At 45.1% G+C, this 144,179-nt stretch overlaps 1 protein-coding gene across 1 annotated transcript; it reads right to left on the reverse strand.

The window, feature by feature from the left end:
- Window positions 1–47,105: 47,105 nt before the first annotated feature.
- On the reverse strand, window positions 47,106–96,082 carry TGFB1 (transforming growth factor beta 1). The gene is made up of 7 exons (XM_040323259.1): window positions 95,167–96,082; window positions 63,341–63,507; window positions 60,515–60,632; window positions 58,245–58,343; window positions 55,709–55,856; window positions 52,348–52,501; window positions 47,106–48,777 (listed from the first exon to the last, which is right to left on the reverse strand). The coding sequence occupies exons 1-7, from the start codon at window positions 95,483–95,485 to the stop codon at window positions 48,619–48,621; spliced, it is 1,164 nt and encodes a 387-aa protein (XP_040179193.1). The 5' UTR covers window positions 95,486–96,082; the 3' UTR covers window positions 47,106–48,618.
- Between the last annotated feature and the right edge of the window lie 48,097 nt (window positions 96,083–144,179).

The following is a 144,179-nucleotide window of genomic DNA, read 5'->3' on the forward strand; positions in this document are numbered from 1 at the left end:
TCTAATATCCATTATAAGAAATAAAACATTACGGCCCAGATTCACATAGGGAGCGCGTATTTGTGAGCGGGCGTAACGTATCCTATTTACGCTACGCCTCCGCAACTTTGACAGGCAAGTGCAGTATTCACAAAGCAAAGTTGCGGCGGCGTAGCGTAAATAGGCCGGCGTAAGCCTGCCTAATTCAAATATGGAACATGTGGGCGTGTTTTATGTTAATTTATTGTGACCCCACGTAAATGACGCTTTTTACGAACGGCGCATGCGCCGTCTGTAAGAGTATCCCAGTGCGCATGCTCCAAATTAACCCGCAAAAAGCCAATGCTTGCGACGTGAACATAAATGACGCACAGCCCTATTCGCGAACGTCTTACGCAAACGACGTAATCAATGGAAAATTTTACGCTGGCCCGACGTCCATACTTAACATTGGCTGCGCCTCATATAGCAGGGGTAACTTTACGCTGGAAAAAGCCTAACGTAAACGGCGTATCTGTACTGCGACGGGCGGGCGTACATTAGTGAATAGGGGTATCTAGGTGATTTACATGTTCTAGGCGTAAATCAGCGTACATGCCCCTAGCGGCCAGCGTAAATATGCAGTTAAGATACGACTGCGTAGGAGACTTACGCTGGTCGTATCTTAGAGAAATTCTGGCGTATCTGATTCTTTGAATCAGGCGCCAAGATACGACGCCTCACACTCAGAGATACGACGGTGTATCTGGAGATACACCGTCGTATCTCCAACGTGAATCTGGGCCTACATATTTTATATAATGTAAACAATTCATAATTTTATGTTTCAATATTTTTATTAAAGTTTCATATAAGAAATACAACAAGAATATCTCATCTTTTATCGTACAAGATATAACCAACCAAATTCAGGGAATAGCATAGTAAAGTCTCAGTAAAGTTATAGTCACTTCTGTGTCGCTGTTATCACCCGACAAGCCTCAGCCAACTGTAGCTGGTGCTTCGTGTTTATGCTATTTTCCTGCCTTATCGGGTCCACTGTTCGCTGGGAAAAGACGCCCCCCCCCCCATCCAGAGGGGGAGCCCGACTCGCCCACTCAAGCGGGCATCGACCCCCTGCTACCCTATTGCATATTAATCTGCGATGAATAAACAATTCAGTAAACTCAAACATTAGATTCCATATCAATACCTCAAGTATAGAGGCATTGGAAATGAGAGGTAAAGAAAAAAGAGATCAAAGAAGGAAGGGTGGGGAGGGTAGGAGCCGCGGTTCCATGTCCAGGGAGCTCACTCGCGAGACGAGACCTAAAGAGTCAGAGTTCGGGGGTCATGTGTTAGATATCTAATCCACGGATCCCACACTTTGTGGAATAACTTCATCTTGCCCCCTTTTAAAATTTTAAAGGTGCAAAATCTTTGTTTTGATTATTATTAATTCATATTGTTATTTATAATTTACTTATTGTTTTCTGAAGATTAACAATTTAGATACTATGATGCTGTATTTTACATATTTTTTCTCAATTTACCTTTTTGTGGTTACTAAAGTTCTGATATTGTTTTTTTCTTTTTATTTGTTTACCTAATAGCCCTGATGAAGGGGATCTTACAATGTCCCGAAAGGTGTTGGCTAAGAATACAACAATCAAATAAAGCAATTTCAATTAAAACTCATTTGTCAATCTCTATTTTTTCACCTTTTTGGAGCGGGACACTCAATTTGGTTTTACTTTATCTATTATTCATGGTCCTTTGATTGATAGGTTTGTGTAAAGAGCAGCCTACATCTTGCGGTTTTTGGTTTGTGCCTGAATTTTCTTCTTTCTCCACTTGCAGCTATTAAATGTTGCCTGCTCCTATGGATATTACTATCAAGGTCAGAAGGAGGTAGATATAGGTTTGAGTGATAGATTGTCTTTAAAGCAAACCTGTCAGTGTATTAACCTAACACTGTCACTTAAATGCTGGCGCCATGAGGTGACTCCAGACATTTGTGTTAAATCTAAAACCTTCCATCAACCTTCAATTTACCCCCCCCCCCACCCCCTTCCATCTACAAACCAATGTGCATGGGTGTCAGGGAGAGAAAGAGCAATTCAAGCCTGGGTGGTCAAGGTGTCTATTCAGTGTGCACCTTGGACTAGACTTTCCCTCCAAAGCAAGGATGATTGGTAGGTCATACATTTTGTGGATACTGTTGCTGGTGGGTAAATCAAGCCCCTTTCTGTTACTGCAATATTCCCACTGTTCATATTGCATTGCTTTGTTTCATGTAAATATGTTTTATTTAATTTTAGAATTCATCTGTATTGTTACATGACAGCTGAAAAGCCACAGGATGCCCATTCCCATTGCAGTTTCTTGGTGGTCTCACAGCCAAATGTGAACTTTTATTAAAGGGGTCAAGTGGATGACAATCCCTCATTGGCAAAAACAGGCACGGAGGGCTGGCTTTCTTTCAAATGTCTGTTTATATGGGTGGTCCCACTAACTGGGTCTGAGTCATGAGTCTGATTTCAGTTTTTATAAGTGTATCTTCGAGTATAATGTAACTCATCTCTAATGTGCAAAGGATTGCAGTGTGCCTAGCTATTATGAACATACTTTTCCATTTCAGTTCTGTAGAATCTAAAAGACCTTGCATACTCTGCTAGGCAGAAGGACAATTACTCTCATAGGGGCAATTATGCATTTTATGCATAGGGACAATTACTCTCATAGGGACAATTAATATAATAAAATCCAACACATGACACTCTCTATCTGCCTAGAGAGCTAAGCAGATAGAGAGCGTCATGTGTTGGATTTTATTATATTAATTGTCTCTATGCATAAAATGCAGACCTCCTCTGGTGCCTTCAAAAATAGTGCCTTCATATATTAGATGTAATCATAGATTGTCTTCATGCTTAAAAAGGCAGACTTCCCCAATAAACCTAAAATTCTAGGGCCAGATTCACGTAGCGCAGCGGATCTATAGATGCGCTCGATCTACGTGATTTAAGATCCGCTCCCGCAAGTTTAGGAGGCAAGTGGCTAATTCACAAACAACTTACCTCCAAACTTGCGACGGCGGATCCTAAATCCCCCGGCGGAATTCAAATTCCGCGGCTAGGGGAGTGTACTATTTAAATCAGGCGCGTTCCCGCGCCGATTTAAATGCGCAGGCGCCGTCCGCGAAATTTCCCGGCGTGCATTGCTCCCACTGACGTCGCTAGGACGTTAAAAAATTCAAATTCGACGCGGGAACGCCGGCTATACTTAACATTGGCTGCGCCTGATAAAAGAAGGGGTAAGTATACGACGGGTACGCCGCTACGGAAACGTCGTAAGAAGACTGCGTTGGGTCCGCGTACGTTCGTGAATTTGCGTATCTCGCTGATTTACATATTATTTATCGTAAATCAGCAGGAACGCCCCCGGCGCCATTTTTAAATTTAAAAAAAAGATCCGACAGTGTAACACAGTGTAACACTGTCAGATCTTAGTCCTATCTATGCGTATCTGATTCTATGAATCAGGCGCATAGATAGGACCAGTGTAAGACAGAGATACGATGGTGTATCTGTAGATACACCGTCGTATCTCTTTGTGAATCTGGCCCCTAGTGTGCTTTAAGAAGAAAATCTTCATGAATAGTTGATAAAGGTGATGGAAAATCTCAGTGTCCTATTAGGAGTTGCAGGAGGAGTAGGCCAGCTTTTGACTTTCGTTGAGAAAGTGTTGGAATACAGTGTATGGGCCAGATTCACAAAGAGATACGACGGTGTATCTACAGATACACCATCGTATCTCTGATTTTTACTGGTCCTATCTATGCACCTGATTCAAAGGAATCAGGTACGCATAGATAGGGCTGAGATCCGACAGTGTTACACTGTGTTACACTGTCGGATCTTTTTTTGGATTTAAAAATGGCGCCGGGGGCGTTCCTGCTGATTTACACTGAATAATATGTAAATCAGCGAGATACGCAAAATTCACTAACGTACGCGGACCCGACGCTGTGTTCTTACGTCGTTTCCGTAGCGCGGTACCCGTCGTATACTTACCCCTGCTAAAAGCAGGGGTAAGTATTGTTAAGTATGGCCGTCGTTCCCGCGTCGAATTTGAAATTTCCTACATCGTTTGCGTACGCCGATTCACAAACACGCGCGTCGCAAGTCCCGCTCACGTCGCAACCACTGACGTCCTATTGACGTCAGTGGGAGCAATGCACGCCGGGAAATTCCCCGGACGGCGCATGCGTATTTAAATCGGCGCGGGAGCGCGCCTGATTTAAATAGTACACTCCCCCAGCCGCGGAATTAGAATTCCGCCGGGGGAGTTAGGATCCGCCGTCGCAAGTTTGGAGGTAAGTGTGTTGTGAATTTGACACTTTCCTCACAAACTTGCGAGGGCGGATCTTAAAACACATAGGTTACACGGATCTAAAGATACGCTAACCTTTGTGAATCTGCCCCTATATGTTTTTTTTTACAACTAGAAATATAGGGCCGGATTCAGATAGATTTGTCTATCTATCTGCCGCCGTAACTTATCTCAGATACGTTACGCCGCTGTAACTTTGGGCGCAAGTTCTGTATTTAGAAAGAACTTGCGCTCTTAGTTACGGCGGTGTAACGTATGTGTGGCGGCGTAAGCCCACCTAATTTAAATAGGGGTGTTGGGGGCGTGTTTTATAAAATTTTACTTGACCCCGTGTTTTTCACGTTTTTTTTTAACCCCGTCCGTAAAATATCCCAGTGTGCATTGCTCAAATTACGTCGCAAGGACGTATTGGATTCGACGTGAACGTAAATGACGTACAGCCGTATTCGCGAACGACGTACAAATTTCAAAACTCGGCGCGGGAACGACGGCCATACTTAACAATAGCTACGCCTCATATAGCAGGGGTAACTATACGCTGAAAAAAGCCGAACGTAAACAACGTAAAAAAAATTCGCCGGCGGGACCTACGTTTCTGAATCGGCGTATCTAGCTCATTTGCATATTCCTTGCGTAACTATATGGAAGCGCCACCTAGCAGCCAGCATGATTATGCAGCCTAAGATACGACGGTGTAAGACACTTACACCAGTCGGATCTTAGGGATATCTATGCGTAACTGATTCTCTGAATCAGGCGCATAGATACGACCGACCGCACTCAGAGATACGACGGCGAATCAGGAGATACGCCGTCGTATTTCGTTTCTGAATCTGGCCCATATTCTTCAGCCAGTAGATGATAGCGTTTATACATTTTTAACTCCATCTGTGGTTACACTCTATGGCCCGGATTCAGATAGGAGTTACGCCGGCGTATCTCCGGATACGCCGTCCTAACTCTGAGTGTGCGGGGTCGTATCTATGCGACTGATTCGTAGAATCAGTTACGCATAGATTTCCCTAAGATCCGACCGGCGTAAGTCTCTTACACCGTCGTATCTTAGGCTGCATATTTACGCTGGCCGCTAGGTGGCGCTTCCGTCGATTTACGCAAGGAATATGCAAATTAGGTAGATACGCCGATTCAGAAACGTACGTCCGCCCTGCGCATTTTTTTATGTCGTTTACGTTAGGCTTTTTCCGGCGTAAAGTTACCCCTGCTATATGAGGCGATTCTACTGACAAAGCAATTCCTGGTAAGGCCACTATCTCCATAGAGTTTTTTTTATCTTCTTTTCATGTCTTGCTTGGGTCCTTCAAGTTCTCTTTGTTTTCATCCTATAATCTAAAAACATTCTGGTAAGCAGATTGGTCGCTCATAAGATTGACCCCAAAGTGTAGTCCAGCTGTTAAGCCCCTTTTATGATTTTGAAAGTGAGAGAAGGTAGGTTGGGGTTACTATTCTAATTCAAACACACTCCCAGCACTTGAGTGCTAAAGAATATTGGTTTAGGTGCAATTTTAGTTTAATTGAAATTCATTTAATTCCAATCGTATATTTGTTTTCTAATGAATTCCAAACTTTCAGAACAATTCGAATTCGGATCGGACGAAAAAATTATCAACAGATTCTAATTCTGTGTAAAGAATAGCTGGTTGGTAAGAAGTTGGCTACCGCATCCTTAACAACCAATGACTCATCAGCTGTCAGCGGGCTTCCCCACTGACACCTGAAATGTAAACAGGTGTATATGAGGGCAGCACAGTGGTATAGTGAGTAGCACTCTCGCCTAGCAGTAAAAAGGGTTGCTGGTTCGAATCCCGACCACGACACTACCTGCCTGGAGTTTGCATCTTCTCCCTGTGCCTGCATGGGGTTCCTCCGGGTACTCTGGTTTCCTCCAACACTCCAAAGACATGCTGGTGGGTTAATTGGCTTCTGCCTAAATCGGCCCTAGTATATGAATGTGAGTTAGGGACCTTAGATTGTAAGCTCCTTGAGGAGCTTACATATACACTTTACATTGTATATGTAAAGTGCTGCGTAAATTGACGGCGCTATTTAAGTACCTAAATAATAATAACATTCCCGCTAAACAGACTGACTCTCTCCATTTTTCATCAAGTGATGGGAAATGCAAAATTTTCAGTTTTCACTGGAACAGGCGACAGGGAGAAAGCTTCCAATGGGGACAATTTTTCTGGTGACAGTGGTCCAAAAGGGAACTTCTCCTCACTGTAAATCTCCTCTTATTTACTGCAGTGTGTTCAAGACTAGAAGATAGTTTTGGCCAGTGGTAAAGTTTTAGGATGGGGGCGCCAGACCCCGCCCTTCTGTTTTGCCCCTCCCATTTCTAATAAACCCCGTCCCTTATCGAAATCACCCACTCTGTCCCCTGTATTCTACTTGCTTCTACCCATAGTGTTAGGAGTATACAGCACAGCATCCCAGGACAGAGTTTACAGCTCAGCCTCACAGGACAGAGTATACAGCTCAGCATTACAGATCAGGGTACACAGCTCAGCATTACAGATCAGGGTACACAGCTCAGCATTACAGATCAGGGTACACAGCTCAGCCTCACAGATCAGGGAATGGAGGTACCTTCCACCATCACCACTACCTGCAGATATACATCATGTGTCCTGTTTACAGCTATATATACAGTAACAGGACAGATGATGTATATCTGCATGGAGGAAGGTCTCTATATACAGGAAGGAAGAATGTGGGTGTATATAGCTGTATTCACTACACAGGACAGATGTACTCACAATTTGTGAGTGCTGCTTGATACCCCTTATTTTTACTGCTTGTAACTTACTAATCAATGACACAATAATGGCAGAACCCTCTAATGTATGGAAATCTCAATAAACTTCAATATCACTACAATACCGGTCTCTGTGATATGTTTTTATTTATTTTTTGAGAATAGCTTGGACGTGGTGCCCATGTGCCCTTATGGATGTGCGCCCACTGGATTTGACTATATGTATACGTTGCGGCAGTGGCAAAACATTTTTGGGGGGGCGCAAACAACCAAAAAAAAACCCCCCAAAAAAAACAATTGCAGCCTCACTGTGCCCATGAAACGCAGCCACTGTGCCATCATTTATGGCCACTGTGCCCATAAATTGTCACCACTGTGCCATGCCATCAAACGCAGCCACTGTGCCATCAATTGTCGCCACTGTGCCCATTGTCACCACTGTGCAATGCCATCAATCGCAGCCAATGTGCCATCAATTGTCGCCACTGTGCCATCAATTGTCGCCACTGTGCCATCAATTGTCACCACTGTGCCATGCCAAACGCAGCCACTGTGCCATCAAACGCAGCCACTGTGCCATGCCATCAAATGCAGCCACTGTGCCATCAATTGTTACCACTGTGCCCATCAATTCTCGCCACTGTGCCCATCAATTGTTGCCACTGTGCCTATCAATTGTCACCATTGTGGCCCATCAATTGTCACCACTGTGCCCATCAATTGTCGCCACTGTGCCTATCAATTGTCACCACTGAGCCCATCAATTGTAGCCACTGTGCCCATCAATTGTCGCCACTGTGCCCATCAATTGTCGCCACTGTGCCCTGTAAAATGCTGCCAGATTGCCCCCCCCCCCCAGCATTTATCTTTCTGGAGTCAGCCATCCTCTTTCCACCGTCCCTCGATGTCTTCTCCTGCCCTCGATGTTCTTCAGCCGATCAGGTTACCGGTAACCAGAACCGGTGAACCTAATTGGCTGAGACGCCTGTCAGTGTTAGCCAGGGAACGCACCCCCCGTGCATCCCCTGGTTAACTATTAGGAAGCCAATTACAGCCCTCAGGCTGTAATCGGAAAGCCTATCAGAGCCGCTGGCTCTGATAGGCACTTCCTAAGCCAACCAGCTGCCGTTATTCAGATATCCGGCGCTCACCAGGGGGCCGGCCATCTGAATAGTGGGAGGCAGCAACAATACATAGATTCATGCAATGCATGAATCTATGTATTGTATTTCAGTGGCGGTGCAGGAGAGAGAGGGGGCGGCGCTCCTGCTTTACATGAGTGCTTGACCACATACAGTCACCTTTCCCGTTTTATCTCCACCAGATGGTGCATGTCAAGTAGGTTCCCAAAAATACAGTTGACACGTTACCACCAGCTCATTTCTTATTAATGATTAGAGAACAAAATAAGGATTTCACAAGGGCTTGTGTTGATGAGCAAATGAAGCTTGCTTTTCCTTCTAAGCTGATTCACTGCTTCAAGCTGCTTTTGCATTTTCATTGACTTGTATGGGGGGAGAGAATCAGTTCTGGCACAAACAAAAGCCCACTGACACAGGCCCTAAGGGTGTCAAAGAATCAACAATGATCAGCTACAAAACATTTTTTATACTATCCCAGCAACTGATCACGGTATAAGCTTTCGCCAACACTGACAACCAATAGGCATCCAGTTGGATATTTTGGAATGATGTCTGGATGGTAAATGCATTAATACCAGGACCACATCGGTTCTTTTATCTAATCTCAGTTACCAGCACTTGCTCATTGTTGGAGTTTGCCATCCCTAACAATCATCCTCATCTGTCAGGTTAGCCAAATTATTTGAAGATGGGGCCACCAGCAGACAAGATGGAAGCTGTCAGGCAGTCTGCTCTACCAACTTATGATCAATGCTCTGGATGTAAGCATTCACCCGATGCCATTGTTTTGTGTCCACACACTATTGTGTTGAATAGTTTTGGAACTTAATATTCCGAATTAGTTTAATTCTCTTGATCTGCTGTTGGAAGAGTTGATAAAATAATGCACTGCAATGTTCCACTCACAACACTTGGCTTTTCATATAAATAACATGTCAAGCTGTAAAAGAGAGCGAGAGCATGCAGGAAGGAGGTTCGGAATGGAGGGGTACATTGACACTCCCAAGGTGATTAGATTTCAGCTGGTGGTCCGATAAGGAGAATGTGGGGGAGTAATAGAAGAAAGCATTCCTATATCCTGACATGATCTACAACACTGACCACCGGAAATGATCTCGGGAGGATATCAGAATATCACATAGTCCAGGCACTACAGCAATACACATATAGAAATTCTTCTCTTTGTTACAGATGTCAGCACTGCTCAATATACTCGTTCCAAGACTCCATCCACTCTGACGCTTTCCTGACAGGTTTCTCTTTTCTTGCAGAGCAAAAAACAATGATGGTGTATGTAGCGCTACCCCCGGAGGAGCCGCTGGTTAGATTTGGGATCTACTCTCAATAACTGATTCACCCCTTTTTAACTAGCTCGAACCCTCCCTTGGCACACCAGATAACTGCAAAAGTATTGTGACCCCTACTTGGTTGAGGCCACAATAGCACCCATGAAACATGCAAAACGGCAATTGCAATGATATTATTACCTTCTCCTGTAGGCGATTCCCAAGAGTAAACACATGTCACACAATTACTATATTCAAACCAAAGAATAACTTTACTGTGCATATGGTAAAGCAAATGAAAAGGGTTTGAATAGCATACTAATTATACACAAGTAGTAACACACAATGACTCTGCAAGGGCCCTTGCGAGAGTCAGCAAGCAGTAAAAGAAATGGTTAAGCAGAATAAACTCTGTAATGAACTTTTAATGGTCTATGCTCGCGAGCTCCCCTAGTGGGCAGTCCTGCAGAACAGCTAATATTGAACTCTTTGCCAGGCCTGGCTTAAACAGCTCCCAAATGTCTCCTAGGGACAAATCTTTGTTGCGGCCGTTGGTGCACTTTTAGATTTGTAATCCAAGGGAGGTAAGTGAGAGAACAAATTTAGTCAACAAGGTGTAGCGAATGCCAATACTAAATGAACTGATCGCTTGTCAGCATCAGTCAGTTCTGCAAGTTTAACTCCCAACCTACTAGGTCTTTCTGGTTCAGTCAGGGTTCAAACACGTGGCCCCAGCTTACAGGGTGACTCTAAGTTATCAACAAAAGGGGTGTTTGAGGTTTTGAGCATGTGCCCTCTCACCCAACAGGCCCGATCCGCCTGGATTCTTCTCAAAGGCGCGCTGGTCAATCACTGCTCCGCAGCACGAGATCTCTGGTATCAGGTTCCCACTGTTTCAGTCGTCAGCTGGGTGGCTTCTCCGGTCTCTTGGCAGACGAGCTGGACACTCTTGGTCTTGCTTCCCTCCGGATGGTCAGTCTTCCAGTGGATCCAGACCCAGGCTTTAGGCCTAGCAGCACGGCTGTGCTGTTCTCCACAGCTCCGCAGAGGAGAAGATGCAGGTCCCGAGAGAGAGAAATCAGCCCCTCCCTGTCTTTAAATAACCTCCCCCATGAGTCTGTGCGGAGGTGTCACATGTTCCAATAAGGCAGGGCATTGTGGGAAGTGTAGTCTGTTTCTACTAAGAGTCAATGGAGTCCATATCTCCCGATACTTCCGATCCCACAATGCATGGCTTCTAAAAAGGTGTGAACTAGGGATGTCCCGATACCGATACTAGTATCGGTATCGGGACCGATACCGAGCATTTCCCCGAGTACTTGTACTCGGGGAAATGCTCCCGATGCTTCACCCGATACTTGGGCGGGCAGAGGAGTTGCAAATCTTCTCTCCCCCATGGTCAGTGTTGTCTTCCCCTGTCCGTGCCGTTCTCTCTCCTCCCCTTCCCCCGTCCGTCCGTCCATCCGTGCAGTTCTTTCCCCCCCCCCCCCGTCCGTCCAGATCTCTCTCCGTCCGTGCAGTTTTCTCTGCATCCTCCCCCCCCCCCCCCGTGTCGTTCTCTCTCCCCCCCCCCGTCCGTCCAGATCTCTCTCCGTCCGTGCAGTTTTGTCTGCATCCCCCCCCCCCCGTCCGTGTCGTTCTCTCTCCCCCCCCCGTCCGTCCAGATCTCTCTCAGTCCGTGCAGTTTTCTCTGCATCCTCCCCCCCCGTCCGTGTCGTTCTCTCTCTCCCCCCCCCGTCCGTCCATCCATCCGTGCAGTTTTTCCCTCCCCCCGTCCAGATCTCTCTCCGTCCATCCGTGCAGTTCTTTCCTCCCCCCCCCGTCCAGAGCTCTCTCCTCGTCCATCCGTGCAGTTCTTTCCTCCCCCCCCCCCCGTCCAGATCTCTCTCCTCGTCCATCCGTGCAGTTTCCCCCCCCCCCCCCCTCCAGATCTCTCTCCGTCCGTCCGTGCATTTCTCTCTGCATCCCCCCCCCCGTCCGTGCCGCTCTCCCCCCTCAATCTGTCAGGGGGGAGAACGGAGGTAGGAGCCGCTAAGCCCGGCTCCTACTTTTTCCGAATGAACAGAGTCGGTGATCACCGACTCTGTCCATTCATATAACTGAGCATCGTAACCTCCTGTGTTTACGATGCTTCAGTTTATGAATGGAGGAGCTTCCCTCTATTCATTTCAGCTGAAGCTGCTGAGAAAGGGACAGGGGAATCTGTTTCCCTAGTCCTTTTCTCTGTCTTAAAGGGGAGATGCCAGAGGTCTGTTAAGACCCCTGATATCTCACCAAAGACCCCCTACAGGGCTGATTAAAAATAAAATAAAAAATTGCAATAAATATTAAAAAATAAATAAAAATTAAATGTAAAAAAATAAATAAAAAAAACACAATGACAATTCACCCCCCCCCTAAAATAAATAAATAAATAAAAATCACTGTAAAAAAAAATAGTAAAAAAAAAAAAGTGAAAAAAATAAATAAATACTGCCACTGTCACATGACATTAAAAAAAGTATCGGTATTCGGTATCGGCGAGTACTTGAAAAAATGTATCGGTACTTGTACTCGGTCTCAAAAAAGTGGTATCGGGACAACCCTAGTGTGAACATGTATATACAAACACAGCTAGAGTTCAGTGGGGATTCACACTATATAGTTCATGATAGTGTGACCCCGCTACATGTAAAACCGATGAAGCTGACTGATGGTAAGTCGCACCTACACACCATTGGTTAAAAAAAACGATCGTGTCAGAACGCGGTGACGTAAAACACAGCGACGTGCTAAAAAAACGAAGTTCAGTGCTTCCAAGCATGCGTCGACTTGATTCTGAGCATGCGTGGATTTTTAACCGATGGTTGTGCCTACTAATGATCGGTTTTGACCTATCGGTTAGGAATCCATCGGTTAAATTTAAAGCAAGTTTGCTTTTTTTTAACCAATGGTTAAACAACCTATGGGGCACACACACGATCGGTTTTGATAGATGAAAACGGTCCATCCGACCATTCTCATTGGTTTAACCTTTCGTGTGTACGAGGCCTTAGACAAGTAAAATATGAGGTCTCTTGGGTTGCTATAAGACCTGAGCAAGCCGGGCAAAGTTTGGTTCACTGGGCATTTAATGAACATAGCACTGAACCCAATTCATGTGTCTAGGAGACAAATCTATTTTTTTTCCAGACCTTTTTCAAGATTAATTCACAAATTTCACTACTGCCACTAATTGACAGATCCCTGGTCAGCTTCTGTTCATAACCAAACTAGTCGAGAATCTTGGTCAAACATAGTCATTCCCTAAGGCCCCTTTCAGACTGAGGTGCGGGCGGCGGCGGCGGTAAAGCGCTGTTATTTTTAAAGTTTTTGCAGAGGTATTCGTCCGCTAGTAGGGCGCTTTTAACCCCTGCTAGTGGCCGAAAAAGGTTTAAGACCACCACTTTGCCGTCGGCACGGCCTTGCTGCCCATTCCTTTCAATGGGCAGGAGCGGTATACACTACTTTACTGCTCCAAAGATGCTGCTAGCAGAACTTTTTTTAGTGTCCTGCCAGCGCACCGATCCAGTGTAAAAGCCCTCGGACTTTTACACTGGAGTGAAAGAAGCGTCTCTTTCAGGACGTTTTGCAGGCGTTATAGTGCCTGAAAGGTGCCTCAATGTGAAAGGGATCTAAACAAAGTAGATAAAAGCACCTACACCATGATAAAGTCATTTATTTCAAAAATAAGCAATGTCCTCCAATATAAATCTAACAACGATCACGTCATCTAGCAATGTTGATCCTCATCACTCATAATGATTTGCCGCCTGGCAATGTTTCCTCGCACCTAATGAAGTTTCCATGTCTCTACAACAACCTACCACCAGGCGATGCTGCCCTGCTGTCACTCCAGTATAAATGGTAGATCTCTGCCATCTGATGAAGTCTCCACTCAACAATGATCCGCTGCCTGACAATGTTGACTCACACTACCTGCACAAAATGACAAAAATGGGGGGGAAAAAAACAGCTGCTGTTTGTAAAAAGAACCAGCTGGGGATCCTGGGTGACATCATTGGCCAAATATGTTCATGATCATATTTGGTAAATGATGGGTCATCGTGGCACTGCGGAAACATCGTCAGGTGGCAGGGCAACTTCATTGGGTGGTGAGTCATTGTGATTGATGATGATCTACATCACCGGATTAAGGTATTGACATAGGATTTAAGTTAAGTGACATTGTTTATTTTTTACTTCTAACTTTTTTTGGAGAATAAGTAACAAGAGGTAACACATACTCATTCACCTGGGGGGGTGTGTTTGGGGGGGCCAATTTTTTCTAAAGAATTTCGCTAAATCCCCCCCTACAAACCTCAACATCTCTTTTAGAGGACAGGATGGGGGGGGGGGGCTCTTGTACCCTCAAAAACCTTCCCAATATTGAAGACAAGTGACCTGGTATCATTCAGAAGAGGGGTGAATATTCATTCCCTTTTCCAGCGACACCCCTTTAGTGGCCATGCAGGTTGCATGCCAGATTTAGGCTCTTTTATACATTTTAAGTGGGGCTACACTCTGTTCATAACGGGACAATGCACAGAAAAAATTGGGAAAACATAGGCTTCCCCCTAATATTCAAATAAGACCCTTATTCAGGCATGTAGTCTGAGTAGCCAGAAAAAACAGGACATGTTCATCCGCTGACATCCGCGATCTCATAGGGATCAATGTATGTCCCTTTTTCATCCGCAAACGGATGGATTATAAATGATAGATCTCTGGCTGATGTTTGTCTGCAAATATCAACCAAGGGTTCAGACAGGCGAACTAGCTAAATATGCTCAGTTTGTTAGTGAAACTGCAAACAGGTTGTTTGTCGAATTCATGTTCAGCCCAAACCCAAATCTGATCTCTAATTTCTATAGAACACTGAACTTTATACTTTGCTCTTTTTTAAGTGGTGAAAATAGAAGTATGGGAATCCCCCCAAAAAATTCTACTCACCTTATTGGCTGCATCGATCCCAGTTGCAGAACGAACTGCACTTCTGTTATCTATAGGAGAAGAATTGCCAAAATAGCTTTTTCTTTCTCCTAGGCCCCGTACAGACGCTTTTGGCCGAGGAAACCGACGAGGAACTCGTCGAGCCAAATAGAGAACATGTTCTCTATTTCCTCGTTAGTCAACGGGGAAACTTGGCTCGCCGAGATCCTTGGCAGCTTCACAAGGAACTCGACGAGCAAAACGATGTGTTTTGCCCGTCGAGTATCTCGGACGTGTGTACAGGGCATCACACGATCGGAATTTCCGATGGGATAAAATCCAATGGAATTTTCCATCAGAATTCCGATGAAGCTGACTTCCATCAGTCTTGCATAAACATTGTCAGGGCCAGATTCAGATAGAGATACGACGGTGTATGTCCTGATACGCCGTTGTATCTCTGAGTTCCGTCGGTCGGATCTATGCGAACCTGATTCATAGAATCAGGTTCCGCATAGATCTCCCTAAGATCCGGATCCGGATCTTAGGCTGCAATTCCAGGCCGGCCGCTAGGTGGCGTTTCGTTTTTTTCACTCGACGAATATGCAAATGAGGATTTCCGCCGATTCAGAAATGAACTACCGCCCGGCGCTTTTTTTTTACGTCGTTTGCGTTCGGCTTTTTCCGGCGGATAGTTACCCCTGCTATATGCGGCGTATCCTATGTTAAGTATGGCCGTCGTTCCCAAGTCGAATTTTGAATTTTTTAAGTGGTTCGCGAATACGGATGGCCGTAATTTACGTTCACGTCGAAACCAATGACGTCCTAGCGTTGTCATTTGGAGCAATGCACGCTGGAAAATTTAGTGGACGGCGCATGCGCAGTTCGTTCGGCGCGGGGACTGATTTAAATTCTACACGCCCCCTAGCCGCGGAATTTGAATTCCCCGGGGGGATTTACGATCCGCCGGCGCAACTTTAGAGGCAAGTGCTTTCTGAATACAGCACTTGCCTCAAAAACTTGCGCCGGCGGAATCCTAAATCAGATAGGTTACGCGGATCTAAAGATTCGCTAACCTATCTGAATCTAGCCCTGTCAGACTAAATTCCGACCGTCCAAAACGCGGTGACGTAAAACACTATGACGACTTGATTCTGAGCATGCGTGGGTTTTTTCTCCGTCGGAGTTGCACACAGAATTTCCTATCGTTTTTTTCCATCGAAAAAAAAATAAAACATGTTCTATTTCTAAACACTGATGGAAAAAAGTCTGATTGGGCCCACACATGACCGTAATTTCCGATTAAAAAAGTCCATCGGTCTCGGTTCTTCCTTCTCTCCCCCCTACCTGTCTTTTCCTCCCTCTTCTCTCCTTTCTTCTCTCCTTCTTTTTTCTTCCTTCTCTCTCTCCTTCCTTACTTTTTCTCCTCTTCTCTTTCCTAATGATCAGATGTTGTTCTACTGATTTATACTTCATCAGCCCTCCTTGTTTTTCCATATCACACATTGTTAGCCACCCGACATGGGAGGCGAATCTGTTGGACTTGTGTTGGGCTTATGCTGTACAGTGTCTCAGACAATATATATTGCTATGTGCATTCCTGTATTGTAGACATCTGGTGGTTATATGTATTGTATCAATCTGTTGAAAAGCAATGAATACATATTTACCCTTAAAAAAGTCCATCAAACTTTATACATCGAAAATTCCGATCGTGTGTACGCGGCATAAGGCAGGCCATAGATTCTGTGATTCCCCTATCAACACAGTCGATGTTGATGGGTGAATGCCTCCCACGGGGCTAATTATTGCTAGAGACTATAGCTGCTGACAATAATCAATCACATGCTAGAAAGCCAACATGCTGGTTGTACCCAAGTCAGTCGATAGATCGACTTGGGTACAATCAGTCTATCCATAGATGGTTCAAATCTCGGCCAAACCGGCCAGGACTCGAATCATTTATAGCCAAATTTGGGCTCTTTTCTCCATTGCTCCTTCTCCTTACCTTTTCATCTCCTCTCGTTCTCCTATAAGTCTTATCTTCTCTGCTCTTTTTTCGCTCACCTTTCCTGTTTCTACTCTCAATTACCTCTTCTCTCTCCACAATTTTTTCTTATATCTATTCTTTTCTCCTTTTCTTTTCTACAACACTCCTCTCCTTCTCCTCTTATCTCCTCTACTTTCCTCTCCTGTTCTCACCTCTCCCCATCACTCTTTCACTTCTCTTCTCCCTTTCTCCCATGTGTTTTCCTCACTTCTCTACTTTACTTACCGACCATCTTTTCTTTTTCTCCTTTCTACCTTCTCTCCCATGTTTCTCCTCTTCTCCGCTCTCCTCTCTTTTCTTCCCTTCTCTTCCTCGTGGGCCAGATTCACAGAAGAGATACGACGGCGTATCTCCTGATAGGCCGTCGTATCTCTGAGATACGATTGTCGTATCTATGCGGCTGATTCATAGAATCAGTTACGCATAGATAGCCCTAAGATCCGACAGGTGTAATTGACTTACACCATCGGATCTTAGGATGCAATTCTAGGCCGGCCGCTAGGTGGCGATTCCATTGCGGTCGGCGTAGAATATGCAAATGACTAGTTACGGCGATTCACGAACGTACGCTTTACCCGTCGCTCTAACTTTACGTTGTTTCCGTCAAGATACGCCGCGTAAAACTAAGGCTGCCCTCTAGGTGGACTAGCCAATGTTAAGTATGGCCGTCGTTCCCGCGTCGAAATTTGAAAAATCACGTTGTTTGCGTAAGTCGTCCGTGAATGGGGCTGGACGCCATTTACGTTAACGTCAAAACCAATTACATCCTTGCGACGTCATTTAGCGCAATGCACGTCGGGTAATTTGACGTACGGAGCATGCGCAGCACGTTCGGCGCGGGAACGCGCGTAATTTAAATTGTGCCTGCCCCATTCGAATTTGGCGGGCTTGGGCCGAGCCGATTTATGTTACACCGCCGCAAGTTTACAGGTAAGTGCTTTGTGAACCAGGTACTTACGCTGTAAACTTGCGGCGGTGGAACGTAAATGGGATACGTTACACCGCCGCTGCGTAACGTAAATGTACCTGAATCTGGCCCCATGTCTCTTTTTTTCCGCTACTCCATTTGCTCTCTCCTTTCCTCTTCTTGTCCTTTTCTTTCCACTCCTTTCTGCTCTCTTCTCCCTTTATTGTCTCCTCTCTTTATCTTCCTCATTCCTCCTCTCCCCTTTTCTCCTTTCTCTCCTGTCCTTTTATCTTATTGCCACTATTTCTCCTCTTGTGTCCTTTCTTGCTCCTCTCTTTCTTTGCCCTTTTGGCATTCTCTTTTCCATTTCTTCCTCAAATTCTGTATCATCTAAGATGTATCTTTCTGTCCCTCTGTCTGTTTCTCTCTCCGTCTTGATTTATCTATCCTTTTATTTTTTCTGGTTGCTATAAATCAGCTTTGTGAGGCTGCATTGCTTCATCTGTTATTCCTGTCTCCCTGGATACATGTGAAGCAGCTCGTGCTGGATTCTGCTTGATAATTCCATTCAGATGTGGGTTGACGTGCTGGGGGTCCCATCGTGTGTCACACACTTCCCTTTGAAATCATATTCTCCATGATCAAACAATGTCTGAGACCCCTAACAAGCACAGGTGTGTCCCTTTTATGTGGCTGTATATCCATGTGGGGATGAGGGGCAGCTGGGGAACATGCCTACCAGAAGGAGAACAGCTGCCAATGGGTAAAGAGGGACTCTGCAGAATAATATGATAGGAAGGAGTTTGTTTATATACTCCTGGGACATTGGTTAGGTATAATATGGATGGTTATGTGAACAAGGTGTAGCAAGATAGTTGTGAAATAATCAAAGTAGATGTAAATCCCAGAGGGGTGACATTTAGCTTACTAAAGCATTGTGTATCATAAACTTTTAAAAGTGCTAATTTTAAAGCCTACTATGCAAGTTATTGTCGTAAAACGTCTTTGAGAACCCAGGTCTTGCCCCAGGGAACATGTATCAATGGAAAAAAAGTTTTAAAAACTGTTGTTTTTTCTGGAGTAGTGATTTTAATAATGCTTAAATAATTTAAAAAAATTAAAAATTCCTTTAAATATTGTACCTGCTGGGTGTCTATAGTATGCCTGTGAAGTGGCACGTGTTTAGAACTGTCCCTGCACAAAATTAGATTACTATGAGGAAAAAGTAATTTAAACTGCTTGTGGCTTTAATGTAATGTCTGGTCCCTGCAATATGGATGAAAATCATTGAGAAAAATAGCACAGACACAGACAGTACACACACCACGTAGCTTTAGGTGCACACTGCAGAGGACACGGGCAGTACACACTACGTAGCTTTAGGTGCAAACTGCAGAGGACACGGGCAGTACACACCACGTTGCTTTAGGTGCAAACTGCAGAGGACACGGGCAGTACACACCAAGTAGCTTTAGGTGCAAACTACAGAGGATAAAGGCAGTACACACACCACGTAGCTTTATGGTGCACACTGCAGAGGACACAGGCAATACACCACGTGAGAATACTGCAGCTAGCACAATCACCTGCCTGCCAGTAAATTAGGAAGAGCTGATCTAGCTAAACTATACAGCGTATAAATATATATACAACACCTGGGATGCATATATATCCTCTACACACTGTAACTTTAACTGACTAGCCTGCCTGCCTGCCTGCTCTATCTACCTACTAAAAATTACACTCTCTCTGTCTTCTCTCTCTTAACCACCGCAACACACTACACATGGCCGACCTGCAGGCGGCCTTTTATAGTGTGGGGCGTGTACTAAACCCCCTAAGCCATAATTGGCCAAAGCCACCCTGGCTTTGGCCAATTATGGCTCTCCATTTATTGCAAGCTGTGATTGGCCAAGCATGCGGGTCATAGTGCATGCTTGGCCAATCATCAGCCAGCAATGCACTGCGATGCCGCAGTGAATTATGGGCTGTGAAACGTAACTCGAATTTGGCACGAACGGCCCAAAACGTTCGTAATTCGACGAACGATCGAACATACGATGTTCGGGTCGAACATGAGTTCGACTCGAATACGAAGCTCATCCCTACTAATGGGGCCTGGGCCCAGTACAACAGGACCTGTTGTACTGCCTTATCAGTGGGCCTGGGTAAGTTATATTATTATTATTATACAGGATTTATATAGGGCCAACAGTTTGCACAGTGCTTTACAACATAAGGGCAGGCAGTAAAGTTACAATACAAATATTACAATATTTTGTAGAACAGTAAATAAAGAGTAATGGATCAGTAGACAGGGTACTTTGCATTGATTTACCACTTGCCGACCACCCGCTGTCTGGCAGCGGCAGTATGGCACTCCTGCGCAAATCGCTGTAGCTGTACGATGGGCATTTTAAGGAGTATAGGTGACTCGCTGCGTGACGTAGGAGCCGATGCGCGTGGCGGTGGCCTGAGATGGACAGACTGCAGATCTGTCAATGTAAACAGACAAAACTCCGTTCTGTCAGGGGAGTAGAGACAGATCATCTGTTCCTAGTACTTAGGAGCAGCGATCGGTCTCCTCCCCCAGTCGGTCCCATCCGCCCACAGTTAGAAACACACTGAAGGAACAGACTTAACCCCTTGATTTTTAGCTCTGATCACTGTATAAATGTCAATAGTCTCAAAATAGTGTCAAAAGTGTCCAATCTGTCCGCCGCAATGTACATCATTTGGTTTGGGTACAGCTTCACGTGCAATTGTCAGTTAAGGCGTATGGCAAAAAATGGCCTGGTCAGGAAGTGGGTAAATCCTTCCGGGGCTGAAGGGGTCAACAGAATAACAAGGAAGCCCTGGGTTAGGTTCAGGGCAAGTCAGTGGAGCAAAAATCAAACTTAGCCAAGTACATACCTAATCCAACTGCCGAAGATCTGTCCATAGATCTGCAAGCTAGTACTAACCAACCATGCATGTCTATGGGATACCAAAGCCAACTACTAGCTGGGTAAATCCAATGCATCCTATCAGTTTTAAACTTGTCCATAGGGTAAGCTATGCAACCCTTTGTCTATAGGTTCCAATACATACCTCCCAACGTTTTGAGATGGGAATGTGGGACACCTATCAGCAAAAGTATGCAGGCATAGGACACACCCCTTAAAGGAGAATTGTACAAAAAACAAGATTGGTTAAACCCACAAGTGCTTTTTTACCATTACTATTCCTTTATATTGGCTCTTGGAATTTAGAAATTGGATGAAAGGTTTAGCATTGGAAAACACTTTTTGATAAATAAAAAGTGCATTTTAGATACAACTATATAGATCAGACCAAAATGAGGGACAAATGAGGAGGAATGAGGGACAGAGGGACATTGCTCCAAATCAGGGACAGTCCCTTTAAATCAGGGACAGTTGGGAGCCATGCCAATAGTCAGGGACAGTCCCTTTAATCAGGGACAGTCCCTTTAAATCAGGGACAGTTGGGAGCCATGCCAATAGTAAAGGGTCTCCTGATCTAGCTCAAAATGTGAGTTTTCTGACTGTGGGTACCTTAAAGGGTCACTAAAGGAATTATTTTTTTAGCTAAATCGCTTCCTTTACCTTACTGCAGTCCTGGTTTCATGTCCTCATTGTTCATTTTTGCTCTGATGTTGCTGTAATTGTTCTCTGTTCTGGACACTTCCTGGTTGTCTGTTTCCTGAGGACCACAGTACTGGGAGATTCTAGTTTCATTTTCCAAACCATCACTGCTCTATGGCTCTGTACATGCACACAAGCAGGATAACATGCAAAAACGAAACTAAATGCAAAAACGAAAGTAGATGCAAAAACGAAACTACAGGTACATTATATGATTGATTTTTATCTATTTTTAATCAATTTTAAAAGGAATCAGTTAACTATTATGTCTATATACCCTGTAAACAGTCATTTAAGCAAAACAAATGTTTTCCTTTACAACTCCTTTAAGACAGTGGTCATGAATAGACATGTGCATACTGGAATATTTTGTTTTGTTTTTTCGTTTTCATTTGGAAAATACATTTATCTAGTTACTCCCGAAAATCGTTTTGATTTATTTCGTTTTTCGTTGGGGAATAGCTTTCGTCCGAAAATCCAATAATACTTGGTTTCTGTCGAATGGTCAAAAGAATATTCGACGGAACGTCGAAACTTTACGTCGAATTGTACATTTCCGTTCGAATATTCCGCCTACAAGAATTCTAATGTTGTATGACTAGTAATAATGTCGAATCTATTCTCTATAATGTCGAATCTATTCTCTATAATGTCGAATCTATTTCCTCATAAATCGAAATCTATTCTCTGTAATGTCGAATCTATTATTTCTATAGTGTCGAATCTTTTCTCTATGATGTCGAATCTTTTCTCTATGATGTCGAATCTTTTCTCTATGATGTCAAATCTTTTCTCTATAATTTCGAATCTCTCTATATCGAATTTTTACCGCAACGAAAACGAAAATAAAGCATTTTTTATGTCGGATCTTTCGGTTTTCGTTTCTTGCGCTTTCGTTATCGTTTGTTAAAACGATAACGAAAAAACAAGATTTTCGGACGAAAATGCATTCTAACAAAAACGAATGCACATGTCTAGTCATGAACCCCGTCCTCAGGGCCCACTATCAGGCCAGGTTTTATGTATTACCTTGGAAAGATGCAGACTAGAATACTGCAATCACTGAGCAGAAAATGATATCACTTGTGATGTATTTCAGTTATCTTGCAATCCTGGCCTGTTAGTGGGTCCTGAGGACGGGGTTGATGACCACTGCCTTAAGACACAGTAGCTGATGCACAGTAGCAGGGTGAGTTGTCAGTAGTTCCTCAGACAGAGGGTAGTGAGTGATGACTACTCATAAAGGCCAAGCTGAATAATATCTGATGATGGAACACTTGAGCTACATATTGATAGAGTACCAGAGTGAAAGTGAACCTGGGAGTTCCTGGGGTGGTCAGTGACTCAGTGATATTTTTGGAAGCGGTGACTGTGTGATTGCACAGGATGGTACATCAGCTCCCTACGTAGGCGTCCAGAATAGCCTTGATCCTCAGGAGAGTGGGCAATCCTGCTTTCTCCTAGTGGTACAGACTAGACCTTTGTTTAAGAAAAGTGGCTGATAAGACCCTCCTGGCCGTGTTTGAGTTATTCCAAACTCATAGTTTTCTCAGATTTTTTTTTATACCTCCCAAAAAATGAACCATATGCCGGCCATTAATCATCGTATGACAAATAAGTAACCCAAGGGCTCTATACAAGAACATGACATGTTTATTTAACTGTCATCTCTACAAAGTGCTGTTGCTATCTAAGGAGGGGGGTTGGCGGTGATCATAGGAGGTGTGCGCCTCATATTTCCCTACATCCCCCTGTCACATCGCCCCTTCCTGTAATTATAGCTTGTGCTCCACCTGATAGAAAACAGATGTGAGAGGAAAACTTCTCTGTATCATGGAAAGTGCAGAGTCATGAATGATGGCATTTTACTGTGCCCACCCCCACCCCATAAACTACTACACCGTGACAGCACAGCCAGAGCACAGGCATTGCAACACCGTCACATGCATATGTGCCCACAGGGACAGGGTCAAATGACTTGAACCTAAACTGTTAATGTGCCCCCTGCCTGACTACAACTATCTACTACTGGCAGCAACATCCTGTATTTTGGGAAAATCCTGTTCTCCCGTTCCCGTCTCCTAAACATGCAATCCCTAGATAATGAACAGGATCAGCTGTGAAGTTTGCTCAGGAATCCTCTACAGAACTCCCTTATTTTCAAGAACAATTTTATTATCATTAACCACTTGCTTACTGGGCACATAAACCCCCTTCGTGCCCAGGCGAAATTTCAGCTTCCGGCACTGCTTCGCTTTAACTGACATTTGCGCGGTCGTGCGACGTGGCTCCCAAACAAAATTGACGTCCTTTTTTCCCCACAAATAGAGCTTTATTTTGGTGGTATTTGATGACCTCTGTGGTTTTTATTTTTTGCGCTATAAACAAAAAAAGAGCGACAATTTAAAAAAAATATATATATTTTTTACTTGTTGCTATAATAAATATCCCATTTTTTTTTTTTAAAAAAAAATTTTTTTTTCTCAATTAAGGCCGATATGTATTTTTCGACGTATTTTTGTAGAAAAAAAAATCACAATAAGTGCAAAAGTTATAGTGCCTACAAAATAGGGGACAGAATTATGATTTTTTTTTATTATTTTTTTTTTTACTAGTAATGGCGGCGATCTGCGATTTTTATTGGGACTGCGATATTGCGACGGATGTATCGGACACTTTTGACACAAATTTGGGACCATTCACATTTATACAGCGATCAGTGCTATAAAAATGCACTAATTACTGTATAAATGTGACTGGCAGTGAAGGGGTTAACACTAGGGGGTGAGGAAGGGGTTAAATATGTATCCTGGGTGTGTTCTAACTGTGTGGGGGGAAGAGATCCACGTCCCTGCTGTGTTCCCGACGATCGCGTGTACCCGGCGGACATCGCGGCCGCCAGGTACATTCATCGGCTTCCCAGCGATGCGCCTGGGACAGTGTTTACCCGCTGCGCGCCCCCCAGAGGCGTGCGCGGGTAATGCACTTCAAATGACGTCCAAAGACGTCCAGTTGGCACCTGAGAGCAGCGCTGTTGACGTCTTTTGTCAATAGCGCGGGTCTCAAGTGGTTAATAATAAAAGCTGAACCCAAATAGAGACATAACAAAAACACTTCAATACAGTTATGCAAATAGACCATATAAATGTATTTTATTTTACACTGCAAGCTAGTGGAAGTATCTAGGTGAGACAATAGTTTAGTCTTTTGTAACCCATTGTACTGTACAGTAAAACCTTGGATTGCAAGCATGTTTCGTTCCAGAAGCATGCTTGTAATCCAAAGCACTTGTATATCAAAGCAAATTTCTCCATAAGAAATAATGGAAACTCAAATGATTCGTTCCACAACAATTTTTTCATAAGTCCTTCATTCTATAGTACATATAAAAACATTATAGCAATGTGATAGGTTGTGTAACCATAACATATCCATCCACAAATGGAAGCCTCCCCAACTAATTCCAATAATGTGGCACTATTCCTCCCACTAATTCCAATAATGTGGCACTATTCCTCCCACTAATTCCAATAATGTGGCACTGATCCTCCCACTAATTCAAATGATGAGGTACTATTCCTCCCACGAATTCCAATGATGGGGCACTATTCACTCCCACTAATTCCAATGATGGGGCACTATTCCTCCCACTAATTCCAATGATGGGGCACTATTCCTCCCACTATCTTCAATGATGGAGCACTATTCCTCCCACTAATTCCAATGATGGAGCACTATTCCTCCCACTAATTCCAATGATGGAGCACTATTCCTCCCACTAATTCCAATGATGGGGCACTGATCCTCCCACTAATTCAAATGATGAGGTACTATTCCTCCCACTAATTCCAATGATGGGGCACTATTCCTCCCACTATCTTCAATGATGAGGCACTATTCCTCCCACTAATTCCAATGATGGAGCACTATTCCTCCCACTAATTCCTATGATGGAGCACTATTCACTCCCACTAATTCCAATGATGGAGCACTATTCCTCCCACTAATTCCAATGATGGGGCACTATTCCTCCCACTAATTCCAATGATGGAGCACTATTCCTCCCACTATCTTCAATGATGAGGCACTATTCCTCCCACTAATTCCAATTGTAGCACTACCCCCGAAGGAGCTGCTGGTTTGTTTTGGGTGGCATGTTACCTCATGGCTCCTCCGCCGTCTTAGGGGTGTATGGTGCATATAGCAGTAGTAACGGAATGTCCACAACAGGTGTCTTTTGCTGTGCTTTTTATTACCCAGCCGGGTAAAAACAATAAAACTTGTGGTGAAGAAGGTAGAGTTGAAAGGAGAAGAAGAATAGCAATTCAGGCCTAGTAATAGGGAAACAATCTTGTTCCCACGTGTAACACTTCTTGCGGCACTCCTGCTTGAGTGGGAATAGCGTACCTGGACAGGCCTCTCTCACTGACTTGGCAGCCAGAGTATTGCTCAAACTTTTAAGGAAAAGTCTCTGCCACAGACCCTCCTGGAATGGATTCAGAGAGAAACCTCTGCCGCAGGCCCTCCTGATTGTGGTTACAGAGATGAACCTCCTTGGTAGAAGTACGCCTGGATCTCCTTCAAGTTACTTTCAGGTACCGACTGATAGGTGATCAGCCTCTCAGTGTCCAGATACCTCGATCCCTGGTGGTTTGTCGAGACCCTATTGGATCGCCAGCCTCTCATTGGCTCTCCTCATATAGACTCCCCACCGAACAGCTATACCGCTTGGGATCTTCAGGGTTGGGAACCCAGTCGACCACTGGGCTCCCTGCCACAGCTCAATTGTTCCAGACCAACATGGTCCCGAAACCAAGAACTCCGCGTGGCACGCACGCCCTGGCCCGGTAGGCTATAACGCCGGGGCGCCGTGGTGCAGACACCCTAAAGGTGGATGCAGCACTCGAAGAAGAAGACCCAGAACAAATGCCATCTGCCCCATAAATACCCTCCCCCAGCATGCACAGCGAGGCCCAACCCTCCTGATTGGCTGCTGGGGAAGAGCACCCAAGCCTTGACTCCACTGCTGCCACCTACTGTCCTGGGGTGGGAAGAGAACCCCAGCAACAACAGAATGAGCCCATAGCACAGCCAAGCTGAGACAGAGACCCAATTTTGAACACATTAACCAGATCAGAGTTTAACTAACACTCTGAGCTCCCTCTAAATTTAACTAGCACCGGTACTTTGAAGTAGCTATGATTAAACACTAAGGGCTAGATTCAGAAAGCCCGCCGTAACTTTGTGCGGGCGTAGCGTATCTCAGATACGCTACGCCGCCGTAACTTAGTGAGGCAGGTTCTGTATTCAGAAAGAACCTGCGCCCTAAGTTACGGCGGCGTAGCGTAAATGTGCTGGCGTAAGCGCGCCTAATTCAAATTGTGAAGAGGTGGGTGTGTTTTATGTAAATAAAACATGACCCCCACATAAATGACGTTTCTAACGAACGGCGCATGCGCCGTCCGTGAACGTATCCCACGTCGCAAATAGTCAATGCTTTCGACGTGAACGTAATTTACGCAAAGCCCTATTTGCGAACGACTTACGCAAACGACGTAAAATTCGACACTGTCCCGACGTCCATACTTAACATTGGCTATGCCTCATATAGCAGGAGGAACTTTACGCCGGAAAAAGCCTTACGTAAACAACGTAAAAAAATCCGCCGGGCGCACGTACGTTTCTGAATCGGCGTATCTAGCTCATTTGCATATTCTATGTGGAAATCAACGGAAGCGCCACCTAGCGACCAGCGTAAATATGCACCCTAAGATACGACGTCGTAGGAGACTTACGCCGGTCGTATCTTAGCAACATTTAAGCGTATCTCAATTTGAGCATACGCTTAAAGATACGACGGCGCGGATTCGGACTTACGACGGCGTATCTACTGATACGCCCGTCGTAAGTGTTACTGAATCTAGCCCCAAGTATAGTGTGAAACGCGTCAGCTCTGCCGGTGTGCTGTGACATGTAGTGCTGTTATTCTATTTGGATTTTACAATAAATGCAACTTTTATTAGTAGTGTAGCTGTCCAGAAGAATTTGTTCTCTTGTTTTGCAAACTTAGTAACCAGGCACTACACAATGATGGGGCACTATTCCTCCCACCAATTCCAATGATGGGGCACTATTCCTCCTCCTACTGACCACAGACACTATGCCATTTTTTTTTTACTCCCACTGACTACCAAGCCTGAGGCATTATTTAATCCCACTGATGCTGGGGCCTTTTTATACTCCCACTGCCCCCCCTAAAGTCTGAAGGACAGTAAACTTTGTTTAGAAAGCTTGGAGACCCTGCTATAATGAGGTGGGCCAAAAGAAACAAACAAACCAATGTGAACACAGTAGGGTCTTGTTAAAACAGAAGAAATCCATAAGTCTGTCTTCCATCACAGATACAAAAATATGGGCTATATCCTTCATTTTAGAATAATATACACACAACATGTACTGCCATGTATTGCCGGCCATGTACTGCCTGTTATACAGTATGTACTCGTAGATTGGTAGTAGTCATGTCTGCAGTGTGACGTATAGAGGAGCTCAGGTCCTGTGCAGATGCAGTAAACACTGAGGAGCTCTACCTCCTCCTCCTCCTTCCTGGAGTAGCCAGAGGCAGGAAGTTGACCAGTGATGTGTGTTATTGTATCTAAAAACAGCTGTTTCTTCTCAGTAGACACGAGGGCCTGACCTCTCCCAATCCAACATCTCACTATACAGTGTGTGGAGGAATGTGTGTGAAGACATGTCTCTCACTGCTCTGTGCAGAAGGCAGCAGGGCTAAAATTCCAGTGTGGACCGCTTACCAATAAAAAGGTCATTCCCGTAAATGTGTTTAAAATAAAATGTTTGGACAGCTTTAAAGGGACCCTTTTTTTTTTTAAAAAGAAAAACTTTCCTGAAAGAAACTTTAACCACTTAAGCCCCGGACCATTTGGCTGCACTGCGACGCTTTAACTGACAATTGTGCGGTCGTGCGACATGGTTCCCAAACAAAATTGACGTCCTTTTCCCCCCAAAAATATAGCTTTCTTTTGGTGGTATTTGATCACCTCTGCGGTTTTTATTTTTTTAAAAACAAAAAAAGAGCGTCAATTTTGAAAAAAAAAACTGTATTTTTTACAAAAAAATATAAAAAAACTATTTTTTTTCTCAGGTTAGGCCGATATGTATTCTTCTACATATCTTTGGTAAAAAAAATCGCAATAAGCGTTTATTGATTGGTTTGCGCAAAAGTTACAGCGTCTACAAAATAGGGAATAGTTTTATGGCATTTTTAGTAATTTTTTTTCTTAGTAGTAATGGCGGTGATCTGCGATTTTTATCGCGACTGCGACATTATGGTGGACACATCGGACACTTTTTACATCATTTTGGGACCATTGTCATTTTTACAGCGATCAGTGCTATAAAAATGCACTAATTGCTGTGTAAATGGCACTGGCAGGGAAGGGGTTAATCACTTTTTTGTGGTTGAACTGGATGGACTTGTGTCTTTTTTCAACCTGACTAACTATGTAACTATGTAACTAGGGGCGAGGAAGGGGTTAAGTGTGTGTTAGGGAGTGATTCTGATTAGGGGGGCTGGGCTACAAGTGACACGACAGTAATCACTGCTCCCGATGACAAGGAGAAGTAGATCACTGTCCTGTCACTAGGCAGAACAGGGAAATGCCTTGTTTACATAGGCATCTCCCTGTTTTGCTGCTCCGTGACACGATCATGGGACACCGGCGGACATCGAGTCCGTGGGTCCAGCAGGCACGATCGTGGAGCTTGTGGCGGGATTTTCAAAGCAACGTACAGGTACTTACTTCGCTTTGCCCCGCCAAATTATTCTGCCGGTGTATATGTTCATTGGGCGGTCAGCAAGTGGTTACTTAGATTGGTTACTGACCCAAAATGGCCACCAAATCTAATCGGATAGCTGCCTCCCTGTGACCGCCAAATGTCAAATTCTGACCCTACCATCTTCGCCACATCTAGATGTCTAAATGCATTGCTGCCATGTGATTGACTGATTAGCAATTTGTGTTACCAAGCAATTGAACAGGTGTACCTAATAAAGTGGCTGGTGAGTGTATATTCCCTGCCCTCAAGGAGCTTACAATCTAAACTCACATTCATTCATATACTAGGGACAATTTTTAGACAGGAGCCAATTAACTTACCAGCAGGCACAGGGAGAACATGTTCACAATGAGCCTGGTGTGAAGGCAGCCTGACTGGGGACTAGGGAAGTTCAACTCGAACATCGGGTGATTGCCTGTTCGCCAAATAGCGAACAATTTAGGGTGTTTACTGCAAATTTTTGTTTTTTTCGGAAGCAGTGATTTTATTAATGCTTAAAGTGAAACAATAAAAGTGAAATATTCCTTTAAATCTCGTACCTAAGGGGGTGTCTATAGTATGCCTGTAAAGTAGCGCACGATTCCCGTGTTTATAACAATCTCTGCACAAAATAAAATTTCTAAAGGAAAAAAAGTCATTTAAAACTATGGCTATAATGCAGTGGAATAATGTCAATGCTCTGTCTAATTGGGCGACTAAGTGGCAGATGAGGTTTAATGTAGATAAATGTAAAGTTATGCACTTGGGGGCTAAGAATATGCATGCATCATACATACTAGGGGGAGTACAACTGGGGGGATCCGTAGTGGAGAAGGATCTGGGGGTTTTGGTAGCTCATAAACTCAATAATAGCATGCAATGCCAAGCTGCGGTTTCCAAAGCGAGCAAAGTCCTTTCTTGTATTAAGAGGGGTATGGACTCCAGAGATAGAGATATTATTTTGCCCCTATACAAATCTTTAGTAAGACCTCATCTGGAATATGCAGTTCAGTTTTGGGCTCCAGTTCTCAAGAACTCCCCCCCCCCCCCAGTCCATTACCAGGCCCTTTGGGTCTGGTATGAATATTAAGGGGAACCCCAAACCAAAATTTAGAAAAAAATAGTATGGTGGTCCCCCCCAAATTCCATATCAGGCCCTTCAGGTCTGGTATGGATTTTAAGGGGAACCCTGCGCCAATTTTTTTTTTAAATGGCGTAGGGGTCCCCCTCAAAATCCATACCAGACAAGAGCCTCATTCCCACAACCCTTGCCCAGTAGTTGTGGGGGTCTGCGGGCGGGGGGCTTATCGAAATCTGGAAGCCACCTTTAACAAGGAGAACCCCAGATCCCGCCCCCCCCCCCCATGTGAATTGGTAATTTTACCATTTCACAAAAAAAAGTGTCAAAAAAGTGACATCTTTGTTTAAAAAAAATCTAATTCTTCCGGAACTCGAGAATGAAATTTTTATTTTTTTAAATAAAGGACTTGTCCCAAGCTGGCTCTTGTGTTTTTTACAATTTTGACGGTTTTTTTTTGGTGACAAATTCCGATAAGCCCCCCGCATGCAGACCCCCACAACCAACGGGCAAGGGTTGTGGAGATGAGGCCCCCATCAACAACTGCTCCCAGAAAAACTGCCATTTTTTAAAAAAAAATTTGCATTGATACATGTCCCCTGGGGCAGGACACGGGTCCCCAAACACTTTTTATGACAATAACTTGCATATTAACCTTTAAAATGAGCACTTTTGATTTTTCACGTTTGTGTCCCACAGACTTTAACGGTGTTTGCGTGTTCGAACAAATTTTTTGTCTGTTCGCATGTTCTGCTGCGAACCGAACCGGGGGGTGTTCGGCTCATCCCTACTGGGAACACTCACAGATAAACCGCAGATTATAACTGAGCAGTATCCTTTGGACACTGTGATCACAGAGCGCTCCACCAACACCCTGTAGTGGGCGCACGGTGGGTGCAATGACGGGATCACATTATATAACAGCCTCCCAGAACTAGCCGTCTGCGCTATAGCTGTCATTTGGCTATAGCGTGACCGGCAAGTAGTTAGGCACAACTACAGCCAAAATTCGACGCTGGGGCCCGGTCAGGTGTTTATTGCGCTCTGTGTGGAAATTTCCCCTCTCTTCCTGTCAGGAAATAATAGGTATTCTCTTCAATGGGAACATAGACATGAACAAAAACAAAAACACAGTTTCATTAACATATGGAAAGCGTAGAACTTTTGACAATGTTTTTTTCCCTGCCCCATGACAACCATTCTGTAAGGGCGTCAGAGGGAAAGGAAGTGAGAGAAAATCTCCCCAATGGGGTCACAGACAGAAGTAAAAACCTGATGAAAATTCTACCTCTGATGCCCTGTACACATGATCGGAATTTCCTATGGGGTAAAATCCGATGGAATTTTCTGTCGGAATTCCGTTCAAGCTGTCTTGCATACACACCGTCAGACCGAATTCCGACTGTCCAAAACACGGTGACGTAAAACAGTACAACGAGCCGAGAAAAATGAAGTTCAATGCATCCGAGCATGTGTCGACTTGATTCTGAGCATGCGTGGTTTCTTCTCTGTCAGAGTTCCACACAGACGATCATGTTCTATTTCTAAACTCCGACAAAAAAAAGTCAGATGGGGCCCACACACAGATGAAAAAATTCCGTCTGACTTTTTTCATCGGAAATTCCGATCGTGTGTACAAAGCATTGCACACTCTTCAAATCTTTAAAAAATTAGGCTTTAGTCTTTTCATCCTGAATAGAAATGAGTGATGTTCAGTCAGCGTATCTGCGTTTTGCAGAGTCACGCAGTTTCCTGGAGGGCGCTGACAGAGATCAGCTGTGGGTTCATTACAAGCTGAGGACTGTATCAGCAGATGCTATCCAGTCTTCAGAGGGTCTGTGGAGCCGGGTGATAAAGGTGGGGGCAGGATGCTCCTCAGTGCTGAGGCCAATATGGCCTGGCATATCCCTTCTGGGGTTTATTTTTAGAGCCCACAGCTGTTTTAGTCTTTTGAACAGTGATATCTGTCAGCGGGCAGTGCAGGGTTGGAGTGTCAGGGAGGAAGAAGATGAAGGCTCGCTTTACTTAGTATGGGAAAGAGAACAATTCAGATCTGGGGAGAATGCCAAACCTGCGAGCCTCGCCTGTCACGTATGGATTGTAATGCATCCAGTGAGACGCCCACATGATGAAATCACACAATTGCAACAAGACAAGGGATGAGCAAAATGGGGAGTTTTTCTTGAAATTTTCACTAAAATCTGCGAATTTTAGTAAATTGCATTGATGTCAAAAGTTGGGGGGGGGGGGGCGGGGGCAGTAAAACCCTGCAATTGAGCCACAGTTTTGCCACCCCCAACTGCTTCCCCCTTTAGCTGCAGAGGCAGCACCCAAGAGTGCACACATGCAGCGGCCACAGCAAAAATGTTAACCTATCGCTTTCGGTGGGCACTACCACCCACTAATCACTACCCATTAAAGTCAATCAGACTGCTCTGCACCAACCGTGTGCATTGCACGTAGTTGTGGCAAACTAGTATGGGGTCAAATCGGTTAAAGCCGGTGGTGGGGTGGGGCAATACAGCGCCACCTCACTGCCTGTCAAACACCTCTGAAAGCAATCCAACTGATCACTTGTAAGCGGCTGGGTGTCAAATGCTTATGGTTTATTAAAAGGTTCTGTTGTTTTTTAGTTGATGCCTATGGTTAGATGTCTTTGTTATACTATTACGCTGTTTAAATTGTGCTTGCCCTGCTAAGGTGGTACTCCCAGGGAGCTAAGAGTTAACACTGCTGGCTAGGCTTTCCTGGGCTTTTTGGGGAAGTACCGTCCACAGTCCTCTGATGGGCCAAACACATAAAAAGAGAAGGAACCACCTCTCACAAACAGACATTTCTTTTGGTGGTATTTAATCATCGCTGGGTTATTAATTTTTTCGATATAAACGATTTTTTTTAAAAACACACTTTTTTTAGTTTGTAAAATGTTGCAAATAAGTAATCGTAGCACTTCCCCCGGAGGAGCTGCTGGTTGTTTTGGGTGGCACGATTACCTCATGGCTCCCCCAAATTCCTAGGGGGGAATGATGCGTATTGCATTTGCTAGAAGTAAAGTAATGTCCGCAACAGGTGCTCTTTTTTACCCAGCCTGCTAAAAACAATAAACTTGTGGTGAGGAAAGTAAAGTTGAAGAAGAAAGGAGAATAGCAGATTCAGGCGTGATAAAAAGGAAACAGTCCTGCTCCCAAGCGTAACACTTCTTTGCGCCACTCTTGCCTGAGTGGGGTTAGCGTACCCGGACAGGCCTCTATCACTAACCTGGCAGCTGGAGTATCACTTGAACATTTGTAGGATAAAGTCCCTGCCACAGACCCTGCTTAGTGAACTTGAACTTGAGGAAAAGTATCTGCCACAGACCCTCCTTGGTGAACGTCAGGGAGACACCTCTGCCACAGAGCCTCTCTGATTTGTAGTTATGGAGGCAATCCTCCTCAGGTAAATTACGCCTGGATCTCCTTCAACTTGTCGCTCAGGTACCGACTGACAGGTGATCAATCCTTCAGTGTCCGGCTATCTTGAACCCCGGTGGTTTGTCGAGGCCCTTTTGGATCGCCAGCCTCTCAATGGCGCTGCTCAGACAGACTCCCAACCGAACAGCAGTAAAGCTTGGGATCCTCAAAGGTGGGAACCCAGTCGATCACTGGGTCCCCGTCGCTGTTCAGATGCTCGGGACCATTGTGGTCCCGGAACCAGGAACATTGCGTGGCACGCACGCCACGGCCAGGTAGGCCATAACGCCCGGGCGCTGTGATGTGGTCACCCTAAAGGTGGGTGCCAGACTTGGAGAAGAAGACCCAGAACCAATGGCGTCTGCCCCATAAATATCCCTCCCAGCATGCACAGCAAGGTCAAACCCTCCTGATTGGCTGCTGGGAAAGAGCACCCAAACCTTGACTCCACTGCTGCCACCTGCAGCACCGGGGTTGGAAGAACACCCTAGCACAACAGAATAAGCCCACAGCACAGCCAAGCTGAGACAGAGACCCTGTTTAACACATAACAATTTGGATCAGAGTTTAACTACACTCTGATCTCCCTCTAAATTTAACTAGCACCGGTACTGAAAAGTAACCAGGCGCTACATAATTTTTCTTCATAAATTTGGGCCAACATTTATACTGCTACATATCTTTGGTAAAAATAGCCCAAATTAGTTTATATTATTTAGTCTGTGTGAAGGTTATAGAGTCCACAAGCTATGGTGCCAATCATTGAATATTGATCACATCTAATGTACTGATCTAATTTCTTGAGACACTAACAAGCTAGAACAGTACAAATACCATTTTTGGAAAGTAGACATTCCAAGGTATTTAGTAAGAGGCATAGTGAGTTTTTTGAATTTGTAATTTTTTCTCAATATTTTTTAATTTTTTACACAAACTTGTCATATTATGGGACAGACACACACAGGGAGATGACAGGCAGGAAGGAGGGGGTGAAGGGGAGAGAGGAGAGCAGTGGGGACAGCAGCGTATGACGAAGGGACATAATCAGACCACGGTGGTCAGGGCGGAGGAGCCCTGATTATCGTGTCAGTACAGAGATGGGCATACAGGAAGTGGCAGGTACCAGGAGGTTTTTTTTACTGTGTGCTGTGTAATCTGCTTTAAGGGACCAGATTTTTAAAATGAAATCCGGGGACATTTTTTTTTTACTAGTAATGGCAGCAATCAGCGACTCTCTGCCCGTCGCCGCCCGCCTCACAGCCTGTCAAGTCTTACTCTCTGGGCCCCGGCTACTACTGGTTGGGGACCCGAGGAAGATCACTCCGCCAAGGAAGGCAAGGAGATAAGCTGGCAGGCGACTGGCCGGGACTTGAGCCAAGGCAGAAGAACATGCAAGCCCAGCTAAATGGGCATGCACCCGAAACTGAAGAAATATTCCCTCCTCTTCGACCAGCACATGATCATCAGAAAGGGGCATAGATAATGAAAAAATAGACCCCCTAAGCTAGTAGGCGTGGCGGAGCGGGGGTGTGTAACTCAGATTTTTTTTTTTCAATTCTGCACTGACTGTCTTTGAAATTTCCCCAGCCCTTGTTCAAATCCAATCCAGGGACAAAACCAGGGACAGAGTAGGTCCGGGGACAGTGTCCTCAATCCGGGGACTGTCCCCTGAAACTGGGATGGCTGGTCACCCTACTTTAAAGTAGAACTATGGGAAAAACTTTTTTCATATTGGATAGAGCAAAGGGGAGGGGCTAACCCATGTCAGATTGTTTTTCCCCATGTGGATCCCATTGGGGGGAAATCCCTTCACTTCCTGTCCCATAGCCAAACAGGAATGAGAGGAAATCCCTGCAAATTAAGGAAATTCTTTGGGGATCCCCAGGTCATCAGAACTAGTAACCCCATTGGAAGATTTCCCCTCTATACTTTTATGGGGACAACCCAAAATTTGGGGGCACAGCCAGCAATAAAAATTGACAAGTGTTCTTATTCCTCTCCTCCACTTTGTCTAAAACAAAACAAAAAAAAAATGTTGCCTTTACTTATACATGAAATCGAAACGATTTATTGCAGACATGTAAAGGCGGGAAAAAGGATGCCACCATGTACATCCCATCTTTTGGATCGAGTCTGATGAACTCACTGGGCCAGATTCAAAAAGACTGGCGTATTTTTAGGCGGGCGTAGTGCATCTCATATACGCTACGCCGCCGTAACTTAGAGAGGCGAGTACCGTATTCAGAAAGAACTTGCGCCCTAAGTTAAGGCGGCGTAGCATAAATGGGCCGGCGTAAGCCTGCCTAATTCAAATTATCAAGGCAGTGGGCGTGTTATATTACAATGAGCCGTGACCCCATGTAAATGAGGGGCCGAACGAACGGCGCATGCGCGTGAACGTAACCTACGCCCATCCCCATTCACGTACGACTTACGCAAACGACGTAAAATACAACGCTGTTCCGACGTTTCCGACGCCCATACCTTAACATGACTTACCCCTGCTTTATGAGGGGTAAACTTACGCCGGACATACGCCTTACGTAAATGGCATAGCTAAATCCGACGGGCGCAAGTACGTTTCTGAATCAGCGTATCTTGCTCATTTGCATAATCTACGCGTAAATAAACGGAAGTGCCCCTAGTGGCCAGCGTAAATATGCACCTAAGATACGACGGCGTAGGAGACTTACGTCGGTCGTACTAAGCCAAAATTCAGGCGTAACTTGTTTTAAGAATACCGCACATAGATACGACGGCGCATCTTTTAACTTACGCGGCGTATCAATAGATACGCCGGCGTAAAATGTTCCTGAATCTGGCCCACTCAGTTTAGGGTCATCAGACTTCATTGTTGTCACAGTGACCATCGATGGTACATCTGAGAACAGTCAGATATACTGTACATATATCTTTTGCACAGCTTCTGCCCTAAATAGAAATTTTCAGTATGTAATTAGGGGAACTTTTATTTTCCCGATTCAGTTTTGTCCAAGTATGAGATGTTGAGGCAGATCACAGGCCACATGCAGGAACAAAAATTCAAACCTCTCCACATGTTTGCTGACTAAGGCATAGTGACAATGTGACATGACTTCTGAATTTATATGGTCCTTGTATATCAACATATTGCTCACATTTAATGTGTCAGGTAATTGGATCAATGAACATCCAAGAAAATATCCTTTTATTGTAACTGGAAATCCCTCAGCACAGACGTGAGAGCTCTCCTCACTGCGTAGTCACTGTTTGCCTGTGACTGGAACAGCGATGACATCACTGACAGGAAGCAGAAGATTATAACTGGCAGGAAATCTGTTGTGTACCCGCTCATACATGCCGCTCTTTATCTGAGCTTTCTAAAGAAAAATTATTAATCCAAATATTAATATACACAGATTGGCGACTCGTGGGACAAGAACTATTGGTCATGTTTTGCAATGCTTAACGTTGTAACCACAACAAAAGTCTTTTATCAATTAGTTTAAAATTAAAGAGAACCTAGCATCAGATATATTTTTACAGTTAAGTTCAGCATGCCAAGTAATGTGTAATTGTAACACCTTCTCTCACAGTACTCCCCCTGAACATGCCTCAGAGTGCACCATCTTTCTTTAGGCATCATCCAGGGTCAGCATCTACTTCTTGACCTGGGATTCTAGATCAAAGATGACATTGCTATGTAAATCTTGGTGGCTGTTGGTGTTCACAGTATCTGACACAGATCAGATCCTGCTGCAGTCTCTAACTATGTGAATGGCTACAATGTTACAGTGTTGAAGTCTGATCTGTCTGAATTTCGCCCTGAACACTCCACGGAAACTGCTGTCCTAAAACTAACAATCTACTAATGGCCAAAACCAATGGACACTATTCTGTACTCCTACTCCTGGACCTGTCTGCTGCCTTTGATACCATTGACCACCCTCTTCTCTTTAAAAAACTCCACGTCTTTGGTCTCCTACTCCTGGACCTGTCTGCTGTCTTTGATACGATTGACCACCCTCTTCTCTTTAAAAAACTCCACGTCTTTGGTCTCCTACTCCTGGACCTGTCTGCTGCCTTTGATATGGTTGACCACCCTCGTTGCTTCAAAAAAACTCCACGTCTTTGGTCTCCTACACCTGGACCTGTCTGCTGCCTTTGATACAGTTGACCACCCTCTCTGCTTCAAAAAAACTCCACGTCTTTGGTCTCCTACTCCTGGACCTGTCTGCTGCCTTTGATACGGTTGACCACCCTCTCCTCTTCAAAAAACTCCTTGTAACGGACACATGCATGCTGCCGAGACAGTTATAATCTTCATGCAGGGAGGACTACAAGGAACTGCATGGCTTGTCACAAGTGGATGTACCACAGTGTATTCTGAGCTCAAAGGGTTAATTGGACAAGTTTCTTTTCATTGTTGAATGCTAATGTTCCCTTCGCATAGATAATGAACTCTTCTTTTGTGTGCAGGTAAACAGCCCCCTGTGAGGTGTATGCTGATGGGGATTATGTGTGAGTGATAATTGTTTTAAAGGTTAATTGAATTCTATGTGCCTGGCCAGGAAATGTTAAGTGGGGTGAGGTGCCGAAGCGTCTAGAAACTGGCCAAGTGATTAATTCAAGGAGATGTCATTGTTTCAGGGGGTCTGTGTTGAAGCCCCCTACTGGGAAAAGGGGAGGGCGGAAACTGTCATTGTTCTTGTAACAGTTGTAACCAGATATAAGCAGGTGAAATATGCCAAATAAAGTCAGTCTGCTTGACCCTCCAAACGTAGCACGTCTCGTTTCTTGGAAGGGCGTTCGATGAGATATACCGGTGGTACCTGCATATCGCAGCTTGCCAGGGAAAAGGACGTCTCCAACGGCTGAGACCCCTCACTACCAAGGGGGTAGCCGTTACATTGGTGGCAGCAGTGGGATGGTCCTTTTATCCAAAGAGCAAGTTCTAAATGGAGTCGCAGTACGCCAGGCTGAAAAGATCCACACTGAAAGATCTATTGGAGATTCGTGGTAGGAGCGCCAGCAACAGACCACGGAGGGAGCTGATAGCTGACCTGCTGGAGCTGGACGAAATGGATAGATCCATGGAAGGAACGGAGCCCCTTGCACCGGTCAGCGAAGAAGATGTAATTACTGGGATTGTACAGCGGAGATTATCCTTGTATCCAGAAACGTCCGTGGAACTAATCAACCAGCTGTTCCGGGAAGCAAGGGAAGAAATACAAACGAAGAGGGGACAAGAACTGGAACTGGTAAGAGCGAGACAGCCCATTACACCTGCAGTTCCTACCCCCCCACCCGCTGCTACAGGAAAGAAAATACCGTTCACTGCATTTAAAGCTTTTGTAGAAAGTGAGGAGGAAATCGATGGATATTTGGCGGACTTTGAGAGACAGTGCTCACTACACCAGGTACCACCAGACCAATGGGTCACTATTTTGTCGGGGAAACTGTCGGGCAAAGCCAACGAAGCCTTTCGGGCTCTCGCTCCAGAGGATATTTTACAATATCAGCAAGTTAAAAAGGCGCTGCTAACCCGAAATGCCGTAACGCCAGAAGCCTACCGCCGGCGCTTCCGGGAGTCCAAGAAGATGGCTGTGGACTCCCACATGGAATGGGCCAACCAGTTACAAAGGGTGGCATCCCTTTGGGTCCAAGGGTGCAAGGCCAACACCGGGGAGGAAGTATTGCAGCTGTTCCTAATGGAACATTTCTTCCAAGACCTGGCCGCAGACATACAAGACTGGGTACGAGATCGCCGTCCCGCTAACTTAAACGAGGCGGCTCGGCTAGCAGATGAGTACGCGGAGACAAGGAAAGTAAGCCAGGGTACGACGCGGCTGGCTCAGAAGGTAGAACCGCGTACTCCAACCGTCACCCCACGCCCAGAGTTTTGGGCTCCAGTCCCACCACGTCCTCAGGGGCCTAGCAACTACCCCCGGGATTCGCCTAGGGTGACGTGCCATCACTGCAGCGACACGGGACATATTGCTCGTTATTGCCCTTTGAGAGCTACAAATAACAACTGGAGACGCACAACACCCAACACAGAGGTCACTCCATCACGTCCCTCTGCGGCCCACTGCCTGGAGACCGAGGGGGGCCCTGAGGAATGTCTGGGAATTTGGTATGAGGCAGACCCAATACAAGCGGCCTCTCCGGATAACCGTCAGCATCACCGTCAGGAGGTACGAGTGAATGGACAAGTAGCACAAGGCTTAAGAGATTCCGGGACTACTATCACTCTGATTCAAAAACATCTGGTAAAGCCAGAGAACGTGTCCACTCGCACAGTTGCCGTCCGGGTCGCAGGGGGTGCTGTATTTCACGTACCCACCACCCGTGTGCACTTAGACTGGGGAGCCGGGTCAGGAAAGACCACAGTTGGTATCATGGACAACCTACCTGCCGAGGTGGTGCTGGGCAACGACATTGGCCCTCTGACTTCGGCTTATTTACCTACACCTGCTGCTGCTTGTCCCGGGACCACCCGCGTTGCTGGAATCAACCCGCTTGCTGCTGAGAACCGGGTAAGACTACCTTCCCCGACATGTACTGTAGATCCGGCACAATATCACAGTCTAAAATGGGAATGTGACAAGTTGGCCAGTGAGAAATCAGAGATGCAACGACACTATGTCACGTATTATGAGATGTCCCGTGGCTTGAACATTGAAATGCACAAACAGGCGGAAATTGTCAAAAGATTAAATGGGATTTGCATCCAGGTGGTGCCGTATCTGTCCCAAGAGCATCAGCAACAGGTTTTGGGAGCCATTGAGAGAGCAAAGCAAGTGACTGTTCCAGAATTGAATTCTATTCTTCACCTTCACCATCAGCTACCGACCTGGTAAGCCAATGGAAAGGCCGACGGACTGTCCAGGCAAACGGAACTTTTACCCTAACAGCAGACCGGACATCCCCAAGTTGATCCGAAAAGGATCAATCCGGGTCTGCCGGAGTGTTCCACAAAGGGGGAGTAGTGTAACGGACACATGCATGCTGCCGAGACAGTTATAATCTTCATGCAGGGAGGACTACAAGGAACTGCATGGCTTGTCACAAGTGGATGTACCACAGTGTATTCTGAGCTCAAAGGGTTAATTGGACAAGTTTCTTTTCATTGTTGAATGCTAATGTTCCCTTCGCATAGATAATGAACTCTTCTTTTGTGTGCAGGTAAACAGCCCCCTGTGAGGTGTATGCTGATGGGGATTATGTGTGAGTGATAATTGTTTTAAAGGTTAATTGAATTCTATGTGCCTGGCCAGGAAATGTTAAGTGGGGTGAGGTGCCGAAGCGTCTAGAAACTGGCCAAGTGATTAATTCAAGGAGATGTCATTGTTTCAGGGGGTCTGTGTTGAAGCCCCCTACTGGGAAAAGGGGAGGGCTGAAACTGTCATTGTTCTTGTAACAGTTGTAACCAGATATAAGCAGGTGAAATATGCCAAATAAAGTCAGTCTGCTTGACCCTCCAAACATAGCACGTCTCGTTTCTTGGAAGGGCGTTCGATGAGATATACCGGCGGTACCTGCATATCGCAGCTTGCCAGGGAAAAGGACGTCTCCAACGGCTGAGACCCCTCACTACCAAGGGGGTAGCCGTTACACTCCTCGTCTTTGGTCTCCTACTTCTGGACCTGTCTACTGCCTTTGATACGGTTGACTACCCTCTCCTCTTCAAAAAACTCCACGTCTTTGGTCTCCTACTCCTGGACCTGTCTGCTGCATTTGATACAATTGACCACCCTCTCCTCTTCAAAAAACTCCACGTCTTTGGTCTCCTACTCCTGGACCTGTCTGCTGCATTTGATACAATTGACCACCCTCTCCTCTTCAAAAAACTCCACGTCTTTGGTCTCCTACTCCTGGACCTGTCTGCTGCCTTTGATACGGTTGACCACTCTCTCCTCTTCAAAAAACTCCACATCTTTGGTCTCCTACTCCTGAACATGTCTGCTGCCTTTGATATGGTTGACCACACTCTCCTCTTTAAAAAAACTCCACGTATTTGGTCTCCTACTCCTGGACCTGTCTGCTGCCTTTGATATGGTCGACCACCCTCTCCTCTTCAAAAAACTCCACGTCTTTGGTCTCCTACTCCTGGACCTGTCTGCTGCCTTTGATACCGTTGACCACCCTCTCCTCTTCAAAAAACTCCACGTCTTTGGTCTCCTACTCCTGGACCTGTCTGCTGCCTTTGATATGGTTGACCACCCTCTCCTCTCGTCTTTGGTCTCCGTGACTGTACTCTTTGCTGGTTCTCTTCCTACATATTCCAACCACACCTTTAGCAATACTTACAATTCTACTTTCTCCTTTACCTTTCTCTGTTCTTGGACCTCTCCTATTTTCAATCTACACCTCCTCCCTGGGTCAGCTGATAGCCTCCCATGGTTTCCAATACCATCTCTGCTGACGGCACCCAAATCTATCTCTCTACCCCCCAGATAATTTCCTCAGTCTCTTCACGCATCAATAATATACTAACAGGTATATCAGTCTGGATGTCACACCACTTCCTCAAACTCAATCTATCCAAAACCGAATTTTAATTTTTTTTCTCCCCCACCTGCCCCTTCTGATCTCTCTGTCAAGATTAATGGCACAACTGTCAACCGATCCCCACATGCCAAGGTTCTAAGTTTTATTCTGGACTCTGATCTATACTTTCAGCCCCCACGTCCAATCACTCTCTGAATGTTGCTGCCTCAACCTTTGCAACTTCTCCAGAATACACCCCTTTCCAAACAATGTCACCACAAAGCTTATACTGTATAGTCTATGCCTCCTTCAGTCCATTATGAATGTTGCTCTAAGACTTATCCACCTTACCAATCGCTATGTCTCTGCAACTCCTCTCTGTCAATCCCTCCACTGGCTTCCTCTCACCCAACAAATTGAATTCAAAATACTAACAAATTACAAAGCCATCCACAACTCAGCCCCCAGCTACATCACTAGCCTAGTCTCTAAATACCAACCTAATCTTTCTCTTCGTTCCTCCCAAGACCTCCTGCTCTCTAGCTCCCTCGTCACCTCCTCCCATGCTCACCTCCAGGACTTTTCCAGAGCCTCTCTCATCCTATGGAACTCCTTACCCCAATCTGTCCGATTATCTCCTACTGTGTTATCTTTTAGGTGATCCCTGAAAACCCCCCTCTTCAGAGAAGCCTATCCTGCCCACACCTAGCAACTGTAATTGATTTTACTCCATCAGCTCCTCCCCCACAGTTATTACTTTTTGTTTCACGTGACCCTCTCTTCTAGATGGTAATGAGCAGGGCCTTCTGAGTCCGCCTGTATTGAATTACTGTCTGCCTTTGTGTTTTAAAGCGCTGCGCAAACTGTTTGCACTATATAACTCCTGCATTGTAATAATAATCACTGGAACAGAGGAAACTGAGGAAATGCTTCCTCTTGCCTGCAGCAAACTGTTGACCTCATCTCAGCCTAGGCATAGTCACTGGAATGCATCCCCTGGATGGCCTTGTAATGATAGAAAGTAGAGTTAGTTTTGAAAAATTATACTGTTACTATATTTTCTGACATGTCAGGAATGTATCATTGCACACTTGCAAAGTTAACATCTGTATAACGCAAACTGATCATTTTATTTTTTCCTGGAAACCCCAGCTGACCTCATTATTTTGTTCATTCAACTAGCTAAATAAATTCAGTCTTAACTGCATAACTGAGCCCTGCAGTTTATATTCCTCCTAACTACAGGGCTCTGTTATTTGATCCTGTTTTGCACTCTAAGGAGTTGGCAGGGCGGCTAAAGTGTCAGATTCAGACTAAAGTAAAGATAAATAAGGGCACATAAATTTTCAACCTGCACAGTTAATTTAAGGCTGAATATTCAGATTCTTGGATTATTGGAACCAGTTGCAATTTATAACGTTTAATGGCTGTTTTAAAGGCTCCATGCACACTAGCGTTTTTTTTTTAACTCCTAGAAGCTGTTATTAGCACATTACTTTAGGCTATTAGCACTTTTTTTAACTTCAGCATCTTGCATCTCCCTTTTTCAGATGGTTTTCTCTTCAGAAAAAAAATGCTAGATGCTCCTAAACACTTCTAAATGTTACTTAGCCCGCATTCACACCTAGGCGTTTTTACGCCTGTAGCGCTACGCCGCTGCCGCCAGAGGGCTGAAAACAGATGTCCCTCTATGGAGATGGTTCACATCTCCACGCCGAACGCCGGACGCCTGTCGCCTGCCGCGTGAAAAAAGGTCCCGGACCTTTTTTTCAGGCGTCTTCGAGCGTTCGGCTAGGAGATGGGAATCATCTCCATAGAGGGGGTCATCTTGGGGCACATCTAGGCGGACAATACCGGCGTTTTGTCGCCGCAAATCGCGGTACAAAACGCCGCTATTTTTACCGCGATTTGCGGCGACAAAACGCCGCGATTTCGTCCGCCTAGATGTGAATGCAGCCAAAAATGCTACTAGCATCTTGAACAAAATGCTATTAGTATTTTTTCATCCAGCATTTTTTTTCTAGAAGTTTTTGAGCTTAAAAACTCTAGTGTGCATGGAGCCTCAAGTCTCACACGGTATAAAGTCCGTCGGGAATCCCGATGGGAAAACCGAGAACCTGCTCGGTAAGTTTTTTCCGTGTACACACAGCCGGGTTTCCCGTTGGGAAAACTGCAGGGAGCGATTTGGCCAGGAATCCCGGCCATGTGTATGCTCCCTCGCAGTGTTTCCCCATAGAAAAACTGCCGGGTTTTAAACCGCCGGGAATCCCGGCAGGAAAATAGAGATCGGGTTCTCTATTTTCCCGCAATGATTCCTTGCAGTTTTCCTGTCGGGAAAACTGCAAGGAAGCGTACACACGGCCGGTTTTCCCGGCCAAAAGCTCTCCTGGCAGGAAAACCGGTTGTGTGTACTTTACAGCGGAGCTCCACCCTAAAGTGGAACTTCCACTCATCGGATCCCCCCCCCCTCCGGTGCCACAATTGGCACCTTTTGGGGGGAGGGGGGACAGGATACCTGTCTTTGAGGTATCAGGTATCCTTTCCCACTTCCGGGAGTCCGGCCGTGGCCGTGACACGGCAGTGACGTCACCGTGGGGCTCCCTCCTCCTCCTCCCTTGGCCGCCGGGCTAATAGGAGAGAGGAGCGGGGCCTTGCGCAGTAGGGTTCCCGGCATGAAGCCGAAAGGCTACACTGCCGGGTTCCCTTACCTGCAATGGCGGCGGCCTTTCGGCTTCACGCCGGGAATCCTACTGCCGACATCAAGGGACAGCAGGACAGATAAGTGTCCATTTATTAAAAGCCAGCAGCTGCAGTATGTGTAGCTACTGGCTTTTATTTTATTATTTTTTTCCCGAAACCTCCGCTTTAATTTTGTTTTCTTTCTAGGGTGAAGATCCTCTTTAAGAAGATTACCTGGGGATCAATGGGAAGTAGCCATTAAGAAAAACACCATGGTACATTGGGGATCAGTGACAGGATCAGTGGGAGGATAAATGCCTCTCACATTGGTAGTCACTAGGAAGAATACCCCACTACATTTATAATCGGTCAGAGGATGAAGGTCACACTGGTAATCATTAGGAAGAATACCCCACTACATTTAGAATTGTCAGAGGATGAATGTTTCCTACACTGGTAATCATTAGGAAGAATATTTTGTTGCACTTGTGATTGGTAAGAGGATGAGCGAAATGGAGAGTTTTTATTGCCCTTAAATTGTGGCTAAAGCCAGCAAATTTCACTATTTTGGTAAACTGCATTGAAGTCAATAGGGAAGGTGAACTAAAGTGTATACATATCCTAATAATAAACTCTTTTTGATCCCTTCTGCTTATATTTAAGGCATCAATATGTGCAAAAAATACTAATGAACTACCCACGAAATCCTGTGAGCTGATAATTTCCTGTACTCCCTGCTTGTGCTAACTGTTACCAGTCTGAATTTTCCCCAGTTCTCCATGTGTACTACAGAATAGACGTGCAATTAGTTTCATTCCAAAATAGTTTTTTGACAAAATTCGACAAATTCGTTAATTCGGAAATATTCCAATTAACAAAAACCAGTTTAATGGATTTTAGACAAGCCAGAACTGAAGCATAGCATAGGTGCAATTTAAGTAGCTTGCTTGGTGCCAATGCGAGCGACAGATGCGCACGTGTGAGCAACAGATGTGGGTGAGCAACAGATGCGCGCATGTGCACATGCACAATTTTTCTGTGCATGTAAAAGAACATGAATTAGACTATGTCTATGCACAGGACGCTGTCCAGAAGAGCCATGCTGTCTGCTGGTATGTCCTTCCTGACAGCATGCCAAATATTGTCAGGATGGTACAGCACAGTTCAGGATCATGTTCTCCTGAGATATGGGATGCCCAGCATTCCCCAGGATCTCGCCAGGTGGAGCTTGCTTTCACTGTCACCTAGGCCCCACAGGTGGAAATCAGGGGTAGGGCAAGTATATTTAATAGCTTTTCACTGCTGCTATTCGTGAGGAGCCCTAGATTTCCAGGAGGAGGTTGTCATCACTGTTAAGTCGTTGCCACAGGTGGAAGTTGGGAGTAAGGTAAGTAAATTTAATCAAATATAAAAAAAAAAAATTACTGTAAAGCTGCTATCCATGAGGGGCCATTGTGTTTTCAGCAGATCACAATTTTACTGCAAAGTTACCTCTAACTATTCGACATTACATTGGGCTGCTAAAAAAACCCTTGAGGGAATTTTTCCATATTATTAGATACAGACTTTATAGCTGATGTCCCCTTTATTATAAACTGTTTTTTCAAACCTTTGTAATAAACACACACAGATCTTTTCCAAGTACCAATTTTATTTATGAACTTTAAATCATTTAATTTTAAATAAGAAAGTCAAACTATATAAAAAAAACAAAAAAAAACAAAAAAACAAAAAGATGAAGACAAAAATTTGCCTTAGAGAAACAATCTGCCTTCCAAACCACTGCAATTAGTCAATTTATGTCGGGTGATTACAGTTCACCCTGAATTATTGTCCACCACTGCAAGTGATGGTCTATCTTGTGTTTGTTTTCCCTGAGTAGGCACCATTTCCATTTCAATCCGAAGATGCAGAATTGCTGACAACTTTTATTGGAATTATTGAGTATTGCAATTTACAGAAGATGTCCATTAATAAATTATTTCTACTAATTTTACATTTCCCCCCCCCAGGAATTCTGTCTCCAAGAACTCCAAATAATCTCGTACACACGATCGGATTATCCCATAGGAATTGTGTGATGACAGGCTGTTGTCAAAAAATCCGACCGTTTGTCCGACGGGACGATTGTTGTCGGATTTTCCGTGAACAAATATGGGATAGCATGCTTTAAAATTGAAAAAACACATATTTTCATGTTTGTTGGCCGACAATTCTTTGCAGTTTGTATGCAATACAAGTTTCTGTCCAACGTTCTTCGGACAAAAGTCGTACGCTTTGTCCGATTAAAATCCGATCATGTATACAAGGCTTTATGCCGCGTACACACGATCAGAAAATCCAACAAGAAAACCATGGATTTTTTTCCGACTAAATCTTGGCTCAAACTTGTCTTGCATACACACAGTCACACAAAATTCCAACCGTCAAGAACACTGTGATGTACAACACTACAACGAGCAGATGAAATGGTTCCACATGGTTGGAATTTCTGACCAAAAGCGCACATCAGACTTTTCTTGTCGGAATTTCCGATCGTGTGTACGAGGCTTAAGAGTCAGCAAGTTTCCTGCGCAGAGGCTGGTTGACTCTCATAAGCGAGTCACAGCAATTATGTAAGAAGGACAGATTGGCGAGCATCTTTACTGACAGCAGCTATGACTTGGCTCCATCCTTAGAGGAGCAGAACTCGACTTTTCATGATGGTTACTGAGCACCTGTAAGCTTATGTCTGCTTTTCTTACTAAAGAGTGGCTTTTCAAAAGCAAGGGTGTTTTTTTTTGTAGAAATTCTACCTTTTAGTCAGCAAAGGCAACATAAGCGTTGAACCCTTACTCTGGCTACATTAAATGCTCCTCCAGAACCCAACTGGTCTTGTGAGAATTTTGAAGGGGAAAATCAGCCAGAAAGTGGCTCTACATTAATTTCAATACACCATTCAACAGGCAGGCATCGCATAAGCGATCGTCATATAACTAGCCAATCACAAATACCAGAACAGAAGTTTTTGCAGCCGAGGTAAGTATTTTATGTATTCTGCTATTTTTACTGGCTTTGACGGTCCAGGGTTGGCTAGTTAAAAAAAAAAGAGCAGTCTCATTTGGGTCGATTTAATGTGCCTGTGGATCTCTGTGTATGCTATGGAATCAAATGTATTATAATAATCTTTAAAATGAAGATGAACAAGATAGCAAATGTGGTAGTGGGTATAGGTACAGCAGCAACTGGTGGGTTATGATGCCACAATACAGGGACAACCTGCACATCAACTCATCCTACCTGATTTAAGACACTCTTGGAATTACGTCTCATTCATAATTCATAGTATATAATACATATCAGTCTGCTATCTTGTGTTGCCCAAGACAAGAACAATAATGGGGCGACTCTTTCCAAAGGAGTGGAAGTGCCTTGACATGTCACTGAGCTGATGTAGACTCAAAGCTCTGCTCGAACGTACTGAGCAACCTCCGTCACTCCTTAGTTCATTTTCTTGGTAATGACTGAGATATCATCTAGGCTTCATGCTCACCACTCTACCAAGCTGGCACAGCCAGCAGAAGAAAGTCATAGCCATAGTGGGTGAGGAAACTTTCTTGGATTTTCTTTGCTTGTCCATGGTTTGCTTGGTATGCTTACTAGGCTTGTATATTCCAGTTTGACTTTGGTGTTTCCCAATGACATACAATGTTACGAAAAACAGTTTGTATAGCAAAGGGAGTAGAAGGGCAAGGCTCTTCGGGAGTGCTGAACTTGTGGGAAAATGGTGAGTTACTGTATACCGGTGGTGTTGCCGAGCAGCTATTTATACTTAGCAGGAATATTGTCTGCTGAACTTTGAACCCAAGCACACTGAGGGGAAAGTTTCTTTTGACCTAAGACCTCAAATTTTTGTGCAAGGGCAAGTTCTGACCACAGGTCTTTCTGTTTATTGTTGGCGGTAGCAAAGTCCAGTACCGTGTTGTTTCCTTAACCTCTGACCTCCAGTGTTATGTCTCAGCTGCACTGACAAGATCGGACCACCATGTTGGACAGTTTCTCCACTTTTGGCGTTCGGCCAACGTAGTAGATAATAGGGAGTGGGTCCAAGACTTCCGGTACACAGCATGGCGAGATAGAGGCACCTGGATTGTTCTGGTTATAGAGAGACAGGACCTGAAACCAACAAAAATTGGGCTTTATTATAAATTGTCAAAAATATTGCTTGTTCATGCGCTGGGAAAGCTTTCTTTTGTTGCTACGTAAAAATAAGGACACTGGACTGTTTTTTTTAAATGTTTCAAGTAACTAGATACTGCTCAATGACAGTGGGAGGGGCAAAGTTTATGTCTCAAAACCCCTCTTCTATCTTTGTCACCCTGCTGTAGGAGGGACAGGCTCCGTGTCTCTTAGCTCCCTTATAGCTGTGTAGCCCTAAAAGCGGTGGTTCACCCACAATAACAACATTCTAGCATTAAATTAAGCATAGTAGCGCAAGCTACAGTATGCCTTTATTTTATTTTTTTGCCCCGTACTCACTGTGTAATCCTATAGTGAAGATTCCGGCTCCCCGCGGGGAATGGGCGTTCCTATCCAGAGGGAAGATGATTGACGGCCGGCTATGGCACGTCACGCACCCCGAAGATAGCCGGAGTAGGTCTCGGCTCTTCACGGCGCCTGCGCACAGACTATGCGCAGGCGCCGTGAAGAGCCAAGTCCTATTTCGGCTATTTCCGGAGAAGCGTGACGCGCCAGAGCAGGCCGTCAATCATCTTCCCTCTGGATAGGAACGCCCATTCCCCGCGGGGAGTCGGAATCTTCACTATAGGATTACACAGTGAGTATGGGGCAAAAAATAAAAATAAAGGCATACTGTAGCTTGCGCTACTATGCTTAATTTAATGCTAGAAAAAAAAAAATTATACGGTGAACCCCCTCTTTAAGTAGGATGGACAAACTCCAGGTTTCATTACTCCCTCCAACATGTATAACCCTTTATTATTAGAGACAGACACTATGGGGGTTATTTACGAAAGGTGAATCCACTTTGCACTACAAGTGCAAACTACAAGTGCAAAGTACACTTGAAATTGCACTGAAAGTGCACTTGGAAGTGCAGTCGCTGTAAATCTGAAGGGTAGATCTGAAATGAGGGGAAGCTCTGCTGATTTTATTATCCAATCACGTCCAAGCTAAAATGCTGTTTTTTTTATTTTCCTTGCATGTCCCCCTCGGATCTACAGCGACTGCACTTCCAAGTGCACTTTCAGTTCAATTTCAAGTGCACTTTGCACTTGTAGTTTGCACTTGTAGTGCAAAGTGGATTTGCCTTTAAGTAACCCCCATTGTCTCAAATCTCCCTTTTGTCTGTGTCACACTGCAGTGGAAGGGACAGACTTCATTGGGTTGGTTTACTAAAACAAGAAAATGCAAACTCTGGTGCAGCTCTTCATAGAAACCAATCAGCTTCTCGTTTTTTTTATAACAAAGCTAAAAGTGGTTCTAAAGGTAGAAGGTTTTTCATCAAAATGCATTCTATGCATTAAGATAAAAACCTTCTGTGTGCAGCAGATACCTCAGCCCCCCTAATACTTACCTGAGCCCCATCTCGATCCAGCGATGTTGCACGAGAGCCTCAGCTGTCCAGGACTCTCTCTCTTGATTGGCTGAGACACAGCAGCGGGAACCATTGGCTCCCACTGCTGTCAAAAATAGTGAGCCAATGAGGAGAGAAGGGGGCAGAGTCGAGCTGTGGCTGCATGTCTAAATAGACAAAGAGAGCAGTGGCTCGGCTCGGGTGCCCCCCATAGCAAGCAAGTGTGTCTCCCAGAAGACATCGGGGGAGGGCGGAGGAGTCGCGGAAGTAGCGTAGATATCCGCGGGTGGCTTGGCTATCTATTTCCTGGAAGTGGAAGCAAAATAACGGTATTAGACATGTGACACTGGACGTGGGGAGGGTTCCAAAAAGCAGAAGGACCATTTTTGGGTGGAACCTTGCTTTAAGCAAAAAGAAACAAGACTTTATTAATTTTACAAGCTGAAATTAGAAGTATATTGGACACCCTGCAGCTGGAGTCATTGCTCCATGTCCCATAGCCCTGCAGCATCAGGGACAAGCAAGCTCCTTATTCAATAGAAATGCACAGGTGCAAGTTGAGGTTCCCCTAACAAACCAGTCATCTTGTGCTGGTCTGATTTTTGCAAAGTGAAATTAAGTTTTTTTTTTTTCTTGTGGATTTCATATCTTGGTGCTTTTGGCCCTTGCGTTGTTTATTTATTGTGACCTGGTGTCTTTATCTTTTATCTAATAGATCCAGATTAATAGTGGTTCGGCTGCCACATCCCTGATTATGAAGAATAGTGTGTAGAAAGAGTATTGGAATTTTTTAGGCACCAAAAAAAAAAAAAAAATTAGATCAATGGAATTGAAATGCGTTGAAGTTAACTGCTACTTGTAAAAGTTTCGGGTGATGTTGGTATATTGTATAAGACCATGCTGGTCATTTTATATTTATATGTGTTTTTAAAAGTACCATGTTGAATAAAGTTTGGCAATTCTATATACTTGTTTTTTGGGTGCCTAAAAAAATCCCATCGTCTTTCTACACGCTGGGCCAGATTCACATAGAACTGCGGCGGCGTAACGTATCGTAGATACTTACACCGCCGCAAGTTTTCATCGCAAGTGCGTGATTCACCAAGCACTTGCATGAAAACTTACGCCGGCGGCCTCCGGCGTAAGCCCGCGTAATTCAAAGGGGCGTGTGCCATTTAAATTAGGCGCGCTCCCGCACCGGACCTACTGCGCATGCTCCGTTTCGAAATTCCCGCCATGCTTTGCGCGAAGTGACGTCATTTTTTCGAACGGCGACGTGCGTAGCGTACTTTCGTATTCCCGGACATCTTACGCAAGAATTTCTTTTTTTTTTATTTAGTCGCGGGAACGACGGCCATACTTTATACAGCACATACGTGGGCTGTGTAAAGTTAGGGCAGGTAAAACGACGACTAAAATTGCGACGGGAAACTAGACTAGCGACCACGTACCGAACGCGAAAAACCGTCGTGGATCTCCGTAAAACCTCATTTGCATACCTGACGCTGGAATACGACGCAAACTCCACCCAGCGGCAGCCGCGGTATTGCATCCTAAGATCCGACAGTGTAAAACAATCAGGCCTCGTACACACGGCCGAGGAACTCGACGTGACAAACACATCGAGTTCCTCGGCGAGTTCAGGGATGAAGCCGCCGAGAAGCTCGGCGGGCCAGCCTTCTCCCATAGAACAACGAGAAAATAGAGAACATGTTCTCTATTTTCTCGACGAGTTCCTCGGCGGCTCCATCGGGCCAAAAGTGTACAGACGACAGAGTTTCTCGGCAGAATCCGGCTCTGACCGAGTTTCTCGCTGAATTCTGCCGAGAAACTCTGTCGTGTGTACGAGGCCTTACACCTGTCGGATCTTAGGGCTATCTATGCGTAACTGATTCTATGAATCAGTCGCATAGATACTCTGAGAGATACGACGGAGTATCTGAGATACGACGGAGTATCTGAGATACGACGGAGTATCTGAGATACGACGGAGTATCTGAGATACGACGGAGTATCTGAGATACGACGGAGTATCTGATATACTCCGTCGTATCTCTGCTGTGAATCTGGCCCGCTATTCTTTTTCTTTTATCATTCTCTTTGTTGGAAGGGATTTTCATGCTCAGTTGCCACCATACTCCAGTGCTTACCTTGCTGTACTGTTTGTCCATGCTCCAAATAAATGGACAATTTCCTAAACAATAATTGGCTTCATATCCTTTAGGTTCGTGAATCCATTTCCAGCCAAGATCCTTTCGGAAGTTAATATAAAGAGGTTTTACACAGCAGTTCTTCCCACTGTTCCTGTAATGGAAACACAACGTTTTCTTTAAAAGGGTTTTCTAATTATCCATCGACTTTCAGAAAGTTGCCATTTGTAAAAGAGCTTTAGCAGGTGTTGGTATATTGTGATTAGTTAAGGTAAATTAGGATACCATAAAATGTCTCCTCTGCACCGGATATACACCGGCATTCACTAAAAGGAGGACCGTGGTCTGGAACTGAACTGAGTAGCAGTCCTGTCTGGATCGCGGCTGTGCCAGTCATGGCTGGGTGTCCTCTCCCAGGCTGCCAGCCCGACCATCGATGTCATCCTCACAGCAGGTGGGGGCTGGAGCAGCTGCAGATCGGGACTGAGAGCAGGAACCTTTTCATATTAACAAGTCGGGTAGTCACCCACTTGTTAACATAATAACTTGGGCAGCTTCTGCCCCTCAGTCCCGATCTGCAGCTCCTCCCACTGTGAGGATGACATCTGTGGTTGGGCTGGAGGCCTGGGGAGAGGAAACCCCAGGATGATTAGTGCCTCTGCCCTGCCAAAGGTACCATAGGACTGTTCAGGGGAGGCTTGCATTAAAAGGGGCTTTGTGATGAGTTAAGGTGTGCTGTGTTTTGTTAGGAGGTGCTGTGTTATGTTAAGGGACTCTGTGTTGTGTTAGGGGGCACAGTGTTGTGTTAAGGGGCACAGTGTTGTCTTAAGAGGCACAGTGTTGTGTTGGGGGGCACTGTGTTGTATTAAGGGGTGCTGTGTTTTTTAAGAGGAGCAGTGTTTTGTTAGGGGGTATTGTGCTTTAAGGGGTTCTGTGTTGTGTTCAGGGGTGCTGTGTTGTGTTAGGGCCGCTGTATTATGTTAATGGAGACAGTGTTATGTTAAGGGATGCTGTGTTGTGTAAAGGTGCTCTGTGTTGTGTTGAGGGGCTCTGTGTTGTGTTGAGGAGCACTGTGTTGTGCTTTAAGGGGCTCTGTGTTGTGTTGAGGGGCACTGTGTTGTGTAGAGGGGCACTGTGTTGTGTTGAGGGGCACTGTGTTAAGTAAAGGGGCACTTTGTTAAGTAAATGGGCTCTGTGTTGTGTTGAGGGGCAGTGTGTTTTGTAAAGGGGCTCTGTGTTGTGTTTAGAGGCACTTTGTTAAGTAAAGGGGCTCTGTGTTGTGTTGAGGGGCTCTGTGTTGTGTAAAGTGGCTCTGTGTTGTGTTGAGGGTCACTTTGTTAAGAAAAGGGGATCTGTGTTGTGTAAAGGGGCTCTGTATTGTGTTGAGGGGCTCTGTGTTGTGTAAAGGGGCTCTGTGTTGTGTTTAGGGGCACTTTGTTAAGTAAAGGGGCTCTGTGTTGTGTTTAGGGGCTCTGTGTTGTGTAAAGGGGCTCTGTGTTGTGTAAAGGGGCTCTGTGTTGTGTAAAGGGGCTCTGTGTTGTGTTGAGGGTCACTTTGTTAAGTAAAGGGGATCTGTGTTGTGTAAAGGGGCTCTGTATTGTGTTGAGGGCTCTGTGTTGTGTAAAGGGGCTCTGTGTTGTGTTTAGGGGCACTTTGTTAAGTAAAGGGGCTCTGTGTTGTGTTGAGGGGCTCTGTGTTGTGTTGAGTGTCACTTTGTTAAGTTAAGGGGCTCTGTGTTGTGTTGAGGGGAACTGTGTTGTGAAAGGGATACTGAGATATAAAAGGGGGCAGTGATGTGAAGGGGAACTGAGTACACTGTGGGACTGTGATGTAAAGGGGACTACAATGTGAAAGATACGCTGAAGACGATGATAATGTGTTATATAAGTGTTATATGTGTCTATAAATTTGTATTACATTTTTATTTATTTATTTTCTATTTATATATTCTTTATTATTCTTGAAACATATTTTCCAATACAATCACGCTGATCTCATCGAAAAGTATATTATTACATATAAACATTAAATCCACTTCAATGCTTTTTATTCAATCATCCTACTCTTAGTATTTATTCAGTGAATATTTTTCTGTACCCTTATTTTTATTTATTTTTTACTTCTACAGTTCCATAAAAAAAAAATATTATGTATGGAAAGAGTAAATCTTTCCATCTCTTAATATGTGTTTCCTGGATTCATTCTTTTGACCTTGGAATCTGTCATTCTTTTCAGTTCCTTGATATCAACATCCTAGCTACATTTACAATGTGAGATAAAAGTTCTTATATTTGCCAAATTTAATGTAACCGAAACTACAGTACACTGTATTCTTCAGGCTCGAAACTTTACTTCTTGTGCTTATTAAAAGCAAGAAAAAAAAATCTGTTCAGAGGGAATTGTCAAAGTATGTGGAAGAGGGAACCTTGATCCTCCATATACGGTATATCCAGCAATAATGATTGGTTTGCGCAAAAGTTTATTGTGTCTACAAACTATGGGATATTTTTCTTTTTTTTTACTAGTAATGGTGGTGATCAGCAACTTATAGCAGTCAGACAAATGGACACTAACTGACACTTTTGACACTTTTTGGGGATTTGGGGATACAATGATTAGTGCTAAAATTATGCAATGTCACTATACTAATGACACTGGCTGGGAAGGGGTTAACATCTGGGGCGATCAAAGGGTTGACTGAATGCCTAGCCAGTGTTTGTGCACTGTGTGGGAGGTGCTCTTTCTAGGGAAAGGCATTGATTCATGTCCCTGCTTTGCAGGAACACAGGATCCATGCCTTCCCTACTGACAGAACGGCAATCTGCCTTGTTTACTTAGGCAGACTGCCGTTCTGCCTGTGTGCCGAACGATCGGCGGGTGCCGGCGGACATCTAGTCCGCGATACCCACCGCTGGGCTCCCGCTGTGTGTGATCACAGCAGGAGCGAGTCGCCAGTGGCGTGGATACACACTCCCTACTCAGAAGAGCTGGATCACGTGTATATATATAAATATATATATATATATATATATATGTGTGTATGTGTATATATATATATATATATGTATGTGTATATACAGTATATGTGTATATATATATATACATACATATGCTGTATATACACACATATATATATGTGTGATCCAGCGCGCAGGTACCGCCCTGTACCATGTCCGGTTCTTGCATGTACCTGTGAAAAACTTTGCTACATCCCCCAAAACCCAGAGCGCCCTGAAATACAAATATTGCTTTTTAAAATCAAGGGCCCCTCTCGTGCCTGTGTTCATTCCTACTATGCATGCATGTATACTGTATACACAACATATTATATATATATATATATAGTAAATTGGATACTAACGTGCGGCAGTATTCCTCATCCACTGCTCTCCTGCGGCGGGTGGTGGGATTCTGCTCCATTCGCCCCACTGGGGTGTACGTGATTAGGAGGTAGGGAGGAAATTCATTCCGTGATAACTCTTTCATGTCTCCTCGTTTCAATGAGAACCCTAAAAAAAAACAAGCAGAGCGTCTGTAGCTTGCTCAGTCTACTATTGAACATAGCGCCATTCTTTTACCACAAAATACAACCGAAGGCAAAATAATGAGCAATTCTTGGAATCCGATGTTCAGTCCATCATTCTGAGTTATCATCATCATAAAGTTATATACATAATGTATCCTATGCATTAAGGTGAAAAAACACCTTGCATTTGTCCGGCCCCCTCCAGCCCCCCTGTTTTACTTACCACAGGTTCTCAGCTCTTCATTGGATAGATTGATAGCAGCACAGCCATTGGCTCCCGCTGCTGTCAATCAAATCCATTGACGCGGGCGCCGGGGGCGGGGCCGAGTCATACACTCGGCGGCTATGGATGTATGACACGGGAGCACTCCCGCAGGTTAACCCCCTCGGAAGAGTGCTTCCCAGAGGGGGTTATCTAATGCGAGGAGGAGCTTCGAGACCCGCCGTGGGACCCAAGAAGAGGAGGATCGGGGGCCACTCTGTACAAAACGCACTGCACAGTGGAGGTAAGTATGACATGTTTGTTATTTTAAAAAAAGGAACTTTTACAATGACTTTAAAGTAGGACAAAAGCCAAAACTTGTTTTATTATTTTGAATAGTGTAACGGGGTGTTATACCCGACATCAGTTTTTATTTTATTTTTTACATCTGTGTGTCATTGGGGAGAGTTTCCTTTATTTCCTGTGCCATAGCAATAACAGGAAGTTATAAGAAAACCCTACAAAGATAGGGGAATAAATAGCTGTCACCAGAACGAGTGTCCCTATCTGGAAGATTTCCCCTCTATTCCTGTTTAGGTTATAACCATAGACGTGCGCCCAGGGTGTGCCTGGGTAGACCCCTAATCACCCCATGTGGCGCGTATTCCCCCTGTATAGACTCCTGATATTTCACTAAATAAAAAAATGTTTCTCCTTTTTTCCCCTAAAAAATAAAAATAATAAAAAAAAATGTAAAAATAATACAAAATAAAATAATAAAAATAACAACTACTGACACCGTCCATTGCCCCAGGGACACCAATCTCTGCCTTTATGACACCATCCACTGCTCTACTGACATCGTCCACTGCCCTACGGACACCAATCTCTGCCCTTATGACACCATCCACTGCTCTACTGGCACCGTCCACTGCCCTACGGACACCAATCTCTGCCCTTATAACACCATCCATTGCTCTACTGACACCGTCCACTGCCCCACGGACACCAATCTCTGCCCTTATGACACCATCCATTGCTCTACTGGCACCGTCCACTGCCCTACGGACACCAATCTCTGCCCTTATGACACCATCCATTGCTCTACTGACACCGTCCACTGCTCTACTGACACCGTCCACTGCTCTACGGACACCAATCTCTGCCTTTATGACACCATCCACTGCTCTACTGACACCGTCCACTGCTCTACGGACACCGATCTCTGCCTTTATGACACCATCCACTGCTCTACTGACATCGTCCACTGCTCTACTGACACCGTCCACTGCCCTACGGACACCAATCTCTGCCCTTATGACACCATCCACTGCTCTACTGACACTGTTCACTAAAAAAAACAAGGACAGAGGGCGAACCAACCATTTTTTTGCAACAAAGGATAATATTTATTGAATCAAATATTGTACTCACAAACGAGTGTGGCCCCATTATCTCCTATTGCCCGGGGGCCCCATAATCTCCTATTGCCTGGGGATCCCATAATCTCCTATTGCCTGGGGGTCCCATAATCTCCTATTGCCTGGGGGTCCCATAATCTCCTATTGCCCGTGGGCCCATAATCTCCTATTGTCCAGGGGCCCCATAATCTCCTATTGTCCGGGGGCCCCATAATCTCCTATTGGCCGGGGGCCCCATAATCTCCTATTGGCCGGGGGCCCCATAATCTCCTATTGCCTGGGGGCCCATAATCTCCTATTGTCCGGGGGCCCATAATCTCCTATTGGCCGGGGGCCCCATAATCTCCTATTGCCTGGGGGCCCATAATCTCCTATTGACCGGGTACCCCATAATCTCCTATTGTCCAGGGGCCCCATGAGTTGTCAGTCCGCCGCTGCTCTGAAGTGAGATCCAGAAGCGGATTCGGCTTCAGAGGCAAAAAAGATTTATAGTGTGACAGGCACAGGCTGAGCTCTGCTGAGGCTCGCCTCGCCGCTTGCCAGTGGCTGGCTCAGTAGGGGAGCAGAGGAAGACACACACGCTAAAAAATAAAAAAAAATTAAAAAAATACTTAATGTCGGGATGGTGTCACCCCACTAGCGGGTGTCACCCGGGTGCGGACCGCACCCCCCGCATCCCCCCAGCAACGCCTCTGTTTATATGCACATCTGAATCTATCTAAAAGAATATATATGTATCCTATCTTACCACCAATTTCCATCTTTTCATCTTCCGTGACGCTTGAACAAGAACAAGGCATTTGCAGTCTGAAACTTTGTTTCTCATTTGTGAGAGATGAAGGAATACCTGAAAATACAAACAGTTTTAGATATGATAAAGCAGTATTATTCTCATGGGTGCTATACATGAAAACTGTGTTGCCAGTAGACTTATGCCTCGTACACACAGCCGGATTTTCAGAGAAAAAAGTCTGACAGGCTTTTTTTCTAGGAAAGTCTGGCCGTGTGTAGCCTTCATCTAAATTTTTTTTTTTGGAAGTGTGACGGACCTTAGATAGAGAACCTGTTCTCTGTCTTTCCATCGGACTTCCGACGGACTTACGGCGGACTTTTGTACGGTCAATAGTCCGACCGTGTGTACGAGGCATAAGGGGGCAATTTTCCGGAGAGAGCAAAATCTGGTGCAGCTCTGCATAGAAACCAATCAGCTTCCAGATTTTATTGTCAAAGCTTAATTGAAGAAACTGAAGTTAGAAGCCGATTGGCTACTATGCACAGCTGCACCAGATTTCGAGTGCTCCAGTTTTAGTAAATCAACCCCAAAGACTTTAATGCAGACTTTAAAAATCTCTAATCCCGCGTACACACGACCGCTTTTCACGACGAGAAAAATGCCATTTTTTAATTGGTCGTGAAAAACGGTCGTGTGTAGGCTCCAGAGCATCTTTCTCAACGAGAACCTGCTCTATTTTTTCTCATCGTTTTTCACTTCGCTCTTTTTCACGTCCTGAAAAACGGTCGTGTGTACGCTTTAACGAGGGGGGGAAAACGTGCAGGCTCAGAAGCAAGTTATGAGACGTTGAAATTAGCAAAAGCAGCCCAAAGGGTGGCGCCATTCGAATGTAACTTCCTCTTTACAGTGCCGTTGTACGTCACCATGCTTTGCTCGAGCATTTTTTTTCACGAACGTGTGTATGCAAGGCAGGCTTGAGAGGAATCACGACAAATCACGTTGAGAAAAAAGTTGTTTTTTTTCATGACATGAATAACGGTCGTGTGTACGCAGCATAAGGATCTGAAACTCTATTCTTGAATTGAATTAACAGTGCAGCCTTGCTTATAAGGATTTTTTTTTTTTTTTTTTTTTATTATTTACTTGTATTCTTTCCCTGTCATGAAAATGACAAGCTGCAAGGCCATTTTAATTCCTGCCGAGTTCAGAACTGACAACATAGTGTGAGTCAGCAGCTGCCATTCATTGTGACTGACATGGAACTACATCGTTGGATGACGTGATTGATGATGGATCTGCATCGGGGGACTTTTTCTAACCACTTCCAGCCCAGCCCAGGCCAATTCTGGCATTTCTGGCATTTCTCTCCTACATATAAAAATCATAATTTTCTTCTAGAAAATGATTTAGAACTCCCAAACTGCTGAACTGGCACATCCGGCTACCAAAATGGGGTCATTTTGTGCTATAACCCTTCTCAAAATAAACTATACTAGCACAGGCTGGTCTTTTTTGAACCTCCTCACCTGGATCAATGGAAGACATAGCATATATTGAAATAGATAAAAACTGAGGGCACACTGGCCTAGTGCTTTATCCAACAACACATTTTTTTTTAAATATACAAAATAAAACTACTCACAAGTGTAGGTAGTAAAATCGCTCATAAAGCCACTACAGGTGGCTGCAATCTCTCAGTTTGCCAAAGCCTCTAGCTCTAGCAGGACTTCACCGAATCCCTGCTGGCTGACACGTTTCGAAGGATGTCCTTCTTCATCAGAGCCAGGGAGGTGAAGCGGCTTAGGCGGAAGGTCATGTCCAAGGAAGAGCAGGAAGGGTCGACTGAGGAGAGAAGGGAAGGAGTATGGTGGTGGAGGAGCCTTCAGATAAAATTTGTTGTTTGGCTCTGATAATGAAGGACATCCTTCGAAACGCATTAGCCAGCAGGGCCCCCTGATGAGGTCCTTCTCAAACTAGAGGCTTTGGTAAGCTGAGAGATTGCAGTCACCTATAGTGGCTTTATAAGCGATTTTACTACCTACACTTGTGAGTAGTTTTATTTTGTATCTTTTTTTTAACAAATTTATGTTGTTGGATAATGCACCAGGCCAGTGCGCCCTCTGTTTTTATCTATTTCCACAGTGTTCTGAGGACAACCTCAGTCCTAGTGGGCAGCAAGGCTTGATAGTAATATCCACTTCGGACTACAGAGTTATTTTTCTGATCTGGACTATCACACCAATGCGCAGGAGAATATTGTTTCTGTTGTACATGACATATGTTACCTGGATAAGACAACCATCGCTTTATGGACTCTGTCACATCAAATGAAATCCAGTCATCTTCCTCTGTTATCCATACATACATGCTATCAAGAAATCGAGAGGAGATGTTGCTGTCAACCTGAAAGAGAACAGAGAGCCTGATTTTTAAAATGGGTGTAAGGAAAAAAATAGCTTACACTTAAATGCAAACCTCAGGTGAGCTACAGTGTGGAAATAGGCACCATGTCTACAGTTTTCTGTCCCCCACCATAACCCAACTGTAGCTCCATTTCTGTCTGCATTTCTACGCACTGCAGCTCAGCTTTGGTGCATAGAAATGAATGAAATGTCATGTGTTTAAATAAAGTTATAAAAAAAAGTAAACAGTACTCTGCTCACTGCTGGCCAGAACTGACACTACCTGCATTTTGCCTTTGCATTTTACCATACAGGTAATATGAACCGGCCCTAATGCCCCGAACACACGAGCAGTTTTCCCTTCTGGAAAAAAACAATGGTTTTCCTGACGGAATTCCTCTCAAGCATGCCTTGCATACACACGGTCACACAAAAGTTTGGTGAAATTTTGACTGCCAAGAACGCGGTGACGTAAAAGACTAAGACGAGCCGACAAAATGAAGTTCTATGCTTCCGAGCATGCGTAAAATTGTTTCCGAGCAGGCAATGATTCAGAGAAGGATTGGGAGAAAGTGCTGTGGTCAGATGAGACCAAAATTGGCATTAACTCGACTCGAGAAAAATGTTGACTATGACCCTAAGAACACCGTCAAGCATGGAGGTGGAAACATGATGCTTTGGGGCTGTTTCTCTGCTAAAGGTACAGGTCGACTTTGCCGCATTGAGGGGCCAATGGACAGGGCCATGTACTGTACCTTGGATGAGAACCTTCTTCCCTCAGCCAGAACATGGGCATGTTGGTGACCTCAGTGCCCTTTTATGGACACATGCTAATATTTAGTCAATTGACAAATGAGGGTAATGTCAATAGCAGTGCCCTTATACAGACACATGCTCATATTTACATCGTTACATAGTTAGTCAGGTTTAAAAAAAGACACAAGTCCATCTTGTTCAACCAAAAAATTATTATAATAATACAATCCCATATACACAATCCTTCACCCACAGTTGATCCAGAGGAAAGCAAAAAAAAACAGCAAAGCATTCTCCAATTTGCTACAGCGGCTGGAAAAAAAACTTCCTGATCCCCCTAGAGGCAATCGAATTTTCCCCTGATCAACTTTATAAATGTAAGTACCCAGTTATATTTAGGAAAGTATCCAGGCCTTTTTTAAAGCAATCTACTGATCTGGCCAGAACCACCTCTATAGGGAGTCTATTCTACATTTTCACAGCTCTTACTGCGAAGAAACCTTTCCGTATTTGGACATTAAATCTTTTTTCCTCTAGACGCAAATAATGCCCCCTTGTCCTCTGTGATGACCTTAAAGTGAATAACTAAACACCAAGTTCACTATAAGGACCCCTAATATATTTGTACATGTTGATCATATCCCCCCTTATTCTCCTCTTCTCAGGAGTCAATACATTCAGTTCCTCTAATCTTTCCTCATAGCTGAGCTCCTCCATGCCTCTTATCAGTTTGGTTGCCCTTCTCTGCACTTTCTCCAGCTCCCCGATATCCTTTTTTGAGAACTGGTGCCCAAAACTGAACTGCATATTCCAGATGAGGTCTTACTAATGGTTTGTACAGGGGCAAAATGATATCTCTGTCTCTGGAGTCCATACCTCTCTTATACAAGAAAGCACTTTGCTCGCTTTGGAAACCGCAGCTTGGCATTGCATGTTATTATTGAGCTTATGATCTACCAAAACCCCCAGATCCTTCTCCACTACGGATCCCCCCAGTTGTACTCCCCCTAGTATGTATGATGCATATTCTTAGCCCGCAAGTGCATAACTTTACATTTATCAACATTAAACCTAATTTTCCACTTAGTCAATGACCAAATATGGGCATGTGTCCATTTAAAGGCACTGACGTTACCGGCATCCCAACCTATTTGTTTATGTGTGCTGCTGGGCGGGGAATGACCAAACCTAAAGCTCGGTGGATTAAAAAATGTCTGGAAGCTCTGGTACAGATAGAGATGCATTCAAAGGACGCTCAAGCTCTTCTCTACTTTACACCAAACTCATCAAACCATGTATTGATCTTTGTGAATCTGATCCCAATACTGTAGTTGGCAGTACATATCTGTCCGTATAGTGTAAGGAATGAAAATTGTTGTTCCAAATTGCCCAACTAAAACAACTAAGATAATTTTCAGAAGCTGAAAGCTAAGCTTGCAGTATACTTCAGCCAATGTTAGGTTGGACAATTTTAAAGGAAACTTGATTCCCTGACTAAAGCCCTCTACACACGATCGGTTTGTCCGATGAAAACAAACCGATCGTGTGTGGGCCCCATCTGTTTGTTTTCCATCGGTGAAAAAAATAGAACATGTATTACATTTTTCCTATGGATAAAAAAACGATCATCTGTGTGTAAGTCCATCGGTCAAAAATCCATGCATTCTCAGAATCAAGTCGATGCATGCTCGGAAGCATTGAACTTCATTTTTTTCAGCACGTCGTAGTGTTTTACGTCACCGCGTTTTGGCACAGTCGGATTTTTGACTGATGGTGTGTAGGCATGACTGATGAAAGTCAGCTTCATCGGATATCCGACGAAAAAATCCATCGGATCAGATTCCATCAGATATCCGATCGTGTATACAAGGCTTAAGAGCAACAAGTCACATTTGTCATCAAAGTTATACCGTAACAATACTAATGACCCCAAAGGTGTCCCCATAGACTCACTCTGTACAGCTCCAGTCTGATCTCTGTATTCTTTGTCGCTTTTGTCGACTTTTTCCGAAATATTCGCAGTTCAGCCTGGTGCAGCATTTCTTGAGTTACCACACTCTCCCTTACTTGGGTCATGTTGAAGGTGAATATGAACTCGTTGGGCTTACCTTCTGTAGATTCTGCAGGGATAATCATAAAAACAAACTAAGTCTGCGCCATTTATTGAAAAAGTGTTATGTACAAAAACACATAGACCCTTGTACAGTAATGGTCCGCTGCTGGCCTATTAGAGAGCATACACTCACATCTGCTGCTAGCTATGAGTCTTGATGAGTGCGGTGATGCGTTAAGTAGTATTAATCTCTCCAAAATATTGAATATATTGCATTTTGCCAATTCATAGATGTGGTGGCTGCATTCAGTTCCGTCTTTAAGGCAGGGCTGGGCCCTGTCATTGTTGTGGGGCCCAAAGCCAATGGTCATATCCTCCTTATCTGGCAGCGGCCGATTCGTTCTCCAGGCCTCCGATGGCACGGGAGAGCCCGGAGAAGCACCGAATGGCAGCAGGAGGGGGGATGTCCCCTCCCGCCACCTATAAGAACGATTAAGCGGTGGAACCGCCGCTATGATCATTCTTATGGTGCACAGAATCGCCGCCTGAAGAGAAGGATATCTGAGTAATGCCTGTAGCTGCAGACATCATTCAGATACCCCAACTAAAGTCCAGGACGTTATATGATGTCCTACGGTACGGAAGTGGTTAAAATAACAGAAAAATGTACCACAGCTTTTCGCCGGATTAAAAAGAACGTTTTATGTATAAGTTTATGTCCAGATAAAACTTTTATATATCATAGTCGCGGCTGGCCAGGACTTGAGCCAAGGCAGAAGAACATGCGAGTGGAGCTGAATGGGCACGCACCCGAAACTGAAGAAATATTCCCTCCGCTCCGACCAGCACATGATCATCAGAAAGGGGCACAGATAATGGAATAAATGTAATTTAGTTTTTTTTTTTTTTTATTCTGCACTGACTGGGGCAGATTCATCAAAGAGATACGACGGCGGATCTCCTGATCCGCCGTCGTACCTCTGAGTCCAGCCGGTCGGATCTATGAGGCTGATTCATAGAATCAGATTCCGCATAGATCTCCCTTAGATCCGACTGGTGTAAGTGACTTACACCAGTCGAATCTTAGGCTGCAATCTACCGCCGGCCGCTAGGTGTCGTCGCTTTTTTTTACGCGTCGGATATGCAAATGGGGAGAACCGCCGATTCAAGTCCGTACGCCCGCCCGTCGCTTTTTTTCAACGTCGTTTGCGTTCGGCTATTTCCGGCGGATAGCTACCCCTGCTATATGAGGGGTAGCTAATGTTAAGTATGGCCGTCGTTCCCGCGCCAAGATTCAAATTTTTACGTTGTTTGCGTAAGTCGATCGGGAATACGGATGGCCGCAATTGACGTAGCCGCCGCAAACAATGACGTCCTAGCGACGTCATTTGGAGCATGCGCACTGGGAAATTGCGCCGGCGGCGCATGCGCAGTTAAATCGGCGGGGGAACGCGCCTGATTTAAATTGTACACTCCCCCTAGCCGCGGAATTTGCATTCCGCCAGGGGAGTTACGATCCGACGGTGCAATTTTCGTGGTAAGTGCTTTGTGAATACTGCACTAGCCTCGCTAAATTGCACCGGCGGATCGTAAAACACGTAGATTGAGCGGATCTAAAGATCCGCTGATCTACATGAATCTGGCCCACTGTCTTTGAAATTGCCCCAGCCCCTGTTCAAATGCAACCCAGGGACAAAACTCGGGACGGACTTGGTCCGGGGACAGTGCCCTCAATCCGGGGACTGTCCCCGGAACCCGGGGATGTCTAATCACCCTACAATAGAGGAAAAGTGTTGTCACGGCAAAATAATTCCATTTCACTTCCTGTCGTGTCTGCAGTCCAAGAAATTAAGAAAAATCTCTTCAATGGGTTACAGGTGTCAAAAAACAACCTGATAAATGAGGGGAAATCTTCTTATGTGGATACCAGTTCTGGTGACAACCAGGGAATCCCTCGTGTTGGAGGGATTTCCTCCTACTTCCTGTTTTGGCTTTAAAAGACTGCAAGTGAACAGAAATCTCCTCAATGGGACACATGTCAAAAAATGACAGGGGTAATAATCCTTCCTTACTCTCCAAAATAAAAAAACAAAACCTTTAGTTCTACTTTAACCACTTAAGGACCGCCGCACGACTCTATATGTCCTTAGTTAGCTGCCATTACCGAGGGATATCTTGGTAATGGCAGCAGCTGCCACAGCCGAGGTATCCATCTCTTCAGGCGGCGGTCCTGTAAACAATAATGGTGGTCTCTGTGGCAGACTCAGCGCAAGATCACTGTTATCAGCAGCGGGAGAGGGGCCCCTTCTCCGCCGCTTACCGGAGCCGTCGGCAGCAGCGGAGGCGTTCGGGTTCTTTCTCGTGCTGGTCATGAATACGAGTGAGGGCAAGATGGCCCCCACCCGTATCCATACCATAGCAGGGCGGAAGTGACATCAAAACGTCACTTCCGCCCATACATCTTAAAGGGCCAATTTATTTTTGTAATTTTTTCAAATTTCTTTTTTTCCTATTGCATTTTAGTCTAAATATGAGATCTGAGGTCTTTTTGACCCCAGATATCATATTTAAGAGGACCTGACATTTTTTTTTCTATTACAAAGGATGTTTACATTCCTTGTGATAGGAATAAAAGTGAGCCAATTTTTTATTTCTTTTTTAAACAGTGTCAAAATATATACAATAAAGTAAAATAAATAATATATTTTTTTTTTTAAAGCGCCCCGTCCCGACGAGCTTGTGTGCAAAAGCATACATGAGTAGCGCCCACATAAGAAGGGATGTTTACATTTCTTGTAATTGGAATAAAAGTGACACAATTTTTTTTCTAAAAATAGATAAAATCTAGTAAAATAAATAATAATAAAAAAATAAAAAATTTAAAGCGCCCCGTCCCGACCAATTTGCACGCAGAAGTGAACACATACATGAGTAGCGCCCGCATATGAAAACGATGTTCAAACCACCCATGTGAGGTATCACTGCAATCGTTAGAGCGTGAGCAATAATTCTAGCCCTCTGTAATTCAAAACAAGCAACCTGTAGAATTTTTTAAACGTCACCAATGGAGATTTTTAAGGGTAAAAGTTTGACGCCATTCCACGAGCGGGCGCAATTTTGAAGCGTGACATGCAATTTACTCAGCGTAACATTATCTTTCACAATATAATAAAAAATTGGACTAACTTTACTGTTGTCTTATTTTTTTATTAAAAAAAGTGATTTTTTTTTCTGAAAAAAGTGTGCTTGTAAGACTGCTGCGCAAATACGGTGTGACAAAAAGTATTGCAACGACCGCCATTTTATTCTCTAGGGTGTTAGGAAAAAAATGTATAATGTTTGGGGGTAACGGTCAGATTGTATAATTACCACAAATTATTTTAAAAAAATCAATGCCATTTCAAAGTATAGGTCTTTCCTACATATTTTAGCATTTTTTTAACCAAACTTCTTTGCATATACGGTATGTGCAAAGGGTATTTCACAAGAGAACCAACATGAAACCTGGACTCAGCAACTAAAAGGCCATTTCTTGACATTATTTTGGGTGACCTGGACGCTTTGGGGGGGGGGGGGGGGGGGGGGATTTCCAGTTTTCCTTCCTAGATTTTCTGAAGCTTAGCATACATCAGCTGATAACCTTCTAACTTTCTCCAATCATTACATGGTGAAGCTGAATTCTTAGAACATGATGTCAGGTTGGGTTTGTTTTCTGTCCATTATAAACAGAAAGCAGATTATAAAAATACCATTCATTCCATTTAGGTCAGTTACAGAGAAAGGGAAAAGCCTGGGATTTAAGCAGATTCTACTCATAATGGCATACATACTATATGACCAAAGGACACCTTACCATCACACCACTATGAGCGTGTTGGATATCACATTCCAAAACCATGGGCATTAGTATAGAGCTGCTTTTGTGGCTATAAGGTGATGGTAGCCGCATTGGTGCACATGCGACAAAGACCCGAAGGCTTGTCCTGATTTTTTTATCTTAGTGCAAATAAAAAAGTATCACAAACTGCACTAAATTGTTTATGTGGCTATAATAGCTTCCATTTTTTTAGGGAGGCTCTCCACAAGATTTTGCAATTTGTCTATGGGAATTTATGTCTATTCAGGCAAAAGAACATCTGTGAGGTCAGGTACTGATGTTGGATGAGAAGATCTGACTCACAATTGTCATTCCAACTAATCCCAAAGGTGTTCAGTAGGGTTGAAATCAGGGCTCTGTGCAGGCCACCAAGACTGCTCCATGCTAAACTCATGAAACTATGTCTTTATGGACCTGACCTCAAAAATTTCAAGTGGCGTAGGAACATAGGTTGCATTTGAGTCCCTGATCTAAACTAAAATCAGGTACTGATGTTGGATATGAAGATCTGGCTCACAATTGGCATTCCAACTAATACCAAAGGTGTTCAGTAGGGTTGAAGTCAGGGCTCTGTGCAGACCACCCCGGCTCCTCCATGCCAAAGTCATCAAACTATGCCTTTATGGATTTGAACTCAAAAATTGCTACAGTCATCTATCAAGTGGCGTAAGAACGTAGATTGCAATTGAGACCCTTGTCTCAACTGCAATCAAGTACTGTTGTTGGAGGACCTGACCTCAAAAAATGTAAGGAATGTTTTGGTCACCTATCAAGTGGCGTAGGTTGCAGTTGAGTCCCTGATCTCAACTGCATTCAGGTACTGATGTTGGATATGAAAATCTGGCTCACAATTGGCATTCCAACTAATACCAAAGGTGTTCAGTAGGGTTGAAGTCAGGGCCCTGTGCAGTCCACTCCGGCTCCTCCATGCCAAACTCATCAAACTACGCCTTTATGGATTTGAACTCAAAAATTTAAAGGAGTGCTACAGTCATCTATCTAGTGGTGTAGGAACGTAGGTTGCCGTTGAGACCCCTGTCTCAACTGCAATCAGGTACTGTTGTTGAATGAGAAGATCTGGTTCACAATCGGCATTCCAACTAATCCCAAAGGTGTTCAGTAGCTTTGAAATCGGGGGTCTGTGTAGGCCACCCAGGCTCCTCCATGCCAAACTCATAAAACTATTAGGCAGATTCAGTAGATACGCCGTCGTAACTCTGAATCTACGCCGGCGTTAATTTAAGCGTATTCTGGAAACCAGATACGCTTAAATTAGGCTAAGATACGAGCAGCGTAAGTCTCCTACGCCGTCGTATCTTAAAGTGTAATTTTTAGGCTGGCCACTAGGTGGCGCTTCCGTTGAGTTCGGTGTAGAATATGTAAATGACTAGATACGCTGATTCACGAACGTACATGTGCCCGTCGCAGTAAAGATACGCCGTTTCCGTAAGAGATACGCCGCACAAAGGTAAAGCTGCCCCTAGTTGGCCTAGTCAATGCTAAGTATGGCCGTCGTTCCCGCGTCGAAATTTGAAAATTTTACGTTGTTTTCTGTAAGTCGTCCGTGAATGGGGCTGGACGTAAATTAAGTTCACGTCGAAACCAATACGTCCTTGCAGCGTACTTTGGAGCAATGCACACTGGGATATGTACACGGACGGCGCAAGCCACGTCGGGTCACGAGTAAATAACATAAAACACGCCCCCCCATCCTCATTTGAATTAGGCGCGTTTACGCCGGCCGCATTTCCACTACGCCGCCGTAAGTTAGGAGGCAAGTACTTTGTGAATACAGTACTCGCCTCTCTGACTTAAGGCGGCGTAGCTTAAATGCGATACGGTACGCCGCCTTAAAGTTGCGGCGGCGTCTCTGAATCTAGGTATTTATGGAATTTAACTCAAAAATTTGAAGGAGTGCTTTGGTCATCTATCTAAATGCATAGGAACAGAGGTTGAGCCCCTGGTCTTGGGGGAGCCCACACAGTCATAGCTCCCAACTGTCACTCATTCAGAGGCACTGTTCCTTTTTTGGAACCAAATCCCTCTGTCCATGATTCTTTCTCAGTTGTACCTTTATTGGCCTGATGTATAGAACTCTTTAAAAAAATGAATTATTTAAATACTATTTTTTTTTTATACTGCACTAAACTATTGAAGTAACCTTTCATTGATTCCATTTATCATATGAAAAGCCAAAATAAAGGAAAAGTAGTGATTAAAAAATTAAAATGTGAAAATACACTAGCCAGTATTATGCCGCATACACATGATCGGACATTTCGACAACAAAACTGTATATTTTTTTCCTGATGGATGTTGGCTCAAACTTGTCTTGCATACATACGGTCGCACAAATGTTGTCAAAAATTCCGATCGCCAAGAACGCAGTCACGTACAACACTAGTTCAGTACCAAGTACACCACCCTTTGGGCTCCTTCTGGTAATCTTGTGTTAGTAGAAGTTTGGTGAGAGATGATTCACGCTTTTCAGCCTTGTGCTTTTCAGTCCGTTACTACTCCATTAGAAGAGCAGTCCGTTAAAAGAGAATTCGCTGCATTAAAAGATAAAAACAAATGTGCTATCTCCATTACGAACGCTAATTTTACCAGACCGAACGCTTCCGTCTCGTACTTGATTCAGAGCATGCATGGAATTTTGTGCGTCGGAATTGTCTGCAACACTTTTGAAATTTACGAGAACGGATTTTGTTGTCGGGAAATTTGAGAACCAGTTGTCAAAATTTTGTTGTCGGAAATTCCGACAGCAAATGTCCGATGGGGCCTACACACAGTCGGAATTTTCGACAACAAGCTTCCATCGAACATTTGTTGTCGGAAATTTCCGATTGTGTGTACGTGGCATTAGAGTGGTGTCGATTTTAATATATTCTACAAAAGAGCAGAGCAACACTGACTGTCTTTTTTTTAAAAGTAGCTTTTGTTACCGAAAGGTCAACTTTAATACAAAAAGTATGTTATAAATTTGTTCAAGCTCAGACATAATTTAATATGGACGTCACTGCTTTGTGGTTTGCTGTTACAATATGGATCGTCTTTGGCAAAGATCAGCTTGCTCATTAGCAATCGATTCCACAGCGATGGCAGTTATACGAGCGCAGCAGGCCGAGGTGTGAGCAGGCCTGTGGAAGACAGACGGGGACCTGCGCTGAGTGCGGGCGTACAGCTGAAAACGCACAGAGTTGTCAGTGTAACAGGGGCTGCTACACACATGTGCTCCAGACGCGCCTGTGCTTCACGTGTAGATCAGACGGCAGCTCCTGCGTGTTTACAATACAGCCAGTTGGGGAAGTTTCTGTAACAATCGACTCATAGTTTAAAGCCCTATGGGATACGGGGCACGGGGGCTCAGACAGACGGTCAAATAAATAGTTTACTATTCCCAGCTCTGCTCCCTCAGTAAGCGATTGAAAGCTATTAGCTACACAACCTCTCGTCTGACTGGCTTTCCTCTAAATCACGTTCCAATTCTAGAGCTCCAGGCTTTACATGAGCTTGTATAAAATAATCCCCTTGCCCTCTGATTCATTTCTGTAGCATCAGACCTGAACGGTGTAGGACATGATCCTGGTTGGCACATCTGTAGGCCTCAATTATAAAAGGTGGATCATCGAAGAGAGGTTATTGCCAGCGCTAACAACCAATGACACGCCTGTTTAATCCATTCCGCAACACTTCACCAGGAACACGAATGAGGGAATCAAGTTGCTCTAGATAACAAGGCCTGCTCTTCCATTATGATGAAGAATAAGGCCTGCAACAGTAATTGTAAACACAGGAGCTTATTTAAACCAGAGCTGTTTTTTTTTTTTTGTACATACAATGGGCCAGATTCACGTAGGAGAGCGCATCTTTGTGCGGGCGTAACGTATCCTATTTACGTTACGCCTCCGCAACTTTGACAGGCAAGTGCAGTATTCACAAAGCAAAGTTGCGGCGGCGTAGCGTAAATAGGCCGGCGTAAGCCCGCCTAATTCAAATGTGGAAGATGTGGGCGTGTGTTATTTAAATTTATTGTGACCCCACGTAAATGACGCTTTTTACGAACGGCGCATGCGCCGTCCGTGAAAGTATACCAGTGCGCATGCTCCAAATTAACCCGCAAAAAGCCAATGCTTTCGACGTGAACGTAAATGACGCCCAGCGCTATTCGCGAACGACTTAGGCAAACAACGTAAAACGTGAAAATTTTGCCTCATAGAGCAGGGGTAACTTTATGCTGGAAAAAGCCTTACGTAAACGGCGTATCTGTACTGCGACGGCCGGGCGTACGTTCCTGAATAGGCGTATCTAGCTGATTTACATATTTCAAGGCGTAAATCAGCGTACACGCCCCTAGCGGCCAGCGTAAATATGCAGTTAAGATACGACGGCGTAGGAGACTTACGCTGGTCGTATCTTATACAAATTCTGGCGTATATGATTCTTTGAATCAGGCGCCAAGATACGACGCCTCAGATTTAGAGATACGGCGGCGTATCTGGAGATACGCCGTTGTATCTCCTACGTGAATCTGGGCCTGTATGTTTAACCACTTGTCTACTGGGCACTTTCACCCCTTCCTGCCCAGGCCAATTTTTAGCTTTCAGCACTGTCGCAGTTTGAATGACAATTGCACAGTCAAGCAACATTGTAGCTATATGAAATTTGTATAATGTTTTGAGACATGTAGAGCTTTCTTTTCGTGGTATTTAATAACCACTTTTTTCTTGTTAGCTAAACAAATGAAAACAGCTTGGCCCCATCACACGGGCGGACTGTTAAGGTCCGCCTGTCAGTTTTTTAGGCGGACCTGAACGGGCGCTCTGTGCACCTCTATGGAGCCACGGATGTCAGCGGTGACATGCCCGCTGACATCCGACCCGCCAAAGTGTGACGGAGGAAAACCCTACTTTTCACAGTGTGCAGAGACAGACCTGACATCTGCCTGCTCAGCGGGGATCAACGGACCGATCCCCGCTTAGCAAAGCGGAGCCTGCACACGGATCTGCCCCTTTTGAAAGAGCCCTTTCTGCTATAACACTCTGCACATACAGTATCTCACAAAAGTGAGTACACCCCTCACATTTTTGTAATTATTTTATTATTTATTTTCATGTGACAACACTGAAGAAATGACACTTTGCTACAATGTAAAGTAGTGAGTGTACAGCTTGTAAATTGTATGTAAAGTGTAATCGAAAAAAAAGCTGTGTACAATTTTGGTAATGCCGAGATTGCCGAGAATGAACTCCTGTGTGGGAGTGACGTCAATGAAAATGGGAGAAGATCGGTATGCAGAAGCCAACTGGCCAGTGGGGAGCTCAAGGACACTGCAGTGTTGGAGAAAAGCTAATGAATGGGGCGGAAGTATGTATTGGGGGAGCTTGGAAGTGATCGGGACATGATCTAACAGCAGATAGTGAAGGGGGGCATACGTACCGGGGGAGCTTGGAAGTGGTCAGGACACAATCTAATAGCAGATAGTGAAGGGGGACATATGTACCGGGGGAGCTTGGAAGTGATCTGGCCACCATCTAACAGCAGATAGTGAAGGGGGACATATGTACCGGGGGAGCTTGGAAGTGATCTGGCTACCATCTGACAGCAGATAGTGAAGGGGGACATATGTACCGGGGGAGCTTGGAATTGATCTGGCCACCATCTGACAGCAGATAGTGAAGGGGGACATATGTACCGGGGGAGCTTGGAAGTGATCTGGCCATCATCTGACAGCAGATAGTGAAGGGGGACATATGTACCGGGGGAGCTTGGAATTGATCTGGCTACCATCTGACAGCAGATAGTGAAGGGGGACATATGTACCGGGGGAGCTTGGAAGTGATCGGGACACCATCTGACAGCAGATAGTGAAGGGGACATATGTACCGGGGGAGCTTGGAATTGATCTGGCCACCATCTGACAGCAGATAGTGAAGGGGGACATATGTACCGGGGGAGCTTGGAAGTGATCTGGCCATCATCTGACAGCAGATAGTGAAGGGGGACATATGTACCGGGGGAGCTTGGAAGTGATCTGGCCATCATCTGACAGCAGATAGTGAAGGGGGACATATGTACCGGGGGAGCTTGGAAGTGATCTGGCCATCATCTGACAGCAGATAGTGAAGGGGGACATATGTACCAGGGGAGCTTGGAAGTGGTCGGGACACAATCTAATAGCAGATAGTGAAGGGGGACATATGTATCGGGGGAGCTTGGAATTGATCTGGCCACCATCTGACAGCAGATAGTGAAGGGGGACATATGTACCGGGGGAGCTTGGAAGTGATCTGGCCATCATCTGACAGCAGATAGTGAAGGGGAACATATGTACCGGGGAGCTTGGAAGTGATCGGGACACCATCTGACAGCAGATAGTGAAAGGGGACATATGTACCGGGGGAGTTTGGAAGTGATCGGGACACCATCTGACAGCAGATAGTGAAAGGGGACATATGTACCGGGGGAGCTTGGAAGTGATCGGGACACCATCTGACAGCAGATAGTGAAGGGGGACATATGTACCGGGGGAGCATGGAAGTGATCGGGACACCATCTGACAGCAGATAGTGAAGGGGGACATATGTACCGGGGAGCTTGGAAGTGATCAGGACAGTATCTGACAGCTGATAGTCAGCTTCTCAGATTTAAACATATTTCTGGATGCTGTAGCAGCCAGGGGTGTTTGTAAACCCCCTTCCACCACCTACCTGCTAATGCAGCGTCTGTAGCAGCGAAATGGTTAAAATCCGGAAAACTTGAAAACTATCCTATATTAGTGGGGCTGCACTCATACTGCAAGGTTTAGCTGCTTGTTTAGTCTAAGGGATAGGGAAAGCACCTTTACTTACTTGCTCCTCCACTCCCCTATGCTCCGTCAGTGGAATGCCCCTCGGAGTCAACGTGTAAATATATATACAGACCCGTATAACGTGTACATTATGCAGGATAACACAAGAAAATGGGCCAATAGGTGTTAAACATTCCCAAGTCACATGACCTGCATGCCAGCGTAATGATGCATAGAGTATTAATGAATTTGGGAAAATCCCTGGACTTTTTACAGTAGGTAAGTGGTGTAAAGTAGTTATTAAGTAAACAGTCATACAATACATGTTTGGTAGCTAGAGAACAAAAGCATTACAAAAAACTTCCATCTATTACCTCCATATCTGTGATTTATGACACCCTGCATTAGCAGTTAGTGAGTAATCACCATGTATTAATTGCAGGGTTAAAATGAACTTATGAGGATATAAATATAGGGGGGCAGATCCACAAAAGAATTACGCCGGAGTATATATTGATACGCCGCGTAATTAAAAATTTCCTGCGTCGTATCTTTGTTTTGTATCTACAAAACAAGATACGACGGCATCTCGGATCGATCCAACAGGCGTCGGATCTTAGGTGCATTTTTTCCGCCGGCCGCTAGGTGGCGTTTCCGTCGAATTCCGCGTTGAGTATGCAAATTAGCTAGTTACAGCGATCCACGAACGTACGTCCGGCCGGCGCATTTTTTTACGTTGTTTGCGTTCGGCTTTTTTCGACGTATAGTTACCCCTGCTATTATGAGGCATACTCAATGTTAAGTATGGCCCTCGTTCCCACGTCCAATTTTTTTTTTTTTACCTCGTTTGCGTAAGTCGTTCGCGAATAGGGATTTGCGTAGAATGACGTCACCGTCGTAAGCATTGTCTGGTTCCGGTTTAATTTCGAGCATGCGCACTGGGATACCCCCACGGACGCCGCATGCGCCGTTAAAAAAAAAAACTTTGTTTATGTCGGGTCACGACGTATTTACATAAAACACGCCCCCATCACATCCATTTGAATTCCGCGCCCTTACCCCGCCAAAGATACACTACGCCGCCATAACTTGCGGCGCAAATTCTTTGAGGATTCGCTACGCCCGGCGGAGAGAAGCACCAATCTACGTGGATCTGCCCCAGGATCTGTTGTAACTGACTTGGTTTGGAAAGGTACTACTCAGTCTGGTTTTACTACCTAATGAGTCATTGATCAGAAACTAGCATGCAGCCAGTGAAGACGGAACATCCATCCTATATTCTTGTTCCAGCTCAGAGACTTTCTTGGTGGGTACGGGCTCATTCAGATAGGCACAGATAGTCACAGTCTATGGGTGTCATCACCCATCTGAATGAAGCCTTATTTAGGTGGGATCAGGAGGACTGCCCTGGAGATGGCGATATCAGTAGTATTGTGAATTAGAAATGGTAGCTTTCTTAGAACCTATTTGGGCGTTTACATTTTTCTGCAATAAATTGGACATTTTTATTTTATGTTAATTTGTGGGTTAAAATTATGTCAATGGCCCCTGTTCTTATCGCCTTTCTGTAATTCATGTATTTTCTTAAAATTTCTGCATTACACATTTTCATGTTAATGTGCATTCAGAAGGCCAGTAAGTGAGGATTAATACAAACATGAATGTACAACGCAGTGATAGGGTGACCACGTGTCCCGGACTGCCCGGGATTGTCCCGTAATTGATATATTTGTCCCTGGTCCCGGCCACCTTCATTCCGGGACAATACAGTGTCCCGGAATTTCCCCCTTGGCCGATCTGATGCCCCCTAAAAATTGCCACTGCATTGCCGCTGTCCCTCACTGCCCGCTGTGCTAGTTCAGTCCGGCGAGACCACTTGGTTTTCCCCTCAGACGCTGCCTGGCTCACTGCCAAAACAACTGGTTGCTAGGCATAGCCGATTGGCGTCTAACAACCAGTGACGTCACGATGAGGAGGAGAGTGGAGCCCCAGCATTCCGAGCGAGTCGGTGGAGGATTCTGCCTCGCGCCTAAGCTCCGCCCCCGGCTCCGCCCCCGACTCCGCCCCCGACTCCGCCTCTTCCCTGATGGCTGTTCCTGCGCTGGAAGAAAGGTAAGTGAAATGCTCCCTGCACTGCCCTGACTCTGACTCATGGTCCTTCCCATACACTGCACCCCTCCAGTCATGCTGTACTGTCCTTCACTACTACCCCTCCCATCATACTGCCCTCCCATCATACTGTCCTTCACTACTACCCCCCTCCCAACATACTGTCCTTCACTACTACCCCTCCCATCATACTGCCCTCCCATCATACTGTCCTTCACTACTACCCCCTCCCAACATACTGTCCTTCACTACTACCCCTCCCATCATACTGCCCTCCCTCCCATCATACTGTCCTTCACTACTACCCCCTCCCAACATACTGTCCTTCACTACTACCCCTCCCATCATACTGTCCTTCACTACTACCCCTCCCATCATACTGCCCTTCACTACTACCCCTCCCATCATACTGCCCTTCACTACTACCCCTCCCATCATACTGTCCTTTACTACTACCCCTCCCATCATACTGCCCTTCACTACTACCCCTCCCATCATACTGCCCTTCACTACTACCCCTCCCATCATACTGCCCTTCACTACTACCCCCTCCCAACATACTCTCTGCCCTCCACTGCCATCCCTCCTATTATACTGCCACCCCTGCTATAGTACAACCCACAGCAGGAGAGAGGTATGTGTACATCCTATCACTGAGCACCACGGTCCCTCCATCCACCCCACGGTCCCTCCATCCACCCCACGGTCCCTCCATCCACCCCACGGTCCCTCGATCCACCCCACTGTCCCTCGATCCACCCCACTGTCCCTCGATCCACTCCACTGTCCCTCGATCCACCCCACGGTCCCTCGATCCACCCCACTGTCCCTCGATCCACCCCACGGTCCCTCCATCCACCCCACGTCCCTCCATCCACACCACTGTCCCCTCCATCCACCCCACTGTCCCTCCATCCACCCCACTGTCCCCCCATCCACCCCACGGTCCCTCCATCCACCCCACGGTCCCTCCATCCATCCCACTGTCTCTCTATCCACCCCCTGTCCCTCCATCCATCCCACTGTCCCTCCATCCAACCCACTGTCCCCCCATCCACCCCACTGTCCCTCTATCCACCCCATTGTCCCTCTATCCACCCCACTGTCCCTCTATCCACCCCACGGTCCCTCCATCCACCCCACGGTCCCTCCATCCACCCCACGGTCCCTCCATCCACCCCACGGTCCCTCCATTCACCCCACTGTCCCTCCATCCACCCCACTGTCCCTCCATCCACCCCACTGTCCCTTTATCCCTCTGTCTCTCTATCCATCCCACTGTCCCCCTGTCCCTCCACCCCACTGTCCCTCCATCCACCCCACTGTCCCCCTGTCCCTCCATCCCACTGTCCCCCTGTCCCTCCATCCCACTGTCCCCCTGTCCCTCCATCCACCCCACTGTCCCTCTATCCACCCCACTGTCCTTCTATCCCTCCATCCACCCCACGGTCCCTCCATCCACCCCACGGTCCCTCCGTCCACCCCGCTGTCCCTCCGTCCACCCCACTGTCCCTCTGTCCACCCCACTGTCCTTCTATCCCTCTGTCCACCCCACTGTCCCTCTGTCCACCCCACTGTCCCTCTGTCCACCCCACTGTGCTTCTATCCCTACATCCACCCCACTGTCCCTCCGTCCACCCCACAGTCCCTCCGTCCACCCCACGGTCCCTCCATCCACCCCACGGTCCCTCCATCCACCCCACGGTCCCTCTATTCACCCCACTGTCCCTCTGTCCACCCCAATGTCCCTCTGTCCACCCCACTGTCCTTCTATCCCTCTGTCCACCCCACTGTCCCTCTGTCCACCCCACTGTGCTTCTATCCCCACATCCACCCCACTGTCCCTCCGTCCACCCCACTGTCCCTCCGTCCACCCCACTGTCCCTCCGTCCACCCCACTGTCCCTCCGTCCACCCCACGGTCCCTCCGTCCACCCCACGGTCCCTCCGTCCACCCCACTGTCCCTCCGTCCACCCCACTGCCCCTCTGTCCACCCCACTGTCCATCTGTTCTTCTATCCCTCTGTCCACCCCACAGTCCCTCTGTCCACCCCACAGTCCCTCTGTCCACCCCACTGTGCTTCTATCCCTACATCCACCCCACTGTCCCTCTGTCCACCCCACTGTCCCTCTGTCCACCCCACTGTCCCTCTGTCCACCCCACTGTCCCTCCGTCCACCCCACTGTCCCTCCGTCTACACTAACTGTCCCTTTATCCATCCCACTGTCACAATGTCCCCCTATCCACCCCACTATGTACATATTACCCCCACCATACACTCTGCATTCCCTATTTAACATTACCACATTCTGCACTATATAAGTCATCCCAGACTCTCTTTAATAACACCCCCTTTAAGCGCAATTTAAGACCTGTCCGCTGTTCTCCACAACGCGTTTTGTGCAACATATTGTTCTTCTTGATGCCTAGGGCCCACTTTTGATCTTCCACACGGGCCCACTGATTTCATACGCCCCTGCCCCAAAAGTCGTAATTTTTTTCTTCAAAAATCACCTTTTTTTTGGGGGGGGGGGGGTGTCCCTGAATGGCAGTTTGGAGATGTGGTCACCCTACGCAGTGATGATGTCACTGATCTTTTTTACAAGCTAATATATGGGTTAAAAAAGGCCTTTGGTGCACACAAAGTGAATTTATAAGGAAAATACACTATGGCCCAGATTCTCTTACATGGGCGTAAAACTCCGCGGGCGTAACGTATCTCATTTACGTTACGCCGCCGCAAGTTTTACAGGCAAGTGCTTGATTCACAAAGAACTTACCTGTAAAGTTGCGGCGGCGTAGCGTAAATCACCCGGCGCAAGCCCGCCTAATTCAAATTAGCCGGGTAGGGGGTGTGGAGCATTTAAATTAAGCGCGTTCCCGCGCCGAACGTACTGCGCATGCGCCGTCCGGAAAATATCCCAGGGTGCATTGCTCCAAATGACGTCACAAGGACGTCATTGGTTTCGATGTGAACGTAAATGGCGTCCAGCCCCATTCACGGACGACTTACGCAAACGACGTCATTTTTTAAATTTCGACGCGGGAACGACGGCCATACTTTACTTACTACATTGGTTGCCCCTCATATAGCAGGGGCAACCTTACGCCGTGCAAACCTTACGTAAACGTCGTAAATTCACTGCGTCGACCGCGCGTACGTTCAGGAATTCGCGTATCTAGCTAATTTGAATACTCGACGGGGAAAACGACGGAGGTGACACCTAGCGGCGAAAAAAAAAATTGCATTTAAGATCCGACAGCGTAAGAGCCTTACGCCTGTCGGAGCTAATGGATATCTATGCGTAACTGATTCTAAGAATCAGTCGCATAGATACGACGGCCCAGATCAGGACTTACGTGGCGTTGCGCCGTCGTAAGCCCTTTGTGAATCTGGGCCTATATTGTCAAAAATATTGGGACACCTGCCTTTACACACACATGAACTTTAATGGCATCCCAGTCTAAGTCCGTACGGTTCAATATTGAGTTGGCCCACCCTTTGCAGCTATAACAGCTTCAACTCTTCTGGGAAGGCTGTCCACAAGGTTTAGGAGTGTGTCTATGGGAATGTTTGACCATTCTTCCAGAAGCACATTTGTAAGGTCAGGCACTGATGTTGGATGAGAAGGCCTGACTTGCAGTCTCCTCTCTAATTCACCCCAAAGGAGTTCTATTGGGATGAGGTCAGGACTCTGTGCAAGCCAGTCAAGTTCTTTCACCCCAAACTCATTCATCCATGTCTTTATGGACCTTGTTTGTGCACTGGTGCGCAGTCATGTTGGAACAGGAAGGGGCCATCCTCAAATTGCCCAAAATGTCTTGGTATACTGACGCCTTAAGAGTTCCCTTAACTGGAACGAAGGGGCCAGGCCCAACCCCTGAAAAACAACCCCACACCATAATCTCCCCTCCACCAAATGATTTGGACCAGTGCACAAAGCAAGGTCCATAAAGACATAGATGAGCAAGTTTGAGGGGAGGAACTTGACTGGCTTGTATAGAGTCCTGACCTCAACCCGGTAGAACACCTTTGGAACGAATTCGAGCGGAGACTGCGAGCCAGGCTTGACCTCACAAATGTGCTTCTGGAAGAAGGATCAAACATTCCCATAGACACACTCCTAAACCTTGTGGACAGCCTTCCCAGAAGAGTTGAAGCTGTTATAGCTGCAATAGGTGGGCCAACTCAATATTGAACCCTACAGACTAATGCCGAGTACACACGGTCGGAATTTTCGACAAGAAATGTTCAATGTAAGTTTGTCATGAGCATCCGCTCCATAGGGCAAGGGGGGGCAATTGACCCCCCCTGGAAAATCGAGAAGGTGTTGAAGAGTTTTGCGGCCGCGGGCTGTCTGAGCTGTCCCGGGTCGGATGTCACACAGGCACAGCGAGCAGAGTGAAGCCGCCTCCCTGCCAGTGTTTATGTGTACACAGGGGGAGGGAACCTGCTGTGCCTGTGCAGCGTTGATGGCTGATCTGAGGTACTGAATGGGATGGGGGAGGGGGGTCCGTCTGTGCTAAAGGGGGGATTTGTGCTGAATGGGGGTCCATCTGTACTGAAGGGGGGTCCATATGTGCTGAAGGGGGGTCCATCTGTGCTGAAGGTGGGTCCATCTGTGCTGAAGGGGGGGTCTGTGCGGAATGGAGGGTCTGTGCTGAAGGGGAGGTCCATCTGTGCTGAATGGAGGGGTTTGTGCAGAATGGGGGGTCTGTGCTGAAGGGGATCCATCTGTGCTGAATGGAGGAGTTTGTGCAGAATGGGGGTCCATCTGTGCTGAATGGAGGGGTCTGTGCTGAAGGGGGGTCTGCACATTCTCTTGGCTATATTTATATGGGCATAGAGTGAAGCTGAATTATCTCAAGAGCTATTTCACACTGCCAGCTGGCCGTATTATCGGTAAAGCGGCGCTAAAAAGCAGCGCTTTACCATCATTTTAGCTGCGCTATTCGTTCGCTAGCGGGCACTTTTAAACCCCGCTAGCGTTTAAAGAAAGGGTTAAATGCGACTGTGTATCGCTGCTGCCGAAGCGCCCCTCCCTGAAAAAATTTCAGCGGACGCCCATGGAGCTTGTTGTTGGAAAATCCGACCGTGTGTACGCTCCATCGGACATTTGCTGTCGGAATTTCCGACAACAAATGTTTAAGAGCTGGTTCTCCATTTTTCCTGAAAACAAAAGTTCTTGTCGGAAATTCCGACCATGTGTACACAATTCAACGCACAAAAATCCTACGCATGCTCGAAATCAATTTGACGCATTCTCGGAATCATTGAACTTCATTTTTCTCGCCTCGTCGTAGTGTTGTACGTCATCGCGTTTTTGACGTTCGCAATTTCCGACAACAATTGTGTGACCGTGTGTATGCAAGAAAAGTTTGAGTGAACGTTCGTCGGAAAAAAATCCACGGTTTTAATGTCGGAATGTCCGATCGTATGTATGCGGCATAAGACTGGGACTGTTCATGTGTGTTTAAAGGCAGGCGTCCCAATACTTTTGGTAATATAGTGTATTTTAATTATTTTTTGTACCCTGGAGTTCATCTTTAACCTCTCCCTATGAAGGTGCTTCTACTTGATCTCTTATTACTCTAGCAAAAGAGTCATTTTAATTGCTTGCCGACCAGCCGCCGCAGTTCTACGGCGGCAGGTCGGCTCCCCTGCGCGAGAGCACGTAGTATAACGTCGCCTTGCAAAGCGGCCACTAGGGGCGCGTGCCCGCCCCCCGCTCGTCCCTGATGCCAACGCGCGTGGCCGCCGGGCACCCGCGATCGCTCGTTACAGAGCGAGAACCGGGAGCTGTGTGTGTAAACACACAGCTCCCGGTCCTGTCAGGGGGAGAAATGCCTGTGCCAGTGATCAGTCATTTCCTCTAGTGAGGCCACCCCCCTACAGTTAGAACACACCCAGGGAACATACTAAACCCCCTCCCCGCCCCCTACTGTTAACGCCTTCCCTGCCAGTGGCATTTTTATAGTAATCCAATGCATTTTTATAGCACTGATCGCTATAAAAATGCCAATGGTCCCAAAAATGTGTCAAAAGTGTCCGAAGTGTCCGCCATAATGTCGCAGTACCGAAAAAAAATTGCTGATCGCCGCCATTACTAGTAAAGAAAAAATATTAATAAAAATGCCATAAAAATATCCCCTATTTTGTAAACGCTATAACTTTTGCGCAAACCAATCAATAAATGCTTATTGCAATGTTTTTTTTACGAAAAATATGTAGAAGAATACGTATCAGCCTAAACTGAGGAATTTTATTTTTTTACATATTTTTGGGGGATATTTATTATAGCAAAAAGTTAAAAATATTCATTTTTTTCCCAAATTGTCGCTCTATTTTTGTTTATAGCGCAAAAACTAAAAACCGCAGAGGTGATCAAATACCACCAAAAGAAAGCTCTATTTGTGGGAAAAAAAGGACGCCAATTTTGTTTGGGAGCCACGTCGCACGACCGCGCAATTGTCAGTTAAAGCGACGCAGTGCCGAATCGCAAGTGCTCTTGTCTTTGACCAGCAATATGGTCCGGGGGTTAAGTGGTTAAAGCAAAGCTCCACTTTTGTTTGGGAATAACCTGCTGTTTAGCAGGAATTACCATGTAAATTCCATTCCCTTCCTCCTTCCTGTGTGCTATATGTATATTATTAGTGCCAGCGGTGTAATGACAACAAAACTGCCTGAGCCACTTGGAAGAGCAGGAAATGGCATTTCTGGGGACGTTCTGTACAATGAATGCCCCCCAGTTGCCATGGTTACAAGGAAGGAAGATCTGATTGTTTTGGCAGTTACAGAAAATCCCAGCTGTCTGCTGATTGAAAGGGAAAGGTCATTTTTATTTTTAATACAATTAAATTACAAATAGCTGCTGCAGCAATAATAAATGTCATTTCAATTATTTTACCAAAGCGGAGTTACCCTTTAAGGGTCCTTCAGGTGAACAATCATCTGCATCACGCAGGCAAAGTACAGCAATTGATTTGGTGAATTTCATATTTACTGATTTATAAATAGGTTCCTAGGAGTCAAAAATGCAGCCTGAATTATTTTCTGACCACTGAGATTGGATTCTGTATTAGCCTGAGCTCTATATGAATGACAGCTCCGTTCATCCAGAGACATTTCAATAAAGACAAAACTCAGGTCAATGGGATGTATCAATGATGACTGAGCTGTGAATAGTATAGAGAGAGGGGTGATGCAGTGATATAGTGATGGCGTGTACCTATGGATTAGCAATACATTGATGGTGCGTCAATGGATTAGAGATACAGTGGTTGCATTTCTATGGATTAGTGATACAGTGGTCTTCGCATATATGGATTAGTGATACAGTGGTTGCATATCTATGGATTAGTGATACAGTGGTTGCATATCTATGGATTAGTGATACAGTGGTTTGCGTATCTATGGATTAATTATACGGTGGTTGCATATCTATCGATTAATTATACGGTGGTTGCATTTCTATGGATTAGTGATACAGTGGTTTGCGTATCTATGGATTAGTAATAAAGTGGTCTGCGTATCTATGGATTAGTGGTACAGTGGTTGCGTATCTATGGATTAGTGGTACAGTGGTTGCGTATCTATGGATTAATGATACAGTGGTTGCATTTCAATGTATTAGTGATACAGTGCTTGCTTATCTATGGATTAGTGGTACAATGGTTGCATATCTATGAATTAGTGATACAGTGTTTTGTGTATCTAAGAATTAGTGATACAGTAGTTGCGTATCTATGGACTAGTGATACAGTGGTTGCATATCTATCGATTAATTATACAGTGGTTTGCGTATCTATGGATTAGGGGTACAGTGGTTGCATTTCTATGGATTAGTGATACAGTGGTTGTGTATCTATGGATTAGTGATACAGTGGTTGTGTATCTAGGGATTAGTGATACAGTGGTTGTGTATCTATGGATTAGTGATACAGTGGTTGTGTATCTATGGATTAGTGGTTGCATATTTATGGATTAGTAATAAAGTGGTTGCGTATCTATGGATTAGTGATACAGTGGTTGCGTATCTATGGATTAGTGATACAGTGGTTGCATATCTATCGATTAATTATACAGTGGTTTGCGTATCTATGGATTAGGGGTACATTGGTTGCATTTCTATGGATTAGTGATACAGTGGTTGCATTTCAATGTATTAGTGATACAGTGCTTGCTTATCTATGGATTAGTGGTACAGTGGTTTGTGTATCTATGAATTAGTGATACAGTGGTTGCGTATCTATGGATTAGTGATACAGTGGTTGCGTATCTTTGAATTAGTGATACAGTGGTTGTGTATCTATGGACTAGTGATACAGTGGTTGCGTATCTAGTGAACTTATGGTTTGCCCATGCACAGTTCACTCAACTGTTGTCTTCTCCAGCCTCATATTCTAACCTTTCTTTCACTTTCTTGTGTCTCTGTCACCATAAGTAAAGAGGGGAAGTCATCTGCAAGTTGACCATACACCAGGAGAATTTTTTTGAAATGTTTTATTTTTGGAGCCCATAAGTGCCGCCTATCAGTGCCCATAAGTGCCGCCTTTCAGTGCCACCCATGTGTGCCCATCAGTGCTACCTATGTGTGCCCATCAGTGCCACCTATTAGTACCCATCAGTGCTGCCTATCAGTGCCACATATTAGTGCTTATCATCAGTGCCACCTCATCAGTGCCACCTCATTAGTGGCTGCAGGGGAAGGAGGGGGGCGAACTTCCGGCTTATTTCACCGCAGCAAACTGGAACCAGAAGTGGGAGCGAGTACCTCTTAAAGCCAGGTACCCACTCCCCCTTGCCCCAAAAGGTGCCAAATGTGACAGCGGAGAGGGGGGCAGACAAGTGGAGCTTTCCCTTTTGGGTGGAGCTCCACTTTAAGTCATGACTTACAGAGCTTTCTTCTCGACCCCATGTAACAGCTCTGGATATCGGATTGGCCAATTATCACATTAAAACGCCTTTACATAGAACGGAAGAGGAGCGAGTCACATGCTTCCCATAGCTGGAAACGCTGGCTATTCCCCTTTATGTCTGAACAGACTAGAAGGGGAGCAACGGATGATAGGTAATTTCTTCGGGAAGGATTACAATAAATTGACTTTTTTCATTACCTTGTATGGGCAAAACACACATTGGGGCAGATTCACATACAATTGCATGGGTGCAGCGTATGTGAGATACGCTACGTCGCTGTAACTTACTTTTTGCAGCTTCGAATCCACAAAGAATTTGCGCCGTAAGTTACGGCGGCGTAGTCTATCTCTCGCAGCGTAATGGCGCGCAATTCAAATTCGGCGAGTAGGGGGCGTGTTTCATTTAAATGAAGCGCGTCCCCGCGCCGAACGAACTGCGCATGCGCCGTCCCTAAATTTCCTGCCGTGCATTGCGCTAAATGACGTTGCAAGGACGTCATTGGTTTTGACGTGGACGTAAATTACGTCCAGCCCGACTCACGGACGACTTACGCAAACAAATTACATTTTTTATAATTTTTTAAATTATACGCAGGAACTTAACATTGCGTACGCCACCAGATAGCAGCTTTAACTATACGCCAAAAAAAGCCAACTAGAGACAACGTAAAAGAATGCGACGGCCGCTCGTACGTTCGTGGATCGTCGGAAATAGCTAATTTGCATACTCGACGTGGAAAACGACGGGAACGCCACCCAGCGGACGTCGAAGAATTGCATCTACGATCCGAAGGCGTACGAAGACGTACACCTGCCGGATCTAACCCAGATGCCGTTGTTTCTTGTTTTGAGGATTCAAAACAAAGATACGACGCAGGAAATTTGAAAGTACGCCGGCGTATCAGTAGATACGCCGGCGTACTCGCTTTGTGGATCTGCCCCATTCACTTTAAGGTTAACATTACAAGAATAGCTTAAAATATGCATTGAATAAAATACACTAAAGTTTCTCTTTGGAATAAGCAAACAGAAACAGAAAATAGATAAAACACAGCTGGAGAATAAAGGAAGAGCAGGAAGAGTGACCGGTGACATGCAAGTGGATATTAAAAGCTTTGACAAAAGAGGAAGGGGAGCAGGACAGATGGATAAGGAAATGGTAACCAAAAATACAGGAAGAGATGCAATGTGGTCACAATATGGTTCCTTTTACCCTTTCATTCCCTCAGCAGTGCTTCTACAACTGGATGTAAGTTCGTAATGAAATGTTTTTCATTATAGCCAGACAGCGCTTCTTTACTTTAACGTGTTTTCCTCTGACTTCTCACGTATGCTAACTTTACTCTCCCCATTCACAAACCAGCAACAGAACCGCACATGCACAACATTCAGTTGTACACAAATAACGCAAAAATAATGTACAAAGGCCACTAATGTAAAGCAGCTTAGGGCTCTTTCACTTGGGAGGCAATCTCTACTGCCTTCTGAGATGTGATCCCCAGTGGATCACTTTTTGGTAGATTGGTAGAGTAGTGGCTTTTAGGTGTTCAAGAAGTGATCCTTTTTTTCAATCCTAGGGGGGGTTTTGTATTGAAATACACACCACAACACAAACGGTGCATTTGGTTGCAGAGCAGTCCCATTGACTGCAGTGGTTGAGTTTGACAGGAATTGGTGTCTATCAAACTTGGCAAAGTGAGGTAAATTTGCCATGACCACGGCATGTGTACCAACCCTTCCAGGTGCCATGGTGACCTGTAATATCTTTGTGTGCTGTTCAGACTCAGCTGATATGGGGTATAAGTGTGGGTTCTTCAGTATCCACCGCTGGGAGTGCTGGAGAGGGATGGAGCCCGTCCTGTAGCTCAAGGGAGAGGAAAAAGTTGATCCCTGGTGCCGCACATCCGTGTGATCCTAAGATGGTGATAAGAGTGGGAACCTCAGCCTGGACTCTAACCAGACCATGTCCCCAACACATTTCGCTCTGCCCTCCAGAGCTTAGTCATGCTACCAAGGTAGGCTTTAGGTGGGTGGTTGGGGGCAGGTAAAAATGAAGATCAGCTACCTTGTCTTACTGCCCCCTTGCCACTATTGTGAAACAAGGTGATCATTAGACATGTGCACACTGAAATATTTTGTTTCGGAATTTCGTTTTCGTCCGAAAAATAAATTTATTTCCCGAAATTCGTTTTTATTTATTTTGGTTTTTCGTAAAAAAAAATGCATTCGTCCGAAAATCCAAATTAAGGTTGAATCTGTCATTGAAGGCTTATGGTAGCTGTCGAATGTTCTAAGAAAAAAAAAAAAAGAAGATTCAACAGAATTTTTAAAAAAATAAATAAAAAAATTGACTCTTCATGTCTCTATGTCGAATCTTCATGTCTCTCTATGTTGAATCTTCATGTCTCTCTATGTCGAATCTTCATGTCTCTCTATGTCAAATCTTCATGTCTCTCTATGTCGTATCTTCATGTCTCTCTATGTCGAATCTTCATGTCTCTCTATGTCGAATCTTCATGTCTCTCTATGTCGAATCTTCATGTCTCTCTATGTCGAATCTTCATGTCTCTCTATGTCGAATCTTTTCTCTCTATGTCGAATCTTTTCTCTCTATGTCGAATCTTTTCTCTCTATGTCGAATCTTTTCTCTCTATGTCGACTCTTTTCTCTTTATGTAGAATAATATTGGACTAATAGAGTTAAGGTTAGACACATTCCACCGCAACGAAAATGAAAATAAAGCATTTGTTTATGTCGGATCTTTCGGTTTTCGTTTTCTGTGCTTTCGTTATCGTTTGTTAAAACGATAACGAAAATACCTGAAATTCGGACGAAAACGAATGCACATGTCTAGTGGTCATCATAGCCAGATTTTTATCACTGGAGCCTTTGTCACCCAACGCAAAACCCCGTTGCTAGAAGCACCTCCTTTGCGTGGAACATTTTCTTGTTTTATTGGTCCTAACCTGGCTTAGAATATTTTGGCAGTCTTATAAGTGATGATGCTAGTATTCTTATAATGGGGAAAAAACTTGCCTCTAATGTACACACGACCGTTTTTAAAGTCATGGAAAAAAACAAAGTTTTTCTTGACACGATTCTTGTCAAGGCTGCCTTGCATACACACAATCGTGAAAAAGAATGCTCGAGCAAAGCACGGTGACGTACAACGCGTACGACGGCACTATAAAGGGGAAGTTCCATTCGAATGGCGCCACCCTTTGGGCTGATTATGCAACTTTCCCTTCTCATAACTTGCTTCTGAGCATGCGCATTTTTTTCCCCATCGTTAAATCCTACAAACGACGTTTTTCACGACGATAAAAAAAAATCTCTATAACCAATTGGCAATCCACGGATTAACAGCTTGGTCCGGGAGGAAAGTTTTAATGGATCCAAGCACTGTTCAGTCTAAAGAAAGATGGACAGAATTCTTAACCTTTCTGGACACCAGATCCAGGTCTGTATTAGGTACAGTAGTCTTATTCCTGGAAAAATGGGTAATTAGTGGTCGATGGTCCTAATAAGGATACGGCACCTCATCCCTTGATTAAATTGAAAGGAGGGATAGAGAAATGTGGGATTATTGCGGTGCCAAAAAATAGAAACCAAAACAATATAGATGCATTTAAAGAAAAAAGGATTTATTGATTACAAAAGGATAAAAAGTCGGTTCAAGCATATGAGCAGTGCAGTATAAACGTGGGAGCAAAACAACAAAGTACAGGCCATTGGTCAGGTCTTCCCGACTAGTTTCGCCAAACCTTTGGCTTCATCAGGGGATTTGTGACATGACCAGCTCAGTGAGTGGCTCTGGAGGAATGAGACAGAAATTACTTATCAATTATATTCAAGATATATTCAATAAAAACACATAATATTTCTCATAAACTTTAACATATATAGTTTGACTGGGAAATATGGCAGAGCAGTAAAAGCCAAAGTACCAAATAGGGTCCATAAAAAACCCAACCTCCCACATAAAGAACCCCACATGTCCCCATATGATTCCCACCTCTCTCCCTGTTATTGTTCCCTTCGGGGATCTATTTGGTAATCCCTTCCCCTAATTTGATATCGGACCTCTAACCTGTGGCCTTACGGGCAATCTATGGTTAACTTTACCGTTCATCGGACTTGGTACCATGCTGGCTGCGCCCTTTTGGGGCTGTTCTAACGTCCCTATTTTGCATTTCCCCACCCCCCTTTCTTGGGGTGGTTATTGTTTTCGTTCTTCCTGTGCCTTGTGTGTTTGCTGCGCGTCCGTCTGGGTATGACGTGACCACGCGGCCGCGGGGCATTATGGGGTTTGTAGGCGATTGATGCGTCGGTCCGTTCGTGGCGTGATGTCGCCATATGTCGGCGCAATTGGGGGGTTATAAGAAGCCTCTCCACTGTAGCTGAAGTGCTGTCTTGCAGGGACGCTGATGCTACAGCTAGTTTTGTTTTAAACACAGTGTCTGATGGGAAACTGAGTCAGAGGATGAGAGGGCCTCTGTGATAGGCTGAACACAGTGTCAAATGCCTATCACGGAACGGAACGCCAGGAGGAAGCCACGACTTTAAAAAAATGGACGCCTGTCAAGAATTCAGATACTTAGGCACAGTGAAACTGCAATGGGCACAGTGAGGTATGGCACAGTGAGACTGCAATGGGCACAGTGAGGTATGGCACAGTGAGACTGTAATGGGCACAGTGAGGTTGCAATGGGTACAGTGAAGTTTCAAATGGGCACAGCGAGGTGTCCAAATGGGCATTGTTGACCCTCTTTTCTGCTTACAGTAGCTGCTGTGTTCTCACCCTAGGCTTATACTGAAGTCAATAAGTTTTCCCATTTTTTTGTGGTACAATTAGGTCCTCGGCTTAAACTCGGGTCGGCTTATACTTGAATATATACGTTAATAAGAATATCAATTTATGGTCCATGTCATACCAGTGGTCCAGTCGTTGGTGGCAACTTGTCAGTAACAAGATCACCAAAAGACCATACAGTACACTCACCTGCTGCTACGGCATCACTCTCTAGTTGGCTGAACCAAAGAGTTGATGCTTTGTTTCTGCCCCTCCAGTGGCGAGTAAGATTTTGCAATACTTTGGACAGAGAGGGAGAAACGTAATAGGGGCACATAAGTGATCTTTTTGTTGCCATCAGTAATAAGTCCATTAGTGTTACATGGCCCTTATTGCCTGTACACACGATCCGAATATCGTAAGAAAATTTTCGTCCGAGGAAGAATCGTACGATAATCGGATCGTTAGTACAGAACTTTTGAGAGCCGATCATGACAGTTCATCCGATATTATTTTATCGGACATGCACGAAAATTTTCCTTGTACGATACCAGATCGTACGATTTTCGTTTAGTCAGTACAGCTGTCGTCCGAAAATACAATAAAAATACACATGACATCACTTCCGATTTTTCTTTCTGTCGTACGAGAATTTCATTTCTACTTGCGACTATTAAGCGGAAAAAGTTCTACGATCTGTCGTACGATATTCGGATCGTGTGTACGGGGCATTAGCCATAAACAGGGATGGACTGGCCATTGGGACTACAGGGAGTTTCCCGGTGGGCCGATGGCTCAGTGGGCCGGCTTCAGTGACAGCGGCACACCGCCCCCTCCGCTCCTCTGTCTCTCCCTTCCCACAGCACTCACCTCCTCTCCCTTCCCGCAGAGCTCACCTGGGGGGAACAAAGAAGCAGGGGAGGACCAGAGGAGCAGGGACAACGACAGAGGAGCATGGGGGAGGGGACAGACAGCTGACTCAACAGCTATGGCCTGGGAGTTTCCCACTTCTGCCTAATCTTGTGCGGGAGTTGTCCGACCGCCATGGGAGAGACCTGTCAAAGTTGGCCAGTCTGGATGAAGTCCAGGGCCAAATTTTTGTCCCAGTCCAGCCTTGGCCATAAACAATCCGGTTGAGTGCCAAATCTGGTGCAGCTCTGCATAGAAACCAATCAGCTTCCATTTATTTTTCGTCAAACAAGCTGAAGTTAGATGTTGATTGGCTACCATGCACAGCTGTACCAGATTTTGCACTCTCCAGTTTTAGTAAATCAACCTCAATACTCAAGCTGGCCATACACACAAAAATCGAACAGTTTTTCCAGCTGCGGATATAGTATTCTGAAATCCGGTGCCGGCGCCGCCAGCTGTCAAAATACCAAACAGTGGCTGCATCTGATTGGATGTTGGCGCTATTCAGGCGACAATTTTCTGCCCAACTCCTTTCGGTTTTCAAATTGAAGGTTGTCAGATGCTAACAGGGCCACCCACAGAGCGAATTTCACCTGAAAATCGCTCAGTGTATAGCCAGCTTTATAATACAGGGTGCCCTGGTAACCAGGGGCATTTACAGGAATAAAACTTTACAACCTGGTACAACCCCAGGGATTGTTGACAGTTAGCAATTATGCATATCAAAAATTAACAGTTCAGCACAGTTAAATGCAAAAACCTGATTCTGATTGCTTGCTATAGATAAGTACGCATCATTGTTTTTTCACTGTCTTATCACGGATCATTTCATGGCTGATATGTGAAAGGAGTTCTAAAGAAAAAATATTCTTGTTGGCTAAAGCGACCAATTAACTTTCAGTTTTGCATTCCAGTTTTAAAAATGAAACAATGGTTGTGGTTGGTTGCTATATAAAACAAAACTTTTTTTTTCCAAAGCACACTTATACACGCGATCGGATATCTGATGGAATCTAATCCGATGGATTTTTTCGTCGGATATCCGATGAAGCTGACTTTCATCAGTCTTGCCTACACACCATCAGTCAAAAATCCGACCGTGTCCAACGCGGTGAAGTAAAACACTACGACGTGCTGAGAAAAATGAAGTTCAATGCTTCCGAGCATGCGCCAACTTGATTCTGAGCATGCATGGATTTTTCTCCGATGGAGTTCCACACAGACGATCGTTTCTTTCTATCAGTTTTTTATCCATAGGAAAATTTTAACACATGTTCTATTTTTTTTCACCAATGGAAAACAAATCGAAGGGGCCCACACACGATCGGTTTGCTCATCGAGTTCCTTGTTAGGCTGTCGAGGATCTCGGCGAGTCAAATTTCTCCATTCCCGTCAAGGAAATAGAGAACATATTCTCTTTTTGGCTCGTCGAGTTTCTCGACAGTTTCCTCAACGAAAATGTACACACGACCGGTTTCCTCGGCAAAAAAAAAAAACAGCAAGTTTCTTGCTGGTTTTTGCCGAGAAACTCGTCGTGTGTACGAGGCCTGACACTAATGTACCATTAATGCTAGTTATAGGGATAAGGGTCACTGAGTAAATCCTACATTTTTAAAGATTGTAGAATTTTGCCAATACACTTAAAGGGGTTGTAAAGGTAAAAAAAAAAAATCCTAAATAGCTTCCTTTACCTTAGTGCAGTCCTCCTTCACTTACCTCATCCTTCCATTTTGCTTTTAAATGTCCTTATTTCTTCTGAGAAATTCTCACTTACTGTTCTTCTTTCTGTAACTCCACACAGTAATGCGAGGCTTTCTCCCTGGTGTGGAGAAAGCCTCTTGAGGGCGGAGGGGGCGGGCAGGAGTGTCAGGACGGCCACTAATACACAGCTCCTTTCTCTATCTGCAAAGTAGAGAGCGTCCTGACTCTCCTGCTCGCCCCCTCAAGAGGCTTTCTCCACACCAGGGAGAAAGCCTTGCATTACTGTGTGGAGTTACAGAAAGAAGAACAGTAAGTGAGAATTTCTCAGAAGAAATAAGGACATTTAAAAGCAAAATGGAAGGATGAGGTAAGTGAAGGAGGACTGCACTAAGGTAAAGGAAGCTATTTAGGGAAAAAAATTTTTACCTTTACAACCCCTTTAACAATTTTTTTAAAATGTGTTTGGCTGCGTTGCCATGTACAAGAATGCTTAAACATACAACTTAATCCAAAAAGGATAAACTGCGGGGTTTATTTACTAGAACTGGAGAGCATAAAATCTGGTGCAGCTGTGCATAGAAACCAAACAGCTTCCAGGATTTTTCATCAAAGCTTAATTGAACAAGCTAAAGTTAGAAGCTAATTGGCCACCATGCACAGCTGCACCAGATTTTCTCACCGTTTTTTATAAGTCAACCTCCGTATGTTATGTTTTAGCATCACCATCTTTTTACTAAAAAGGTAGTAGAGTCTCATGTCCTACAACCAGCAGATGTAGTGTCAGAATCAGTACAGAAATCCAGTATGCTTTCAATGAAAACAATTTAAGAAAAAAGTGTAGTTAAACGAAATGAGTTCATTAACCACTTGCTGCCGGCCGTACGACTTTGTGGTGTGGATCCCAATTGCCGGGAGGCCGTCTATATACGGCCTCCAGCCACTGGGGGGCTCGCGCGTGCCCGCTGCATCACTGAGATGCCGATGCGCGTGCCTGGCGGCCGCGATCGGCGGTTACACAGACAAGGACGTAAACACACAGATCCACGTCCTGTCAGGGAGAGAGGAGACCGATGCTGTGTCCCTTGTACATAGGGACACAGATCGGTCACCTCCCCCAGTCAGTCCCCTTCCCCCACAGTTAGAAACACTATGCAGGATACACATTTAACCCCTTCCTCGCCCCCTAGTGTTAACCCCTTCCCTGCCAGTCACATTTATACAGTAATTAGTGCATATTTATAGCACTGATCGCAGTATAAATGTGAATGGTGTCAAAAATGTGTCAAAAGTGTCCGATGTGTCCGCCATAATGTCGCAGTTCCAATAAAAATCGCAGATCGCTGCCACAAGTAAAAAAAATAATAATAAAAAATAATAATAATTCTGTCCCCTATTTTGTAGGCGCTATAACTTTTGCAAATTGGGCTATTTATTATAGCAACAAGTAAAAAATATTGATTTTTTTTTCAAAATTGTTGATCTTTTTTTGTTTATAGCGCAAAAAATAAAAACTGCAGAGGTGATCAAATACCACCAAAAGAAAGCTCTATTTGTGGGGAAAAAAGGACGTCAATTTTGTTTGGGAGTCACGTCGCACGACTGCGCAATTGTCAGTTAAAGCGACGCAGTGCCGGAAGCTGAAATTTCACCTGGGCAGGAGGGGGGGTATATGTGCCCAGTAAGCAAGTGGTTAATTGGACCACTGAAGAGCAGTGACGTTGTAGAAAGTGCAGCCACTCACAGCAACCAATCTGACTTTATGTTCATCGGTTTAGAGCAGTCAAAAAGTTTGCCGGTTAGATGCTCTAGACTGTTAAACACGATACACTACTCTTTACTCTATGAAAGTCTTTATTTGCTCTCAGCGTTGTGTTTCCAAGCGCTTCTAGAACCTTTCGAGTTTATTGGGATAAGATCTTCAGAACAGCAATACTCTTCATCCTCCCCTCATTTTCTATTGTTTTCTACTTTTTGAGTTGGTGATTTTTAATTTGATAAGCATACATTTCCCCTGACAACAAGCCTGTTATGCACTGTACAGAAATAAATTGGGGTAAATTAATTGGGATACAATTTTCAGAACAGCAATACTCTCCATCCTCCCCTCATTTCTTTTCTAATTTTCTATTGTTTTCTACTTTTTATGTTGGTGATTTTTAATTTGATTCTCATACATTTCCCCTGACAACATGCCTGTTATGCACTGTACAGAAATAAATTGGGGTAAATTATTTGGGATACAGTTTTCAGAACAGCAATACTCTTCATCCTTCCCTCATTTCTTTTCTAATTTTCTATTGTTTTCTACTTTTTGTGTTGGTGATTTTTTATTTGATCAGCTTACATTTTCCCTGACAACAATCCTGTTATGTACTCTACAGAAATAAATTGGGGTAAATTAATTGGGATACAATTTTCAGAACAGCAATACTCTCCATCCTCCCCTCGTTTCTTTTCTAATTTTCTATTGTTTTCTACTTTTTGTGTTGGTGATTTTTAATTTGATCAGCATACATTTCCCCTAACAAGCCTGTTATGTACTCTACAGAAATAAAATACATGAGAAAAAAAAACCAAACATAATGAACACCCAAAAATATATTTAAGGAGGTTACGGTTATCTTACCAGTCGCGGTCATCTCGATCTTTTCAACCTGTTTGGAGTAATATTCCTCCACGACAGGCTTTTCCTTCTTTATTTTTTCTTTTATCATGTCCACTGTGCTATTGTAAACAGACAGAACCTCTGTGGGAACTGTGATCTCCTCGCTCTCTACTTCTGGAGGTTCAGTGAGCTTCAGTTTACTAAGAATTTGCCCTCTAATGGCTTCGATCCTCCTCTTCTTCACCTGTTCCATGTCCACCGCCTTGCACGTAGACATTGACATAGCCACATGGAGAAGGTCCACTATCAAAACCAATGACCACATCCAGTGGAGCCCCATGGTCGAAATTTTTACGATACCGCAAAAAGAAGAACCGTCTTGACTTCCAGGCTTTAAGGGTTTCCTTGTTACCTGCCTTGTCCCTCCAATTTTTTCTTTTCCCCCACTTGGCCGACTTATATCAAGACTTGTTTCGAGCTAAATACTTTTAGAGCATCCAATTCCAGGTGGAACAGTCCAGTCTCAAAGCTTGATGATGTACAGCTTGGGCTAAGCATAAAAAAGAGAGGCAAAGTTGTTACTAGTGAGTGAGACTAGTAAACAGCATCCCACCTGGGAAGAACGTTAAGCTGCTTTGGTGATGTCTGACACTCCTTAAAGTGTGTGCCAATGTTCCCCTTGAAGAAGCTGTATTAGATGTGCCTTGAATGTAGTTTGCTCCCACTCTCTTCTATGTAATTTGACGGCCTTGTCTCTCAGCTTGCTAGAACATGCTTCTACCGGCCCCCTGTTTCTCTCTCTCTCTCTTCTTCCTCCTGTGTGCTGTAACAGGCTGAGTTTTTTTTTTTTAATGCTTTTTCTGTAACTTCAAGCTCCACCCAGGATATGATGGTATGATTTTAAGTTTGACACACACAGACACAGAGTAGTTTAAGGAACTGTTGCTGGGTCCTGGGGGTGGTGAGGGCGCACAGTGAAACCTGATAATGTTTTATTAGAAAACAGCCGCAGCAGAATGTACTAACACATGGAATATCTCACATGACCACTGCATGCTACGTTACACAGAAGACTATCATGTAACAATGTGGACCAGATCATGAAAGAGAGAAAAAAAATAAAATTGTCTGTGTGCCAAACTTCAAAGGAAACTTTTGTTAGACTAAATGTTTGTATGAATGGTGCTAGCATAATAAAGAGACTGCATGTTCTGTCACACACCCTGCAAATGTTATACAAATTTGGACTTTGATTTCTAAAGATTGGTTCCTCCAGCCTCTTGTACTTTATACCCCCCCCCCCCCATCACAACTATGGATCAATTGAAGAAAAAAAAAATCCATAGTGCAACTTAGATTACTGAAGCAGGAATATGAATAAAAAAGCTCTCGCGGTAGGGATGTGCATGATGGAAACTGCACCATTCTGGCTAAAATGAGAATGACGATTTTTTTGCTTAGAAGATAGATCCCGATTCTCGCAGCGTAACATAATTTTTCACATTAAAACAAATAAAAAATTGGGCTAACTTTACTGTTTCTTTTTTTCATTATTATTATTAATTGAAGTGTATTTTTCTCCAAAAAATTGCATTTGAAAGACCGCTGGGCAAATACAATTTGACATAAAATATTGCAGCAATTGCCATTTTATTCCCTAGGCCCTAGAACTAGGACTAGGGTCTCTGCTAAAATATATATAATGTTCGGGGGTTCTAAGTAATTTTCTAGCAAAAAATAGTGGCCCGGATTCAGATAGAGATACAACGGCGTATCTCCTGATACGCCGTCATATCTCTGAGTTTAGACGGTAGGATCTATGCGGCTGATTCATCGTACGCGACGAATATGCAAATGAGGAGTTCCGCCGATTCAGAAACGAACGCCCGCCCGTCGTTTTTTTTTTACGTCGCTTGCGTTCGGCTTTTTCCGGCGTATATTTACCCCTGCTATGTTAAGTATGGCCGTCGTTCCCGCGCCGAGTTTTTAATTTTTACGTCGTTTGCGTAAGTCGATTCAGAGCACGTCATTTGGAGCAATGCACGCTGGGAAAAATCGCGGACGGCGCATGCGCTGTTGGATCGGTGCGGGGACGCGCCTGATTTAAATTGTATATATATATACTCGCCAGCACACCAGGAATCATAACGTCCAAAGATTTAATGCATATCTATTATGTCAAAAAGAGCAACGTTTCGAGGCCACGCAGGACCTCTTCGTCAGGCAAAAAGACTTGGCCATTTTGCCGGAAGGTGTGCAATCGGAATATTTTTGAGAGTTGATTTAAATTGTAACCGCCCCCTAGCCGCGGAATTTGAATTCCGCCGGGGGATTTACGATACGCCGCCGCAAGTTTTGAGGTAAGTGCTTTCTGAATACAGCACTAGCCTCTAAAACTTGCGCCGGCGGATCGTAAATCAGATAGATTTACTAAAAGATTAAAGATCCGCTAATCTATCTGAATCTACCCCATTGAACTTAAAGGGGTTGTAAAGGTAAATGTTTTATCACCTCAATGCATCCTATGCATTAAGGCGAAAAAACATCCGACAGTACCGGCTCCCCCCTCTAACCACCGTTTTACTTACCTGACCCCTTGAAAGTCCCGCGCTCGTCCCCGTCATCCTCCTCAGTTCTCAGGCTGGCCGTTGATTGGCTACACTGGATGGATTGAAAGCAGCGCAGCCATTGGCTGCTGATCGGCCCGTCCACTAAGGGCACATGGGTGCCGCCCCCCCTCCCCGTCCATCGTTGCCCCCCCCATCCATGTGTCCAGCCCCTTTCAGAACATATACTGGCCCCAGATATTCCTAGACTGTGCTATTTCTCCCTTTTTTACTTATGCTATTTTTTTCCTATCTATATTTTTCCACGTTTACTTTGATGTGGATATTTTATATTTGATGGGTGAAATTTTTGGAATACATTTTCTAGCATTTTTTTACACTATGAGGAGGCGTCCTCTTTCTTTTTGTTTCTTTGCTTCTTTTATGTGGTGAGTCCACCATACACTACAGATGAAACAGCGATCCATCGCATCACGACAAGGGATTTGAGTCAAATCGGATCTGGCGTTCGTGGAGAATCGTACCCCAGTGTCATCAGGAGGATCTGTACCCCAGAGGATTGGGTTGACCATACGCATTAGACCCACCGCCATATGGTGTTTCGGGTCCACCTTAGCTGGTAAGGGTATTTCACCTTTTGCTTTATTTGGATGTGAGTTGCACCTCTGAGGGTGATTCCACATATGGTGACACCGGAAGGAATCAGACTCCATCTCCTGTGCAGATTCTGACGTTTTCACTGTAGTTGGATGGACATTACCATTTTATATTTTGTATTATATGGGACTTTGGTATATGATCACTAGCACTAGTTATCTTAGTGGATACCACATTTTCTCATAGTTACACGTTGTGTATGTTAGTGATTTGGCATCACTTATTTTCACATATTAGCACTCCCATACATAGAGAGTGCTTCATATTGTTAGGTAAAAGGCGCTGCACTTTATTTTCACAATGATGATCGGTACCCTAATTATCTGTACAGGTCTCGCCTGTGAGGAAATGCTGCTGATTGGCCCGTCCATTAAGGGCACATGTGTGGCGCCCCCCCCCTCCCCGTCCATCGGTGCCCCCCCCATCCATGCGTCCAGCCCCTTTCAGGACACCGGTACATGGATTTCAATGCCGGGAGGCTCTAATAGGCTTTAATATAGGGTGGGCTTGGGTTGCAGAGAGTGCGCTCCGATCCCACCCAGGTGTGTTACAACGGCGAATGAATATTCGCCGATGTAACACTGATCCTCTTTCCGGCCAATCAGGAAGTAGGTTTTGACACTGGTCACCCGATTGGCTGAAAGGACAAGCAATCCTATTGGACACCTAGGAGGAGGAGGGGAGGAGTTGGATACCGCCATGGAAGAGAGGACTCAGAGCTGCTGAACCACGCTGCCTGCCACCCGCCGCCACCAATGGGGTAAGTGCTGAACCGATCGGCAAACAGCAAGGGGGGTGGGTGTTTGTTTGCCCCCCCCCAAAAAAAACACACCAGCCCCCACTGTATTTAACCACTTGCCGTCCGCCAATGACAGATTGACGGCGGCAAAGTGGTTGTAGAATCCTGACTGGACGTCATATGACGTCGTCAGGATTCTGAGCCGCTGCGCGCCCCCGGGGGCGCGCATCGCGGCGATCGTTGTTGCAGGGTGTCAGTCTGACACCCGGCAACACCGATCAAGGTAAAGAGTCTCTCACGGAGACTCTTTACCACGTGATCAGCCGTGTCCAATCACGGCTGATCACGATGTCAATAGGAAAAGCCGGTAATCGGCTTTTCCTCACTCGCGTCTGTCAGACGCGAGTAGAGGAGAGCCGATCGGCTGCTCCTGTGACAGGGGGGGGGGTTTGTGCTGATCGATCATCAGCACAGCCCCCCCGAGGATGCCCACTGGACCACCAGGGATGCCCACTGGACCACCAGGGATGGCCATACAGACCACCTGCAATTTAAAAAAAATAAATAAAGGATGCCACCCTAGACCACCAGGGATGAGGAGGACACAGAAAATGGATGCCAATCAGTGCTGCAATGAATGCCAATCAGTGCCCACAATGGGAATCACTGATTGGCAGGCATTGTTTGGCACTGATTGGCATCCATTAGTACAACACATACAATAGTGCCCATCTATGCCCATCCGTGCCACCTATCAGTGCCCATCCATGCCGCCTATCAGTGCCCATCCATGCCGCCTATCCGTGCCTGTCCGTGCCGCCTATCCGTGCCCGTCCGTGCTGCCTATCCGTGCCCAGCCGTGCCGCCTATCTGTGCCCATCTGTGCCACCTATCCGTGCCCATGTGTGCCGCCTATCCTAGCCCATCCATGCCGCCTATCCGTGCCGCCTATCAGTGCCGCCTATCAGTGCCCATCCGTGCCGCCCATCAGTGCCGCATATTAGTGCCCATCAATGCCACCACATCAGTGCCACCTCATCGGTGCCCATCAGTGCCGCCTTATCAGTGCCCGTCAGTGTAGTACCATCAGTGCCTATCAGTGAAGGAGAAAACATACTTATTTACAATGTTTTATAACAGAAACAAAAAAAAACTATTTTTTTCGAAATTTTCGGTAATTTTTTTTTTTTTTTTTGCAGAAAATAAATATCCCAGAGGTGATCAAATACCACCAAAAGAAAGCTCTATTTGTGGGTACAAAATGATAAAAATTTTGTTTGGGTATAGTGTAGCACGACCGCGCAATTGTCATTCAAAGTGCAACAGCACTGAAAGCTAAAAATTGGTCTGGGCAGGAAGGTGTATAAGTGCCCTGTATGGAAGTGGTTAAGGCAGACTCACTGTGAAAGTGCTAGTTGCCTAACTGTAATGCTGATCCGGTGGCTTCAGTACTTTCGATGAGAAGTCATCCATGCTCCTGGTCAGTGGCTCAGGTTGTACAGAAGTCCCTGGATCACAACATGCTGGAATCTACTGTTTTCAAATAGAGAGGTCGGCAATTGCATCCTCTAAATTTATTTCAGCATGTTTTCTTTAACTGCTGAGGGGGTCATATCTTTATTCAGAGATTCATATCTTGCAGGCTTGCAGCTGGCATCCCTGATCACCACATCTCTATAGCTGTCGGCACCCAGGCTAGTCTTCCCGGGTTCCAAACAGTAGTCTTCTGCACCAGAGATTGGCATTTCAGTGCAGGCTTTGTGAAGATGTGGTGCAGCAGCTAAAGGCCGACAGAGACAGAATTAGGTCAGTAGTAGGATATAGAGAGTTATGTTACCTGGGATTAGAATAGGGTTTAGGCTAGAATCAGGGACTAAGAAAAGCTGTCACCTTGTCAGTTTTGGGCAAAGTGATAAGCTCTCTTTAAAATCTCTTTCACACAGGCAGCCAAAAAACAGTAAAAATAGGTGGTTGGGCCACAGTTTTACTGCCCAGCTATAAACTAACATAAATCCCGTATATTGCATTGTGGCAAATTTTACCTGGCTTGTCAAGTTGACAGGTGGCACTACCTGTCAAATTTTGCCTGGGCTACGCCACAACCGCAAGGCAATGCAGTGTGTTTGTTCTATTCAGAATCTAAACAGTTCTGATATGGATCCTAGCTAGGGATGAGCTTCGTGTTTGAGTCGAACCCATGTTCGACTCGAACATCGTATGTTTGACCGTTCGTCAAAATACGAATGTTACGGGCCGTTCGCGCCAAATTCGAGTGGCGCGTCACGGCCCATAATTCACTGCGGAATCGCAGTGCATTGCTGGCTGATGATTGGCCAAGCATGCACTATAACCCGCATGCTTGGCCAATCACAGCGCACAAAAAAACGGAGAGCCATAATTGGCCAAAGCCAGGGTGGCTTTGGCCAATTATGGCTCAGGGGGTTTAGTACACGCCCCACAATATAAAAGGCCGCCTGCAGGTCGGCCTTGTGCAGTGTGTTGCGGCGGTGGTTAGAGAGAGATTGAGAGAGAGAGAGAGTGTCATTTTTTCTAGGTAGATAGAGCAGGCAGGTTAGTCAGTTAAAGTTACAGTGTGTAGAGGATATATATGCATCCCAGGTGTTGTACATATATTTATACACTGTCTAGTTTAGCTAGATCAGCTATTCCTAATTTACTGGCAGGCAGATGATTGTGCTAGCTGCAGTATTCTCACATGGTGTATTGCCTGTGTCCTCTGCAGTTTGCACCTAAAGCTACTTGGTGTGTACTGCCTGTGTCCTCTGTAGTTTGCACCTAAAGCTACTTGGTGTGTACTGCCCGTGTCCTCTGCAGTTTGCACCTAAAGCTACGTAGTGTGTACTGCCCGTGTCCTCTGCAGTTTGCACCTAAAGCTACTTGGTGTGTACTGCCCGTGTCCTCTGTAGTTTGCACCTAAAGCTACTTGGTGTGTATTGCCCGTGTCCTCTGCAGTTTGCACCTAAAGCTACGTAGTGTGTACTGCCCGTGTCCTCTGCAGTGTGCACCATAAAGCTACGTGGTGTGTGTACTGTCTTTGTCCTCTGCAGTTTGCACCTAAAGCTACTTGGTGTGTACTGCCCGTGTCCTCTGCAGTATGCACCTAAAGCTACGTAGTGTGTGTACTGTCTTTGTCCTCTGCAGTTTGCACCTAAAGCTACTTGGTGTGTACTGCCCGTGTCCTCTGTAGTTTGCACCTAAAGCTACTTGGTGTGTACTGCCCGTGTCCTCTGCAGTTTGCACCTAAAGCTAAGTAGTGTGTGTACTGCCTTTGTCCTCTGCAGTTTGCACCTAAAGCTACATAGTGTGTGTACTGCCCATGTCCTCTGCAGTTTGCACCTAAAGCTACGTAGTGTGTACTGCCCGTGACCTCTGCAGTGTGCACCATAAAGCTACGTGGTGTGTACTGCCTTTGTCCTCTGCAGTTTACCCCTAAAGCTACTTGGTGTGTACTGCCCGTGTCCTCTGCAGTTTGCACCTAAAGCTACTTGGTGTGTACTGCCCGTGTCCTCTGCAGTTTGCACCTAAAACTACGTAGTGTGTACTGCCCGTGTGCTCTGCAGTGTGCACCATAAAGCTATGTGGTGTGTACTGCCTTTGTCCTCTGCAGTTTGCACTTAAAGCTACTTGGTGTGTACTGCCCGTGTCCTCTGTAGTTTGCAGCTAAAGCTACTTGGTGTGTACTGCCCGTGTCCTCTGCAGTTTGCATCTAAAGCTACGTAGTGTGTATACTGCCTTTGTCCTCTGCAGTTTGCACCTAAAGCTACTTGGTGTGTACTCCCCGTGTCCTCTGCAGTTTGCATCTAAAGCTACTTGGTGTGTACTGCCTGTGTCCTCTGCAGTTTGCACCTAAAGCTACGAGGTGTGTGTACTGCCTTTGTCCTCTGCAGGCCATTAGTATGTCTGGAAGGACAACAAGGAGAGGCAGAGAGTCACAAGGGCAAGCAGGCTCTGCTTCTAGAGACAACAGCGCTGGTCGTGGACATGGTGCATCCTCATCAGCACGTGGCCGTTGGACACGCTCGTCCTTGTTTTCGGCAGCTGGCCGTGTTGAGCCGCAACATGCCGAAGACTTGGTAGAGTGGATGACCAAGCCGTCCTCATCCTCATCCTCTCTCACCAAGACTCAGGGTACTTTGTCTGGCAAAGCAGCTGCCAAGGCGTCCTCTTCCCTCTGCTCAATGGCATCAGTCACTTCTTCCCTAGCCCCACCATGTCCTCCCGAGGAGTCCCCCGCATTTTGAAGGCTCTGATGATGGTACACAGCTAGAGGAAGGCAGTAACGTGAGCCCACAGAGAGGAGGTGCCCAAGAAGGACAGCAATCTGGCAGTCATGTTCCCCCAGCTGCAGCATACTGCCATGTTTTCTACAGTGATGAGGAGGGAGGGGATGATGAGGTCACTGACTCTACGTGGGTGCCTGATAGGAGAGAGGAGGAGGAGGAGGCACAGGCACATCTCTAATGAGGCAGGATGCCCTCCAGGGGCCAGCTTAAGGGCAGCACACCGACTGCATCACAACGCAGAGCTACGCATGTGCAGGGTGCTGCTGTGTCTCAGCATTAGTTCTTTTGTGTGGGCCTTTTTTGAGACAAGTGCATCAGATCGCACCGCTGCTATTTGCAACATATGTCTCAAGCGTATCTCGCGTGGCCAAAACATCACACGCTTGGGCACCACATGCTTGACCAGACATATGTCGACCTGCCATGCAGTTCATTGGCAAGCGTACCTCAAAGACCAATACCAAAGAACAAAGCGGACCTCCCCTTGCCCCTCATCAGCTGGGATCTCCAACCCCACTATACCCTCAGTCCTCTCTGAAGCCTGCACTGATAGGACTGAAGGTGTAGAATTAGGTGTGTCACAGCCTAGTACATGCGGGCAATCTACTGTCGGTACACCGATGGCAGATTGTATCAGGCAAATTTCCCTGCCCCAGCTGCTGCAGCGCCGAAAGAAGTTCTCTCCCAGCCATCCACATGCCCAGCGGTTGAATGCTAGCTTAGCTAAATCGCTAGCACTTCAACTGCTGCCTTTTCAGTTGGTAGATTCTGCCCCCTTCCGTGAGTTTGTGGAATGTTCGGTACCTCAGTGGCAAGTTCCCAAACGCCACTTTTTCTCACGGAAGGTGATTTCGGCTCTCTACCACCATGTGGAAGGCAATGTCCATGCCTCGCTGGACCACCCTGGTCAGTGGTAAGGTGCATATTACCGCTGACTCATGGTCCAGCAGGCATGGACCGGGACGTTACCTATCTTTCACGGCGCATTGGGTGACTCTGCTGGCAGCTGGGAAGGACGCAGGACAAGGTATAGAAGTGTTGGAGGTTCCTCCGCCACCACGCCTCCAAAATGCTACTACTGGTTGTGACACACCTCTCTCCTCCACCCCCTCCTCTTCTTCTTCCTCTGTGGTCTCTTCCTGTGCTGATGTGTCCTCAGAACCAGCGGTGCTCCGTAGGCATTCAAGGGGCTACGCAGGTACGCAGGCAAAGAGATGCCATGCGGTGCTTGAGCTGGTGTGCTTGGGAGACAGGAGCCACACTGAGCCAGAGGTTCTGTCAGCTCTGCAGGGGCAGGCTCCGAGGTGGTTGACGCCATGCCAGCTTAAGCCAGGAATGGTGGTTTGCGACAATGGCACCAATCTCCTCTCCGCCCTGCGACAGGGACAACTGACCCATGTGCCCTGTTTTGCTCATGTCCTTAATTTGGTGGTGCAGCGGTTCTTGGGCAGGTACCCGGGCTTACAGGATGTCCTGAAGCAGGCCAGGAAAGTCTGTGTGCATTTCCGATGGTCATATAATGCCAGTGCTCAGCTGGCAGACCTCCAAAGGGAATACAACCTGCCCAAGGACCGCCTAATCTGTGACATGCCCACCAGATGGAACTCTACGTTGGCCATGCTGCAGTGGCTGCACACGCAGCAGAGGGCCATCAATGAGTATCTGTGCCAATATGGCAGCAGAACTGAGTCAGGGGAGCTTGGTTTTTTTCCCCACGCCAGTGGGCCATGATCAGGGATTCATGCACTGTCCTGTCACCATTGGAGGAGGCCACGAGGATGGTGAGCAGTGACAGTGCATGCATCAGTGAGACTGTCCCTCTTATTCACATGTTGGAGCGCACGCTGCATGGAATAATGGATAGGGCCCTTGAGGCAGAACAGAGGGAGGAAGAGGAGGACTTCCTTACCTCTCAAGGCCCCCTTTATCCAGACAGTGTTCCTGCTTGCCCGCCTATCACACAGGAAGAGGACGAGGAGTAGGAGGAGGATTGTGTCAGCATGGAGGTGGAGCCTAGCACTCAGCATCAGCAGCAGTCTTCAAGGGATCAATTACAGTCCCAAGGAACCCATGGACTTGTACGTGGCTGTAATGAGCTGGCTGCGGATCCTGTCATCCTCAGTGACCCAGAGGACTCCGCACCGAATGCCTCAGCAAACCTACGTTGTATGGCGTCCCTGATTCTGCAAAGCCTGCGGAAGGATCCTCGTATTCGTGATATCATGGAGAGGGATCATTACTTGCTGGCAACTCTCCTTGATCCACGTTACAAGAATAAGGTTGCGGACCTTATCTTGCCGGCGCAGAGGGAGCAGAAGATGAAACATCTTCGGGAGGCCTTGCAGAAAGGTCTGTGCAATGCGTTCCCAGAGACTGGGGGGTTACAAAATCCAGGTCCTGGACAACATGTTGCTGAGGCTTCGGTCAGTCATAGAAGGAACGGTGGAGAAGGTGGCCGTCTGACCGATGCATTCAGACAATTTTTTAGTCCGCAGCCCCAAGGTATGACCGGTTCCAGCAACCATCACCAGCGTCTGTTTTACAGGGTTCGGGAATACCTAGGGGCAAGATCAGACTTGGACACCTTTCCCACCGAAAATCCTCTGACTTACTAAGTCTTGAGGATGGATCACTGGCCAGAGCTTGCACAGTACGCAATTGAGCTACTGGCTTGTCCTGCATACAGCGTTCTTTCAGAACGCACTTTCAGTGCTGCTGGATGCTTTGTTACCGATCATAGGGTGCGCCTCTCCACCGACTCCGTCGATCAACTGACCTGCATAAAAATGAATCAGGCTTGGGTACCAAGCACCTGATGCTGATGTAACTGAGTAATTTTTTTTTAAATGTTAGATCCCTTCAAGACTGCCTATGCTGATGCTGAGTGACTATCCTGTTATGCTTGCTGAGTGACTATCCTTTTCCTCCTCAATGATCATGCTGATAGCTTGTAAGGACATTTTTGGTTCTGGGCACCGCCACCAGTGGCTAAGGTCCAATTTTTCTGCCCTTGTTTAACAGGGGCGTGTAATTACAATTTTTGATGCAATACTTTGCAGCGGGCTCATTCCTGCGCTCCAACTAGAGTATCTGTGAGGGGTTGCAGTGTTGTGGCACCAGCACCAGTGCCTAAGGCCCAATTGTTCTGCCCCTGTTCAACAGGGGCATGTAATTACAATTTTTGATGCAATACTTTGCAGCAGGCTCATTCCTGCGCTCAGGGCAGGACTTAGGGTGGTGGGGGCCCCTGGGCTTGAGTGTTGAAGGGGCACCCTGGAGCCCTGGAGCCGAGGGGGGGATCATAGTTGTTGAGCGGGGGGGTGAGCATTAAAGTTGTTGAGCGGGAGGGGGTGCCTCTCATCTGTGCACGGAATGTGTTGGCTCTCTTCCCTTCAGCAGACATCCACACACCGCTCCGGAGGGGTTTTGCAGTTGTTGAGCGGGGGGAGCGCCTCTCACCTGTGCCGACAGCCAGGACCACAGACTGTCATTAGCCTGGCTGTTGGCTTTCTTCCCTTCAGCAGCCACAGTCCTCCACACATCGCTCCGGTTCCTCCTGCTTCCGTGCTGCCTCCTCTTGCAGTGCGGGAAAATTAACCCTTTCGCGGGACTGCGGGAAGAAGCTGTCTGTGCGGGAAAGTCCCGCAGAATCCATGCGTGTTGGGAGGAATGCGCAGGGCCACCATCAGGAATTTTGGGACCCCTTACACAGCTTAAGGCATGGGTCCCCTGGAGCAGAGAACCGGGGGGGGGGGGGTGCTGCCGCCTGAAATTGAGAAGCGGGGGGCTGCCGCAAATTAAATAAAGAAATAGAGGGAAAAAAATATATATATATATATATATATATATATACAAAAAGGGGGGTAGCCATCCGGGGCCCTGGGGACCCCTGGGCCCTTTAATAAAAAGAAAAAAAGGAACCTCTGGGCCCTTTAATAAAAATAAATATAAATAAACATTTATTAAAAAATACATAAAAAAAGGGAGGTTGCCATCCGGGGCCCTGGGGACCTCTGGGCCCCTGGGGACCTCTGGGCCTTTTAATAAAAAAAATATATATAAGCAAAAATAAAAAAATAAACATTTATAAAAATAAAATAAAAAAAGGGGGGGTTGCCACATGGGGCCCTGGGGACATCTGAGCCCTTTAATAATAAAAAAAATATATATAAAAAAAAATGTATTTTTTTTATAAAAATAATTAAAAAAGAGGGGGTTGCCACATGGGGCCCTGGGGACCTCTGAGCCCTTTAATAAAAAAAATATATAAAAAAAAATGTCAAGTCAAGCCCAATGGTGATGCGCACTGGGATACCCCCACGGACGGCGCATGCGCCGTTAAAAAAAAACGTTGTTTACGTCGGGTCACAACGTATTTACATAAAACACGCCCCCATCACATCCATTTGATTTCCGCGCCCTTACGCCACCAAAGATACACTATGCCGCCGTAACTTACGGCGCGAATTCTTTGAGGATTAAAAAAAAAAGTTACGGCGACGTAGTGTATCTTAGATACGCTACGCCCGGCGGAGAGAAGCGCCGATCTACGTGGATCTGCCCCTATTTGTGTATCCCAGAGAGCAGCCGGCTTCACTGCCTATTTCCCTTACTTAGGATGGCGGCACCGGGAGCTGCTAGGATCAAGGGATCGGCCTTGGGGGGGGGCTGATATCGCGGGCGAGTAGGATAGGTAAGTGTCCTTATTAAAAGTCAGCAGCTACAGTGTTTGTAGCTGCTGACTTTTTTTTTAAAAAAATCGCGGGTGGAACCCCCATTTAAAAACTGTTTATAAGCAAATTTTAACTCTCCTGTGCTGTTCATGTTACATACCAAAAACCCAGCGTGTCGCCTCCATTCTATGACAGCCTTCTGATCACAGGAGCCACAGAGGTCGCTCAAGTATTATGCTCCATTCCACCCACAGTTTTACCATTAGAAGAATAATCTTTTTGGATAGAGGAAAAATTCTCACCAAATATTTTCTTCACCACAAAGCTTCATGTTACAGAATGATGGAAAACAGCACATCTGACCTTATCCTGGGGTCACTGATAAACATAATGAATTATACGGAGAATAACAAGCAAGTTGTTTTAGAGACTGTTTTACAGAGAACACTGAACCACTGACATCAGTGCATACCCAGAGGAAATTATAATCTAATGTTCTTAAAGGGTCAGTCCACCCAAAAGTGATATTTTGTGGCATGGTAGACTCAGTCAGCCTCTGGTTTCATACATACACTCCCTGGCCACTTGCTAGTACCGAGTTGGACCCACTTTTGCCTTCAGAACTTTCCTAATTCTTCATGGCATAGCTTCAGCAAGGTGTTGGAAACATTCCTCCGAGATTTCGGTCCAAATTGTCATGATAGCATCACGCAGTTGCTGCAGATTTGTCGGTGCACATCCATGATGCAAATCTCCCATTCCACCACATTTTGGGATTGAGATCTGGTGACTGTGGAGGCCATTGGAGTACAGTGAACTCATTGTCATGTTCAAGAAACCAGTGGTGAGATGACTTGAGATTTGTGACATGATGCATTAGAACGCAACATTCCTACTTAGGCCGTACCAGACTTGACTGAATGAATGAATAACTTGAATAGCGCTACAAACGCAAACTAAATCGCCTCAAGGTGCTTTTGCAGCCAGTGATTACCTGTGTCTTCAGAAGAGATGGGTCTGATGGCGCATACACACGGTCGTTTTTCGGCATGAAAAAAAACCCGACGTTTTTAAAAACGTAATTTAAAATGATTGTGTGTGGGCTTCACATCGTTTTTCAGCTTCTGAAAAACGACCCAAAAAAAAATTCGAACATGCTGCATTTTTTCACGTCGTTTTTTAAAATGTCGTTTTTCGTGTTGTTAAAAATGATCGTGTGTGGGCAAAAACGAAGTTTTAAACCCGCGCATGCCTAGAAGCAAGTTAGGAGACGGGAGCACTACTAAAACTACCATTCATAATGGAGTAAGCACATTCATCACGCTGTAACAGACAAAAAAGCGCAAATCGTCTTTTACTAACAAGGAATCAGCTAAAAGCAGCCCAAAGGCAAATAGAACTTCCCCTTTAGAGTGCCGTCGTACGTGGTGTACGTCACCGCGCTTTGTTCGTCATTTTTCAAAAAGATGGTGTGTGGGCAAAAGTTGGAGTTGGAAAGTTGGAAAAACATAGTTTTTTGGAGATGCTGAAAACAGTTTTTTTTTCATGCCGAAAAACGACCGTGTGTACGCGGCATTAAGCTTCTTCCTGAAGGCCAGATGGTTTTCTTCCAAGCGGATGTCTGCGGGTAGAGCGTTTCATAGCCGGGGTCCTTGGACTGCGAATCTTCGTTCACCTTTTGATTCTCACCCTAGTACGCCCTGGGGCTCTGGTCCACAGGTTTGTGCATAGCAGACAGGCACCCAAGCATCGGTTACCTAGCCAGTCACATCCTGGCTCACCTTGGTTGCCATGCATTCTTTTGAGTTTTCGAAATTTCCACTCAACAGCGCTCAGCGCTTCAGAACGCAAAATGGCTTCTTCACTGCGCCTGTCATTTCTTTTGCTATCTTTCTCGTTCCTTCTTACCTATTCTTGTGAATGCAACTCTTCTTTTCCGTTCTTAGCTTTACCCTGGCCAATATTTGGAACACTCATTTTGGACTGGAGCGGCTTCAGCCTCGTCTCAGCACGGGGTGCCAGACCATGTCATTAAGAGGTTGAGCAGGAGGAAATTCACTTGCTTTGCCCGGTACATTCTGAACCCACAGGTAGAAATGTTGCAAGCCTTCATCAAGCTTTCTCAATAAATGTCAGTGGTCAAATAAACAATTACTTCCCTATCTGAGTATTTTTGCCCCCTTTTCTTGGCATACCGACCAGCCAACCAGGGCACACCTCAGGTCTATGTTGTGTTGTAAGTCTTGTGGCGTCTTTATGTGTTTCCATCTGTCTCGGTCGAAGGACTTCAACCATCAATAGGAAGACCAGTATGGTGGCCTGAATTTATGGGAGGAGTCTGTTTTTTTTTTAAGCACCACTCACCTGTAGTCATTGTCGGTTCCAGTGCGTGATACCCTGCCACCCGTTCCCCTTTTCAGGGCACCTCCTTGCGTATTCCTCTTCTACAATCATATATTACCGTATTTATCGGCGTATACCGCGCACTATTTTGCCCTGAAAATCAGGGCAAAATCGTGGGTGCGCGATATACGCTGATACCCGCTTTCCCGCCACGAGTTTGAATACTGCGCCTGCATATAGCGAGCGCAGTACACTCGTGAATCTTTGGGCAGTCTCGGCGCCTCTCGTACTGACGTCCTGAGCGTACAGGACGTCAGTGCGAGAGGCGCCCGAGCCTGCCCGAAGATTCACGAGTGTACTGCGCTCGCTATATGCGGGCGCAGTATTCAAAGTCGTGGCGGGAAACGAGCGGGAGGACGCCGCAGAAGGACGCCGGACCCGCCGAAGATGGACACCGGACCCGCCGAAGATGGACACCGGACCCGCCGAAGATGGACGCCCGACCCGCCGAAGATGGACGCCCGACCCGCCGAAGATGGACGCCCGACCCGCCGAAGACGGACGCCGGACCCGCCGAAGAGGACACCCGAAGCCGCAGAAGGACGCCGGACCCGACGAGGCCGTAGATGGACGCCGCGCAAGACACCAAAACTGTAAGTACAAAAAAACAAAAAATCTTTTTTTCCCACAGGATTGGGGGCCACTTTGGGGGTGCGCGGTATACGCCAGAGCGCGTTATACCGCGATAAATACGGTACTTATCTTGGGTATGCCCCCTTTCTTTGCATACAGACCAGCCAACCAACCAGGGCACACCTCAGGTCTATGTTGTGTTGTAAGTCTTGTGGCGTCTTGTTTGCGGTTCCATATCTGTCTCGGTCGAAGGACTTCGACCATAAATAAATAAATATATATAAAAAAATATATATATATTTATATCAAACACAACACACCAGCCTGAACTGTTGATACAAGGCAGGATGGATCCATGCTTTCTTGTTGTTTATGCCAAATTCTGACCCTACTATCTGAATGTCGCAGCTGAAATCAAGACCAGGCAACGGTTTTCCAATTATCTATTGTCCAATTTTGGTGAGCCTGTGTGAATTGTAGCCTCAGTTTCCTGTTCTTAACTGACAAGAGTGGTCTTCTGCTGCTGTAGCCCAGTCTGCTAATTCTGCTCTGACCTCTGGCAACAAGGCATTTTCGTCCACACATCTGCCACTTACTGAATATATCTTCTTTTTCGGATCATTCTCTGTAAACCCGAGAGATGGTTGTGTGTGAAAATCCCAGTACATCAGCAGTTTTTGAAATACTTAGACCATTTGGCATCAACAACCATGCCACGTTCAAAGTCACGTAAATCTCCTTTCTTCCCCATTCTGAGGCTTGCTTTGAACATCAGCAAGTTGCCTTCACCACATCTAGATGCCTAAATGCATTGGGTTGCTGCCATGTGATTGGCCGATTAGCAATTTGTGTTACCAAGTGTAACGGTCACCACCGTTTACGACCTTCCATCCCTGTCACGACAGCTTATCTGACACACAGACAAACCAGCAGGCCTCCCATTTCCCAGAATAACGAGACTTGCTCCGTGTTCTCTGGTTTCAAATGAAGACAATTTTAATGGTTTCTTCTCAGTCTTATATACAGTACAACCATGTGACAGTATTCAAAGGGACAATGAGATCTCCACCCCCCTAATTACACACTAAGGCTAATTACTTAAACATTCTAGACAGGTCGGCACCGGCCTATAATTATCATGTCTAATCACTGCACATTCCTTAATTAACAGCATAACAAACAAACCACCTTCACACACTGAGTTTCCTAGGCAGACGTTTTGTCTCCGCATACAGCTTGATACCTATTCACACCTCTGAGCATCAATAGGCTGTAGACAGTGGCCCGGATTCAGGTACGACTTGCGCATTATTTGCGGAGGTACAGGGCAACGATTTTGCCCTACGCCCCCGCAAATAATTTGCGCTGCCCTCGATTCACGGAGCAGTAGCTCCGTAAATTGCGAGGGCGCGCCGGCAAAATTGCCCGGCATAAGCGCGCGCAATGTAAATGTTCCCGCCGGGGGCGGGAATCATTTAAATTAGGCGCGCTCCCGCGCCGAGCGTACAGCGCATGCTCCGTCGGGAAACTTTCCCGACGTGCATTGCGGCAAATGATGTCGCAAGGACGTCATTTGCTTCAAAGTGAACGTGAATGGCGTCCAGCGCCATTCACAATTCACTTACACAAACAACGTAAAATTCGAACCTTGCGACGCGGGAACGCCGGGTATCCTATAGCATTGGCTGCGCCTGCTATTAGGATGTGTAACCTTACGCGAAACCCGACGTACGCAAACTACGTAATTTGCGTACGCAGGGCTCGCGCAACGTTGTGAATCGGTGTTAGTATGCAATTTGCATACTATACACAGATCACAATGGGAGCGCCCAATAGCGGTCATCGCTAGAATGCAGCCTAAAATCTGCGTGGCATAAGAGCCTTATGCCACGCAGATTTTAGGCTGCAGTCGGCGTAACGAGTTCTCTGAATCAGGAGAACTCGTTACGCCGGCGCAAGTCAGCAATTGCGCTGCGTAACTATGGTTACGCAGGCGCAATTGCTACCTGAATCTGGGCCAGTGTTATCACACAATTAAAGGCCTTTCAAAAGCCAGCCTTATTTAACATATTAACAGTCTTCACAGAGAGATGAGTCACTATTGACTGGTTGGGGTCACAATTAACCAACATCTTGCAGTGTCTCAAAATCCTGCAATACGAACTATCAGTGATGTCCCATCTCATGTAATACATGAATTATGATTCACTTGCCACCCCATGCCCAGAGGGCACAGAGTGGACTCAGACCCAAGAGTTATCAGTGACGCTGACACAGGAGTATCCTCCATCCTCACAAAGTCTCTGGGTGTCACGGGTCATTCCGTTACACCAAGCAATTGAACAGGTGTACCGAATAAAGTGGCCGATGAGTGTATGAGACCTCCCGGCCATGATTCCCCACTCTGATAATGTCCACCTTGGAGTTGTGGGTGTTCCTCACAGCTTTTGTGCATTCCAGATCCTCCTGTTGCTTTCTCCATAATAAAAAATCCAACAAATAATTCCTCATAAGGGCCACAGCACGTGTACAAATGCAACTTCATATTTAATCACTTACTGTCTGGCTGTTGTACATAAATGACCAGACGGCTCACTCCTGTGAGTGAGCTCATGCCCGTGCACATGCTGTTCCATCAGAGCGTTGTTTCTTGTCCATGACTCTCGCATGCATGCATACATCCCAACATTTTGATATGGGAAGGAGGGACACCTACTAGCAAACGTATGTAGGCATAGGACACGCCCCCTGCCACACCATCTTAAAGGAGAATTAACCCAAAAAAAGGTTAATTAAATCCATAAGGGCTTTTTTTTTTTAACAGTACTATTCCTTTATATTGGCTTTTAAAATTTACAAATGCAGCAATTTAGAAATTGGATAAAAGGTTGAGCACTGGAAAACACTTTTTGAAAGATTAAAAGTGCATTTTATATACAACTATATGGATCAAACCAAAATGAGGGACAAATGAGGGGGAAAGAGGGACAGAGGGACATTGCTCCAAATCAGGGACAGTTGGGAGTGACATCATCGCGTCTCGGCCATTCTAGCTGCCAGAGCCCGTGAAACCGGAAAAGAAGACCAGGTGAAGATGTAAGCCCTATCAGAGGTGACAACACACTGCTGGAGGGCTTTGTTCTAAAGTAAGTATTTCATAATGTGCTAGTATGCGATGCACACTAGCACATTATGCCATTGCCTTACAGGGGATTTTTGTTTGTTTTTAAATGCCATGGTTTGTTACCACTTTAACTACACATAGGAACATTTCCAATTTTTCCACTGTGTGATCTTATCGGCATGTTCCAAGTTCCTCTTCACAATTTCTAAAGCTTATGTAAGCCCACGGCCAAAAATATTTTTATTCATTTTTTATAGTTTCTGTAATTCTCTTAAAAGAAGCCGAGCATGCTTGTAAATGGCTGGCAGCTTTAATAAGGTGAATTTTCCTTATGATTCTGTGCATAAGAACATAGTGGAAGACAACGCTGCCTTTCAGTAGAATGTACTCAAGCAAGTGCTAGATGACAGAGTGCCGCTAGCGCTTCTGGGGAACTGGCGACACTGTTCTTTCTATTCATCACCCTCCCAGGTGGTGGAGCCTGACTAGGGGGAGCAACACAAATGAATGGAGACGGCAGTGTTAGCACACATAGGTGCCATAGTGCATGCACTTTTCAATTATATTTTTATTTTTGTAAAAGAGATTGTTTGATGAAAATAATCTTATCAATTCTTTTAATTAAAGAAACCTTGCTTCTCTGTATAGTTTGTAATTACATATGTACAAAAGGTCATCTATTTTTGTTGGTTACCGTATATACTCGAGTATAAGCCGAGTTTTTCAGCACTGGCCCAGATTCAAGAAGCAATTGCGTCTGCGTAACCATAGTTACGCAGCGCAATTGCTTACCGACTTACCGGCGTAACGACTTCTCCTGATTCAGAGAGCTTGTTACGCCGACTGCAGCCTAAGATATGCGTGGCATAAGGCTCTTATGCCCTCATATCTTAGGCTGCATTCTTACGCAGGCCGCTAGGTGGCGTAAGAATGCATACTAACGCCAATTCACAACGTTACGCGAGCCCTGCGTACGCAGTTTACGTTGTTTGCATACGGCAGTTTTTGCGTAAGGCTGCCCATGCTATTAGCTGGGGCAGCCAATGCTACGTATACCCGTCGTTCCCGCGTCGCAAAATTTGAAATTTACGTAGTTTGCGTAAGTGAATCGTGAATGGCGCTGGACGCCATTCACGTTCACTTTGAAGCAAATGACGTCCTTGCGACGTCATTTACCCCAATGCACGTCGGGAAAGTTTCCCGACGGAGCATGCGCTCTACGCTCGGCGCGGGAACGCGCCTAATTTAAATGATTCCCACCCCCTACGGGATCATTTACATTAGGCGCCCTTACGCAGGGCATTTTTGAAGAGCGCCCACGCAAATTACGTGGCTACTGCTTCATGAATGAAGCGTAGCGCAAATAATTTGCGTAGGCGCAGGGTAAAAAGGGTACACTGCGCCTCCGTAAGGAGCGCGCAGCTGTACCTGAATCTACCCCACTGTTTTTGTGCTGAAAATGCCCACCTCGACTTATACTCTAGTCACCTTTTTGTGCCTGATCTCCCGGACTTTGGGGACACGGTACTGGCACACATGTAGCCCCACTCTTCCTCTACAAGTGTGCAAAGTTTGTTGTCCAGAGGACCTACGGCCGGGGAGCACCGATTTTTCAAAGCCGGGCACCCCTTCCATAGACTCCCATGTTAAACGGTCAATTCTCCAGTGACTTTGGGGAATCGGTACAGGCTGGTCGTAGGTCCCCTGAACCCGGAACTTAGCACACATGTAGCCCCATTTCTTCTCTACAAGTGTGCACAGTTTGTTGTCTGGAGGACCTATGGCTGGGAAGCACCGATTTTTTAAAGCTGGGCACCCCTTCCATAGACTCCCATGTTAAACGTCAGTCTAGTCATGGACACAGTGAAGCATGGGCACAGTGAGGCATGGACACAGTGAGTCATGGGCACAATGAGGCATGGGCACAATGTGGCATGGGCACAATGAGGCATGGGCACAGTGAGGTATGGGCACAGTGAGGCATGGGCACAGTGAGGCATGCACATGGACACAGAGAGGCATGCAGATGGACATCCTAGGCTTGTACTCAAGTCAATACGTTTTCACTGTTTTTTGTGGTAAAATTAGGTGCCTCGGCTTATATTTGGGTCGGCTTATACTCGAGCATATATGGTATATACAGAGGATTCTTGCTTCCCAGTGATATACAACGAAAATAGAGCCAAATAGACTGGAAAAGTCAAATAAACTGTGCACTCTGCAAGTGCAGTTACACTAATTTTCCCCAGAGCTTAGTGAATGTGGTGAAGCTTCACTTTCTAAAGAATACCCAATCAGGTGCAAGGAAAACTGAAAAAAAAAAAAACAGCATTTTTGTTTGACGTGATTGGATGATGGACATCAGCAGCGCTTTACCACATTTAGTTAGCTCTGGGGGAAATAAGTGCAGCTGCACCTGCAGAGTGCACAGTCTGTTTGCCTTTAGTAAATCCACCCCTATGAGTCGGCTGACTTAATGAAAACATTGCCCTTTCTGGGTGCCTGATATCCTATCTCAACCTTAATGCCTCATACACATGACTGTTTTTTCCCGACGAGAAAACTGCCATTTTTTGGATGGGAAAACCCTGTGTATGCTCCATAGCAGTTTTCCCGACGAGGAAAACTGGCCGAAAAAAAATCGAACTTGGTCTATTTTTTCCCGTCGTGTTTCCTGTCAGACTTTTCCTCATCGTGAAAACCGCTCGTGTGTATGCTTTTCCGAGGGGGAAATAACGCGCATTCTCAGAATCAAGTTTGAGACTGGAGCGCTCGTTCTGGTAAAACTAGCGTTCGTAATGGAGATAGCACATTCGTCACGCCGTAACGGACTGAAAAGCACAAAGACTGAAAAGCGTGAATCGTCTCTCTCACCAAACTTTTACTAACACAAGGATCAGCAAAAGCAGCCCAAAAGTTGGCTCCATTTCAATGGAACTTCCCCTTTATAGTCCCATCGTACCTGTTGTACGTCACCGCGCTTTGGTCAAGCGTTTTTTTGACTGAACGTGAGTATGCAAGGCAGGCTAGAGAGGAATATATGGAAAAACTTCGGGTTTTGGCATATCAGGAAAACCGGTCATGTGTACAGGGCATAAGGCTCGGTTCACACCTAATACCAATGCGGCTCCCAGCAGGGGTCCTGTGCTTCCTGGTTCATCGTTTCAGGTCCGATTTCAGCCCCAATGTTTGGCTTGAATTGGCCTCCTGTGCAAATTCGCACCAGAGCTGCATTGGAAATATGTGAACCGGCTCCATAGAAGGCCGGTCACAATCTTTTGCTATTGCAAATTGGATATGGGGATCCCACATCCAATTCACAATAGTGTGAACCCATCCTAAATCCCAACTCCTGTCCTCATGCTCTCCACTAACATGATACGTTAGGTCCTCTTCCTTTTCAGTCTTATCCTTGTGGTGGGAAGTCCTGGATAATGCAAAGAGTGGTGTCCAATGATAATCTGAAAACATGGCTAGCAAGGAGATGGCTGCATTGATAGCTGGCGCTTGTCTCTGATACCAAGCACTTGCCGAAGACAAGCGCTAGCAAGAGCAATCCAGTGGGAGGGTGTTGTTGAGCCTCCCATCCCTTTGCATTCTTCTTGCCAGCACTTGTCTCAGGAAAGTGCTTTGAGCTAAAGACAAGTCCCGGGTATCAATGCAGAGTCTCCTTTCTAGCTGCATTGTCGGATGGCCATGGAGTAGCGGGGGATCCTGCCGGACCATGTAGCTATTTGAGTGAGAATGGTCTAGAAATGGACCATTAGTGGTCTGATCAGCAGAGGCGCACGTTAACATGGGTTTTAGGATGGGTCAGAGACATCTAGTTTAATAAACATTAAATTGCTTTATTTCACCAGAAAACAAATTCCATGACTTTAAATTGCCATTTATTCAGTTCAGGATGATATACAACTCGACTCAGACAAGATGGCAATGCCTGCGGAAATACAAAACGTTTGTATATCACCCTGAACTGAAGAAGTGGAAATTTAAAGCCACGAAACCCATTTTCTGTTGAAATAAATGTGCATTAAATCTGATGACTCTAACCTATGTTAATGGGCACCTCTGCCAATCGAACCAACGGCTGGCTTTTTCTAGACCTTTCCTTCTCAACAAGTTCAACACCCACCTGAAAACTCTGTAGAACAGGGGTGTCAAACTCAATTTCATTTGCAGGAGAGGTGCAAGGGCCACATGAAATGGCCCGGGGGGGCGTATTCGGCCTGCGGGTTTTGTGTTTGACACCTGTGCTGTAGAGGATCCAGGATTGGGACCCCTGTGGCATCAACAGCAACCTCTTATATCTTGCATTGGGGCAGGCTTTTCTCCACCTGTGCCTATGGAAGGTCGCACATCCTTATGTCCCACATGATGGCCACACCCTCAACAGAAGTAAACTATTTCTCTTTCTTTTTCTTCTATCTTCAACCCTGCTGAGCTTATTGCCATATTTGAGTAAACAACACTATAAGAGCCCTCCCGCCTCCTTCTTTTCTTTTCCTGTGCACACCCCAAGGTGCCCTAGGGGCCAATATCCAGTCCTTTGGGACCAAACCCATCAGTGTCTGTGGACCACAACTTCATAGATTACAACCATAGAACTTGCCTTTCCTCAGCACTTGGGAAGATGGGCCAAATTACTACATGTACTTTGCCCCTCGGGGGACAGAAAACTGTGATGAAAAATTAAACTTGTTCTTTAAAGCGGGAGTTCACCCTAAAAAAATGTTTTAACCTTAGATTGATGCTCATTTTGTCAAGGGGAATCGGCTAGTTTTTTTAAAATCGAAGCTGTACTTACCGTTTTAGAGAGCGATCTTCTCCGCCGCTTCTGGGTATGGTCTTCGGGACTGGGCGTCCCTTCTTGATTGACAGTCTTCCGACAGGCTTCCGACGGTCGCATCTATCGCGTCATGAGTAGCCGAAAGAAGCCGAATGTCGGTGCGGCTCTATACGGCGCCTGCGCACCGATGTTCGGCTACTTTCGGAAAATCGTGAGAAGATCGCTCTCTAAAACGGTAAGTACAGCTTCGATTTTAAAAAAAATAGCCGATTCCCCTAGACAAAATGAGCATCAATCTAAGGTTAAAAATGCTCATTTCCGGGTGAACCTCCACTTTAAGCAATTAAGTAAAGTCATTGGTATAAGTTTAAGGAAGTACAGGAACGACCTGTGCCTCCCTAATGCCCCGTACACACAAGCCTTTTTCCAGACGGAATTCCTCTCAAGCCTGCCTCACACAAAAGTTCACACAAAAGTTCTCTGAACTTTCAAGCATTAAGAATGCGGTGACGTACAACACTACAACGAGGCGAGAAAAAGAAGTTCAATGCTTCCGAGCATGCGTCGAATTGTTTCCAAGCATGCGTGTTTTTCCATACAGACGAACAGTTTTCCCCGCTAAGATTTTTTTCCTGATGGGAAAAAAGAGATCCTGCTCTCTTTTTTTTCCCGTCAGTTTTCCTGTAGGAAAAAGTCAGATGGAGTATACACACGGTCAGGATTCCCGGCCAAAAGCTTTCATCTGAGTTTTTCTATCCGGAAAACCGTTCGTGTGTACAGGGCATCAGCTCCAGTGCCACCTGCTTTGACCTGTTTCCTATGCCATTGGATGCATTAATTGGATGCACCAGTCAATGAGTCTTTTTAGAAGGATATTAGCCATGGCAGACCCAATATTTCTGTCCATACAGGGTCCATTCAAGAGTGGACACCAACACAATCATGACTATTCATGGTCCAATGTATCCCAAATACAATTGTATTGATGTGTATGGGGCCATGAACGACTGCTTGTTTTGTTCACAGTTATTTTTAACGTGTTCAATGTGAAGTTCCTTGTACTAGCAGTGAAACAAGACCCGCAGTGTAATACATAGACAACATAAACTCTCAGACTTAAGTAGCGTTAGAGCAACTAATGCAAAAGTATGTGTCCTCTACAGCCCTGTAATACAATACACTCTGCAAACACGAGCACATCTCCTCCACACTCATTAAAAACGTGATGGTATGAGAACCATGTTTAATGAGCCATTTTCTCTTTCCATCAAACTAATTCTGAGTCATGTACGGAGTTACGAGGATCTCTGTTCTTAAAGCCGAACTCCAGGCAGCTAAATGCAGGGATGAAATCCATTGGGTTTGTATTTTTGTCCATCCAGTTTAGAAATGTACGCAGCACTGTACGCAGCACTGTATGATCTAGATTACAGTACTGTATGTAAAAAATACACACCCCCCTTGTCCCTAGTGGTCTGCCCAGTGTCCTACATGTTCTTTTATATAATAAAAACTGTTCTTTCTGCCTGCAAACTGTAGATTGTCAATAGCAACCAAAAATATCCCTTTATGTCAAAAGTGATTTTAGAGCAGCTAGAAAACAGCGATAATAAATTATAATCACTTGCAGAATTGTGCGATAGCGATTTGCGGGGAAATTTGTCATAAAAAAATAAAAGTAATGACAGCGACAATTCTGCAACTGAGCAAATTTCAGTGATTTTGATTTGATTACATTATTGAATAATTTTTATTATAATTACATTATAATTTGTTATAATTATTTATAGTTATTTATTATATCATAATTTATGATTTTGTGTTTCAAACTTTTTCATACCCGGGATGTCTACTAGACTCTTGTTTGGTCAGATTTAAGTGAGTTATTCCTAAGAATTGCAGGCCTACAGTATAAAACGCCAAATTTCCTTGCAAATAATTGTACCGCTTTTGGTACAAAATTCCAGACAGAATCATACCGCCAGAGAGGTTAAAGTGGAGGTTCACCCGGAAATGTTAATTTTTAACATTAGATTGAGGCTCATTTTGTCTAGGGGAATCGGGTAGTTTTTTAAAAAACAAAGCAGTACTTACCGTTTTAGAGAGCGATCCTCTTCGCTGCTTCCGGGTATGGGCTGCGGGACTGGGCGTTCCTATTTGATTGACAGTCTTCCGACAGGCTTCCGACGGTCGCATCTATTGCATCACGATTTTCCGAATGTAGCCGAACGTCGGTGCGCAGGCGCCGTATAGAGCCGCACCGACGTTCGGCTTCTTTCGGCTACTCGTGACGCGATGTATGCGACCGTCGGAAGCCTGTCAATCAAATAGGAACGCTCGCTCCCGAAGACCATACCCGGAAGCGGTGGAGAAGATCGCTCTCTAAAACGGTAAGTACTGCTTCGTTTTTAAAAAAACACCCTATTCCCCTTGACAAAATGAGCCTCAATCTAATGTTAAAAAAAAAAATTCAGGTGAACTCCCGCTTTAACAAAGCAAAAAAAGACAAATAAAATACATTAAAAATTCCCCTTTATACCCTTCACCTTGATGCAGCAATTGTAAAATGCAATATGCGCTGCCCTCCGCCAACTTCTAATAGCCCACTGCTAGTAAAAAAGCGAAAGTCGCTGCTAATATTGCTTAGGAGACAACTTAGGAAAGGGTTGGTGTGGTTAGAACAAGCATCCCAACTGGAAATCTGAGTTTGGGTGCCAACCCAGAATGATGCCCTGTGTAGCCACACCATAGACAATGCCATCTGACACCATCCTTTGGCTTTGTAGATGTGGCAGCCACTGCATGAAGCTGGGAATGTTGATATGCCCCCAACAAGATGCCAGCATGGGACTCAACCTGCCAAAATCCATGAAAAAACAAATCTCAGTTCTGGATGAAGTTGGCCCTTACATAAACCTTGTAGTGTATCTGATTAAAGGATCTGTACAGCTGGACGAGGTGTGAGAATATTCACAGAAATCCGCGTACAGATCCAGCTCTCTGTATTCCCGGGTTCAACTCATCTGGGTTGGGCAAAAACCAAACACGTCAGATCATGTGTCTATAGCAGATTTTATTACAGCTCTAGAAGAAGGGCCCCGCAGGCTGGAATATCCCAGGAGCCTCTCACACCCAGCAATGAAAGGGCAGACCTTATTAACCCTTGCGTCTCTGCATAGACTAACATATCCAGGAGCCTCCTATACTGAACTCCAAAAAATGATTAACCCTCTAATGTTTCCACAGGCCAGTAGTGATAAAACAGGCATTATCAACCCTCTCATCCCTATATAGACTAAAATATCCAGGAGCCTTGTATTCTGAACAACACTAACCCATACCTCCCAACAGTCCCTGATTTCGAGGGACTGTCCCTGATTTGGAGCAATGTCCCTCTGTCCCTCATCCCTTCTCATTTGTCCCTCATTTTGGTCTGATCCATATAGATGTATATAAAATGCACTTTTTATCTATCAAAAAGTGTTTCCCAGCGCTAAACCTTTCATCCAGTTTCTAAATTGCTGCATTTGTACATTTAACCACTTAAGGACCGCCTCATGCACATATATGTCGGCAGAATGGCACGGCTGGGCACATGTACGTACAGGTACGTCCTGTACTAGTACCCAGCCGTGGGTCGCGGGCGCGCGGCACGCTCCCGCGACCCGGTCCGAAGCTTCGGGCTGGAGTGCGGCGATCCGTCCCCGGAGCTGAAGAACGGGGAGAGCCGTGTGTAAACACGGCTTCCCCGTTCTTTACTGTGGCGGCTGCATCACGATCGATGACGTCACACCTACAGCCACACATTTTTGGGACCATTGTCATTTTCACAGCAAAAAATGCATTTAAATTGCATTGTTTATTGTGAAAATGACAGTTGCAGTTTGGGAGTTAACCACAGGGGGCACTGAAGGAGTTTCGTTTCACCTAGTGTGTGTTTACAACTGTAGGGGGGGTGTGGCTGTAGGTGTGACATCATCGATCGTCATGCAGCCGCCACAGTAAAGAACGGGGAAGCCGTGTTTACACACGGCTCTCCCCGTTCTTCAGCTACGGGGACCGATCGCCGCACTCCAGCCCGGAGCTGGACATTATGGCGGACACTTCGGACAATTTTGTCAAAATAGTCCGAAGTGTCCGCCATAATGTCGCAGTAGTAAGTAGTAAAAAAAAAAAAATTATAAAAATGCAATAAAACTATCTCCTATTTTGTAAACGCTATACATTTTGCGCAAACCAACCGATAAACGCTTATTGCGATTTTTTTTACCAAAAATAGGTAGAAGAATACGTATCGACCTAAACTGAGGAAAAAAATTGTTTTTATATATTTTTGGGGGATATTTATTATAGCAAAAAGTAAAAAATATTGCATTTTTTTCAAAATTGTCGCTCTATTTTTGTTTATAGCGCAAAAAATAAAAACCGCAGAGGTGATCAAATACCATCAAAAGAAAGCTCTATTTGGGGGGAAAAAAGGACGCCAATTTTGTTTGGGAGCCACATCGCACGACCGCGCAATTGTCTGCCGAATTGTAAAAACCCCTTGGGTCATTTAGCAGCATATTGGTCCGGTCCTTAAGTGGTTAAAAAGCCAATATAAAGGAAAAGTAGTGGTAAAAAAAGCACTTGTAAGTTTAACCAATCTTGTTTTTTTGTACAATTCTCCTTTAAGTGGGCGTGGCAGGGGGTGTGTCCTATGCCTGCATACGTTTGCTGATAGGTGTCCCTCATTCCCATCTCAAAAAGTTGGGATGTATGATTAACCCTCTCATCTCTGCATGTATTGGATTAATTAGGAGCGCCCTACGCTCCAATATTGACCCTTGAATGTCTTAGTAGGCCAGACGTGGTGGAGCAGAGATGGTCTCCTCGAGCTGGCACTGCCAGCAGAGCTTAATAACCCTTTATCATAACCACAGCTCAACACGGAGAGCTCATTAACTAGCCAATATCACCTGGATTGTAAGCTTTTATGGGAAGGGATTTCCTTTGGTGTCATGTGTCTTGTCTGGAGTTTATAAATCGCCCTCTTTTACTACTGTACAGTGCAATATAATATAATGGCGCTTTATTAACAAATATTAATATTAACTACTTGCCTACTGGGCACTTTCACCCCCTTTCTTCCCAGGCCAATTTTCAGCTTTCAGCGCTGTCACACTTTAAATGACAATAGCGCGGTCATGCAACACTGTATCCATATGACATTTTTATCATTTTTTTCACACAGATAGAGCTTTCTTTTCATGGTATTTAATCACCACTGTGTTTTTTTATTGTTTGCTAAATAAAAGAAAAACGGCAGAAAATTTTGAAAATAAATCAAAACTTTTTCATAGTTTGTTATAAAATTTTGCTAACAGGTAATGTTTCTCCTTCACTAATTTGGGCTGATAGTCTGCACTGATGGGCACTGATGAGGCAGCACTGATGAGCACTGGTAGGTGGCAATGATGGGCACTGTTAGGTGGCACTGATGGGCACTGGTAGGCAGCCCTGATAGGTGACACTGGTGAGGAGGCACTGTTGAGGCTGTACTTATATGTGGCACTGATGAGGAGGCACTGATGAGGCTGTACTGATAGGTGGCATGGATGGGCACTGATAGGTGACACTGATGAGGAGTCACTGATGAGCACTGGTAGGTTGAAATGATGGGCACTGGTAGGCAGCCCTGATAGGTGACACTGATGAAGAGGCACTGGTGAGGCTGTACTGATAGGTAGCACTGATGGGCACTGGTAGGCAGCACTGATAGGTGATACTGATGAGGAGGCACTGATGAGGCTGTACTGATATGTGGCACGGATGGGCACTGATAGGTGACACTGATGAGGAGACACCGATGAGTACTGGTAGGCAGTATTGATTGGTGACTCTGAGGAGGAGGCGCTGATGGGCAGCACCCTTCAGCACTGATTGAAAGCACTGATGAGCACTGACTGGCAGCACTGATGAACACTGATGATTGGAGCTTTGTGACATGGGGCATTATATTGCTGGAAGGAGCCATCAGAAGATGAGTACACTGTAGTCATAAAGGGATGGACAACAATACTCAGGTGGACCGTGGGGTTTAAACGATACTCAATTGGTACTAAGGGGCCCAAAGTGTGCCAAGAAAATATCCCCCACATCATTACACACCACCACCAGCTTGAACCGTTGATACAAGGCAGGAAGGACCCATGCTTTCATGTTGTTTACTCCAAATTCTGACCCTCCATCTGAATGGCGCAGCTGAAATGGAGAAAATCGAGCCCACCAGTCACACAGTCCCCCCATCACAGACACAAAGCCCACCAGTCACGCAGTCCTCCCATCACAGACACAGAGCCCACCAGTCACTCAGTCCCCCCATCACAGACACAAAGCCCACCAGTCACACAGTGCCCCCATCACAGACACAGAGCCCACCAGTCACACAGTCCCTCTATCACAGATACAGAGCCCACCAGTCACACAGTCCCCCTATAACAGAGCCCACCAGTCACACAGTCCCCCATCACAGACACAGAGCCCACAGGTCACACAGTCCTCCCATCACAAACACAGAGCCCACCAGTCACACAGTCCCCCCATCACAGAGCCCACAGGTCACACAGTCCTCCCATCACAGACACAGAGCCCACCAGTCACACAGTCCCCCTATCACAGAGCCCACAGGCCACACAGTCCTCCAATCACAGACACAGAGCCCACCAGTCACACAGTCCCCCCATCACAGACACAAAGTCCACCAGTCACACAGTCCTCCCATCACAGACACAGAGCCCACCAGTCACACAGTCCCCCATCACAGACACAGAGCCCACCAGTCAAACAGTCCCCCCATCACAGACGCAGAGCCCACCAGTCACACAGTCCCCCATCACAGAGCCCACCAGTCACACAGTCCCCCCATCACAGAGCCCACCAGTCACTCAGTCCCCCCATCACAGACACATAGCCCACCAGTCACACAGTCCCCCCATCACAGACACAGAGCCCACCAGTCACACAGTCCCCCATCACAGAGCCCACCAGTCACACAGTCCCCCCATCACAGAGCCCACCAGTCACTCAGTCCCCCCATCACAGACACATAGCCCACCAGTCACACAGTCCCCCCATCACAGACACAGAGCCCACCAGTCACACAGTCCCCCTATCACAGAGCCCACAGGCCACACAGTCCTCCAATCACAGACACAGAGCCCACCAGTCACACAGTCCCCCCATCACAGACACAAAGTCCACCAGTCACACAGTCCTCCCATCACAGACACAGAGCCCACCAGTCACACAGTCCCCCATCACAGACACAGAGCCCACCAGTCAAACAGTCCCCCCATCACAGACGCAGAGCCCACCAGTCACACAGTCCCCCATCACAGAGCCCACCAGTCACACAGTCCCCCCATCACAGAGCCCACCAGTCACTCAGTCCCCCCATCACAGACACATAGCCCACCAGTCACACAGTCCCCCCATCACAGACACAGAGCCCACCAGTCACACAGTCCTCCCATCACAGACACAGAGCCCTCCCCATCACAGACACAAAGTCCACCAGTCACACAGTCCTCCCATCACAGACACAGAGCCCACCAGTCACTCAGTCCCCCCATCACAGACACAGAGCCCACCAGTCACACAGTCCCCCCATTACAGAGCCCACCAGTCACACAGTCCCCCCATCACAGACACAGAGCCTACAAGTCACATAGTCCCCCCATCACAGAGCCCACCAGTCACACAGCCCACTAATCTTCTATTGTCCAATTTTGGTGAGCCTGTGCGAATTGTAGCCTCAATTTCCTGTTCTTAGGTGACAGGAGTGGCAATCGGGGTGGTCTTCTGCTGCTGTATCCCATCTACTTCAAGGTTGGATGTATTGTGTGTTCAGAGATGATATTCTGCATACCTTGGTTATAACGAGTTGTTATTTGAGTTACTGTTGCCTTTCTATCATCTCGATCATCTGCCCATTCTCCTCTAACCTAAACAAGGCATTTTCCCCCACCCAACTGCCGCTCACTGGATATTTTCTCCTTTTAAAACCATTCTCTGTAAACCTGAGAGATGGTTGTGCGTGAAAATCCCAGTAGATCAGTTTTTAAAATACTCAGATCACACCAACAACCATGCCATGTTCAAAGTCACTTAAATCCCTTTTCTTCCCCATGCTGATGCTCGGTTTGAACTTCAGCATGCAGTCTTCACCACGTCTAGATGCCTAAATGCATTGAGTTTCTGCCATGTGACTGGCTGATTAGCAATTTGTGTTATCAAGCAATTGTACCTGATAAAGTGGCCGATGAGTGTAGATGTCAGGAGATCCAACCCTTCACCGTAGTTGTTCTACGTGACTCACCAAGTAGGAAAGCAATGATAAAGGATGACAGCCACGGAGTTTGTATTTAAAAAAAAACAATCACTCATAATGGATCCTCATATCTCTATCCTGACAAGTTCTCTTTGATAACGCCATGGGTCAGAAATGATGGATCGGCGTAATTACATTCTAACGTAACCACAAGTCAACATGAAATGTGCGGAGAGGATTAAAAGATAAGTAAGCCCTGAGGACCCTTTCCACACAGGCATTATCTGTCTGTCAGTTGTTCACACTGAACCACAATGCATGCCTATGGGAGGGCAATGTGAAGGGATGATCATGCGTTTACATCCATGTCTGTTCAGGAATGTTTTTTTTTAAACTGAACAAGGCTGCGTCCTTTTCTATTTAGATGGATTTGAATGGATTTAAATGGATGCCGTCCCTTTTACGTTCGTTCCGTTTATGTTAATTGGTTGGCAAGAAACATTTTTTCTTTATAATTTTGTCATCTCTAAATGGTTTCTGCAATAACTAAAAAAAAAAAAAATGCAACAAAGGATGTAAGTTTACACCAAATGCAGTCCAGTGCGTTTTTTTTTTCTGCATCAAAACGCATGGAAAGTACCGTATTTATCAGCGTATAGCGCGCTCCCGCGTATAGCGCGCACCCCTAAAGTTGCCCCGAATTCCTGTGGAAAAAAGGTTTTTTGTACTTACAGTTTTGGTGTCTTGCGCGGCATAATCAGCGGCCTCGGCGGGTCCGGCGTCCTTCTGCGGCTTCGGGTGTCCTCTTCGTCGGGTCCGGCGTCCTTCTGCGGCGTCCTCCCCGCTCGTTTCCCGCGCCGAGTTTGAATACTGCGCCGACATATACAGAGAGCAGTACACTCGTGTATCGTCGGGCATGCTCGGCAACTCTCGCACTGACGTCCTGTATGTCCAGGACGTCAGCGCGAGAGGACCCGAGACTGCCCGACAATACACGAGTGTACTGCGCTCGGTATATGTCGGCGCAGTATTCAAACTCGGCGCGGGAAAGCGGGTATCGGCGTATACCGCGCACCCACGATTTTGCCCTGATTTTCAGGGCAAAAAAGTGCGCGGTATACGCCGATAAATACGTTTCGAATGGCATAGTTCACACCAGTGCTTGCAGTTCCAGGGCTTTCCAGTTCCAGATTTTTTTTTAGAACATACTGCATTTTTCCTGTACTGGACTAGTACTTTTTTTTTTGCCAGTGCGGAAGGCAGTGAAAAGCATCAAAAACGCACCGGAATGCACTGGAACACATCAAAAATGCACCGGACCCCAGTACAGTGAAGAAGAAAAAAACAGGAAAAAAGAAGAAAAAAGCATCAGGAATGCATACAGAAACGCATCAAAAACACGCTAAAAACACGTTAAAAACGTGCATGCAGAAACTCATTGGATCTGAAGTGCGTTTTTTGTGTTGTGAACCAGCCTTAAAGGGATGTAAACTGAACACAGATGTGCAAACTCATGTAACGTAAATCCATATTCATTATTTTTTTTTTTTCTAAAAAAAATGTGAGTGAAACGTGATGTGAAAGGACCGGGTGCATTCACACCTGCGCGTTGCACTTGCAGCGACATTAACTGTTAAAGGCACCCCAAGTGTTTTGTCACCCGTTTTGTCACTCCACAATGCGCATTGGAAAGAAAACACGTGGCATTCCACGTGCCCAATGCAGGTCGCACGAAAAAAAAACGCCATCCTAGATGTGAGTGGGGCCTAAAGGCTGGTCCACACCACAGAAACGCAGTCCCGATGCGTTTCTGCATGTGCATTTTGTTGTATGCGTTATTGATGCATTCCAGTGTGTTTTTTAAGCTTTTTCAATGCGTTTTTTTTCTGCAATGCATCCTGGTGCGTTTCTACATGTTCTACTTTTGTTGCCTGTCCTGTAATGCACAGCAATAGTGCAAAATTTGCCATTGAGATCCATGTAACCTACTGAACCGAACTGCATACAATGTGAACCGGCTCTGATGCCGTGTACACACCATAGGCATGTGCAAAAGGGAAACATTTGTTTTGTTTCGTTTTAATTCGTTATTTAATTAATTTCGTTAAGTTAGATTCGTTACATGTGTTAAATTTGTTTTTGGAATTTGTTTGTTTTCGAATTCGAAAATATTTCGACCGGATTCGATAAAATTTCAATCGGATTCGAAAAAAAATTCTATTCTAATCGAATTCGAAAACAATTCGATTCGAAAACAAATTCGAATGAAAATTGAAAGCAAATTTGAATCAAAATCTAAAAAATATAAATCGATTTCTAAAAAAGAATACAATAAAATAGAATATAAAATAATAAAACAATAGAATGAAAATCAAAGAATAGTAAAGAACAGAATGGAATTTAATAGAATGTAATCAAATACAATAGAATATGACATGGCTTCTTCTATCTATCTTCTATCTACCTATCTTCCATTTTCTGAAATTCGATATTCATATAGAATGAACTCAAATTCGAAATAGAAAAATATTATAATAGAGCAGAAAAAAATATATTTATATATATATATATATATATATATATATATATATATATACAGCCCGCAAAATTTCCACTCGCCTGCTAGCATTTGGCGAGTGGATTTAAGCTGGGGGCGAGTGATAACAGTTCTGCATGACCAACAGTCCAACCTGTGCCTACACTTATGCCTAGTACACACGATAGGATTTATCCGCGGATACGGTCCTCCGGACCGTTTCCGCGGATAAATCCTCTGAGGATTTTGATCCGATGGAGTGTACACACCATCGGATCGAAATCCGCGCCGAATTCCCATCGCGATGACGTGTCGCGCCGTCGCCGCGATGATGACACACATGTGAAATGCTCCAAAGACAGACAGAGAATTCTCTCGGGAAAGCAAACATACAAACCTTAAATTAATATCAAAGGCTGAATTAAAAAAACATACCTGCTCTGTGTAATGGTTTTGCACAGAGCAGACCCGATCCTCCACTTCTTTGGTTCCCTGCTAGTGCTCCTGGCTCCTCTCTCCTGCCAAGTGGCCCCAGAGCAAGCGGCTTACTATGGGGCACCCGAGCAGGCTCAATCCTGAGCCACTGCTCTGTGTGTCCATTCAGACACAGAGCTTCAGCTCAGATCTGCCCCCTCTCTCTCCCCATTGGCTCACTGGCTTTGATTGACAGCAGCCGAAGCCAATGGCTCCTGCTGTTGTCTCAGCCAAAGAGGAGGGAGAGTCCCCTGAGAGCCGAGGCTCTTGTGCACATACTATTGAGAGGGGCAGCACCTCTCACTCGACTCCTCTTTTATGCTGCTTGCGGCAGTTAAAAGAAACCTGCCAACACCCTTTTTAATAGCATGTTGGCAAGTCTCGTTCTACTACATATGCATGAAGGTAAAAAAAAAAAACATTGAGCCTTTAACCACTTGCCGACCAGCTGCTGTCATTATACTGCGGCAGGTCGGCTCGTTCCCACAATTTGCTGTAGCTGTACGTCGGCCCTTTAAACAGCTATAGCAGGCGTGTGTGTTCACTGCACAGCGGGGGAGCTGATCCACGTAGCCGGCCACCTGCGATCGCTCCACAGATAACCAGAACAGGGATCTGTCAATGTAAACAAACAGATCCCTGTTCTGTCAGGGGAGTAGAGAGAGATTGTCTGTTCCTAGTGATCAGGAACAGTCAGTCCCCTACCCCCACTGTTAGCAACACCTCCAAGGTAACACATTTAACCCCTTGATTGGCCCCTAATGTTAACCCCTTCCCTGCCAGTGTCATTTACACAGTAATCAGTGCATTTTATAGCTCTGATCGCTGTATAAATGTCAATGGTCCCAAAAAAGTGTCTGATCTGTCTGCCGCAATGTCGCAGAATCGCTGATCGCCGCCACTAGTAAAAATAAATAAATAATAATAATAAAAATGCCAAACATCTGTCCCCTATTTTGTAAACACTATAACCTTTGCGCAAACCAATCAATATACACTTATTGCGATTTATTTTTTACCAAAAATATGTAGAAAAATACATATTGGCCTAAACTAATGAAGACATTTTTTTTATTTTTTTGTGATATTTATTATAGCAAAAGGTAAAAAAAATATATACTTTTTTCTAAATTGACGGCCTTTTTTTGTTTATAGCACAAAAAATAAAAAACGCAGGGGTGATCAAATACCACCAAAAGAAAGCTCTATTTGTGGGAAAAAAATATGTCAATTTTGTTTGGGTACAACATTGCACAACCGCACAACTGTCAGTTAAAGCGACGCAGTGCCGTATCGCAAAAAATGGCCTGGTCATTAAAAGCGGAGTTCCACCCAAAAGTGGAACTTCCGCTTAATCCACCCCTCGCCCCCTTACATGCCACATTTGGCATGTCATTTTTTTGGGGGGGGAGTGGGGGCACCAGGAGGAGTGGGACTTCCTGTCCCACTTCCTCCTTCCGCCGAGGGGCTGCTAAGGCGAATAGTCTAATCGCCTTTCTGCAGCCCCTCCCTGTAGGCGATCGCCTGGGACACGTGACAGGTCCCAAGCGATCGCCTGTCCAATTGGATGGCGCAGTGCCGCTCGTGCAGTGACGCTCGCGCATGCGCAGTGGGTGCCCGGCCGTGAAGCCAAAAGCTGTCACGGCCGGGGTGCCCACACTTGGAATGAAGACGCCGGCCGGAGAGGGGGGGGGGGGGGAGAGGAGCGGAGCCACGGCCGGCGCGTCGCTGGAACGTGGAGCAGGTGAGTGTATGTTTAATAAAAGCCAGCAGCTACACTCTTTGTAGCTGCTGACTTTTAATAAACATAAAAAATTACTGGAACACCCCTTTAAGGGGGCAATTCTTCCGGTCTGTAAGTGGTTAATAGCACATTGACAAGTCTCGTCCTACTACAAACGCAGGAAGGTAAAAAAAAAAAACATTAAGCATTTTAAGATAACAATACACAGATTTTTTTCATTCAGCCCACAGGCTCCTTATCTATGGAGGAGCCTCGTTACCACAGTGGAAAGGACTACAGGACACCTCCCAGGCTTTTATTCTTCGTAATATATCAGAGAGGTGATCTGTAGTCTACTGAAGTGACATTGTTGGATATGGTGCAGCACAGACTGTTTACAGCAAGTTTGGAGCTCACTCAGTCTCTGGCAGGATCACCGTGTTTTTTGTTATTATTGAACAGATATAACAAAATGCAAAATGTACACGCGACCGTTTTTCGGGTTTGTAAAAAATGACGTGTTTTTTTACGTCATTAAAAACGATCGTGTGTGGGCTCCAGAGCATTTTTCACGATGTAAAAATTGGCCATTTTAAATTTTGAACATGCTCTAATTTTTAACGTTGTCGTTTTTAACGTCATAGAAAATGGAGACGGGAGCGCTCGTTATGGTAAAACTACCGTTCGTAATGGAGATAGCACATTCATCACGCTGTAACAAACTGAAAAGCGTGAATCGTCTTTTACTAACACTAAATCAGCAAAAGCAGCCCAAAGAGTGGCATCATCCGAATGGAACTTCACCTTTATAGTGCCGTCGTACGTGTTGTACGTCACTGCGCTTTGCTAGAGCATTTTTTTTTTCATGATCGTGTGTACGCAAGGCCGTTTTAATGATCGGGTTGAAAAAAACTTGTTTTTTTCTAGACCATTAAAAACATCATTTTTTACAACCCGAAAAACGGTTGTGTGTTAGGCATGTGCATTTCGTTTCGTTACGAATCGAAATTCGGACAAATTTTTCATTATTTGGACATTCGGATGCATACGAATTCCCGAATTGTAATATTAACGAATTTACCGAATCCGAACGAACGTTTTCGAATCGAAAACCCACGGACAAAATTTGATCGAACATCGAAAACAACTTCTATTCGAATCGAATTCGAAAACAAATTCTATTCGAATCGAATTCGAAAACAATTCGATTCGAAAACAAATTCGAATGAAAATTGAAAGCAAATTTGAATCAAAATCTAAAAAATATAAATCGATTTCTAAAAAAGAATACAATAAAATAGAATATAAAATAATAAAACAATAGAATGAAAATCAAAGAATAGTAAAGAACAGAATGGAATTTAATAGAATGTAATCAAATACAATAGAATATGACCTGGCTTCTTCTATCTATCTTCCATCTATCTTCCATTTTCTGAAATTCGAAATTCATATAGAATGAACTCAAATTCGAATAGAAAAATATTAGAGGAGTAGAATAATAAAATATATATATATATATATATATATATATATATATATATATATATATATATACAGGGCTCAAAATTTCAAGCCCTGAGCTTCTAGCCAGGCCTCAAGTGTTACTCGCCACCAGTTGCCTCACCTAAACCATACACTGCCCCGCCCCTAATTCCACCCCTAAAAACGCCCTTGTAGATTATCTCTTGGAATGACACTGTTAAATGTTTTATGCCGAATCAAGTTACACAATTAAATATTACCAACAACAACTTTAACAAAATGGGACAGGGCACTGAGGCAGACCAGAGGGACAGGGCACTGGGGCAAACCAGAGGGACATGGCACTGGGGCAAACCAGAGGGACATGGCACTGGGGCAATCCAGAGGGACATGGCACTGGGGCAAACCAGAGGGATATGGCACTGGGGCAAACCAGAGGGATATGGCACTTGGGCAAACCAGAGGGATATGGCACTGGGGCAAACCAGAGGGATATGGCACTGGGGCAAACCAGAGGGATATGGCACTGGGGCAAACCAGAGGGATATGGCACTGGGGCAAACCAGAGGGACATGGACTTTTTTACTTCTGCAAATATTGCTCTCCCTCTTCTTATGTACAAGACTCCCTCCTCCTCCTCTGGCTTCTCTCTAGAACCAGGTCTTTCCCCCCATTCTCTTGCTGTCTCCTCTGCAACCCCCATCCATCCTCCTCTCTCTCTGTCCCTCTTCTATTCTACCCACTCTCATAATCAGGAGCCCCTGTGTGCGGCTCCACACTTGCATGTCCCCACTTCCCCCTTTCATTGTCGGGCAGTGAGGAGAGGAGCTGCAGCACAGCGGGAGGGAGTACAATCCAGCACTGAGATTCACACACCTGCATAGCCATTGACACCACAACACAGCGCACACTGACACCGCACAGCATACTGCCGCTCTCTTGTCAGGGCAACTCTTGGTGAGCGCTGTGCTGCACTGCCTACCTGGGACACCCAGAGTGGTGATAATCGCAGTCCTCCAGCTCACTTGTTCCTTCCTGCTCTCTGCTCTCCAGCTACATTGGTCAGGGTGGGAAGCCAGGCTCAGAGAGGTCATACTATCAGGTCCCATGGCTTAACGAGAATTCTAAGGAGAGCACCTGTGTACTGCTCTGCATGTGTGCGGCTCACCAGACTACTTTTCCTGGGCACGCACCTTTCCTCTTCGGCCGCCAATCACAGCGTGGCTCTAAGGCCCCGTACACACGAGAGGATCGATCGATCCGCTGAAATTGATCAGCGGATAGATCAATAGTATGTGCACAAGAGCCTCGGCTCTCAGGGGACTCTCCCTCCTCTTTGGCTGAGACAACAGCAGGAGCCATTGGCTCCGGCTGCTGTCAATCAAAGCCAGTGAGCCAATGGGGAGAGAGAGGGGGCGGATCTGAGCTGAAGCTCTGTGTCTGAATGGACACACAGAGCAGTGGCTCAGGATTGAGCATGCTCGGGTGCCCCATAGTAAGCCGCTTGCTCTGGGGCCACTTGGCAGGAGAGAGGAGCCAGGAGCACTAGCAGGGAACCCAAGAAGTGGAGGATCGGGGCTGCTCTGTGCAAAACCATTACACAGAGCAGGTATGTTTTTTTAATTCAGCCTTTGATATTAATTTAAGGTTTGTATGTTTGCTTTACCGAGAGAATTCTCTGTCTGTCTTTGGAGCATTTCACATGTGTGTCAGGGTAAGAGAAAATACTATTGAGAGCAGCAGCACCTCTCGCCCGACTCCTCTTTGATGCTGCTTGCGGCAGTTAAAAGAAACCTGCCAACACCCTTTTTAATAGCACGTTGGCAAGTCTCATGTTCTACTACAAATCACCTTCATTAAAGAATGTCTGAAGGCAAAACTTTTCTTTTTTCGTTTCGGATAAAATCGTAGAGAATTAGAACTTAAACTTTAAAGAATCTTGCCATTTGTGGCTCTTCACCAAAAGAAAATCTTCTCTTAGGCCTAGTTACACTTGCTGTTCGGGGGTGGTAAAACATAGTGGCGGCTGGTGCTCAATTTTCTTGGGGCCCCCCTCCAGTCAGTCATCCTGCCCCCCCAACAAGCCAGCCAACCAACCACCCCTGGTGCTCGCTCGATCGATTGCCACTGCGCTCTATCGTCGCATTGCTCGCTGGTTGCTTGCGAGGCCCTGCACTTTCCCCATCCCCCCTGCGTCTCCTTGCAAATCGCGGCAGTCATTTTTTTCTTAAGACTCACAGCCAATCAGGTCTCAGGACTCCAAGAGAAACAGGAAGACAAACGGTGAACAGTACTGTGCTAATGTCACACAAGTGGGTGGGCTCAGGGCGCAGTGCTCTCCAGAGATGTTCAATTGGGTTCAAGTCTGGGCTCTGGCTGGGTCACTCAGGGACATTCACAGAGTTGTCATGTAGCCACTCCTTTGTTATCTTGGCAGCATAATCCCCACAGCATGATGCCGCCACCACCATGCTTCACTGTAGGGGTGGTATTGGCCAGGTGATGAGCAGTGCCTGGTTTCCTCCAGACATGACGCTTACCAATCACGCCAAAGAGTTCAATCTTTGTTTCATTGGACCAGAGAATTATGTTTCTCATGGCCTGAGAGTCCTTCAGGTGCCTATTGGCAAGCTCCAGGCAGGTTGTCATGTGCCTTTTACTGAGGAGTGGCTTCCGTCTGGTCACTCTACCATACAGGCCTGATTGGTGGAGTGCTGCAGAGATAGTTGTTCTTCTGGAAGGTTCTCCTCTCTCCACAGAGAAATGCTGGAGCTCTGTCAGAGTGACCATCAGGCTCTTGGTCACCCCCCTGACTAAGGCCCTTCCCCTCTGATCGCTTCTGGTGGTTCCAAACTTGTCCTATTTATGGATAATGGAGGCCACTGTGCTCATTGGTACATTCAATGCTGCAGATATTTTTCTGTACCCTTCCTAGATCTGTGCCTTGATACAATCTTGTCTTGGAGGTCTACCGACAATTCCTTGGGACTTCATGGCTTGGTTTGTGCTCTGACCTGCACTGTTAACTGTGGCACCTTATATTAACAGGTGTGTGCCTTTCCAAATCATTCCCAATCAACTGAATTTACCACAAGTGGACTCCAATCAAGTTGTAGAAACATCTCAAGGATGATCAGTGGAAACAGGATGCACCTGAGCTCAATTTTTATTGTCATGGCAAAGGCTGTGAATACTTTTTTTTTTTTTCACAATCAAAAGTTTTATTGAAGCTTATTACAAAAACAGGTAATGGCTGTGAATACTTATGTACATGGGATTAAAAATATATATATATTTTTAATAAATTTGCAAAGATTTAAAAAAAAACTTATTTCGCACTGCCATAATGAAAGAAGGAAAATAATGAATTTAAAGCGGGAGTTCACCCAATTCGTTTTTTTTCTATTTTCCCCTTAGCTTCATGCTCGTTTTGTCTAGGGGAATCGGCTATTTGTTTTAAAATATGAGCTGTACTTACCGTTTACGAGATGCATCTTCTCCGTCGCTTCCGGGTATGGGTCTTCGGGAGCGGGCGTTCCTTCTTGATTGACAGTCTTCCGATAGGCTTCCGACGGTCGCATCCATCGCGTCACTCGTAGCCGAAAGAAGCCGAACGTCGGTGCGGCTCTATACTGCGCCTGCGCACCGACGTTCGGCTTCTTTCGGAAAATCGTGACGCGATGGATGCGACCGTCGGAAGCCTCTCGGAAGACTGTCAATCAAGAAGGAACGCCCATTCCCGCAGCCCATACCCGAAAGCGGCGGATAAGATGCATCTCGTAAACGGGTAAGTACGGGTCATATTTTAAAACAAATAGCCGATTCCCCTAGACAAAACGAGCATTAATCTAAGGGGAAAATGTGTTCTCTATGGGTGAACCTCCGCTTTAATGCATTTTGGAGTAAGGCGTAACATAACAAAATGTGGAAAAAGTAAAGAGCTGTGAATACTTTCTAAGTGCACTGTATGTGTGTGTGTGTGTATATATATATATATATATATATATATAATTATTACAGTAAAACCTTGGATTGCGAGTAAAATTCGTTCCAGAAACATGCTTGTAATCCAAAGCACTTGTATATCAAAGCAAATTTTCCCATAAGAAATAATGGAAACTCAAATGATTCGTTCCGCAACCATTTATTTATAAATCCTTCAGATAATAGCCCATATAAAAAGATTATAACAATGTGATAAGTTGTGTAACCATAAAATGTCCATCCACAAATGGAAGCCTCCACAAGGGGATTAGAACCAAAATCCAGCGGGAGCTACAGAGTATAAAAGAGAAGAGAGGCGCCTCTAAGTGTAGCAATATGGTTACATTTAATGAAGGAACAACATTTAGCAACTCACATGGTTGATGATTAAAAGAGGCACATCTAAGTATGCAGGCACCTGGGGAAAATCGATCCACATAGACCGTCATCCTCACTGTTGGCTCTCTTTTTGGGGGGAACCCCATGCCTTTTTTTTTTATTTGGTGCAGGGTTCCCCTTAATATCCATACCAGACCTGAAGGGCCTGTTAATGGAATTTGGGGGGACCCCCACTCATTTATTTTTTATTTTTCAATGACTTTTCTCTGTATTGCCGGGACGCGACAATTCATTATAGCCACGAGTAGTTTTAAATTACCTTTTTTCCTTTAGAAATGTCATTTTGTGCAGAGACTGTTATAAACACAGGAAACAAGCGCTACTTTACAGGCATAGTATAGACACCCCCCAGGAACGAAATTTAAAGGAATATTTCACTTTTATTGTTTCACTTTCAGCATTTTTAAATTCACTGCTCCCGAAAAAAACTAACGTTTTTAAAAAAAAAAATTGCATTGATACATGTCCCCTGGGGCAGGACCCAGGTCCCCAAACACCTTTTATGACAATAACCTGCATATTAACCTTTAAAATTAGCACTTTAGATTTCTCCCATAGACTTTTAAATGGTGTTCCGTGGCTTTTCGAATTTGCCGCGAAAACCCAAAATTGTTAGCTGTTCGACGAACGGGCGAATGGGCAATGTTCCAGTCGAACTCATGTTTGACCCGAACATAAAGCTCATCCCTACAACTGAATATGAAAGAGAAAAAAGGCGCCTCTAAGTGTAGCAATATAGTTACATTTAAAGAAGTTACAACATTTAGAAAAATATTTCTACACTTAGAGGCGCCTCTCTTCTCTTTTATACTCTGTAGCTCCTGCTGGATTTTTCTTCTAATCCCCTTGTGGAGGTTTCCATTTGTGGACGGATATTTTATAGTTACACAACCAATCACATTGCTATAATCTTTTTATATGAACTATAAACTAAAGGACCTATGAATAAATGGTTGTGGAACGAATCATTTGAGGTTCCATTATTTCTTATGAGGTAATTTGCTTTGATATACAAGTGCTTTGGATTACAAGCATGTTTCCGGAACGAATTATGCTTGCAATCCAAGGTTTTACTGTATATTAATTATGGGACATGTATTTTTGCACTAGCACTTTATGATATCATGGTCCATATTTGTTATATGATTATTTCCTAGGTGGATTTCTACCATTTTAGGATTGCTGTATTTTGCACATTTATGTTTTTGCATATATTATGTTTGATCTATGAAGGCACTTTTTTGTATTTCTGATCTGGAGTAGAGTGCTGCACTGTGTGTTTTTAGGTATATTTTATGCCTGCAAATATCTGTGTGTATGAGTCCTTAAAGTAGAACACCAGTCAAAATCTTTCATATCAGTCTTGGGTAGAGTAGGAACGGGTTTTCATTGCTGCCTGTGTCCCCGTCAGGCAGATTTATCCTTACTTCCTGTCTGTGTCCTGCTGCTGGATAGATAGATTTCCCCCAATGAGGAGAAACACAACAATGAAAAAACCCAACAGAGGTCCTAACCCCCCCTACCTCCTTCTTGTCTGACATCTCCCATAGCATACACCTTGTAAAGACCGACTATTAACTCTTCAGTGTCCACACAGGCTGGATTATCCCGCTCTGCACATGAACACAGCTGATTCTGTAGGCACTATAGGGCACACGGTCCCTTCCGCTGTTGTACTGCCAGAAAGCTGGAAGTAATGCTGACATCAACAGAATACAGATTTCCACATTTTCTTGCGGTCGGCGCTACTGCCAATGTTCCGTGAATACCACACTGTGTAAAATAACTTACCCCGTGCTGCTTAAAGGGCCAGTACACCTAGAAAAGGCTTCTTTCACTAATTTGGACATACTATTACTATATCATCATAGCTTATGTTCAATCATTCGCACAGGTATGTCCAATCATGGGCTATGTACTGTTGTTTTACCATGTGTAGAACAATTTAGGTATTTGCTTTAATTGGTTTCAGTTTTTGCTATTTATTTCTTTGACGTTTTTAATTAATATTATTATTAGTAGTAGTAGTAGTATTATTATTTTAATGTAGTGGGTAATTGAGTCAATTAAAGCAGTAATAGCCATGTATTTCATTGATGTTTTTATTTATTATTATTATTATTATTATTATTATTATTATTATTTTAATTAAAGCAGTAATAGCCATTTATTTCTTTGATGTTTTTAATTATTATTACTATTATTATTATGATTAATAACATCAAAGAAATACATGGCTAATACTGATTTAATTGAAATAATAATAATAATAATAATAAATAAATAAATAATTAAAAACATCAAAGAAATAAATGGTTATTACTGCTTTAATTGAAATAATAATAATAAATAATAATAATAATAATAATAATATTATTAATAATAATAATAATAATAATAATAATAATAATAATAATAATAATAATAAAAACTAGAAAATGCATTTCCTGAGGAAAGTTTGTTTGGTGTCTGTAAGTGAAAGTATGAAGGAGCTGAAACTTTTGGCAGATCGTGTGATTTGAAGCGGTAAAAAGGATGTTCTCATTGACTTCAATGTTAAAAAAAAGTGTCTAAAAGCTTAATATTTTAAAAAGTATATATAGTACAAAATAACTTGAAGAAGTCCCATCGTTAGCTGAACGAGATGAACATTTTAATAGTTGAATGGTCTCAATAGCTGAAAGTATGCAGAAGTTACGCTGAGCCAAAAAACGTACAGAATAAAGGATAAAATTAAAATTAAGAATAATAAATTTACGGATATCAATACTGGTAATGCTTATTACTGTAAAGCATTCCCACTAATTAATAATGATTAAAAGCATCAAATACATAAATGGCTATTACTGCTTTAATATTATTATGTGTTAATATGTGTTATTATTAATTTGTGTTAGTAAAACTGTAATATCTTTGCAACTACTCGGGGGTTGATTTATAAAAAAAATAAATGTATAGCCATTCACCCAACAGATTTGTATTCTTTGAGCTAAAATGAATGTTTTTTAGGCTATATTCCCTTCTGAACAAATGTTGTCCTATTCCACCTGGCAGCACTAGAGTTGGCGGTTCGAATCCCAAACCATGGCACTATCTGCCTGGTTGTGCCTGCGTGGGTTTCCTCCGGGTACTCCGGTTTCCTCCTAAGCTCCAAAGACATGCTGGTAGGTTAATTGACTCCTGTCTGAATGGCCCCTAGTAAGTGTAGGTATGAATGTGACATAGGGACCTTAGATTGGAAGCTCCTTAAGGGGCAGGGACTGATGTGATTGTACAATGTATGTAAAGGGCTGCATAAATTGTTGCCGCTATATAATAACCAGTAGTAACCAAATTATGGGCAGTAGTAAAATACCACATTATGACCACTAGATGGGGCTGAGGAGCATGGAAAATACATACACCTTTGTAACAAGAGATACTACCCTGTTTCCCCAAAAATAAGACCTACCCTGAAAATGAGACCTAGCGTTTTTTACAGGAGGGCTGCAATATAAGCCCTACCCCGAAAATAAGCCCTAGTTAAAAATACTAAATCCTAAAATCCACTCTATTACAGTAGTATATAATGTACAATATGTGTGTTTCTGTAATATAAATGTGGGGAAGAGAGCTCCGGTGTCACAGAAGTGCAGAGCGGCGCTATAACAAAGGTATTTGGCACAATTATATTACAGAAACACACATTATACATTATATAATACTGTAATAGAGTGGATTATAGGATTTTACAAGCATTTTAACTCGGTTCACACTGGGGATTCCTGTCAGGCAGGGAGGGAGAGGAGGAGAGAAGATAGCACATTACATGGTAAGACCTACCCCGAAAATAAGCCCTACTGTGTCTTTTGTTGGCATAATTAATATAAGACCCAGGCTTATTTTCGGGGAAACACGGTATTAGGTGGATTCAGATAGGTTTACGCCGGTGTATCAATAGATACGCCGTCGTAACTCTGAATCTATGCCGTCGCAAATTTAAGCGTATTCTGGAAACCAGATACGCTTAAATTAGGCTAAGATACGAGCGGCGTAAGTCTTCTACGCCGTCGTATCTAAGGGTGCATATTTACGCTGGCCGCTAGGTGGCACTTCCATTGAGTTTGGCGTAGAATATGCAAATGACTAGATACGTCGATTCACGAACGTACGTGCGCCCGTCGCAATTAGTTAGGCCGTTTACGTTAGAGATACGCCGGCGTAAAGATAAAGCTGCTCCCTACGTGGCGCATCCCATGCAAGGTATGGACGTCGGAACAGGCCTATCTTTTTACGTTGTTTGCGTAAGTCGTACGCGAATCGGGCTTGACGTAATTTACGTTCACGTCGAAATGGCGTACTTTGGAGCAATGCACACTGGGATATGTCCACGGACGGTGCATACGCCTTTCGTTAAAAACGTCAATTACGTCGGGTCACCAGTCATTTACATAAAACACGCCCCCCTGTTCCACATTTGAAGTAGGCGCGCTTAGGCCGGCCCATTTACGCTACGCCGCCGTAACTTAGGAGGCAAGTCCTTTGTGAATACAGCACTTGCCTCTCTAACTTACGGCGGCGTAGCGTATATACCATACGCTACGCCTGCCTAATGTTGCGCCCGCCTACGTGAATCTGGCTATATGTAACCGTTCTACAGATCACCAGATTTAGGCCCCCTTCACACGAGCTGACCGATCATTTCCACCTGTCCATTTTTCAGGCGGAACCGATCAGACCACCCAATTTTTCTCTATGGAGAGGCAGGGGGGGGATCCATTTCCCATCCGTCTAATGGATCGGATGACAGTTGGATAGAAACGGACAGGAGGTCCATTTCTATCTGACCGCCCCATAGAGAACAGTGGGCTGTGTCCGCTCTGCATAAGTGGAGCAGACACTGACCTGTCATCTGCCTGCTCAGTGGGGATCAGCGAACAGCTTTTTTTCACTGTACCTCCTGCCCGGCATATAGACAAATGACAGCTGAGCGGGAGCTTTGTAAACCTGGATGTCGTCCAGGTGGGCCCCTTCTGTGCACTCTAGAGGTCGCTCTGCAGCTCAGTCTGTCACCCGCTGTGTTCACCGGACACAGTGGATGACAGATCGTTGTAGCGGGCCGGCCCCGGTGCCATGTTATCGCTGTGACCAATCATAGTCATGACATTTGAAATGTACACAATGAATGCCTTTCATTCATAGCTATTTATTGTGTATTATTGTGATCTCTGTGATTGGACAGGGCCAATCAAAGTGCACCTAAACCATGCAATACCTGTGGCCAATCAAAGCTATCACAATTGTACATAATGACACATGGATGCATGCCATTCATAAAAACTAGTGCTTATACAGTGATCATTGCTGTTATAAGTAATCATAGTGTAAGAAAAAATCATAATCACCTCCCCAGAGTAATACAGTGTCACTAAGGTAACACTGCACACTGCACTGCTTTGGTCACAGTATGTAAAAAAACAAAAAACATTGTAAAATCATTTTTTTTTTTTATAAATGTGAAAAAAATAATCAAATAGTTTTTTTTTTTTGTACATACTGCCACCAGTCAATATCCCTGATTACCACCCCTCCAGTCATTTGATAATGCTATACTGCTCTGGTGACAGTATGTAAAAAAAATATATATATTTTATTTTTTTCCAAAAACGTACAACTTTAAAAAAAAACTTGCCACGCCTCTGACTAAATACCTTGGAATGCCTACTTTGCAAAAAGGGATTATTTGGGTTTTTTTTGTGCTGTCTTGGCATTTTAGGGACTCAATAAATTAGATAGGGTGTCAGTACATCAGGACTGATCAATTTTCATATATATATATATATATATATATATATATATATATATATATATATATATATATATATATATATATAGTTTTATATAGGTAGATTCAGTAAGAGTTAGGCCGGCTTATCAGTAGATAAGTCGACCTAACTCAGAATCTACGCCGACTTATGTTTAAGCGTATGCTCAAACAGAGATACGCTTAAACATATCTAAGATACGACGGCTTGCGCCGTCCTATCTTAGATTGCAATATTTTGGATGGCCGCTAGGTGGCGCTTCCATTGCGGTCGGCGTAGAATATGTAAATGAGGAGATACGCCGATTCACGAACGTTCGCCCGGCCGACGCAGTACTTTTACGCCGTTTACGTAAGAGATAGGCCGTGTAAAGTTAGAGCTAGGCTCTATTGGAATAGTAATGTCAAGTATGGCCGCCGTTCCCGCGTCGAAATTCGAATTTTTTACGTCGTTTGCGTAAGTCGTCCGTGAATCGGGATTTACGTCGTT

Source organism: Rana temporaria, chromosome 9 (assembly GCF_905171775.1).
Source record: "Rana temporaria chromosome 9, aRanTem1.1, whole genome shotgun sequence".
In the NCBI taxonomy this organism is placed as follows: domain Eukaryota; kingdom Metazoa; phylum Chordata; class Amphibia; order Anura; family Ranidae; genus Rana; species Rana temporaria.

Bases quoted from the DNA above. Each gene is read 5' to 3' on its own strand.
- TGFB1 (XM_040323259.1), bottom strand. From the start codon at position 95,485: ATGGGGCTCCACTGGATGTGGTCATTGGTTTTGATAGTGGACCTTCTC. The intron at 63,508-95,166 runs GTAAGATAACCG...TTATCCCTGCAG, and splicing joins GATCGAGATGACCGCGACTG to AATCTACAGAAGGTAAGCCC. The intron at 55,857-58,244 runs GTAAGATAGGAT...GTTTTTTTTTAG, and splicing joins TGAAAAGATGGAAATTGGTG to GGTTCTCATTGAAACGAGGA.